This window comes from Mobula birostris, chromosome 2 (genome assembly GCF_030028105.1).
Source record: "Mobula birostris isolate sMobBir1 chromosome 2, sMobBir1.hap1, whole genome shotgun sequence".
NCBI lineage: Eukaryota > Metazoa > Chordata > Chondrichthyes > Myliobatiformes > Myliobatidae > Mobula > Mobula birostris.
The window spans coordinates 110,769,678-110,913,856 of record NC_092371.1 but is presented as its reverse complement, the minus strand read 5'-3'; the positions used below and the strand labels follow the sequence as shown (position 1 = coordinate 110,913,856).

At 40.6% G+C, this 144,179-nt stretch overlaps 1 protein-coding gene across 1 annotated transcript; it reads left to right on the top strand.

Annotated features, from left to right (window-relative positions):
* The first annotated feature begins 25,542 nt into the window (after positions 1-25,542).
* On the top strand, positions 25,543-132,630 carry sec63 (SEC63 homolog, protein translocation regulator). The gene is made up of 21 exons (XM_072246140.1): positions 25,543-25,779; positions 64,605-64,704; positions 77,186-77,300; positions 81,228-81,340; positions 82,394-82,455; positions 85,675-85,733; positions 91,881-91,931; positions 92,089-92,197; positions 94,760-94,854; positions 95,366-95,498; positions 96,846-96,938; positions 97,087-97,232; positions 101,187-101,334; positions 103,232-103,314; positions 103,490-103,555; positions 105,849-106,040; positions 113,283-113,429; positions 118,032-118,133; positions 123,463-123,561; positions 129,718-129,822; positions 131,650-132,630. Exons 1-21 carry the CDS (start codon positions 25,656-25,658, stop codon positions 131,785-131,787), a joined length of 2,280 nt encoding a protein of 759 aa, XP_072102241.1. The 5' UTR covers positions 25,543-25,655; the 3' UTR covers positions 131,788-132,630.
* Positions 132,631-144,179: the final 11,549 nt, after the last annotated feature.

The window sequence follows — 144,179 nt, the reverse complement described above, 5'->3', positions numbered from 1 at the left end:
TCATAATAGAATGCGACTTGGGTAGGAAAATTGCAGGTGACCATGTTATGAGGCCTTTGGTACCTTGTTGGGCTGGTACTTTGTGTGATTGGGATGAGTACCCACAAGATATTTTGTGCATGGTACTCAATGCAGCCACTGTGAACTGATGGTGAAAGGAATGAATGTTTAGAACAGGGGTTCCCAACCTGGGATCCACAGACCACTCGGTTAATGGTAGGGGTCCATGGCATAAAAAAAGGTTGAGAACTCCTGATTTAGAATATAAATAGGATTCCAATTACGCAAGCTATCTTGTCCTAGGTGGCGTCAAGTTGCTTGAGAGTGGATGGAATTGCAATGGTCTAGACAAATAGAAATTATTCCATCAGGCTTATATATCTTGCAGACGATTAAAAAGCCTTTGAGCTATCAGTATGTGAGTCACTGGCCACAAGATACTCAGCCTCTGATCTGCTGTCCCAGCACAGATTTTACATGCTTTCTGTTAATGGAAACAACTTAAAATGTTGATGTAAGGTGAGATAGTGCCAATGAATACCATGGTTAGACTCACTTGATGCAGGTCATTATCTGGCTTTTTTTGCAGGGTGAATGTTATTTGCCACTTATTAGCATATGTCTGAATACTGTCTAGATCTTGCTGCATGAAGGCTTAAAGTACTTAATTTGCTGTGAAAATGGAAATGACATCGAGCATTGATCAGTGTAATGATCAGTGATGATTGCACAAGGAGGAAAGCATTGTCAATAACTTTCAAGACACCAGTGCATAGGACACTGCCCAGGTGTCCCGGAGCTGGAACAATTGACCTCTCATGACCACAAACAACTTCGTTGATGCACTCAAAGTGCAATGGAATGGAGAATTTCATGTGAGAGGCAACTGGAAGAGAACAAAGAGAAGGTCTGTGATAGAGTGGCGACTAAGATCATCCACTAATCTTGTTTGTGGTGTCTAAGAGACTGATGAATGCTTATTAATTTTGACTGATTTATCTGCAAATAGAGGGAAATAAAATTGGGGCTGTAGAGTAAAAAGAAAATAATGTTGGAACTGAGAGATGCAGAACACAACAGTTGCAGAAGATCTGAAATAGAAGAGTATGCTGAAAACAGTTAACAGATCAGTAGTCTCAACTGGAGAGAAAAGAAATGAGTTAATGTTATAGATGCATAACCTTGCATGAGAATAGCCAGTTCTTACAAAAAGAGAAAAGCTGTTTCTCTGAAACTGTTAGATTCGATATTGAAACCTGAGAGCTGCCACTCGTTTTGACAGCAGATGGGGTGCTAATTCTCATACTTACATTGAGCTTCATTGGAAGAGTGTTGGATACTAAAAATAGAGAAGTCATAGAGGGAGTTAGAGAAGAATTACAATGATAGGCAATTGGAATTTCAGGATCAGCATTGTGTATTGAATAAGGACATGCTGCAAAGCTGTTAACTCATCTGCATTTGGTTTCTCCAGAGTAGAGGAGATCACTAGTGAGCACCCAAAGTAAAACACTGAAGTGGAAGAACAGCGAGTGAATTATCACTACACCAAGAAGGTCTATTTGGGTCTGCTGTTTGTGGGGAGAGATGAGATAAAAAGACAGGTATTGTGTCTGCTGCAATTGTTCATTTTGCAGCAAACCAATCTATTTTACTAACCGCGCCCTGACTCAACATGTTGCACTTGTTATCGGTACAGTAGTCCATTATAAGGGTTCCTTTTCAATTATTTTCAGAAATGTTAATACTTTACCTGTACTTTATTGCTCTCTACAAAAAACTCATTGTTTGCTAGGTATAATTTCCTGTTAGAAATCCATACTGACTAAATTTTAATGTATTGTTAGTTAGTAAACACTCGTCTATTTCATCTATAAATGAAGATACTACTCACCTTCCTTGCAAAACATTTTGCTAGTTTGTCTAGAGTTCACTAAAAATGCTCTGCTTTCTTCTTTAAAGACTTCCATAACCTGTTTGGAAGTCCTCAGAGAAAGATAAGTTTCTCATGAATGAAAAATACTGCTTCTGCTGTTCCTCTTCTCATTTTACTTCAAGGGTCCCCAACCTTTTTTACGTCATGGACCCTCTACCATTAACTGAAGGGTCCACGGACCCGAGGTTGGGAATGATTTGCGATGTAATCTTCTCTCTAAAATTGATAAAAATGTATTAATTAAATGTCCCCTCCACTTTTTATCTTAAATGGCTTTATATATTTTGAAACTTTTCCCTAACGTATTAATTCCATTAATTATCTATGTAAAAATGTTTTTACATTTCTTCCAAAGTCAGTGATATCTTGCACATCTCTTGATAGCCATATCACAAAACTAATTTTCTCCGTTACTTACTTTTCTGTGAGGCATGCCTTAATATTATGTCATTAGGAGAGGGATATCAGATCCATTTTGAAACAATATATACCTATATTTAGGACCATGGATGCTGATGGTGCCAAAAACACTGCTTCCAGTTAAATATGACATTATACTGAAAATAGATCTCTGTAAAAAAAAATTCAGACAAAACCTCAGGGAGTGATATCTGTCTGTTGTGATGTAACTATAAGATGAAAAATGCAGTACTTGGCTTTGTAACTCATCTTTTTCAAATTATAGGCTAACAGCAATTTTGAATTGGAAATTACCAAGATATAATATTTCTGCTCCTAGTATGCTGACCTTCATGGTGGATGACGAGCAATGCATTTAAGATTAAAAAAAATATATACATGGGTTCTCTAGCATAGAACAATTATCAGGGAGCCTAAGTACAGTACTGTGCAAAAATCTCAGGCACATACCTATATATAGCTAGGGTGACTAAGACTTTTGCACTGTACTGCTGCCACAAAACACCCCACAAATTTCATGATATAAGGGAGTGATAATAAACCTGATTCTGACATGGGTCTTTATTGTGGATTGAGAATCTGAAGGGGGCAGGGAGACGGGAATCATGGTTGGAGAAACAGAAAGGGAGCAGGGAGAGAGTGGGGAGCACCAGAGAGACATTCTGTAATGATCAATAGTGCAATTGTTTGGAATCAAATGCCCTTGCCTGGTGTCTCAGGGCTGGGTGTGTTTGCACCCGCAGCATCATCACCCTCCCCACCACTGTCACTGGCACTCCTTCTCTGCCACCTGCCCCACACCCCCCTCCTGCGGCGCTCCACCCTCGCCATTCCCACATTTCTTTGCTCACATCAGATTTACAAACTTGCTTTCGACTCCATATTGACAAATACAATACTGTGCAAAAGCCTTGGACACCCTAGGTATATACAGAAACATAGAAACATAGAAAATAGGTGCAGGAGTAGGCCATCCGGCCCTTCGAGCCTGCACTGCCATTTATTATGATCATGGCTGATCATCCAACTCAGAACCCCGCCCCAGCCTTCCCTCCATACCCCCTGACACCCGTAGCCACAAGGGCCATATCTAACTCCCTCTTAAATATAGCCAATGAACTGGCCTCAACTGTCTCCTGTGGCAGAGAATTCCACAGATTCACCACTCTCTGTGTGAAGAAGTTTTTCCTAATCTCAGTCCTAAAAGGCTTCCCCTCTATCCTCAAACTGTGGCCCCTCGTTCTGGACTTCTCCAACATCGGGAACAATCTTCCTGCATCTAGCCTGTCCAATCCCTTTAGGATCTTATACGTTTCAATCAGATCCCCCCTCAATCTTCTAAATTCCAACGAGTACAAGCCCAGTTCATCCAGTCTTTCTTCATATGAAAGTCCTGCCATCCCAGGAATCAATCTGGTGAACCTTCTTTGTACTCCCTCTATGGCAAGGATGTCTTTCCTCAGATTAGGGGACCAAAACTGCACACAATACTCCAGGTGTGGTCTCACCAAGGCCTTATACAACTGCAGTAGTACCTCCCTGCTCCTGTACTCGAATCCTCTCGCTATAAATGCCAGCATACCATTTGCCTTTTTCACCGCCTGCTGTACCTGCATGCCCACTTTCAATGACTGGTGTATAATGACACCCAGGTCTCGTTGCACCTCCCCTTTTCCTAATCGGCCACCATTCAGATAATAATCTGTTTTCCTATTTTTGCCACCAAAGTGGATAACTTCACATTTATCCACATTAAATTGCATCTGCCATGAATTTGCCCACTCACCCAACCTATCCAAGTCACCCTGCATCCTCTTAGCATCCCCCTCACAGCTAACACTGCCACCCAGCTTCGTGTCATCCGCAAACTTGGAGATGCTGCATTTAATTCCCTCATCCAAGTCATTAATATATATTGTAAACAACTGGGGTCCCAGCACTGAGCCTTGCGGTACCCCACTAGTCACTGCCTGCCATTCTGAAAAGGTCCCGTTTATTCCCACTCTTTGCTTCCTGTCTGCTAACCAACTCTCCACCCACACCAATACCTTACCCCCAATACCGTGAGCTTTAAGTTTGCACACTAATCTCCTGTGTGGGACCTTGTCAAAAGCCTTCTGAAAATCCAAATATACCACATCCGCTGGTTCTCCCCTATCCACTCTACTAGTTACATCCTCAAAAAAATTCTATGAGATTCGTCAGACATGATTTTCCTTTCACAAATCCATGCTGACTTTGCCCGATCATTTCACCGCTTTCCAAATGTGCTGTTATCACATCCTTGATAACTGACTCCAGCAGTTTCCCCACCACCGACGTTAGGCTAACCGGTCTATAATTCCCCTTTTTTAAAAAGTGGAGTTACATTAGCCACCCTCCAATCCTCAGGAACTAGTCCAGAATCTAACGAGTTTTGAAAAATTATCACTAATGCATCCACTATTTCTTGGGCTACTTCCTTAAGCACTCTGGGATGCAGACCATTTGGCCCTGGGGATTTATCTGCCTTCAATCCCTTCAATTTACCTAACACCACTTCCCTACTAACATGTATTTCGCTCAGTTCCTCCATCTCACTGGACCCTCTGTCCCCTACTATTTCTGGAAGATTATTTATGTCCTCCTTAGTGAAGACAGAACCAAAGTAATTATTCAATTGGTCTGCCATGTCCTTGCTCCCCATAATCAACTCACCTGTTTCTGTCTGCAGGGGACCTACATTTGTCTTTACCGGTCTTTTCCTTTTTACATATCTATAAAAGCTTTTACAGTCCGTTTTTATGTTCCCTGCCAGTTTTCTCTCATAATCTTTTTTCCCCTTCCTAATTAAGCCCTTTGTCCTCCTCTGCTGAACTCTGAATTTCTCCCAGTCCTCAGGTGAGCCACTTTCTCTGGCTAATTTGTATGCTGCTTCTTTGGAATTGATACTATCCCTAATTTCTCTTGTCAGCCACGGGTGCACTACCTTCCTTGATTTATTCTTTTGCCAAACTGGGATGAACAATTGTTGTAGTTCATCCATGCAACCTTTAAATGCTTGCCATTGCATATCCACCGTCAATTCTTTAAGTGTCATTTGCCAGTCTATCTTAGCTAATTCACGTCTCATACCTTCAAAGTTACCCCTCTTTAAGTTCAGAACCTTTGTTTCTGAATTAACTATGTCACTCTCCATCTTAATGAAGAATTCCACCATATTATGGTCACTCTTACCCAAGGGGCCTCTCACGACAAGGTTGCTAATTAACCCTTCCTCATTGCTCAAAACCCAGTCCAGAATAGCCTGCTCTCTAGTTGGTTCCTCGACATGCTGGTTCAAAAAACCATCCCGCATACATTCCAAGAAATCCTCTTCCTCAGCACCTTTACCAATTTGGTTCACCCAATCTACATGTAGATTGAAGTCACCCATTATAACTGCTGTTCCTTTATTGCACACATTTCTAATTTCCTGTTTAATACCATATATGTGCCTAAGAGTTCTTCACAGTACTGTAAGCATTACACTTCTTGAGGAACGTATCCAACTAAAATTTACAGAATAGCTTGGCACCTGATGAAACCCAGCATTTTGAATGACTTTCCCATTCAGTGTTGCTTCTTTGTGCTGAAATTGCGAATGTGGTGGAGTGATAAACCAAATTGTTGTTGTTAGCTCTGTAACGGTTATTGCTGATGCAGAAGACCCCTACGTGCAGTGCTTAGCAAATTCTGCAAAGAAATTGCATAATGTGATCATATTCCAAAATCTGTGAACCCATTCAGCACCCAGACATCGTACATGATTATTGTGCAATTACCAGAAATTTAAATTTATTCCGACCATACCGTGGATTCAAATCTTAAGTTTCTAACCACCAAAGTTCATACAATAAACAGTGGAAATAGATTTCTCATTTGCACATCATGCACATTGATATTTTATTCAGTATTATAAAAAAACAAGAACATAAAATCCTGAAAAAATCTTTAAATAAGTATTACCTTATTGATTATTACTCAGCTGTTAACATGGGGCTAATGTAGCTAACACTTACAGGAGTGGTGTGAATGATGATTTCTCATCATCTGTGAACTGGTTCAAACTGTTCACAATTCCACAGCCACTTCATGACAGATTGAGCAAGATATACTTAACATCGTGCTAGTTAGAATACGGACGAGGAAGTCATGGAGAGAGTGATCCCTGCAGAAAGCAGAAGGGGTGAGGGGAAAATGTGCCTCGTGGTGGGATCCTTTTGGAGCTGACTGAAGTTGGTATGTTGAACACATAGGCTCACGGGATTGTAAGGGAGAACTAGGGATCACTATTCCTATTATTTTGGGGGTGGGGGGGTGAGGCGAGAGCAGACGTATGGGAAACTTAAGAGGTACAGGTGAGGGATGCATTGACAGCAGAAAGGGGTAAACCCTGTTTTCTGAAAAAGGAGTAAGTGGGTGGGAAAGGGGCTTGTTTTGTTGTCGTTTTCTTGTTTTGCTTTGCTGTTGTTCTGTTTGTGTTGTTCTGCTTAACATGGTGAGCACGCTATATTGGTGCCAGATTATGTGGTGACATTAGTGGACTGCTCCCAGCACATCCTTGGGCGTGTTGGTTGTTAACACAAATGACATATTTCATTGTATGCTTCAATGCACACGTGATAAATAAATCTGATTCTGAATCTTGGATGGTTTGGGAAGGAAAGCCTCATAACAGGAACAGATGTGATGGAGACAGAGGAAGTGAGAACAGGAAATTGCATCCTTGCAAGTGATTGGATGGGAAAAGGTGTAGCTGAGGTAATTGTGGGAATCAGTGGGTTCTTAGAATACATCTATCCCCTGAGACTGAGACAGAGATATCAAGAACGGGAAGGGAGGGGGCCAATATAGACCAAGTGAATTTGAGGGCAGGGTAGAAGTTGACGGTGAAATTGACAAGCTGTGCATTGGTGCAAGAATCACGCAGTCATCAATGTAGTAGGAGCATTTCTGGTCTGGGCTTGGAAAATGGATAACCAATGAAATGACAGACATAACTGGAGCCCATATGAGTGCCCATTCCTATACCATTGTCCTGCAGAAAATGAGAGGAGGTGAAAGAGAAGTTTTTGAGGTTCAGTACCAGTTCTGCCAGTTGCAGAAAGGTGGTGGTGAAGGGAAATTAGTTGGGTTTATTACCCAGAAGGAAACGGAGAGCCCGAGGCCATCCTGATGGGGGTGAAAAGTGTACAGGGCCATGCATGGATAAAATGAGGAAGTTTGGGCCAGGGAACTATAAGGTGTTGAACTGGTGGACAGCATACCAGATGTCACGGATATAGGTGGGAAGGGACAAGATGGAGCTACAAAACAAGGATACAAGTTTGATTAGATAGTTAGAATATGCACCTTTGAAACTCACCACTCATCTTATTCATTTTCATGTCAGTTCTTCAAATGATCACCCTAGATTTCCAGGTTAAAATAGATTAAAAAAATTAAATTTGCAGAGTGGACATTTAATTAGCCATGACTGCCATCCTGTTTTGATAGAATGGGTAACTTAGCTGTGTCTAGAGCAAGGATTCCCGATCTTTTTTATGCCATGGATCAATACCATTAAGTAAGTGGCCATGGACCCTAGTTTGGCAAACCATGGTCTAGAGAAACAAAATTGCTTCTTATGGGCCCACAGAACTACCCTGGAGCATTACCAACATCTACCTGTGCTTGCCACATTCAAGTTTAGCTCCAACCTGTTCCCGCATCAGATCCATCCAACATAGGGTTGATTTTGCCCTTCTAAGGAGAAGGAAATGATTGTAACCCATAGTTTTGTCAGGTAGTATCAATTGAGGTGTGAGTAACAATGAATTAGGTCTTTTGCTAGTGACTTTTGTTGAGTACTGGATCAGATTTTTAAAATAACATTCTCTGTTTCTTTGTTCCCTCTGTTTATTCTTTGTCTTTCTTGTTTGACAATTGTGGTATGGTATGAATGCTATCGCACCTCTTATAAAGTATAACCAAGGGACATAGGTGACAACAGGGCTTTGTTTCCAGATGAGCTCAATGCCTTCTAAACTCACTTTGACCATTAAAACATGGAGGAATCATAATGAACTCTCATAGCCCCTGATGATCCTGTGATTTTAGTCTCTGAGAATAACACGTGAGCATGCATCAGGAGAATGAACCCACAAAAAACATCCAGCCCAAATGGGGTAGTTGGCCAAGTACAAAAGACCTGTGCTGAACAACTGGCAGGAGAGATATCTTTGAACTCTCACTTCAGCAGTCTGAGATACCCACCTGATTCAAGGAGACTTCGCTTTTACAAATGCCTAAGAAGAATGTGGTAACCTGCCTCAATGACAATCGTCTAGTAGCACTTATATCCACAGTGATGAAGTGTTTTGAGAGATTGGTGATGAAACATATCAACTCCTGCCCGAGAAGCAGCTTGGATCTGCTCCCTACCAAAGGAACAAATCCACAGCAGATGCCATCTCAATGGCTCTTCATAGAACCTGGTATACAGTATCTGGACAGCAAAGATGCATATATCAGGATGCCCCTTATCAACTACAGCTCAGTATTCAATATCATCTTCCCCTAAAACTAATTAATAAGCTTCAAGACCTTGGCCTCAACACCTCTTTGTGCAACTGGATCCTCTATTTCCTCACTTGCAGACCTCAGTCAGTTCGGATTGGCAACATTTCCTCCACAATCTCCATCAGCACAGTTGCGCTACAGGGCTGTGTGCTTAGCCCCCTGCTTTACCCACTTAATGATTGTGTGGCTAAGCACAACTCCAATGCTATATTCAAGTTTACTGATGACACCATTGTTGTAGGATGAATCAAAGGTGATGTCAAATCAGCAATTGAAGGGAGATTGAAAATCTGGCTGAGTGGTGCCATAGCAACAACCTCTTGCTCAATATCAACAAGACCAAGGAACTGATTATTGACTTCAGGAGAAGGAAAACAGAGGTCCATGAGCCAGTACTCTTTGAAGAATCAGAGGTGGAGAGGGTCAGCAAGTTTAAATTGCTTGGTGTTATCACTTAGGAGGACATGTACTGGACCCAGTGCTTAAGTACAATTATGAAGAAAGCACTACAGTGCCTAAACTTCCTTAGGAGTTTGCGAAGATTTGGCATGAAATCTAAAACACTGACAAATTGCTATAGATGTGTAGTGGAGAGTATATTGACTGGCTGCATCACAGTCTGATATGGAAACACCAATGCACTACAAATATACTACAAATAGTAGAAGATTTGGTCAGTCCATAATGGGTAAACCCCTCTCACTCATTGAGAGCATCTACATTAAACGCTATCGCAGGAAAGCAACATCCATCATCAGGTACCCCACCATCTAGGTCTTGCTCTCTTCTCACTGCTGCCATCAGAAAGAAGGTACAGGAGCCTTAGGACTCACACCAGCAGGTTAGGGAACAGTTATTACCTCTCAACCATCAGGCTCTTGAACCAAAGGGGATAACTTCACTCAACTTTAATTGTCCCATCATTGAAATGTTCCCACACCCTATGGACTCACTTTCAATGACTCTTCATCTCATGTTCTCAATATTTATTGCTTATTATTTATTTATTATTATTTCTTTCTATTTTTATTTGCCCTATTTGTTGTCTTTTGCACTCTGGTTGAATGTCCAAGTTGCTGCAGTCTTTCATTGATTCCATTATGGTTATTATTCTATTATGGATTTATTGTGTTTGCTTGCAAGAAAACGAATCTCAGGGTTGTATATGGTGACATATACAGTGGCATGCAAAAGTTTGGGCACCCCTGGTCAAAATTTCTGTTACTGTGAATAGCTAAGCCAGTAAAAGATGAACTGATTTCCGAAAGGCATAAAGTTAAAGATGACACATTTCTTTAATATTTTAAGCAAGAAAACTTTTTTATTTCCATCTTTTACAGTTTCAAAATAACAAAAAAGGAAAAGTGCCCGAAGCAAAAGTTTGGGCACCCTGCATGGCAGTACTTAGTAACAACCCCTTTGGAAAGTATCTTAGCTTGTAAATGCTTTCTACAGCCAGGTAAAAGTCTTTCAATTCTTGTTTGGGGGATTTTTGCCCATTCTTCCTTGCAAAAGGCTTCTAGTTCTGTGAGATTCTTGGGCCGTCTTGCATGCACTGCTCTTTTGAGGTCTATCCACAGATTCTTGATGATGTTTAGGTCAGGGGACTATGAGGGCCATGGCAAAACCTTCAGCTTGCGCCTCTTGAGGTAGTCTATTGTGGATTTTGAGATGTGTTTAGGATCATTATCCTGTTTTAGAAGCCATCCTCTTTTCATCACTTTATCAGGTACCTCCTGTACCTAATAAAGTGGCTACTGAGCATATGTTTGTTGCCTTCAGCTGCTGTAGCCCATCCTCTTCAAGGTTTGATGCATTCAGAGTTGCTCTTTTGAACACCACTGTTGTGGATGGCATCCGTTATTCTCGTGGAACCATGGATCTCCGCCTGGAAAGTCTTGCTTCAGTCTCTCCAGGGCGCAGGCCTGGGCAAGGTTGTATGAAAGACTGGCAGTTGCCCAAGCAGCAAGTCTCCCTATGCCACCGATGTTGTCCAAGGGAAGGGCAAGGGCCAATACAGCCTGGGACCAGTGACGTTGCAGGAGTTGCCAAAGCGAGGTTGAAAGCAATGTCGGACTGCCTTAGGGACTCCAGCTCTGGATTTGTCCTCAGAGTTTACTCCCGAAGCCTTTCCCATATAAGTGGGTACTCACCACTGTTGTAATGCATGGTCATTTACGTTACTGTCACCTTCCTGTTCGCTTGAAACAGTCTGCCCATTCTCCTCTGGCCTCTCATTAACAAGGTGTTTTCGCCCACTGAACTGCTGCATACCAGATTTTTTTTAGTTTCTCGCACCATTCTCTGTTAACTCTAGAGACTGTTGTGTGTGAAAATCCCAAGAAATCAGCAATTTCTGATATACTCAACTACCCTGTCCAGCACCAACAATCATTCCACAGTCAGAGTCACTTACATCACGCTTCTTCCTCATTCAAATGTTTGGTTTGAACAACAAATGAACCCCTTGACCATGTCTGAATGTTTTTATGCATTGATATGCTGCCACATGATTGGCTGATTAGATATTTGCATTAACAAGCAGGTGTAGTGGCCTGAGTGTAAATTTATTTTAACTCTCAGGCAACAAAATGAATGAATTTAAAATATATCCTGAATCTACAAGTATGTGCTAAACAGAAGTCTGGGTCGAAACTACAACTGGAAACTATGGGGTCTGAAGGACCCATTTTCCTATTCAGACTGGCTAGGTGTTGGAAGTGTGGCAGACAGAAATGACCTACACATTCAAATTCACTTGTGTTTCTTTCCTCCTAATTTCCAGTGTGAACCAAATAACTTGCACATGGACGTTATTGCAAATGCCTCTGTTGGGGACCTTGCCTGTTTGGAGGAGAGACTGAGGAATAGAAAATGAAGTTATGAATCATCCAAAGGGCTATCATTTTAGCTGCTGAAAGCATGACGGTGCAACCAAGCACTTTTGATAACGGACACTGAAATACTATCCAGTAAATGATTTGTGCTGTTGGAATCATAGAACCATACAGCACAGAAACAGGCATTCTAACTGGCTGCATCATCTTCCAGTATTGGGGGGGGGGGGCGGTGCTACTGCACAGGACTGAAGTAAGCTGCAGAGTTGTAAAATTAGTCAGCTCCATCATGGGTACTAGCATCTGTAGTATCCAGGACATCTTCAAGAAGCGGTGCCTCAAAAAGTCAGCGTCCATCATTAAGGACCCCCATAACCCAGGACATGGCCTCTTCTCATTGCTACCATCAGGTAACAGGTACAGCAGCCTGGAGGCACACGCTCAGTGATTTAAGAAGTTTCTTTCCCTCTGCTATCCAGCGTCTAAATGGACATTGAACCCATAAACATGACCACTCTACTTTCTAATTTCTATTTTTGCTCTGCTTATTTAATTTAACTATTTTTTATTGTAATTCACAGTCTTTTTTCTCTCTATTATTATGTATTGCAATGTGCTGCTGCCGCAAGGTTAAAAGATTTCATGACATATGTCGGTGATATGAAACTTGATTCTGATTCCTTCTGACCTGTCTTGGCCCTCTATGCCTTTCCTATCTAAGTACCTGCCAAAACCCTTTTAAACATTGTTAACTGTATGTGCCTCTACCACCTCCTCTGGCAGATCTCCTTTAAATTTCTCCCCTCCCACCTTAAGCCTGTGCTCTCTATTCCTAGCCTCCCCCTGCACTGGCTTTTCTTCCCCATCACTGCTGCTCTCAAATGATGTGAAGCATGGAAGGGTACTGATTCATCATTCAGGAAAGGGAAAGGACAGTAATTAGCAGGACATTTCCTTGACTATACTTGGCTTTAACCCATTAGATTTCATGCAGTCTGCAAACAACTTTGAGAGCTACTGGAGCTCGTCCTGACTATATACCAGTGCTGCTGCTTCTGGTGGGTCTGTTCTTCTGGTAGGGCAGGTCAAAGCCAGAGGTAGTAAAGATTTGAAATGTGATACAGAATGGAAACTGCACCAACCATCAAACACCCAACTGTGCTAATCCCATTCTTCTTCCATACATCCTCATTCTCTTGTAACCCACCGATATAAGGGGGAATTTACAGGAGCTAATTAACCTACTAACAAGCACGCTTCTGATATACGAGGTGAAACTGAAGCACTTGTAAGGGAGCCATGGGAAAATTGATAATGATGGGACAGGATGAATGAGAAAAAGGCCTATAGACACTTGTATAAAGATGCTTCTCTTCGGGTCACTCCATCTTCATACAGATTCGTAGTTTAGGAATATGCTATTCTTTGTGAGAGTTCTATACCGATATTTCTTCCCCTTATCCTTACAGAATCCTTGCCTAATAACTTGTGGAATGCCACAAATTCTTATACATCAACCAGGGGCAATTTGGCAGAAGAAGAAACAGGATGATACTATTTGAGAAAGCAGAAGTATTTATCAATTACAAGTCACATCCTGAAAATTGCTGAGAATTTTTTTTGTGAATTCTGTATTCTAAAAATGATTCTGCCTTTTCTTTGCCCATTTCAATTCATTCTTTATATATAATTAAACAATTTCACATGCACCAGTGTTGAGATACATGGAAAAAGCATTAGGAATGAACCAACAAAGCTGCAGAGTTAATTCTGAGGCCCACATTCCCACTGAGCACAGCTTATTGCTAGCAGCAATGAAGTACATAATTATTTTCATTGCTCCTTTGTTAAAATACAAAACAGACCTCCTTTCAGTTAGTATTTACCGTAGTTCTGGTTTTGCTGTTGTCAATCGAACATCAGGAGATCAGAATCTAATTTTGAGTAAGGTCATTAACCTTAAATGTTAACTCCGTTTCCCCCTCCATGGTTGCTACCTGACTTGGTGAGTATTTCCAGTATTTTTAGCTTTTAGTCCAATATTCCATGTGGCTTATTCAAACTTTATCTGAGAATTTGTTGGTGAAATGCACTGCATTGTTAAGGCTGAGAACAAATAGCAAATTCAAACAAAGCATACGCAAGAACACAAGATAAAAGAGAAGGAATAGGCCATTTGGCCTCTCAATCTTGATCCATGTTCCTCAGACTTGCCATCTAAGCAACCAGTCTAGTGAGTCTTCCTATGCTTCCTTGGAAGTGAGTATAACCCCGTTCAGATACGGAGACCAAAATGTTTGCAATATTCCAATTGTGGGCTCATCTAGCTCTTGTAATGCATTTTTACTTGTGCAATCAAATCCTCTATTAGTAAAATCCAACATACTATTTACCTTCCAACTGTTTGTTCACTGTTTTAAGTGATTTGTATATCAATTGGGGAAAGGCTACCTTAGATAGGGTATTCTGTCATAACCCAGATCTTATTAGTCAGCTTAATGTAAAGGAACCCTTAGAAGGCAGCGATCATAATATGACTGAATTCATATTGCAATTTGAGAGGGAAAAACTTAAGTCAGATGTATCAGTATCGCAATGGAATAAAGGGAATTACAGAGGCATGAGAGAACAGCTTGCCCAGGTGGACTGGAGGGGGATACTTGTGGGAATGACAGCAGAACAGAGGTGGCTGAAGTTTCTGGTAATGGTTCACAAGGTGTAGGATACATATATCCCACAGAAGTTGTTCTCAAATGGCAGGGGTAGGCAACCGTGACTGACAAGGGAAGTTAAGGACTGCATAAAAGTCGAGGAAAGGGCATATAAGGTAGCAAAATGAGTGGAAAGTTGGATGATTGGGAAGCTTTTAAAATCCAACAAAAGGCAACTGAAAAAGCTATAAGAAGGGAAAAGATGAAATATGAGGGCAGACTATTCAACAATATAAAGCAAGATATCAAAAGTTTTTTTCAGTTATAAAAAGAATAAGAGGGAGGTTAGAGCTAATATTGAACCAGTGGAAAATGATGCTGGTGAGGTAGTAATGGGGGCAAAGAAATGGCAGACGAATTTAATAAGTACCTTGATTCAGTCTTTACAGTAGAAGACCCTAGCTCTATGTCAGAGGTCCGAGATTGTTGGGGAGCAGGAATGAGTGCCATTGCTATTACAAAGGAAACAGTGCTAGGCAAACTAAAAGGTCTTAAGGTGGATAAGTCACTTGGACCAGATGGACTACATCCCAGGGTCCTGAGGGAGGTTGCTGAAGAGATAACCGATGCATTGGTCATGATCTTTCAAGAATCACTTGATTCTGGAATGGTCCCGGAGGACTGGAACATTGCAAATGTTACTCTACTCTTTAAGAAGGGAGGAAGACAATAGAGAGGGAAATATAGGCCAGTTAGCCCAGCCTCAGTGGTTGGGAAAGTGTTGGAGTCCATTATTAAGGATGAGGTTTCAGGGTACTTAGAGATCAATGATAAAATTAGTCAAAGTCAGCATAGTTTCTATGAAGGGAAATCTTGCCTGACAAATCTGTTAGAATTCTTCGAGGAAGTGACAAGTAGGGTGGACAAAGGAGAACCTGTGGATGTTATTTACTTGGATTTTTCAGAAAGCATTTGATAAGGTGCCACACATGAGGCTGCTTAACAAGATAAAATCCTATGGTGTTACAGGAAAGATACTGGCTTGGATAGAGGAATGGCTGACAGGCAGGAGGCAGCGAGTGGGAATAAAGGGGGCCTTTTCTGTTTGGCTGCCAGTGACAAGTGATGTTCCCTCAGGGGTCAGTATTGGATCCACTACTTTTCACATTGTTTGTCAATGATTTAGATAGTGGAACTGATGGCTTTGTGGCAAAGTTTGCAGATGATATGAAGGTAGGTGGAGGGGTAGGTAGTGCTGAGGAAGCAATGTGATTACAGCAGGACTTAGACAAATTGGAAGAATGAGCAAAAAGGTGGCAGATGGAATTCAGTGTTGGGAAATGTATGATAATACATTTTGGTAAAAGGAACAATAATGCAGACTGTTATCTAAATGGGGAGAAGGTTCAAACATCAGAGGTGCAGAGGAACTTAGGAGTCCTCATGTAAGACTCCCAGAAGGTTAATTTACAGGTTGAGACTGTGGTAAAGAAGGAAAATGCAATGTTGGCATTTATTTCAAGGGGAATAGAATATAAAATCAAGGAGGTAATGCTGAAGCTTTATAAGACACTAGTCAGGCTGCACAGAGTATTGCAGGCCCCTTATCTAGAAAGGATGTGTTGTGAACGGAGAGAATACAGAGGAGGTTCACAAGAATGATTCTGGGAACGAAGGGGTTAACATATGAGGAACATCTGGCAACTTTGGGCCTGTACTCTCTGGAATTTAGAAAGATGCATGGCGATCAGATTGAAACCTACCAAATGTTGAAAGGATTAGATAAGGTGGACGTGGAGAGGATGTTTCCATTGGTGGGGGTATCCAGAACTAGAGGGCACAGCCTCAAAACTGAAGGGTGACCTTTTAGAACAGAAGTAAGGAGGAATTATTTTAGCCAAAGAGTGGTCAATCTGTGGAATGCTCTGCCACAGACTGCAATGGGGTCCAAGTCTGTGGGTATATTTAAAGTGGAAGTTGATAGATTCCTGATTGTTCAGGGCATCAAAGGATATGATGAGAGGGCAGGTGTATGGGGTTGAATGGGATCTGGGATCAGCCATGATGAAATGGCAGAGCAGACTCGATGGGCTGAATGGCCTATTTCTGCTTCTAAGGTCTAAGGCCATCAGGTGCCTTCCAATATCAACACTTTGCAGTCTCTCACATATTTCTTAGTTTTTTTCTGTCCATATTCTTCCAAACTGCACTCCATCCATTTTGTGGCTGCAGAAAATCCAAATACACCACAATCACTCTAACAGATATACCCCCTCAAAGAAATCCAACAGAAATCAAACATGACTTCTCCTTCATAAACCTATGTTGAATTTACTTAGTCGTATTACTATCTTCCAAATGTCTTGCCATCACATCTCTAATAATAGATTCCAGCATTTCCCCAATTGAAACAATGTGAACATCAAAACACAGTGAATTGCGTCACATGCATCAATGACCAACATAGTTCAAAGATTGTGCTGGGAGCAGCTATGCTTCTAGCTCTAATGTAGCATGCCCACAATTCATTATCCCTAACCCATACATCTTTGGAATATGGGAGGGAACTGGGGCACCCACACAGTCATGGGGAGTACGTGCAAACTCCGTACAAACAGCAGCAGGAACTGAACCCCATCTCCAGTGTTGTAAAGCATTGTGATAACCAGTATGCTACTGCGTTGCCCCGAGTAAAGTTTCTTCTTAAATCATGTGGTCACATTTGCTACCCACAAATCTTTAGGAATAACTCCTGAGTAATTTGATTTTTTGAAAGTGATGAGCAGAGCTTTCATTACCCCATCACCAGCTCTTTCAAAACTCCAGATTGTCAGGTCCCTTGAGTTTACACTTTTATTGACTTCGCCATTAACATTTATTTTACTAAAATTAATTTATTTTAATCTATTTTTTGCATTAAATGTGTAACTAACCAGTATTTCTAGGAGCTTTTGTTTGTTATAGACAGATTATAGAATATAGTTTAACTCCATAAGAAATAGGATGCCGCTTCCTTTCTCTGCATTATAAATAGGCAAATAGTACACAGAACAGTACAGCACACGAACAGGCCCTTTGGCCCTCAATATTGTGCAGAATTAATTACGACAATGGCACCTTATCCCTTCCGCCTGCACATGGTCTATATCCTGCATTCTCTGCCTATCTAAGAGCTAGATGACGGGGTGGAAATATTTCTCTTCCAAAGAGGGCGGAAGGCACTCCTTCTCTTCGCTAGCCTGTAGGTCATTCTTGGGCATGGTATATAGCACGTCCCTAGAGTCACACAAAGCCAAAGGAGCAGGTGGTGGATGTCGTATGAGCAGCTGGTGCATATCACAAGTCCTGGGTATGTGGCCACTGATGCCAGGCAGACAATCTCTGGAATATTGATAATGATTGGAGTCGCCCTTCTTGTAAAGATGCTACCCAGAAAGCAATGGCAAACTACTTCTGTAATGCTCTGCATCTGAGTAGGTGGGTTTTGAGACAATGAAAATAGTTTAAAATCTGTTATGCCATTTAAACAGCTGTGTAAGTGAACACCCCAAGTGGCTGGGTAGAGATACGTCTCTGCCTAAGGAGGTGTTCAGTGCTCCCTCCCTCCACTAGCCTGCAGGTCACCTTAGGGCAAGGTGTAGCACTTGCTTATCCCCCCAGTCAGGGTCCTGTGAAGTCAAGAAAGCAGGTGGTGGATGGTCGTATGAGCAGCTGCTGCATATCAGAAGTCACAAGTTCTGGTTATGTGACCACCAAAGCCAGGCAGACCATCTCTGAAGAGTATTGATAATGGCTGGGGTTACCCGTCTTGTAAAGACACTGCCCAGAAGGCAATGGCAAGCCACTTCTGTAGAAAAATATGCCAAGAATAATCATGTTCATTTAGACCATGATCATCCACACCATACGACTCAGCACATAATAATGATGATATCTAAGACCCTCTTAAACAACTTTATCATATCTACCTCCACCATTATCCCTGGCAATGTATTCCAGGCACCCACCACTCAGTGTAAAAATTGCCCCAAATGACTCCTTTGAACTCCACCACCTTAAATGCATGCCTTCCAGTAATAGACATTTTGACCCTGGGAGAAAGATATGAGCTGTTTATCCTATGAATGCTCTTTATAATTTTCTAACCTTTTATCGGGGCTCCGCACAGCCTCTACCACTCCATAGAAAACAGAATCACAATCAGGTTTATTATCACTGGCGTGTGTTGTGAAATTATTTTTTTTAGTGGCAGTAGAACAGTGTAATATATAAAGTACATTGTAAATTATAATAAAAAGTATTTAAATAAATTAGTAGTGCAAAATGATAGCAAAAAATAGTGCGGTAGTGCTGACGGGTTCATTGTCTATTTAGAAATCTGTTGCTGGAGGAGCAAGAAGCTTTTCCTTAAATGCCGATCGTGTGTATTCAGGCTCCTGTACCTTCTCTCTGATGATACCAATGAGAAGAGGGCATGACCCTTAATGATGCATGCTGCCTTTTTGAGGCATCGGCTTTTGAAGATGTCCTCGATGCTGGGGAGGCTAGTGCCCATGAATGAGCTGGCTGAGTTTGCAACCCTGTGTAGTGGCCCCTCCACACCAGATGGCGATAAAACCAGTTAGAAGCTCTCCACAGTGCATCTGCAGAAATTTGCTAGAGTGTTTGTTGAGATACCAAATCTCCTCAAACTCCTAATGAAATATGGCCACAGGGCTGCCCTCATTGTAATCACATTAATATGTTGGGCCCAGGATAGATCTTTTGAGATGTGACACCCAAGAACTTAAAAACTGCTCACCTGATCCACTGCTGATTCATCAATAAGGTCCTGGTGTCTGTTCCATCAACTTCCCCTTCCTGAAGTCCACAATCAGTTTCTTGGTCTTACTGATATGTAGTGCGAGGTTGTGTTGACACCACTCAGCCAGTGACCTATCTTATTCCTATACACCTCCTTGTCACCATCGGGGATTCTGCCAACAACAGCTGTGATACTGGCAAACGTTTTGATGACATTTGTGCTGTCTAGCATGTTTGTGCAGTCATGGGTGTAGAAAGAGTAAAACGGCAGGCTAAACACATATCCTGGAGGTGTACTGGTATTGACTGTCAACAAGGAGGAGATGTTATCTCTGATCCTCACTGAGGATCAATTTTCTCCATGAGGAAGTCAAGGACCCAGTTACAGAGGAAATGATTTTGTTTGTCCTTATAGCACTCTAATCCAGTCAGCCCCCTGGCAAACGTTTACCGAACCCCCTCCACAGCACAGCCACTGCATCTTTCCTAAAATAGAATTACCAAAACTGAATGCACTTAATTAATTTATTTATTTGTTGAGATACAGCACAGAAGAGGCCCTTCTGCCCCTTCATGCTACGCTGCCCAGCAACCTTAGCCTAATCACGGGACAATTTCCAATGACCAATTAACCTAGCAACTAGTATGTCTTCGGACTGTGGGAGGAAATTGGAGCACCCAGAGGAAACCCACGCAGTCACGTACAAGCTCCTTACAGACAGCGAGAGGGAATTGAACCCGGGTCGCTGGTACTGTAAAGCATTGTGCCAAGCACTACACTACTATGATGCCCTTAATGCCTCTAATGGACACTTGTCCTCACCAATCATTTTCTGCTTATCTGCCCACAGAGCTTTAACGATCTATTTTTATGTTTGTTTTCAGTTTACTCCTCCTTTTGTCCTTAATCGATTTCTTTGTTATCCTTTACTTAACTCTGAAATATTCTGAACCCTCAGGCTTATTGCCTTTCCTGGCAAATTTATAAGTGCTCTCATTTGATATAATGCTATTGTCCTTTTTATAACCCACGCTTAAAATTCCTTTTTCTAATTGTGTGTTTGTGTTTTAAAGGCATGCATACTTGTTCCAATTCGTGTATTAAATACTTAACAGTACAGCAAAGGAACAGGCTATACGACCCATGGCCAGTATACCAAGCATGATGCCAAATTAAATTAATCCCTTCTGCCTACAAATGATCTATATTCCTCCATCTCCTTCACATTCATGTGCGGAACTAAAAGCCACCATCACATATTTTGCTATCACCCTTGGCAGAACATTCTAGACACCTTCCATCCTCTGTGTAAAAAGACATTGCTCCACACACCCCTTTACACTTTCTCCCTCTCACCTTAAAACTATGACCTCTAGTATTCAACATTTCTTCCCTAAAAAAAAATTCTAGCTCTCTACCCTATTTATGGCTCATAATTTTATAAACTCCTACAGGTCTCCCCTTGGCCTCCGACACTCCAGCGAAAACAATCCAAGTTTGTCCAACCTCTCTTTATAGGTTGTACCCTTTAATCTAAGCAACATCCCGGCAAATGTCTTCTGAAACCTCTCCATAGCATCCGCATCTTTCCTATAACAGGGCAACCAGAATTGCATGCAATACTACCAAACTGTAACATGACATCCTAACTCTTACATTCCATACCCTAGCGATGAAGGCAAGCATGCCATATGCCAGGAATTCCCAACATTTTTTTTATGGCCATGGACCCTATCATTAACCAAAGGGTCCGTGGACTCCTGCAATATGCCTTCTTTACTATTGTATTTACTTGCATTGCCACTTTTAAGATGATATGGACTTGGATGCCAAGATCCCTTTGTAATATAGTAAAGGTCCAGCCATTAATTGTGGGTTCCCCTTACATACGACCTCTCAAAGTGCAACACCTCACACAATAGCCTGTCATTTCTCTGCCATATTCTTTTTCCTTTAAATGCTACCCATTATCTGTCCACCATCAAGACCTTGTTTTATAATCTGCCCCAGCCGAACTTACCCCACACCTTCAGAAATGAATGAGTAAATGTATAGATAACAATTGTGAGGGGATCCAGGAGTGCCCCTATTAATTGTTTGAAGAGAGACAGAGAGAGACATTTATCATTGATGGTTTGTTTGGAAAGGAGAGAGAGACCAAGACTGGCGGTTGGACTGACACGGGAGTTAACTTTGGAGTTTTACTTTGCAGATAAAAACTGAGCAGCTCGAAAGTTGCCATGGTGACCAACAGGACATTATTGATGTTACTTTCAAGGACTTGTTGCCTGCTTGTGCATTTCTTCACAGACAAAGGAAGGAAGGATGACAGGTGATGCTCAGCCTGGTGAAATAAATGGGAGGTCAGATGATACAGACCTCGGACACGTGATCTGGACACGGAATGAGCATTGTTGTGCCCGCAGAGAAAGTGGGATTTGGAGGATCGATCAGGGGTATCGATCCAAATTGCTATTCCAGCATGAAGAAGGGGTTGACTGGTGGGGAGTTGTCTATGTGTCCACCCTTGCCGGGGTGACAGATCCACCACAGGAAAACTGGTCCCCCGGTTAAAGTCACAGTCGGTGACTTGTAAAGGATTTCGGAGGACGACGAGAAGGTCGACGGCATCAGCTCACCTGAAGACTCAACTCTCTCTCTCCATCACTACTCAACTAAATACCACGAACTGAACTGAACTTTACTCAGCATCGGAAGACTGTATCTTTTTACCCCTAGACTTAAAGAAGCTTGGTTTTCATACATATATATTCCACTCTTATATATAATCATTGCTAACCTGTGTGATTTATTTACATTGATATTACTGTATTGCGTAGTTACTAATAAATATTAGTAGTTTATAGCAATACTGGACTCCAAAGTGGTTTCTATTTCTGCTGGTTTCTTTACCCCGTCACGGGGTACGTGACACAATAGATAATAGGTAGACATAACAGATAACTCTAGACTCTGGGAGTCAATGCCTTCCTTTGTAACTGGAACCTTGACTTCTTAACCAACAGACCGCAATCAGTAAGGATAGGCAATACCTCCATTATGATTATTCTAAACGATGGTGCTCCACAAGGTTGCTTCCTCAGCTCCCTACTTGACTCCCTGTACACATGACTGCTTAGCCAGATTCTCCTCCAATTCCACCTACAAGTTTGCGGATGGTACCACCGTAGTAACTGCATCTGAAATAACTGTAAGTCAGAGTGTAGGAAGGAGACAGAGTGCTTAGGCACATGGGGTCATGACAACAACCTTTCCCTCAGTGTCAACAGAAGAGCTGGACATTGACTTCAGAAAAGGGGATGGTGTACATGCTCCTGCCTACATGAACTGCGTTGAAGTTGAAAGGGTTGAGAGCTTCAAGTTTCTAGAGAGGAACATTATCAGCAGCTCGTCCTGGTCCAACCACATTAATGTCATGGCCAAGAGAGCTCACCAACAATGCTACTTCCTCCGAAGGCTAAAGAAGTTTGGCACGTTCTCATCAACCTTTTGTGTTGATGCATCACAGAAAGCATTCAATCTGAATGCATAATGGCTTGGAATGGAAACTGCTCTGCATGTTACCGCAAAAACTGCGGAGACTTAGTCACAGAAAGCTACAGCACAAACAGGCCCTTTGGTCCATCTAGTCCATGCCGAACCATTTAAACTGCCTAGTACCATCGACCTGTACCTGGACCATAGCACTCCATATCTCCACTATCCATGTACCTATCCAAACTTCTCTTAAACAGGGAAATCAAAATTGCTGGCAGCTCATTCACACTCTCACCACCCTCTCACTGAAGGAGTTTCCCCTTATACATTTCACCTTTCACCCTTTACCCATGACCATAAGACAAAGGAGCAGAAGTCAGCCATTCGGCCCATCGAGTCTGCTCTGCCATTTTACCATGAGCTGATCCATTGTCCCATTTAGTCCCATTCCCCCGCCTTCTCACCATAACCTTTGATGCCCTGGCTACTCAGATACCTATCAATCTCTGCCTTAAATACACCTAATGACTTGGGCTTCACTGCCACCCGTGGCAACAAATTCCATAGATTCACCACCCTCTGGCTAAAAAAATTTCTTTGCATTTCTGTTCTGAATGGTCGCCCTTCAATCCTTAAGTCATGTCCTCTCGTACTAGACTCCCCCATCATGGGAAACAACTTTGCCACATCCACTCTGTCCATGCCTTTCAACATTTGAAATGTTTCTATGAGGTCACCTCTCATTCTTCTAAACTAAGGAGCAGACAAATGTTCCTCAAATATTAACCCTCTCATTCCCAGTATCATTCTAGTGAATCTTCTCTGCACCCTCTCCAACGTCAGCACATCCTTCCTTAAATAAGGAGACCAAAACTGCCCACAGTACTGCAAGTGAGGTCTCACCAGCGCCTTATAAAGCCTCAATATCACATCCCTGCTCCTATACTCTATTCCTCTAGAAATGAATGCCAACATTGCATTCGCCTTCTTCACCACCGACTCAACCTGGAGGTTAACCTTAAGGGTATCCTGTACGAGGACTCCCAAGTCCCGTTGCATCTCAGAACTTTGAATTTTTTCCCCATTTAAATAATAGTCTGCCTGTTTATTTCTTCTGCCAAAGTGCATAACCGTACACTTTCCAAAATTGTATTTCATTTGCCACTTCTTTGCCTATTCTTCCAATCTATCCAAGTCTCTCTGCAGACTCTCCGTTTCCTCAGCACTACCGGCCCCTCCACCTATCTTCGTATCGTCAGCAAACTTAGCCACAAAGCCATCTATTCCATAATCCAAATCGTTGATGTACAATGTAAAAAGAAGCAGCCCCAACACGGACCCCTGTGGAACACCACTGGTAACCGGCAGCCAACCAGAATAGGATCCCATTATTCCCACTCTCTGTTTCCTGCCAATCAGCCAACGCTCTATCCATGTATGTAACTTTCCCGTAATTCCATGGGCTCTTATCTTGTTAAGTAGCCTCATGTGTGGTACCTTGTCAAAGGCCTTCTGAAAATCTAAATATACAACATCCACTGCATCTCCCTTGTCTAACCTACTTGTAATGACCTCTGGTTGTAGTCTCACCCAACCTCTGGAAAAAAGCTTGCTATCTATATCCCTCATAATTTTGTATACCTGTCAAATCTTCCCTCGCTCCCAGTTGTGGACACAGCTCAGCACATCATGGAAGACTCTGTCTAAACTTCTCCCTACCTCAGAAAAACAGCCAGCATAATGAAAGACACCACCTATCCTGGCCATTCTCTCTTCTCCTCTCTCTTATTGGGCAGAAGATCAAAAGCGTCAAAGCACGTAGCACTAGGATCAATGACAACCTCTATTTCACTGTTATCAGGTTATTGAACCAACCTCTTATACCATAAGATGGACTTTTGACCTTACAATTTATCCCGTTATAATCCTGCATTTTATTGTTTACCTGCACGGTACCGTCTGTTGTCTTTACACCTTATTCTGCATTGTTATTGCTCAAACTTGTTCTACCTTAATGCACTGTGTAATGATTTGATCTATACGTGACACAAGCTTTTCACGGTATCCTGGTACATATGACAATAATAAACCAATACCATTTTTAATGATATTGTGATGGTTTCCAGTTGCACAGTCCCGAAAAATAGAAAAAAATCAGAAGAGTAGGTCCTCCCAGGTTCCTACGCCGTTCAATATGATCATGGCTGATCATCATCCACCTCATTACTGTATTTCTGCCCTTTTCCCATTCCTCCTGATGCCTTTGTCATCTAGAAATTTAGCTATCTCCTTAAAATATATTTAGTGACTTGGCCTCTGCTGCCCCCCGTGGTAACGAACTTCCCAGGTTATTTGCGTATGAGTGAAGAAATTCCTAAATGTCTTCTCACACCATATCGTGAGCCAGCGACTTTTCTTTCTAGACACCTTAGTCAGAATTGTACCTGATTTGCAGAATCTCCAGGACAATATTGCAACGTGTACTTTTTCCCCCCCAATTCAGCGTGTTTCCTAATAAAGCAAGTCTTCTATTTGCGTCCTCTTCCAGTATTTGATTGATCTTTTCTTTTTTAAAATTTCATTAGATTGTGTGTCAACTCGATTCCAGAATAGCCGCGTTGCAAGGCCGCAGTCCACCCGGAGGGTGGGCGTTCCCGATGACCCACTTCACACCGGCGGGGCCCAAGCGCGCACCGGCCTCCCGGGCTCGTGGACGCGCCCGAGCCGACCTCCCCCCTTCCCACTGCCCCCTCCCCAAACCCGCCCCTCCTTTCCCAGCGCGTGTCGCGAGTAGGCGCTGACGTCTACTGGTGCGCACGCGCAGTGCCACGTCCGTGTTGCGTGAGAGAGTGGAGCGGAGGCCCGGAGGAACGGCGGCGTGTCTGGGGTAGCTAGCAAGAGCGAATTGTGAGTGAGAGAAGCTTGTGATGGCTGGGCAGCAGTTTCAGTACGACGATAGCGGCAACACCTCCTTTTATTTTCTCACATCGTTCGTGGGACTTCTCGTCATCCCGGCCACTTTCTACCTCTGGCCCAAAGACCAGAACGACGGTGAGTGAGTGCCCCGGAAGGTTGGGGCTGAGGGGGTACTTGTTCTTGAAATGTTCAACAAAATGAAAACTGTTTCTAAACAATTAAAAAAAACAGCTCACTGGCGAGAATAGCCCCGCTTCTTGCACTTGCCCACCCCTCCCCCTTCGCACCACCGATGGGGCCGCTGCAAACATGGACTATTGCACATGCAGAGAGAGCGAATTCCCAGATCCGAGTCTCACTACAGGGCCTACTCCACTCCTGCGGCGAGTGTAGAAGCAGGGCGGCTGGTTAAGTGGAGGATCTTACACTGCGCCTGTTCCCTTTTTCTTTTCGCACACGGACAAACCCAGGAAACAGATCCCATGGCGAAACGCTGTCCAAAAGTTTTTGAGCAGATTATCTGCGCAGTTCAGACTGTCCCCTTTTGGCTATTTTGTTTTTTTTTAAAAGTTGTTTAGACCACACCACAGTCACTTACTGATTTAAGCAGAGATTTATGCAGATTTGTTGTCTCTCGCACCCAAACAGCTGCGAAGCGAGTCCTGATGAAGGGTCTCGGCTCGAAACGTCGACTGTTTATTAATTTCCATAGATGCTGCCTGATCCTGGTTCCTCCAGCATTTTGTGTGTGTTGCTTTTCCAGCATCTACGAATTTTCTCGTGTATGCGAAGTGCTATTGTTTTTTCTTTGTAATATCGAGATGTTCCAGAAACTTCCCAGCATCTATCTTCATTTTTTCTTTATGCCTATGTTTGTTCTTTTGAGCCTCTCAGAATTGAACTGCGCTTTCTTACAACAGTTGTTTAGTAATCTAGTATCTATCTAGATGAACAATTCAGATACTAGGAATTTGAAAAATATTGTACAGCTGGTAAATCAGCATTTGTAAAGCAAGAAGTTGAGTTAACCAACTTCCAGCTGGTTGACAGCTGCACCTGAAAGAGTAAATATTTTAACTTTACAGACGCCAGTGGAGCTTCAGTGTTACCATATGTTCACTGTAATTGAATCTAATGAACTGTGATGGCATTTGAAACTGTGAAGTGTTTGGTGCAATAAACTAGTAGACCAATGGGAATCAAAGCTGGTTATTAGGAGAAGCTATTTGGTTTTGCATTTGGAACTTTATAGAAAATGTCTTAATGTGAAGTATCAGATTTGTTTCATAGTTATACATACAAACAACTGACTGAACTAAATTTTAGATGAGTGTGAAATCAATTGGGTTATTATGAGGTAAATGATGCAGATCTAAGATATTTGTTAACATTTATCTTTTTATTGGATTGCTATGTATATCTTAATGTGCTTAACTGAATTGGATTTGGTATATTTTTTTCTAAAGAAATACTGATTTTCCCCATTCTTTGCGTACAGTATGTGTGGGCTGTTTCTGGAGAAACACTTCCTGAACTTAATCTATACTTTAATTTAACCTGGGGATTCTGGATTTACACAGAGAAGGAATTAATGCAGTGTTTTGTGACTGAAGTCATGTATCCCTTAGTGGATATCTTGGACTATGTTGTGATGTGGTTTCAGAATATAAATATACTTTTGGCATGTTTATCTCTTCATGACTGGAATGGTTTCCCTTTGTAGAAACTTTTAAAATTTTTATCCTTAATGTCAACATGGCTGAATTTATTAAGAGCTCAAATGTTATCAACAGTTCATCCAGACTTCTTTACACTATTAATTTGTTTTTCTGCTACTTAATTACTGTATATTCACACAAATATAGGGATTGGACCTGCACATTCTTATCTTTAATGGTACTATTTGTATTGTCATTTGAACATTGGGGCAGAACTTAAGATATAGGTTTTTTTGAGATGTTGAAAACTTAATTTTGAGCAATTCCAAATATTAATTGGCTTTTAGGTGAACAAGTTTCTTCTTATCTCAGTATTAAGTGACCAGCTTTCTACTTTGAGACTGTGACTCCTTCTAGACACACTGTCAAGGAAAAAGAACTGAGTTTATTTTGTCAAACCCTGTTAGAGTTTTGTGTGCTTCATGAAATCCTCATTCATCTAAATGTGGGAGTACAACCTAGTTTGCATAAGCTTTCCTCTTGTGACAGATGCACTATCCCAAGAATAAGTATGGTCAGCCTTAAAATCACTCTTTTTCAAGAATACACTTCCCTTGGTGGGAAAGCCAATGTTTCTATGTAAGGGGTCTATGTAATTGGAGCAAGATGCCTTAATGTTGAAACTGCATATCAACTTCTAGTGATTAGTATAAAGAACTCCAAGGTTTCTCTGAATGTATCCCCCCCCCCCCACCTTTTGCTATTTAAATAATCTATTGTTCTGCTCTTCCCTGCCCTGATTGTGAATAGCTGGTACTTATCTCATAATACAGCCTCTGAACCTGGAAAAAGATAGAAATAAACCTGTTTACATATCCTTGATCTACATCTGTAATAATATGGACTTTGATATGGCACTTTATCAAGGACCTTCTGGAAGGTCAAATGAACTGATATACCTGTATTAATTTTCCTGTTATGGACCCACAGTGGCCTACCTAATCCTTTCTAAGGGGCTTGGCATTACGTCCTTTATTATAAGATGCCAGCAAGCTCCCCCTTAGCTCGCTTTGCATCCTCCTTGCAGCCCATATTGCCATCCAGCATCACATCTTTGGCTAACTTGGATGTGTTGTAATTGATTCCCTCACCCTATTATCAAGATAGATTGTGGACAGCTGGGGATTTAGCATTTATCCCTGTGATCTTCATTATCCATGGCCTCCTGATCTAAAGTGATACTGTCTATTCTTGTTCTGAATTCGAGGAAAATGAATGAAGAATGGTAGATGTGGATTACATAGACTTTTAGCATGGTTTTTGATAGACCCTGCACAGTAGGCTTTGCCAGATGGTTAAATCATATTGGTTCTGAGGTGCATAGGAAAATTGGATCCAAAATTGGCTTGATAATGAGAGGAAGATGATGATAGTGGTTTGATTTTCTGATTGGAAGCCTGCAACTTGAGGTGTACAGCTGGGATCAGTGCTGGGATTTTTCTTCGTCCTTTTTAAATGACTTGGATGAAAATTTAGGGATTATGATTAGCAAGTTCACTTGCAATTCAAAAATTATTGGAGTTGTGAAATCTGTTTAAAGATGCAGAATGAGGTAGATCAGATGTAAGTTGGGTGAAGTGGTGGCAGATGAAATTTAATCAGATGTGAGTATTGCATTTTTGGAAGTCAAATTCTGATAAAGTATGTGGACTAAATGGCAGAAATCTTAGGAGTGTGGATGTAGAGGGATGTATGGTGCAAATCCATAGCTTGCTGAAGGAAGTGGATATGGCCCAGTCCATCACTGGTAAAGCTCTCCGCTCCATAGCGCTGTCACAGGAAACCATCCGTCATCAGGGACCCTAGCACCCAAGGTCATGCTCTTATTGCTGCCATCAGGAAGAAAGTACAAGATCCTCAGGACTCACACCACCAGGTTCAGGAGCAGTTATTACCCCTCAGTTATCAGGCTTTTGAGCCAGTGGGGATAACCACTCAATTTCACTTGCCACATTTCTTATATTTTTTGTATTTGCACAGTTTGTTTGCATATTGGTTGTTTGCTGATCCTATTGGGAGTGATCTTTCATTGATTCTGTTATGGTTCTTGGATTTACTTAGTATGCCCACAAGGAAATAAATCTCAGGATTGTATATGGTGGCATGTATGTACTTTGATAATTTACTTTGTACTTTGAAGTGACAATAAAGGTGGATAGGATAGTGAAGAGGGTGTTTGGTATGCTTGCCTTTACAGGCTGAAACATTCAATATAAGAGTTGTGACATGTTCCAAACATTGATTAGGCTTCTTGAAAGATGTGTAGTAGAGATTCACCAGGATGTTGCCTGATATGGAGGGCCTTAGTTACAAGGCAAAATTGCATTGACTGGGTTTTTATCACTAAACTTTAAAGGCTGAAGAATATCCTTGCAAAGGTTTATAAGATTGTAAGTAGAGTAGTCAATCATTTTCCCAGGGTAGGGTTTAAAACTAGAAAGCATAGGTTTAAGGTGGGTTGGGAGGGAATTTGAAGGAGATCTGAGTAGGAGGGTGGTGGATTTATAGAATGAACTGTCAATGGAGGTGTTATTTGGAATCATTTACAATGTTTAAAATGCATTTGGACAAAGAGTATTGGGAGGAAGTAATGCATGCCTGATATAAACAAATGGGATTAACATAGCCATCACAGTTGATGTAGACATTTGGGCTGAAGAACTGGTGTCTATGTCATGTATCTCTGTGACTTTTTGTCCATTAACATAGGTTATTTATTATCCAAATACCATGTTTAATAATCTCTTGCATGGGTCCTGAAAGTCTGCATTGACTGATTTGCTCTTAGGTATTCTGCTAGTTACCTTTGTAAGAATTCTTAACAGATTTTTCAAATGCTGCTTCTCTCTCATACATCACTTAGAGACATTGATCAAGATGGGAATAATGAGCACCTGGAGGAAAGTGGATTAATTAAGAGAAAGTTGTTGAAGACAAATTGTATTTAACTAAATTGCTTTATTTTTGATGAGGGTAATGCGGTAAATGTGTAGATGGACTTTCAGAAAGCTTTTGATAAGGTGCTACGTAAGGGTTAACAGTAATGATGAAGCATGTGGATTAAAAAGGGGCACAAATAACATAGCCATGAAACTGGCTAAATAACAGATAGAGATGAATAAGACATAGGAGCAGAATTAGGACTAGACAAAGGTGAGTATTGGCATTCTCCAGGTATTTGTCACAGTGCAATTAAAAAAAAAACTACATTAATAATCTTGAGTTGGAATGCAAGCCACATTTTTGTTTTAAATTTGTGGATGACATAAAACTTGTCATTAGAGACTATTCCCAGAATATCTATTTTAATGGACATCTATACATATGACACTAAATTCAAAGGAGAACCAGTATTGGGGGGGAGGGGGAGGAAAGAGGAGGTCTACTTGCATCTTCTCACAGTATTCAGACACCTTTGGAAACTGACGATCGCTTCTATTGATAATTGTGCAGTGATACATCCATTGTTATTTTGTGCCAGTGGAACTACCTATTTAGTTTGGATATCCTGATTCTGTACCTTGTATTTAGGCAGGAAAAGACAATAAATAACGTTCATGTTAATTGACTCTTATTGGCCCATTCAGTGAGATACCGTAGAGTAATTTTCTGCATCTTATGACATGGGCAAAATCAGCTTGTGGTCATTTGTTAAGATGGAAGCTGTTCATAACTTGGGGATTGCCCGTATTATGAAGTGCAGAGGATATAAACAGGTTGGTGGAATGGGCTGATATGTGGCAATTTTAGGGGATTTGTAGATATGGGTGCTCTTTAATGACAGTGGCATTGCAGGCTGAGAAAGTTGTTGGTACAATTTTGGGTTTTAATAATAGAAGGATAGAGTAAAAAAGGAGGGAAGTTATGTTGAATTTTTATAAAATGCTGGACTGGCCTCAACTGGAGTATTATTTTCATTTCTGACTGCATCACATGAACCGAGGAAGGTCTAGAAAAGATTTGAGAATACAAGGGGCCTAAGGTAGAAGGAGTGAATTTTAGAAAACCTAGCACATTTACTTTTCAAGATAGTCCCCTCCTTCATTTACACACTTAGTCCAGCGGTTGTGGAGCATACGGACCTTGGACCTCTAGAAAGTGTCCACAGCAGGGTGATTGATAAGTTCGTGGCCTAAGATAGAAGCAGATGAGTTACGCAGCTCTTGTTACATGCTCTTTGAGTGATTATGCAGAAAGTTTGAAGTTAATAACTCATCAGGAATGATAGATAAGTTGGTGGCCTAAGGTAGAAGGAGATGAGTTACTAACTTCAGACTTTCTGCTTAATCACTCAGTTGACCCACATGTGCATGTAACGAGAGCTGTATAACTCATCTCCTTCTACCTTAAGCCACAAACTTATCAATCACATATCTGTGGATACCTTCTGGAGGTCCAAGGTCCGTATGCTGCACTACCGCTGGATTAAGTGTGTAAATGTAGGAGGGGACTATGTTGAAAAATAAATGTGCTAGGTTTTCTAAAATTGACTCCTTGTACCCTAGGCCACAAACTTATCAATCACCCCTTGTAGTTCCTGTAACAGGGAACTATGGTTACAAGGACAGAGGAATATAAAAATAATGAGTATAGATAGAATTAATGCTCAGTCTTTCTCCTAGGAAGTAGAAGAGTAAGGTTTGGGGTGAGGAAAGAGAATCGTTATGAAACTGGGGCAATTTTTCCATACAGGGGTGAGCTACCAGAAGATGTGGTTGCATGGGTACATTAGCAACATTTGAAAGACATTGAAAAGCTACATGGATAGGGAAGCTTACAGGGATATGGGACAAGCCTAGAAAATGAGGGGTCTAAAATGAGTGAATAGTGGGACTCGGTTCCTGTTGGTGGAGGAATTGAGGACTAGAGGCCGTGGGTATAAAATAAAAGCAGCAAATTCAGAGCGATGCAGCTTATGGTTGGAATGTGCAATCCACTGCCTACCGACAGAACAGAGGCAGGTTGCATTGTGGCCTCAACAGGGGAATTGGTTAAATATAGAGGGAAAATAATTCGCAAGGATGTGGAGCAGGGGAAAGGGGCCACTACAATGTCAAGCCAGCTCGTCTTCCATGTGTTCTGTTCCTTTCTTGAGGGAGACACTTGAACTCTTTGTACACCACGATTTTTAGTATCATCAACCTGGTGCAGTAATGTGCTTAATGCAAAGAAATCAGCTGTCACACCATATCTGGACTGTTTGTGACTTGATACTTGCCATATCAAAGTTGGTAATTTATTATCAAAGTACGTGTGTATCATGGTATGCTACGCTGAGATTAAATTTCTTGCAGGCATTCACAGTAGAACAAAGAAGTAGAATAGAATCAATGAAAAGCTACACATAGACTGATGGCCAATGTGCAAAAAGAAAACAACTTTGTAAATACAATAAAAATAAGTAAATAATTCTGAGAACATGTGTTGTAGAGTCTTTGAAAGTGTGTCCGTAGGTTGTGGAAATAGTTCATTGTTGAGGTGAGTGAAGTTACCCATGCTAGTTCAGGAGTCTGATGGTTGAAGGGTAGTAATTGTTCCTGAATTTGGTGGTGTGGAACCTAAGACTTCTGTACCTCCTCCCCAATGGCAGCAGTGAGAAGACAGCATGATCTGGGCAGTGGGGTCCTTGATGGATGCTGATTTCTTGTTGGTGTGTTTAATGATGGGGAGGGCTTTTCCTGTGATGGACTTGGCTGTATCCACCATTTTTTTTTTGTAGGCTTTTCCATTCATGGGCATTGGTGTTTCCATACCTGGCTGTGACACAAGGTATCACTCCACTGTGCATCTATAGAAGTTTGTCAAAGTTTTAGGTGACGTGACAAAATCTTCACTAACTTCTAAGAAAGTAGAGATGCCACTGTGCCATTCTTTGTAATGGCATTTACATGCTGGTCCCAGGACGAATCCTTTGAAATGATAACGCCAAGGAACTTAAAGTTATTGACCCTCTCCACCTTTGATACGTTGATGAGGACTGGCTCATGGACCTCTGGTTTTCTCTTCCTGTAGTCAATAATCAGCTCTTTTGATTTTTTGATGTTGAGTGAGAGGTTGTTGTTGTGACACCATTCAACCATTTCTAATTTTTCTCCAACCTTAGGTTTAACGTGGCACTGATGAAGCACGGCAATGACTTCTGGGTAGCAGACTAAACAAACAAATCCTGTATTAATTACACTTTTTCTTGTAAGCGATCACAGCAATCATAACCTGTAACTTCCCTTTTCGGAGTTGAACTGTCTGACCTGGTATTTTTGCTGTGTGAACTGAAGTGTTGAAGGTGTGGGACCTTCGTGGAGTGGTGTGTACAATCTGAATTTAGGCAGCTTGGTCCGGGCATGAGAGCGGGGAATGAGCCAATGTTGGGTCATTGACAGACTGGACTTGGAGGCAATTCAATGCGGCAGAATCGAGGTGAACAGAGGCAATACAGAGTCGAGGTGGTGGGACCTAGGTCTGAAAGCAAAGAAACACCCGAGGTTTAATTGATTTAAGTGCTGGGCTGAATTGGAAAGGTCAGGGTGTCGGGGTTGAAGGCAGATTTTGGGCCAATTCAGCTTGCTGCTCTGTGCTGAATTGAGGCTGTGGTCTGCATCTAATGTAGTGGTCGCCAACCTTTTTAAGCCCAAGATCCCCTACATTAGCCTTAGTGAAAGGCAAGATCGACCCACTAAATCGTTTAGAGAAAAAACTACTCAGATTGTACTTCCAATTTGAGGCCTTTTATTTGGGCTAATTGTATTTGAATTTCATAAAATGCTTTTGTCAAACTTTTAATTCAACCAAGAAAACACTGTAACTAGCATATCAAACAGGCCATAGCTGTCTTTCTTTAAGGATATTACAATACTTCATACCTTTTGTAGTAACTTCTACTTTGAAAAAGGACCACTCGACAACTTCATGTCCAAAGGAACAACTTTATCTGGGATGGCAAAACCAATGCAGCGGAGGGGCTTGTACACACGCGCAGAAAAGACTGGAAGTAAAACCCTGGAAACAACCTCTGTTTACAAACAGCTTTCTGTAGCGGGAGTATTGCTATATTACCATTATCCTAATTGGTATTAACTTATCTTTATAATGCTCACATTACAACACTTCTCCCCCTTTAAATTCCAACATTCTCCAAATGTAAAAGAACTGGGAAACAAAAAACAGTGGTGTCATTTTCTTGCGTACCTCTGAAACTTATACTAGTGTCTCAGTAACAGTTTACCAATACAAAACACCTGAAAAATGTGGCAGATTCAACATTCAGTCCAACAAAGGAAACTGTCCATTCAAATATTCAGTCTGTCAGGAGGTTTGCAAGGGCGCTGTGCTGCAACAGATGAAAATTATGAAATCTAAGTACAGGAGCTGTCTTACTGACAGACACCTCACAGACTGTCTTAAACTGGCTGTCTGTAGTTATGAGCCAAATTTCAGGGAACTAGCAGAAAGTACTCAGCCCCAGTCACCACACTGAGTGCAACAGTCAATTTTTATTTATTTTTCATGTTGAAATAAAATCAATGAAACATAGAATTAAAGGTGTTGTAATGTGAGCGTTATAAAAATAAGTAATACTAATTATGATAGTGTTTCCGGGTTGCGGGGTTTTACTTCCAGTCTTTTCTACTGTGGTGCATGGCGGGGGAGCTGGGCAGAAAGAATGGAACTGCACACTGGGCAGAAAGAACAGAACTAAAACCCCACAACCTGGAAACAATCTCTCTTTACAAACAGCTTTCAGTAGTGGAAGTATTGCTATATTACCATTATCCTAATTAGTATTACTTATTTTTATAATGCTCACATTACAACAGTATTTGTGTATTTATTTTTCATTTTTTTTCGGGAACTACTGGGAAAGTCTCAAAGATCGACCAGTTGATCGCGATCGACCAGTTGGTGACCACTAATCTAATGGGTTTCTGAATCGGCTGCAGTGATGACTCTTTGTGGCTGTGGATTCACTTTCGTGAACTTCAGTTCTGAATGTTATTTGCTTACTTTTATTGTTTGCATGATTTTTACACTGCACATCGTTTGACGCTTTTTTCCCCTTTTTTTATATGGATTCTATAGGTTTCTTTGTTTTGTGGCTGCTTGGCAGAGACAAACCTCAAGGTTGTATATAGTATATATAGTTTGATAATAAATGCACTTTGAGCATTAAACTATATGCTGATTCTTCAAGCTTAAATATGGTATTGCAGCTTTACTTAGTCTCACAGTCATGGTGATTGTGGAGACTGGGTTCTGCAAGAGATGAAATTGAGGATTCAATTGTACCAGGAAGTATTGAGGCCTAGGTCTTGGAGTTTATTGATCAATTTTGAGGGGATGACAGTGTAGAATGCTGAGCTGTAGTTATTTAAGAGCATCTTCACTGTCCAGATGTTGCAGGACTGAGTGAAGAGTCTATAAAATGGCATCTGCGGTTGATCTTTTGTGACAGTAGGCAAATTGAAGTGAACCAAAGCACTCCTCAGGCTGGAGTTATGTTTCATGACCAACCTCTCAAAGCACTTTAATACAGTGGCTGTAAGTGCTACTGCATGATAGTCAGAGGGCGGTTACCTCATTCTTCTTGGATGCCAGTATGATTGAAGCCTGCTTGAAGCAAATGGTTACCTTCAACTACCAAAGTACGAGGTTAAGGGTGTCAATAAACATATTAGCTACTTGATCAGCACATGTCTTCAGTACTTCGCCAGATACACCATCTGGGCCAGATGCTTCCCGCAGGTTCACCCTCCTGAAGGATGCTCTCATGTCAGCCTCAGGGACTGAAATCACAGGGTTGTCAGGGGTTTTGAGAGTTTGTGAATGTGATTCCATGTTACATCAGTGAAAGTGAGATAAAAGACCATGAGCTCATCTGGAAGCAAAACCTTGTCACGTATATCTCTTGGTTTAGCTTTGTAGGAGGTGTTAGCATTGAAGCCCTGCCACCACTGTTGAGCATTCTTCTATGATTCAAGTTTGGTCCAGAATTGCCACTTCGCATGTGAAATGACTTTCTTGAGGTCATACCTGGACCTCTTGTACTTTTCTTGGTCACCAGACCTGCATGCCACTTTTCTGGCCTTCAGCAGTATTGATCTCTTGGTCCATTCAGGACTTCTGTTTGGGGAAGACTGAATGATTTTGTGGGTTCACATTTGTCCACAAGTGGCTTGATAAAGTTCATGACAGTGTGACATATTCATTCAGGTCCTCTTGAGTCCTCAAATGTGGCCCAGTCCACTGACTTGAAGCTAGTCCATAGTCACATCTCTGCTTCCTGCAGCCGCCTTAGGAGGACAACGAGATGATCAGATTCCTGAAATGCTATCTCGTGATGTAATAGTGGGTATTCTTGATGGAGTCATATTAGAGTGTGTTGGTCCCCCTGGTGCTGATGGTAATTAGGCAGAGATTTCTTCAAGCTAGCCTGATTGAAGTCCCTGGTAAAGATATGAAAGGCCTTGGTAGGCTGTTTCTTGTTGGCTAATCGTGGCACTTAATACATCGAGTGCTTGCTGAACATCTGCCTTTGTCAGTATGTAAACTGTAACGAGGGTCACTGTGAAGCACTGTCAGCACGTAATCATTAGATGTTCCAAGTTGAAAGAACAAGTGCGACAAGACCACTACATCTGAGTACCACAATGAGCGTAACATGATGCATGCCCCACTGCCTCTTGCATTCTTCGAATCTACAGTCTGGTCCATCCGGTGCATTGAGACTTTGTCTGGAGTGTAGAGGGTGCACCATGTGTCAGTGAAACAATGCAGTAATCTCTCATTTCCCTTTGATACAGCAGTGTTGTTCTTAGAATCTCTAGAGTTTGTTCTCCAGTGACTGCATTTTGGCCAGGTGGATGCTTGGAAGAGGTAACCTTATACCTTGACATTTTATTCTAGCTTGAAGTTTGGCCTGGCGCCCTCTCTTCGGGCGATGATCAACCTTCGTCCGCTTCAAGCTGCTGTACTTGAACTCTTGAGGGTCAAGTTCGCTAGTTTGTTTATGCAGATCAAAATTACAGGCTTCAGATTATAGCAATTGTAACTCAAAAGTACAGTAATTTTGTGAGCTGCCTACAAAACATTGCTGTGCATTGCCAGCACCTTATGATTGAGCATTATCTATCCTAATTGTTCTGAGCTTAAGAAACAGATAATACTTTCTAACCAGAATGGTGTTACTGAACCCAATGGGGTTTTATGACTACCTTGTGGTTTTATGGTTATTCTAACTTGGTCTAGAATGGTTGATTCAAGATTTAATTACTTAGATTGAAATTCCCAAGTTGCCCTATGAACTTGTGCCTGCAGACTTCTGGGTTTTTAATATAACCATCCATTATCATACTTGTTTCTCATTTTTTGAAAATGCCCATATTCTGGAAGTATTTTGTTGGGAAGATGGAGTTGCTCGTGGGTCCTGATGTTATTAATGAGGCTATGTTAAGGTTGTTTATTCACTTTTACTTTATTTTCATTCTTTGATCCAGTTACTTGAAAGACCTGAATCTTTGCACTGGGTTGCCTTGTTATCATAATGATTTACTTCATTATTATTCACAGAGTCAATTTAAAACTGAACGGAAGTCTAGACAGACTCTGCTGTTTAAGCTTTCCGTTTCTCATGAAAAGTAATGGCTCTTGCTACCTGGAACACACATAAAATCAGTGTTGAATGAGCAATGAGCAAAGATAATTTTGAGGTTAAGTTAGAAACATAACTTGAAATTGAAGTTTAAATGTTTTTGGCTTGGGCTAGATGGGTGTTGGGCCTGCTTCTGTGCTGTACTTCTCTATGACTCCTCAATTTCACTCCTGAATGTAGAGGGGAAGATTATGTTTGGCATTCTGGCAGAAAGAATATCTTCATTTGTGATAGAGAATGGATTAGTAAATACATCTGAGCAGAAGGCAGGAGTACCAGGCTTCCCAGGATGCCTTGAACATTCTAGTATGATATGGCATACCATACCATCCAGGAGTCAAAAAGGTTGAGAAGAAATCTGGCTGTAGTTTGGCTTGATCTGGCAAATGCGTATGGTTCTGTTCCCCATGTCCTGATTGAGTTTGCGATGGAATTCCTATGGATTCCTGCTAAGGTGAAGAACTTTGTTATGCAGTACTACAACGATTTCCGGATGAGGTTTTCCACTCAGCAGTTTACAGCTAGGTGGCAGAGCTCAGATGTTGAAATCCCGATGGGATGTGTGATTTCACCCATCCTTTTTGTGTTACCCATAGAGATCATTGTGAGGGCTGCAGAATCAGTGGGACAAGGTGTCGCATTTGATGGCAGAGAGGAGTTACCACCAATACGAGCATTCATGGACGATCTTACCCTTTTGGGTCCCAGCACGGAGGCAGTGGAAAATGTGCTATCTAGACTCGAAGAGCTAATGGATTGGGGAAGAATGAAGTTCAAGACCAAGAAGTCAAGGAGCCTTGTTCTTAGGAGAGGAAAGCTGGTTGACTTTCATTTCACCCTTTGTGGAGAGGAGATTCCATCCATTCAGGACCAACCAGTTAAGAGCCTCGGGCGATGGTATACAGAGGAGCTGAGAGATACTAAGAGGGTTCAAGAGACAGGAGAACAGATCAGCAGAGGTCTGATGTCTGTTGACAAGTGTGGCTTGCTTGGCAAGTTGAAGTTATGGTGCTTGCAGTACGGACTGATGCCACGGATAATGTGGCCACTAACTGTCTATGAAGTGGCAATGTCCCATGTTGAGGCAATGGAACGGAAGATCAACAAGTATGTGAAGAAGTGGCTTGGAGTACCGAGCAGCCTCACCAATGTTGCCATCCACAGTAGCCAGACAAAGCTTACCATCCCAGTGCAATCCCTTGTTGAGGAGGTCAAGGTAGCCAAGGTAAGATCCATTCTTGATGCTTTGAGACTCAAAAGACCCTGTCATCAAGAACACCCAGCCAGATGTGAGATCAGGCAGGAAGTGGTAAGTCCGTGTAGCAGTTGATGAGGCAGAGTCTAGATTGAAGCACAAGGAGACGGTTGGGGCTATCCAGCCAGGCTGCCAGGGACTTGGATGGACAACCCACAAGTGGTGGTCATCTTCTACAGGTAAGGAACGCTGTGAGCTTGTAACACAAGAAATACGAGAGGTAGGAGAGGAGAAGAGGTTAGCTAAAACAGCTGACCTGGCCAAACAAGGGGCTTGGACCCAGTGGGAAAGTGTTGAACAATGACATCTATCTTCGAATGTTCTGTGGCAGATGGAACCGCTCCGCATTTCTTTTCTTTGCAGAGCAGCATACGATCTGCTCCCAACACCTGCCAACCTCAGCACCTGGTATGAAGATAAGACAGACAGGTGTGCTGCTTGTGGCGAGAAGGGAACACTTCAACATACCTTGAGTGCATGCAGAGTCAATCTTTCCAGCGACATGTACACTTGGAGACAACGTTCTCACAGTTTTAACAGAAGCAGTTGAGCAGAGAGTACTGCAGCACAACTTATCTCATGCCCCATATTGCATAGAACATCGCATATCATTTGTGAAAGAAGGCTCCAAGTCAAGGGTGTACAGTGCTGGCTAACGATCAAGCATACTTTCTTCAGCCAATGATTGGTGTGTCAAGGCTGACCTGGATGGGAAAGGCAGTTTCCCAGAGCAAATAGCTTTCACAACATTGCGTCCAGATATAATCGTATGGTCTGACACCAGTAGAGAAGTGGTTATTGGTGAACTCACAGTCCCCCGGGAAGACAACATCAATGAAGCCCATGAGCGCAAGTTAACCAAGTATGCAGAATTAAGATCAGAGTGCAGAGACAGAGGGTGGAAGTTCTCATGCTATCCATTCGAAGTAGGCTGCCGTGGGTTTATTGCGTTCACTCTCCAGAAGTGGCTGCGTGACCTTGGCTTCACTAGAAGAGAGATCAAGTCAACCAGCAGGGCTGTAGCTGAGGCAGCAGAGAAAGGATCAGCATGGGTGTGGACCAAGTATGTCCAGAGGGACAGATAGTCAGACAGTGTATACACATCTTGCAAACCCTTCAGTAGCTGCATAGACACCTGAAGAGCAGACTGTCTGTTGGATGGAAGTGACCAACAACCCTGATAGAGGTAGATGCCAAGTTTTTAAGCTCACCAGTGGGAGGTGATGCTTTAGCACTGCTGGCCCACCACCTCGAGGGAGTCTTGATCATAAGCGGGCCGAAACTCCTGAAGACAGGTGGCAGATCAACTGATGATCCCACTGGTGATAGCACAGGACAGTTAACATCTTAGTCCACGTGTATTTTGTAACTCTGACACTAAATTATAATTCCCTTTAATTTCATTAAGACTTTTAGTAACATTTCATATTTAGTTTATTTTGAGGATGGAAAGATTTGATGGAATGAAAGCTGCAACTCCATGCACCCGGCCAACATCCAGGGAGATGGGATTGGAAGAAATGATTAAATAGACACTTAATTTGTATATGGAACAGTTAAGTCTCAAATACACAAAAATTGCTCTTTTTTAAAATGACAGTCACATCTGTTTATGAAGAACAGGTGATTTGATGCATATATAAAATGTCTTTGGATTCTCTGTAATTGTACTCAGTAAGCACTTTTCATAGCTCCTTATGGCTCTCCTAATTGCCCCTGTCTGCCTTTTTTAAAGCATTTTTATAATCCACATGGACTTGGTTTGGTTTTAGCTTCATAAATCTACAGTTTCTATAATACCTACAGTTTTGCTAAAGTAAGGAAGAAACCCAATCAGCTCTGAAGTGATTCTCTATCTCAATTTGACTGCTACCTTTAACAAAATTTAGAAAACCAAATCTGGTCATCCTGGACTTGGCTTGTGGCTTAAACTCATACCAATAGTGTGCGTCTATCTTAAAGTACTTTTTCAGAATACTTTTACAGGGGTGGTCTTGGATAAAGTTGGATGATATCTATACTCCTGTCATTTTACTAGCGGTGTATTCTGCGACCCAGCCCCCACTAATAACTTTTTGTCATTACTGAAGGCTTTTTGATTGGCAAAGACACCAAGAAAGGAATCAAATATACTCAAATGATTAAAATAAATATCTTGAAATACTAACAAATAATTAAAAACAATAACAAAGTAATCAAGTACTTCCACAGGGTCAGCTGTCCCACTGAATGAAGAGGGTTGCCATTCCTCATGTAAAGCTAAGGTGGTAAATACAAAGTGCATCAAGTTCCTTTCTCTAGCCCACTGCTGTCCTGCCAAGAATCTCAATGGAAAGTTCAGCAATCCAGCTCTAATAAAGCATGCAAAGAAATTCAAGACATCTTCTGTTAGCTTAATAGTCATAGTCATACTTTATTGATCCCGGGGGAAATTGGTTTTTGTTACAGTTGTACCATAAATAATAAATAGTAATAAAACTATAAATAATAATATGTAAATTATGCCAGTAAATTATGAAATAAGTCCAGGACCAGCCTACTGGCTCAGGGCATCTATCATCATCATCATTCATCATCATAATTTAACTATCATCATCATTCACTTTTCTACCCAATACTCAAATTGATTTGGACACTCCTCACCTTGATCTATTCAGAAAATAGTTTCTCAGCTGACCCCCACTTTGATGTCCCCCCCCCCCAAAAAATTCCACCCTTAACTCCTGTTTCTTAACTACAGGGTGTCCTATTCTATCTCCGACCTGCTCTGTCAAAGTAATAAAATGGCAACTCCTAAGCCCAACTCTTTGAGATTTTAATTTCCCAAATATCAGTTGGTATCTCGCTAGAGCAAGGGGTTCAGATGGGGTGGAGTTTGTTATGTGTGTTCAGGAGGTTTCTTGACACAATATGTAGATAAGCCTCCAAGAGGAGAGGCTGTATTTGATTTGGTATTGGGAAATGAACCTGGTCAGGTGTCAGATCTCTCAGTGGGAGAGCATTTTGGAGATAGTGATCATAATTCTATCTCCTTTACAATAGCATTGGAGAGAGTAGGAACAGACAAGTTGGAAAAGTGTTTAATTGGAGTAAGGAGAATTATGAGGCTATCAGGCAGGAAATTGGATAATTGGAAACAGATGTTCTCAGGGAAAAGTACGGAAGAAATGTGGCAAATATTCAGGGGATATTTGTGTGGAGTTCTGCATAGGTACGTTCCAATGAGATGGAATTTATGGTAGGGTACAAGAACTTTGGTGTACAAAGGCTGCAATAAATCTAGGCAAAAAGAAAAGCTTACAAAAGGTTCAGAGAGCTAGGTAATGTTACAGATCTAGAAGATTAGAAGGCTAATAGGAAGGAGCTTAAGAAGGAAATTAGGAGAACCCAAAGGGGCCATGAGAAGGCCTTGGTGGGCAGGATTAAGGAAAACTGTAAGGCATTCTACAAGTGTGTGAAGAGCAAGAGGATAAGACATGAAAGAATAGGACCTGTCAGGTGTGACAGTGGGAAAGTGTGCATGGAACTGGAGGAAATAGCAGAGGTACTTAATGATTACTTCAGTATTCACTATGGAAAAGGACCTTGGTGATGACTTGCAGCAGACTGAAAAGCTTGAGCATGTAGATATTTAGAAAGAGGATGTGCAGGAGCTTTTGGAAAGCATCAAGTTGGGTAAGTTGTTGGGACCAGATGAGATGTACCCCAGGCTACTGTGGGAGGCGAGAGAGGAGATTGCTGAGCCTCTGGGGATGATCTTTACATCACCAATGGGGACAGGAGAGGTTCCAGAGGATTGGAGGGTTGCGGATGCTGTTCCTTTATTCAAGAAAGGGAGTAGAAATAGCCCAGGAAATTATAGACCAGTGAGTCTTACCTCAGTGGTTGGTAAGTTGATGGACAAGACCCTGAAAGGCAGGATTTATGAACATTTGGAGAGGTATAATGTGATTAGAAGTAGTCAGCATGGCTTTGTCAAGGGCAGGTCGTGCCTTACGAGCCTGATTGAGTTTTTTGAGGATGTGACTAAACACATTGATGAAGGAAGAGCAGTAAATGTAGTGTTTATGGATTTCAGCAAGACATTTGATAAGGTACCCCCATGCAAGGCTTATTGAGAAAGTAAGGAGGCATGGGATCCAAGGGGACATTGCTTTGTGGATCCAGAATTGGCTTGCCCACAGAAGGCAAAGAGTGTTTGTAGATGGGTCATATTCTGCATGGAGGTCGGTCACCAGTGGAGTGCCTCAGGGATCTGTTCTGGGACCTCTACTCTTCGTGATTTTTATAAATGACCTGGATGAGGAAGTGGAGGGATGGATTAGTAAGTTTGCTGATGACACGAAGGTTGGAGATGTTGTGGATAGTCTACAGGGCTGTCAGCGGGACATTGATAGGATGCAAAACTGGGCTGAGAAGTGGCAGATGAAGTTCAACCCAGATGTGTGAAGTGGTTCATTTTGGTAGGTCAAATATGATGGCAGAATATAGTAGTAATGGTAAGACTCTTGCCAGCGTGGAGGATCAGAAGGATCTTGGGGTTCAAGTCCATACGACACTCAAAGCAGCTGCACAGGTTGACTCTGTGGTTAAGAAGGCGTACGGTGCATTGGCCTTCAATCATGGAATTGAACTTAGGAGCTGAGAGGTAATGTTGCAGCTATGTAGGACCCTGATCAGAGCACACTTGGAGTACTGTGCTCAGTTCTGGTCGTCTCACTACAGGAAGGATGTGGAAGCCATAGAAAGGGTGCAGAAGAGATTTACAGGGATGTTGCCTGGATTGCGGAGCATGCCTTATGAGAGTAGGTTGAGTGAACTTGGCCTTTTCTCCTTGGAGTGACCAAGGAGAGGTGGCCTGATAGAGGTGTATAAGATGATGAGAGGCATTGATCATGTGGATAGTCAGAGGCTTTTTCCAAGGGCTAAAATTGTTGCCACAAGAGGACACAGGTTTAAGATGCTGGGGAGTAGGTACAGAGGAGATGTCAGGGTTAAATTTTTTACTCAGAGTGGTGAGTGCGTGGAATGGGCTGCCAGCAATGGCGATGGAGGCGGATACGATAGGGTCTTTCAAGAGACTTTTACATAGGTGCATAGAGCTTAGTAAAATAGAGGCCATAGGTAAGCCTAGTAATTTCTAAGTTAGGGACATGTTTGGCACAATTCTGGGCCGAAGGGCCTGTATTGTGCTGTAGGTTTTCGGGTGTTTCTAACTCAAAACTTATAACTTTTCCACTGTTTCTATTGTGTGAGAGAGTTCCAACATCAGTTTGTCTGTATAGGAGGTGCCGAGGAGCCTTCTGAAGCATCTCATTTCTACTGCATAGATATTCTTTTGCACTTCTGTCAAAGTCTATGATTTGCATGCATGCAAGAAGATGAAGAGCACAAGTGCATGAAGGGGTTTCAACTTGGATTGGAGAGTGATATTATTGCCTTTTTGGGTTGGTTTTTGTTTAGCCAATTTTACCGTTAGGGCTGTTCCTGCAAGGACTTTAGGCTTTGATCCTCTTAGTTGATGATCACTCCAAGATACTTCAACCATTTGACAGTCTCTAGTTCTTGTCAGCTGACTGAATTTTGTCATGATTGGCTTCTCACCATTTCTCATCAGCTTGCTCTTCTCTGCGCTGATATCCATGCCATATCTGGTAGATGTATTGTCCAGAAGGTTCTCAAGATTGGCCAATTCATCCTCACTTCCTGCCAGCCCATCAATATCATTGGCGAACCTGAGGATGATTATGATCTGTCCTCCAATGCTGACTATGCTGATATGGTCTTCCAGGGCATCTGTCATTGTTTGCTCTAGGAAAATGTTGAACAGCGTAGCTGAAAGGAGGCAGCCATGTAGGACTCCAACTATGCCTTGAGCAATTACTGCACTGCTCGCTTTGGTATAGAGCTCCTCATTGTGGCCCAGGGTGCTTCAAGCCACACCGAACCTCAACTCTGGTTTACAATACTTAATTCCACCCTGGAATTTAAAATGAACAAATTATTACAAAATTACTTGATAGCCTGCAAAATAAATTATGGGCAGTGTGACCTGATATATAACTCTGGTCAATATTTCCCATCCACTGAGTGGAAAAATATAACTAGCAGTATCACCTGCAACTCCAAAACACAGTAATACATCAACAGATGAGAATTTAGGAGAGTGTTAGAGATGCTGAGAAAATTTACAAAATAGAAGGAAGACATTTGGCCACCAGCTTTGTGCTTGGTAATACATTTCTTGAACAGCACTACAATATTGATACATGTATTAATAAGTTTTAAGTTCCAAGCCAGTATTTTAAAATGAAGAAGAGCCATAGCTTGCTTAAATCCTTTAGAAATTGCCTTGTCTTTTAGCAGAGAGAACCTGATAAACACTAATTCAATGGAACAGATCTCTTATTGCAGAGTAACTTCTAATACAAATAGAATTGGTGCTTATGGTGTGCAAACCATGTCTTAATGCACCTTTATGAATATTTTGCTGTTAATATCAGCAGTCATATGTTCCTCATAATATCAGATAACTTAAGACTCACAAAAGTACCAATCTTAAAAAAAAAAGAGATCTATCAAATTTGCCTTGGTACTTACTGTTTTCAGTCTCAGTGGGAAAAAGCTACTGCATTGAACATTGGCAAAACAGAAACAAATGAAAAGATTATTGACCAGAAATGTTAACTTCATTTTACACATCCATGGATACTGCCAATTGAGTCCAGTAGCTAGCAAGCATGTAACAGGACCAAATGAGATCAAGGCAAGCACATTGAGACTAGGAATCACAGAGCTGACAGAAAATGTCTTAAATTTCTTTGTGTGCTTTATTAGACATAGATATCTAAAATGAAGTGCAAATTAAACCAAGTCTTTGTGTATTATAAAGATGCTTTCATAAAAAAACTTGAAGAGAATTAGGAGAGCCATAAGGGTCTGTGAAAAGTCCTTACTGAGTGCAATTTAAAAATCTCAAGACGTTTCATACATGCATCAAGAGCAAGAAGATAATCAGGGAGAGAGTAGGATCACTTGGGGTAAAGAAAGATGTGTGCTTGGAAGTGGAGGATATGTGAATGAATACTTTGAAGGTAATGTTTAGTCTGAAGCCTGCTGGTTTATAACCACTGCACTCTTCCCTTGGAGTTGCAGAAGATACCACACCAGTCCTACTTTTCCCCTTCCTGATTTCCACTAAATATTGCTTCCAGATAAAGCAGCAGTGAGCTTATACTTCCTCCAATTTGGTGTATTTCATTTGATTTTAATAATGTGCTTTCCTCTACATTGGAGAACCCATATGCACATTTGTAGCACAGCACTATTCGTACTCGAATGATGATGTTCCAGTTGGCTTTCACTTTAATTCTGGATCCTTTTTGCTCCTGTCTGGTTGTGGCTTCTGACATTTTTGCAACAAAACCCAGCCTAGTTCAAGAAACATTAATCTTCTGCCTGGACAAGCCATCAGGACTTGCACATTATTTGCAATAATTTCATTTAAGCAGTCTTCTCAGTATATTCTGATGAAATGTCATCCTGTAATTTAGTTTTTCTCTTTACCATTACTGCCTGAACTATTGAATAATTCTAGTATTCTGCTTTATTTCATATGTCTGGCATCTTTCAAATCCACATGTTTTCTATTTCCCCATAAGTATATCTGATCTTGGTATCTCTATTTTTCCACATCCTGCTTAACAGTTAGTTATCTTTGAGACAATGCAGAAGTGTGACCAGCTTGGTCAGGATCAGGTTTATTATCACTGTTATATAGTGTGGAATTTGTTTTGTGGCAACAGTACGGTGCAAATATATGATTTTATTATTAATTTCAAAATAAATAGTGCAATAAAATAAGTAATGAGGTAGTGTTCATGGATCATTAAGAAATCTAATGGTAGCTGTGAAGAAGCTGTTTCCGAATAACTTGGTGTAATCAGGCTCCTCTGCCCTAGAGTAGTAATGAGAAGAAGGCATGTTCTGGGTGCTGAGAGTTTTTAATGGTGGATGCCACCTTCTGGAGGCAACACCTCTTGAAGATGTCCTTGATAGTAGGGGTTGTGCCTGTGATGGAACTGGTTGAGACTACAACCCTTTGCAGCCTCTTGCGTTCTTGTGCTTTGGATCTGTCATACCAGACAATGATGCAGTCAGTAAGAATGTTCTCCACCATACATCTTTAGAATTTGCAAAAGTCTTTGGTGACATACCAAGTCTCCTCAAACTCCTAATAAAGTAGATCACTGATGAGCTGCCTTCATGATTGCATCAATGTGTTGCCCCCAGGACAGATTCTCCAAAATATTGACTCCCAGGAACTTAAAGCTACTCACCTTTTCCACCACTGACACCTTCATGGAGTGGGTATTGTTGGAATTTATTAAGAACATTTTCTGTTCCTCATGTCTTTTAATCAGAAAACAATTTTCCTTTTGTAATTTCTAAGACTACTTGACTTCTGTTTGGAGTTGGGAACCATGCTATCCTTGTCTGCATGGATAAAGGTTCTCTGTATTGAAGATGGACACTTGTCTTGATGTGAATAAATTTGGTGTTTGAACTTCAGGCACTTATTTTTCCTTTATCATTAAAATTCTTTGCATTTTGGTACTAATTACAGTTGGAGGTTACAATGCTAAGTTGAGGAACTTAATGGAGAACTTGAGCTGTTGAGGATTGTGTAATGAGTTTGAGATTTACATTGTTGGAATGCAATACTGAATTCTGATGTTTTTTGCAATCCAAGGTTCTAAAGAAGTCAAGAATGAGGCATAAAATTGTTTATGATTTTTTAATTAAACATTACAAGAATGAAATTAGGGGAAAGGGAAGAGAAAAAGAGCAAAAGGCAAAGAGCCGAGTGGTAGGGAGAACAAAAGACGAAAGTGCAAAGAGAAAGAACCAACGTGATTTGGTCCAGGTAGACCCATTGTCTCAGCTTGCTCCTGCCCCACCGAACCCATTTCTGCATTCCTCGACCCGGTTTTATCCCCCCTTGTTCAATCCCTTCCCCACCTATGTTCGTGACACTTCTCATGCTCTGGATTTTTTCAATAATTTTAAGTTCCCTGGCTCCCCACCACCTTATTTTCTCCATGGATGTCCAGTCCCTATATACCTTCATCCCCCACCAGGAAGGTCTCAAGGCTCTCCCCTTTTTGAATTCCAGACCTAACCAGTTCCCCTCTACCACCACTCTCCTCCGTCTAGCAGAATTAGTCCTTACTCTTAATAATTTCTCCTTTGGCTCCTCCCACTTCCTCCAAACTAAAGGTGTAGCCACGGGCACCCATATGGGTCCCAGGTATGCCTGCCTTTTTGTTGGCTTTGTGGAACAGTCCATGTTCCAAGCCTATACTGGAATCCGTCCCCCACTTTTCCTTCACTACATCGACGCCTGCATTGGCGCTGCTTCCTGCATGCTTGGTGAGCTCGTTGACTTCATTAACTTTGCCTCCACCTTTCACCCTGCCTTCAAATTTACCTGGTCCATTTCTGACACCTCCCTCCCCTTTCTTGATCTTCCTGTCTCTATCTCTGGAGACAGCCTATCTACTGATGTCTACTTTAAGCCCACGGACTCTCACAGCTACCTGGACTAATCCTCTTCCCACCCTGTCTCTTGCAAAAGTACCATCTCCTTCTTGCAATTCCTCCGTCCCTGCCACATCTGCTCTCAGGATGAGGCCTTTCATTCAAGGTCGAAGGAGATGTCTTCCTTTTTTAAAGAAGGGGGCTTCTCTTCCTCCACCATCAACTCTGCTCTCAAACGCACATCTCTCCCATTTCATGCACATCTGCTCTCACCCCATCCTCCCGCCACCCCACTAGGGATAGGGTTCTCCTTGTCCTCAACTACCACTCCACTAGCCTCTGGGTCCAACATAACTTCCGTAACTTCCGCCATCTCCAATGGGATCCCATCACCAAACACATCTTCCCCCCCCCCCCCACCCTCTGCTTTCCGCAGGGATTGCTCCCTACGCAACTCCCTTGTCCATTCGTTCCCCCCCCCCCCCATTCCTCCCCACCGATCTCTGTCCTGGCACTTATCCTTGTAAGTGGAACAAGTGCTACATATGCCCTTATTCTTCCTTCCTCACCACCATTCAGGACCCCAGACAGTCCTTCCAGGTGAGGCGACACTTCACCTGTGAGTCGGCTGGTGTGATCTACTGCGTCCAGTGCTCCCGATGTGGCCTTCTATATATTGGCGAGACCCGACGCAGACTGGGAGACTGTTTCGCTGAACACCTATGCTCTGTCCTCCAGAGAAAGCAAGATCTCCCAGTGGCCACACATTTTAATTCCACGTCCCATTCCCATTCTGATCTGTCTGTCCATGGCCACTACTGTCAAGAAGAAGCCACACTCAGGTTGGAGGAACAACACCTTACATTCTCTCTGGGTAGCCTCCAACGTGATGGCATGAACATTGACTTCTCTAACTTACGTTAATGCCTCTCCTCCCGTTCTTACCCCATCCTTTATTTTTTTATTATTTTTTATTTTTCCCTTTTTTCTTTTTTCTCTCTCTGTCCCCCTCATAATAACTCCTTGCCTGCTCTCCATCTTCCTCTGGCACTTTCCTCCCCTTTTCTTTCTCCCCAGGCCTCCAGTCCCATGATCCTCTCTCTTCTCCAGCCTTGTATCCCTTTTGCCAATCAACTTTCCAGCTCTTAGCTCTATCCCTCCCCCTCCTGTCTCCTCCTATCATTTGGATCTCTCCCTCTCCCTCCCACTTCCAAATCTTACTATCTCTTCTTTCAGTTAGTCCTGACGAAGGGTCTCGGCCTGAAACGTCGACTGTGCTTCTTCCTATGGGTGCTGTCTGGCCTGCTGTGTTCCACCAGCATTTTGTGTATGTTGCTTGGTCCTCTTGTACTAGTTGTATTTAAATTCCATTGCTTAAATTGACCAATAGGATTGGCCTATTCAAGTAATGTAATACCTACCAGTGAAATTAGGAAGTTCCCAGAAAGAGGCAACTACAATCACTAAAAACACACTAAACAATTACATGCATATAAGTAATTATATAAAAATACAAACAAAGACAAATAAGAAAGTTAAATGACAAGGAAAATAATATTCTCCCTTTGATTCTAAATCACACATTTAGAATCATTACATCTACAATTCGAAGACAGAAGAGCTTGTCATACCTGTGGTATGTATAAAATAATCAAAAATTGATCTAAGTCAATGCTACACAGATTGTCTTTGTAGTTAGGTATACTCACGTAAGTTTGGACTGCTCTGTTAACGATTGCCCGTATACAGTTAAAATGTTGTAAATTATGATGAGGTGTATCAGGACAAATATTATGACTCGTAATATTGAGTAACCCCTGCTTCCTAGACTTAACTAAATCTAGTCAAGAAATCCCATCCATCAATAGACAGTAGACAATAGGTGCAGGAGTAGGCCATTTGGCCCTTCGAGCCAGCACCGCCATTCACTGTGATCATAGCTGATCATCCACAATCAGTATCCAGTTCCTGCCTTATCTCCATAACCTTTGATTCCGCTATCTTTAAGAGCTCTATCCATATCTTCCTTGAAAGCATCCAGAGACTTGGCCTCCACAGCCTTCTGGGGCAGAGCATTCCATACATCCACCTCTCTCTGGGTGAAAAAGTTTTTCCTCAACTCCGTTCTAAATGGACTACCCCTTATTCTTAAACTGTGGCCTCTGGTTCTGGACTCACCCATCAGTGGGAACATGCTTCCTGCCTCCAGCGTGTCCAATCCCTTAATAATCTTATATGTTTCAATAAGATCCCCTCTCAGCCTTCTAAATTCCAGAGTATACAAGCCCAGTCGCTCCAATCTTTCGACATATGACAGTCCCGCCATCCCGGGAATTAACCTTGTGAACCTACGCTGCACTCCCTCAATAGCAAGAATGTCCTTCCTCAAATTTGGAGACCAAAACTGCACACAGTACTCCAGGTGTGGTCTCACCAGGGCCCTGTACAGCTGCAGAAGGACTTCTTTGCTCTTATACTCAATTCCCCTTGTTATGAAGGCCAGCATGCCATTAGCTTTCTTCACTGCCTGCTGTACTTCAGATTGATGGCACTTTTTACAAACATGATAATTTTTGATTTATACAAATCTCATGAGTGCAGTTTCTTTACAATATGATCAGGCAAATCAGTTATGAATTTCAGACTCATCAGGTATGTAAGTACAACATTCCTTGCCTATAACTGCACATATAACTGCCCCTTAGTTGCTAAGAGAAAATTTACTGCCATATGATTCTGAAGTATCATCTTGCGCATGCGGACTATTTATGTTGTTACTTTCTCTAAGACACCAGCAATATCATTACTTTTTTTTAAGCTGTAGCAACATTTTTAATCTCTTATACTTCTTGCAACACCATGACATGGGAATAAAATTGATGCAAAGCGATCTCTTGAAATGTCTCGTTTAATTCTAGACTCGGGATGTAACGATGAAGTCTGTGTACGTATGTCTCATAGCAGCAAAGACATAACCTAAATTACAAGATCCTAACCAATTACGTGGGAGAGAGATATAGGCTCCATCTTCGCACATGAAGTACGTATTATTCCATGAACTTAGATAATTTCTTATTACTTGACAAGTACATTGCTGAACTGTTAATCTTTTTCTGGTGGACATCTTCAACGAAAATTCCGGCATTGTTATCCCATTTAGGACGATGTATAATGGCATAAACTTTGCCATACTAGAATAGTACCTTTTGAACTCAAGCAAAGTTAATTTTTGTAGTAAACACATGAAAAAACGATAGCTTTGTCATGAAACTTAGGTCCAGGTATAGCAATATCCCAGGATAAAATCTGGAAATGAGTAGGGTCAGATATGATATGATTTGGTAAATCATGTTGATTATATTTACATGATCTAGTTTAAGATGGTATGTGGGAGGAATGATTATTGTATATTTGTCTCACTTGAGAATAGTGATTCATGGGCACAATGTCAATATTACCATTAATGGATAGTGATAGTGAACTTTGGTTAAGAAAAAGGGTGAGTGTTTGTACTGAATTTGTAGGAATGCCTAACGTGAGTGAATATTTTCAAGTGTCTGGTATATATTGGCATTAAGTATCAGCAAATTCATGTGATGCTTGTAAGTACACATTGTAAGTCATCTCAATTGGTGCATTCCGACTGGAAAATTTGTAGAAATGTAACAGCAGCAAAATAAGCATCATGTCCACAAACACAAAATCTGTAGCTGCTGGAAATCCAAAGCATGCACACAAATGCTAGAAGAACTCAACAGGCCAGGCAGCATCTATGGAAAAAGAGTAAGCAGTCATATTTTGGGCTGAGACCCTTCATCATAATGTCCAGTAGTTCAGAGTCTTCTGGCTGGCTAGTGATTTGCTCACTGTAGCCCAGTAGTCTGGGCATTGAATCAGGGTGGTAGCACATTAACCTCAGTGTTTGTTGTCTTCATTTGCTTAACCCGCTTGCAGTGGCTAGCCAACATGTATGCATATTTACCTTGTACTTTTACAGCAGAATTAGTAATTAACGGGGCTTGATAAAGAATGTCCCATTGAGTTTTCCATGGCTCCTTATGTGGTTTTTTTTAATCAGGACCCATTCACCAGGAATAAGGATGTGTCCTTCTGATGGAATAGTCCAAGTGGTAGAAACCTGTTGAGAAGCAGACTGTACAGCTTGGGTTAATTTTACATATAGTTAACTAAAGAGAAAGAGAAATTGCCTTTAAACTCACGAGAGAGTATAGGCCATCAACTTTTTTTGCTGTTGATGTTTCTGTAGCATGCAATTTCTTTTTTACAAGGTCGAGTTGCTAGCTCAATGCTCAACCCAGCATGATGGAAAGCGTGCCAGGGGAGCCGGCTGGATTTGAACTCGGGAGCCTTCGCTCTGAAGTCCAGTGCTGATGCCATTACGCCACCAGCCGGCTACAGTTAACTAAATAGTCTGCCATAATTTGTATATCAGCCTCTCTGGGATCAAGGGCTCACTTCAGTCACATGGGTTTTCTGTTATCCAGGAGAGATGTCTCTCCCTGAAACGTTGACTGTTTACTATTTTCCACAGATGCTGCCTAGCCTTCTGAGTTCCTCCAGCATTTTGTGTGTTGATTCCACTTTTCCTGATTACTCTGGATGATGTGGACAATGGAAATGTTCCTCAGTTGACGTAATTTCTGCCAAACTTTCTCAGTGAAATGTGTTACTTGGTCAGAATCAAAGTGATGTGGCAATTCCCATCTGGGAGTTTAGCCTTTGATCAGAGTTTTTGCTGTGTGTTACAATGGTGTGCTTTGCTGCAATAACTTCCACCCGTCTTGGAACTGTTACTAGCATGTCTGAGTATCCTTGACACTTTGGTAAAGTAATGTATTCTACTTGTAGATGTAAAAATGGGCCATGTGGGCCAGGAGCATATAATTGTGGTAGCTTTTCCACTGCTCCTGGATTTGTTTTCCACATGTCATGCATCTTTCAAACATTCGTCAAGCTTGTGCCCTGACCTTTGGATTCCACCATTGGGAAAATCAATGGTCCCTCCCACTTTCAAATTTCTTACTATCTCTTCTTTCAGTTAGTCCTGACGAAGGGCCTCGGCCTGAAACGTCAACTGCACCTCTTCCTATAGATGCTGCCTGGCCTGCTGCGTTCACCAGCAATTTTTATGTGTGTTGCTTGAAATTCCAGCATCTGCAGATTTCCTTGTGTTTGCATAATTGGAACTGTTAGTCTATGACTACTGTCCTGTCTCTATGCTCCACCATTGTCATTCTCCATCCAGAGCCACCTTTCTTGGTTATAGGATTGAGTCTGCATCTCTTGAATATCTTCTATGTTTGTTTTTGATAGAGTTCAACCTGGTTTCCATAATTTCAGTTGTTGGGCTTGCTGCCTATGTTTCTGGTACTTTTAATATTTGATCCTTTTCACCTCTTTTGCTACTTTTACTTTTCTTTCTTTTACCTCTTGCCATACTGCCTTTTTTGCAATGTCATCTCTGAGTGCACTTCACTTTCCTTTGTAGTAATTTTGGAGTGGCTTTTACATTTTAATACGGCCACTTCTGACAGCAATTGTATAACATTCATGAGTTCCTGTACTAGTTGGCCATTCTTGATTGGGGTTCCTACAGCCATAAGAAATCCCCTTTGCCTCCACAAGTTTCCAAAGTTGTGAACAATTCCAAAAGTGTATTAAGGATCTGTGTAGATAGTAGCTGATCTTCTGCCGTCTCACAGGCTTCAATCAGCTTTCAGTTCTGCCTGCTACGCAGAGGTACCAGGAGCATGCTTCTTGATATCAGCACTTGAGTTTCAGAAAGAATGGACAAACCAGCCATTCAAATACCTCCTTCGATTGTTGAGGAGCTATTGATGTACAGAATCAAATCTGGATTTAAGAGGTTCTTCTTTGTACTCATTTGTATCTTAGTGGCATGTAATTATTTTTGCACAGTCATGGTAATAGAATTCAGCATATTCATTCCCAATCAATAAATCAACATACAAAGCTATTTGGTTTTTGCTTTGTCAAGGCAAGGTCTGTAGGGAAGAGTTTAATCATTTCTTGAATTCAACAGTACATACATTACATTTAAAATTGCTTGTTGAAACTGTATCATAAGATCAGGATCTCCCGACATTTATGGGGTAGTGGATTGAACTTAAGGAGCTTGTTTCTGTTGTCCGTCTTGTTTCAATTACCAACAGAGTCCTCATATACCACGAAATTGACATTTTTGTTTAGACTAAGGTTGGTTTAAAGCCATCCATAAATGTTGACTTCAGGGACCCTATGTAGAGTCCTCTGTTACGTTCATTTACTCCCTGTACTCCTGAGTAACTTAGCCAAGCTGTCCTATAGTGTTTGACATATATAGAACTACCCTCAATCTTTTTCTTGCATTTGATCACTTTCCTCTAATCAGTCTGCAATAGGGTTTGTTTTTCCAACCACCTCTTTATAGCATCCCAACCTCCTTGTGTATTTTGTTTTATCATCTTCTGTGTTATTGTCAACTCTACAAGTCAACTGTCTGATTAGCTGAGAAGACACATAGTAGCCAGAATTTGGATGCCATCATACGGGTCTATTTTGTACGTAATCTTAATACATCAAAGTTCAGCCCATGTCTTAAATTTCCTTTCATTGGGTGTGGAATTTCTTGGGACCATTTATGAATCTTTTCCAGTTAAGGTGGCTGATTTAAAAAAAAATCTGTCTCCTTTCATCTTTAGCCCTATGTGTCTTCAGTTCTTTGGTCTTTATTGGGGCAAGCTGTGACTTGGCTGCCAATCCTATTGTTTCATTATTGTTATATTCACTTGAACCATTAAAGGTTGTGATAGAGTCCAAGCTATACCATGCCCGCAATTCCTGGCACGTGGTGTTGCCTCAGAGGACTGTGCAACGTAGTTGGTGTTTCCCAAGGAGGATTGTCTCTGGTAGGATTGCCTACTTGAGGTCCCTGCTGGCTTTTCAAAGGTTTCAAGGATTTCAAAGGTACATTTAATGTCAGAGAAATATATGCAATATACATCCTGAAATTCTTTTTCTTTGCAAACATCCATGAAAATAGAGGAGTGCCCCAAATAATGAATGACAGTTAAATGTTAGAACCCCAAAGTCCCCCCCCAGCTCCCCCTCCCATGCATAAGCATCAGCAAGGCAACAACCCCCTTTCCACCACCAGCAAAAAAGCATCCTCGCCCCCCCCCCCACTGAGCACTCAGGCGTGCAGCAAAACATCAATAAAGACAGACTTGCAGTACCCCGAAGAGTACTCGTTCATCCAGCAATTCGACATACCACAGTGTGTGTCTGTCTCTGTCTGTCTGTCTCTCTCTCTCTCCTCTCTCTCTCTCTCTCTCTGTCTCTCCTCTCTCTCTTCTCTCTCTCTCTCTCTCTTCCCCCCCCCCTAAATAGAGGTGTCCCCGTTTCATAGTAAGAGGGGAACAAACAATTTGCAGATTTGCAATGTTAAAAGTCTGTTGTGTCGCTTCTTCCGAGCTCTGTGCCCAAAGAACTGGGGTTTCTGGGCATGCAGCCAGCTTGCTGCTTTCAATCTTCTGTCTTCCACAACACACCAGTTTCCTGCAGTGGCACCGCCTCCAGAGCCACAAAATCCCGGAACCTGGAAGGCGCGCTAGTCTTCTAAGCCACGTCCTTGGCATATCGAATAGTGACCAATCGTGGTTCTGATACTGCATCGATTTACTTCAAAGCTCCATACAATGCACTTCGATTTAATTGCACTGATCATGTTTTATTTATTCTTCCTTTCCTTTTCCACTTATTCAGTTAAATTTTTTTACTTGTTTCATTAACTCATATATACTCACCTCCCAAATAGAAAAATGTGTTTGTATCTTTAACTGCAACAAGACATCTAAATTCCATTCAACTTTTTTCATTTCCCACAGGCATTCTCTGGATCTTATCCCATGCCTTCTGAATAGCTCAGCAATGATGGTCTAGTTCATCTGGAATTTTTCATTAACCTTATCAAATTAAAATATTATATTCGGGTAAGAACTCAAACCCCACAGTCATCTGTTTGTATGTAACAACAGGAGATTCAGCTCCGCCTTTTCCTGTAGTAGGTTTGACAACTTTGACCATTGTCTTAATTTAGTCTTGCATAATAGTCAGTTTGTACGTACTTGTTATCACTTGGTTTTTCTCACTGGATTGCAGTCTAAAGGTGTTATTTTTTTAAGCAGTAGATTTCAGTAGAAAAGTTTCTTGGGTACTTCACCAGTAAGTACAAATTTTAATTTCAGTGCAGATCTGACTTTCCAGACTAGCAAAGTATAACAGTTTTCTTTCACTCTTAAAATTTCAACAGATGGTGTATGAAGCAGGAACTGCATAATTTCTTGATTAGGACAATAAGGATCTTGCCTCCTAATAAATATGCATGTGTTAAAGCTTCCCATTTTGTCTGGCACCTTTCCAAGTCCTCAAATTTTCAGTCATCCTGCTGACTACGCCAAAAAATTGTTGTATCCTGATGTTATTACAATCAAAATTCAAGAATGAGGCATTAAAACTTATTGCTTACGATCGTCTTTTATTAAGTGTTACAAGAATGAAGCGAGGGGAAAGGAAGAGAGAAAGAATGATCTGGATGAGCAAGTAGAAGTCTGGGTTAGTAAGTTTGTTGATGACACAAAAGTTGGTGTTGTGGATAGTCTGGAGGGTTGTTAGAGATTACAGCACAACAATAGGGTGCAGAACTGGCCTGAGAAGTGGCAGATGGAGTTCAACCCAGATAAGTGTGAAGTGGTTCATTTCGATAGGTCAAATTTGAAGACAGAATATAATATTAATGTTAAGACTCTTGGCAGTGTGGAGGATCAGTGAGATTTTGTGGTCCCTGTCCTTAGGACATTCAGAGCTGCTCCGCAGGTTGACAGTGTTGTTAAGAAGGCATGTGTTATTCATCAACTGTGGAGTTGAGTTCAAGAGCTGTGAGATAATGTTACAACTATATAAGACCTTAGTTAGACCCCACTTGGAGTACTGTTCAGTTCTGGTCACCTCACTTCAGGAAGGATGTGGATACTATAGAGGAAGTGCGGAGGACATTAAACAAGGATGTTGCCTAGATTGGAGAGCATGCCTTATGAGAATTAGTTGAATGAACTTGGCCTTTTCTCTTCGGAGCAATGGAGGGTGAGCGGTGACTTGATAGAGGTGGTTAGATGATGAGAGACATTGGTCATGTGGATATCCAGAGGCCCTTTCCCAGGGCTGAATTGACTAAACGAGAGGGTATAGTTTTAAGGTGTTTGGAAGTAGGTACAAGGGGGATGTTAGAGGTAAGTTTTTCAGAGTGGTGGGTGCGTGGAATGCACTGTGAGCAATGGTGGTAGAGGCAGATACAGTAGGGTCTTTTAAGAGACTCTTGGATAGGTACATGAAACTTAGAAAATAGATGGCTATGCAGTCGGGTAATTCTTCTAGAATAGGTTACATGGTTGGCACAATATTGTGAGTCGAAGGGCCTGTAATGTGCTGTAGATTTCTGTGTTCTTAAAAAAAAAAGGCTAAGATCCTTGTGCTGGGGGGGGGGCGGGGGAACAAAAAACGAAAGAGCAAAGAGCACAAACCAATGTGATTTGGTCCTCTTGTCCCAGTTTCTGATAACATACACACTCCATTCATGTTCCATTGCTTAAATGAACCATTGAGGTAGCCGCAATTCAAATAATATGAATCGCACCGCTGAAAGTAGGAAGTTTCCAAAAAAAATACAAAGTCAACTGCAACCACTGAAAAGCACTGAACACTCACATATATAGTTAGTTATAAAGTACAAAACAAGCATACAAACATCAAACTACAAGGAAAATAATTATACAGTCCATCCAACAGCAGTTAAACGTTCACCTTATTACGCTTGTGTTCTTGAATGCCATTTAAATTCCCCTTGCAATAAGCACTGATTGAAAATCGAGGGTGCAGGGATTCCTTATTTGCTGAAAATTTGATAGCTGTCAGACTATAAGATTAGGAGCAGAATTAGGCTATTTGGCCCATCGAGTCTTGCTCTGCCATTTTATCATGGCTGATTCATTTTTCCCCTCAGCTCCAATCTCCTACCTCTCTCCCCGCCCCCCCAATATACCTTCATGCCCTGACCAATCAACAATCTGTCAACATCTGCCTTAAATATGCATAAAGATTTGGCCTCAGCTGCCTGTGGCAAAAAAAATCTGCAGATTCACCGCTCTGGCTAAAGGAATTCCTCCTCATTTCTGTTCTAAAAGGATCCCCCTCTATTCTGATGCTGTATCCTCTGGTCATAGGCACTCCCACCATAGGAAACATCCCCTACACGTCCACTGTATCAAGGCCTTTCACCATTCAATAAGCTTCAATTAGGTCACCCCTCATTTTTCTGAATTCCAGTGAATATAGGTCCAGAGCCGTCCAGTGCTCTTTATATAACAAGTCGTTTAATCCTGGAATCATTTTCATGAACCTCCTTTGAACCCTCTCAGTTTCAGCACATCCTTTCTAAGATAAGGGGCCCAAAACTGCTCCAAGTGAGGCCTCACCAGTGCTCTATAAAGTCTTAACATTATATCCTTGCTTTTATATTCTAGTCCTCTTGAAATTAATGCTAATATCATATTTGCCTTCCTCACCACAGACTCAACCTGCAAATTTACCTTTAAGAAATCCTGCACAAGGATTCCCAAGTCCCAAGTCAGGTTTTTGTATTTTCTCTCCATTTAGAAAATAATCAACCCTTTCATTTTTTTCTACTAAAATGCATGACCATGCACTTCCTGACACAGTATTCCATCTGCCACTTCTTTACCCATTCTCTTAATCTGTTTTAGTCCTTCTGTAGCCTCTCTACTTCCTCAAAACTACCTATCTTCATATCATCTGCAAACTTTAGAACAAAGACATCAATTTCATCATCCAGTTATTGACATATAATGTAAAAAGAATCAGTCCCAACACCACTAGTCATCAGCAGCCAATCAGGAAAAAGCTGCCTTTATTCCCACTCTTTGCCAATCAGCTACTGCTTTATCCATGTGAGAATATTTCCTGTAATACTTATAAGTCTCATAACTTATTAACTTGTGTGGCAACTTGTCAAAGGCCTTCTTAAAATCCAAGTATGCAACATTAACTGATTCTCCTTTGACTATCCTGCTTGTTATTTCTAAAAAGAATTGTAACAGATTTGTCAGGCGGTAGCATGGTTTCCTCAAGGGAAAGTCTTGCCTATGTGCCTCCAAGTACCCCAAAACTACATCCTCAACAATCGTCTCCCAACATCTTCCCAACCACTGAGGTCAGACTAACTGGCCTACAATTTACTTTCTTCTGCCTCTCTCCCTTCTTGAAAAATGGACTGACATGCGCAATTTTCCAGTCTTCCAGAACCATTCTAGAATCTAGTGATTCTTGGAAGATCATTAATTCCTCCGCAATCTCTTCAACCACTTCTCTGAACCCTGGGGTATACACCATCTAGTCAGTTCATAGATGTGCTTCAGAATTATATGTAGCAGTTTTACGCCCACAATGGCAGGATCCTGTATCAAGAGAATAATGAAAGATTTTCTGTTTTGCTTATACAAGCTATAAAATCTTTTCTATGAAGCCAACATATAATAGACTTTGAAGATTAATTTTCAGTGAAAAATGTGTACAAAGGTGCAAGTCTGTTTTTCAAGTTTTCATTCCTAGGATATAGATGCTAGTGGCATTTCACCAATTACGTTTTCCCATTGATAAGATCATGCTATGGTGAATTTTGGAGCAGCTACAGTCCAAGATAATGTATTCATCCGAAGGAGAGTTATACTATCCAAAAGGGGTTCCCAACCTTGGGTCCTTGGTTAATGGTTGGGGTCCATGGCATAATAAAGGTTGGGAACCTCTGCTTACCTTTCTGATGTGCTTCAATTTGAAACCAGATATAATTGCAGTAATAATATAGTGATTATCAAGAAAAATATTTGCAGTTGAGTCATGTTGAATTATTTTATTTTCTAATTATTCTCCTCACTAAGTAGCTTACTCTGAGAAAATATAAAAATGGTTAATAGTCACATCTCATTCTTTTATTAAATTGTTGGGGAAAAAAACTGGGTTGTTTTAACACAAGTGATTGAAAGTTTATTGGAAGAGTGAAATGGCTGAGCTGCAGATATCTTGCATACAGATCACTTTTGGCTTTGACTACATAATTAATCCTGATATGAAAAGGAAACACTTTGAAATGCTGGAATTTATGTGTATGGAAAAATGTTAAATTAATTTTTCTAAAGTCATCATAAATGTTTCATGTTGCTGATCACATTATCGATAAGGTTGCAAAATTGAATGAACCAGATATTTTCAAGAATAGCCATTTGAAGTTTGCTATTTTACCTATTTGTGACACTGTAGGGATAACAGCTAAAACTAATTCAGAGGAAACTTTAATGATTTGCTTAAAGAAGCAAAACACTACCATTCCAGTTTATGACTATGAAAGTTACGTTACAAGACTTTCCTTTAGCAGGTCCCGTGATGTTTCAAACTTCCTTAACTATTGGTTTGTTGCATAGTTTTCCACTTGCAGATTTTGGAATACAAGTGTGTAATGAAAACAACAACCTGTATGTACTCTTCAAAGTTTACCTTTCATTTTGTATCAGCAATGATGCAGTGGTATCAGTGCCTCCTCTGCAGATAGTTGTGGCCTGAAGCTTTGTTCCAGAGATGTGAACACATAATCTGTTTGGCTGCAGTATGAGGGCCATGTGGGAACAGGATTTCATCTACAAACTTAACTGTGCAATTAAAAAAACTAATACCATTTGTGAATAAGCATTGGAAGTTTCCTTGGCAATATTTATTCCTCATCCCACATCCCTTGTTTAAAAAAATGTATGGCTCGTCTTATTTGAGAACTTTTTACAGCCAGCTCTGTACTTTTGAAAAGTGGTCAACATTGTAAGGATCTGGATATCTGAGGTTATGAGAAATGCAAGAAAAATAGAAGTTTTTATTTTAAAATAGAAGCATTAATAACTAGTATGAGTTTCATAGCTATTCCAGAAACACAGTGAGCCACGAGATACAACTTTACACATGATTCACAACAAGCCGTCCTTAGGCATTCCAGTGTACAGCTGCAAGAAGTTGTTTGTGAACCCTTTGCATTCATCTGGTTTTCTGCATTCTCAAAATGTCTGATCTCCATCTGCCACAATAAATAGACAAACACAATTTGCCTAAATTAATAACATACAAACAATTGTACTTGTCAAATCTGAGTAATTGTATTTAATTGTAGTCTAGGTTCAAAAAAGTTTGTGAACCTCTAGGGTGATGCCTTCTACAAAAAGCCATTTGGAGTCAGGTGTTCCAATCAGTGAGGTCCGACTGGAGGTGTGGGTTGTAGTGGTGCCCTGGCCTATAACATCTCTAAAGACCTGAGTGCTTATCTGCCCTTAGTAAGAGAAACTGTCTGCAAATAGAGGAAATTACGTACTATTTCTACTCTCCCTATAAGAGTGGGCGTCCTGTGAAAATCACACCAAGATCACAGCGTGCAGTGCTGAAGGAGGTGAAAAGGAACCCAAGGGTAATAGCAAAAGACCTGCAGAAATCTCTAAGAACTTGCTAAAGTTGTCTGTTCATGTGTCCACTATAAGAACAAAACACTGAATAAGAATTGCATTCATTGACGGATGCCACAGAGGAAACCACTGCTCACCACAAAAAAACCAATGCTACACGTCTCTAGTTTGCAAAAGACCACCCAGATGTTCCACAACGCCTTTGTGAGAGTGTTCTGTGGATAAATTAAATAAAAGTTGAACTTTTTGGCAGAAATGCACACTGCTATGTTTGGAGGAAAAAGGTCACTGCAGACCAACACCAAAACCTCGTTCCCGCTGTGAAGCACAGTGGAAGGAGCATTATGGTTCGGGGCTGCTTTTGCTGCCTCAGGGCCTGGACAGCTTGCAATGGATGAGGGAACAAAGAACTCAAAATTGTATCAGGACGTTTTACAGAAGAATGTTAGGGTAGAGGTCCGTCACCTGAAGCTCAATAGAAGTTGTGTGAGGCATCAAGACAGTGATACGAAATACAAGAGTGAATCAATAACAGAATGGTTTGAAAGGAAGAAAATTTATATTTTGTAATGGCTGAGTCAGAGTTCAGACCTTAACCCAATTGAGATGCTGTGGCATGACCTGAATAAAGCTGCTCATGCGAGGTATCCCAGAAATATTGATGAAGTGAAACAGTTTTATATGGAGGAGTGGTCTAAGTTTCCTCCTCAATTTGTGTAAATCTGATCAGCAGCTACAGGAAATGATTAGTGGAAGTTATTGCTGCTGAAAGAGGTTCTACCAGTTTTTAAAATACAAGCGTTCATGTACTTTTTCCAGCCTGGACTGTGAATGATTAAGCGATGTGTTCAATAAACATGTGTCAGAAAGGTTAGGGGTGTTGTGGGTAGTGTGGAGGGCTGTCAGAGGTTACAACAGGACATTGATAGGATGCAAAACTGGGCTGAGAAGTGGCAGATGGAGTTCAACCCAGATAAATGTGAGGTGGTTCATTTTGGTAGGTCAAATATGCTGGCAGAATATAGTATTAATGGTAAGGCCCTTGGCAGTGTGGAGGATCAGAGGGATCTTGGGGTCCGAGTCCATAGGACACTCAAAGCAGCTGCGCAGGTTGACTCTGTGGTTAAGAAGGCATACATTAATCGTGGGATTGAGCTTAAGAGCCGAGAGGTAATCCTGCAGCTATATAGGACCCTGGTCAAACCCCTCTTGGAGTACTGTGCTCAGTTTGGTCCCCTCACTACAGGAAGGACGTGGAAAGCATAGAAAGGGTGCAGAGGAGATTTACGAGGATATGGCCTGGATTGGGGAGCATGTCTTATGAAAATAGGTTGAACGAACTCGGCCTTTTTTCCTCAGAGCGACGGCGGATGAGAGGTGACCTGATAGAGGTGTATAAGATAGGCATTGATTGTGTGGATAATCAGAGGCTTTTCTCCAGGGTTAAAATGACTAGCACAAGAGGACACAGTTTTAAGGTGCTTGGAAGTAGGTACAGAGGAGATGTCAGGAGTAAGTTTTTTACGCAGAGAATGGTGAGTGCGTGGAATGGGCTGCCAGCAATGTTGATGGTGGTGGAGGTGGATAAGATAGGGTCTTTTAAGAGACTCCTGGACAGGTACATGGAACTCAGAAAAGTAAAGGGATATGAGTAAAATATAGGTGATTTCTAAGGTAAGGACATGTTTGGTGCTGCTTTGTGGGCTGAAGGGCCTGTATTGTGCTGTAGATTTTCTGTGTTTCTACGAAAAGCACAATTGTTTGTATTATTAGTTCAGGCAGATTGTGTTTGTCTATTATTGTGACCATATTTTGAATAATTAAAGGCTTTACTAGCATTTTCTTGCAACTGTATAAGAATTAAGAGTAAAAATTGATTTTGAAGCCTTAATACCCATGGTTGGGCAGATAAATATTGATTTGATTTACCCTCCCGCTGTGGATCTTGGATATTTTGAGCATGGAGGATATAAACATTTCTAGTTCAGTATTTAAAATAAGTGAACAGTGCAGATGGGATGCATTATTCTTATTTAAAATCAAGAAAACCTGAGAGGCAAAGAGGAACATTTATATATTTTCCAGATTAAATATTCAAAAACGGACTTTGGGACTCTGTATATTTGCTACACTATTTGAAGAATTGGGATCTGAAGAGAGAGAACTATTTCTTTTGTGTATGTTTAATCAAATCTTTCATCTTTGCATTTAAACAGAGGAACGCAGGATAAAAACATTAGGAAAAGTACATAGAAGATGCTTATGGTACCAGTTACGGTCAGGAAAATCAAGTCACAGTTCAATACCCACATTGAAGTGAGTATCTCTTTTCAATTCTTCATAGAAATAAAATCAGTGGTTGCTTATATTAATTACTTAGCCTTTCTTTGACTCAGTTGTCCAGTGACAACAATTAGTCAAATAATAATTTGGAGCAGTGGGTGAATTTTTTTTGTTTCAACCAAAGGACAACTGCACAGCATCACTTTGCTCAGAAAATAAGTTAACTTTTTTTTTAAAAAAAAGAAACTTGACCATACAATAAAATGGTCACAATTTAACTATAAAAATGCATTGTGCACACTGACAACCAAACAAAATCAATTTGAACCCCTATTAGCAGTGAGGCTACCTGTTTGATTCACATACATATATCAACCAGTATTTGGTACGTGCATGGTCACCGCACACATCTTAAAGATAGTATTTAAATTATAAGCATTTCATAAGTACAGTAAACAAAACTGCAGTTAAAGAATTTTGCCATGTAAAATTCTGTAGCTCCAGACTGAATTTAGGAAGATCAGATGCATTAAAACTTTTAATTATCATTTGTGTGGCTGTATAAGGACATTGGAATATTTGGATCCTGCAACAATTGTGATGTTCCAGAATAGCAGTCTAAATGCAAGGTAGTCAAAGCAAACCGGTCTTTTTTTAAAATTTACAATTATGTGGATTTCTGGAAGAAATGTGGAAAGAAGGGTGTAAGAGAAGTGGTAAATATTAAAGTTCAAGGAAGCAACAAGTTCACAAGCCAGTGATGAAAGCTTACGATTTGAGATTAGCTGCATTTTTGAACATTCTACAATATTTGCAAAACACACTTTGGAGGATCTAATTTTCCTAATCAAGTGTTGTTGCAGCTACAGAATGCAAAATGGATGGGGATTGGTATAATGTTAGGAGGACTCACTAGAAGTTGTAAATCAATTAGATGTTTCATTTAGTGCTATCTACAAACACTATGTTTCATCATGAAAACTGCTTTTACAATATGTGAAAAGTGAAAGGTTTCTTGTGCCCTTACTAATTTATTGGCTAATGATGGTTGGCATAGCTAATATTGATTACTTGAATATTTGGCTAGATTCTTTCATTCATTTCATGAAGGCTTCATCAAAGCCAAAATTTATTGCCTATTCAAAATCGCTTGATGCTCGGAATGAGTAACCACCTTGCACTCGTCAGTGAGGTTTGATAGAGATCTGGGCCCATTTAGAGGATATCAGGGAGTTAAACCTATGGCTGAGAGTTTAGAGTCTAGGTTGGTCTGGATTTATTTCACTAACTAATCTAAATCTGATGCACTTTACGACATTTCAGTAGTTCTGTTATTATTACTGACCCTATTTTTTTTGGAGGTGTGAACAATTTAATAGGTAATAGAGAAATTCTGCAGCTTTGACAACAGCATTCACTGAGATTAGATTGTTAACGTGTTATTGTGGAACAGGTATACAATAGACTATTTTCTGTTTGCTGCCAATCAAGATGTATTATTCTGACTGACAATCAATTTTTGTGAGGTTGAAAAAGGCCACATAGTCAATGGTGCTGCTCTTAACATTTCCCTTGGAGTTGTATAAAGAAGATCCTCAACATTTCAGGAATAAATCTATAGTACAATTTGTGCATCAGCTGTTTTGCCCTTGACTTGGAGGGAGATGATTGTTATGACCTGCATTGAAGCACATAACAGGGATACAAATCTGCAGTCAGAGGTTTCTTTATTTAAAATGGTCACAATTGTGTCAACGTCCTTTTCATCAAGTGCAGATAATCAGTATGTTCAGTGGTGCACATGAGGAGAAGAAGCTTGTACTCAACGTCTGTTTAAAATAAATAAATAAAATACTAATAATAATTTAACAACTAGACTTTATCTGTCACTAACGATTCATTGCAATGTTCTATAAAACATGGACCACTTCCCTAACTAGGGGAGCCAACTATCACCAAAGGCAGATGTTATGTTAAAATTTATCATTGCTATCAGTTTGTAGCTTTCTGCTTCTGAGGGAAGTTCAAGCCCTTAAATTTTATCTGCCAAGCAGTGATCTATTTTCTATATGCCCAGTAGACAGTTCAAACAACTGGAGAAATATCACCGACGTTCCACAAAATTCTCCAGGTTTGCTGGCAGGATAAGTAAACAAACATCGGTGCTGTCTGCTATCCTAGCATCACCAACATTGGTGCTTAATGTTGAGGTTAAGTATTTAAATGATGTATCTTATCCTCTTGGTAAGAACGGGCAAAATAGTTGATGCTTCTGCCATCTTTGTTATTTGTGAATTTAGCTGGTTTCTCAGTGCTGCATTTCCTGTCTTTCCTTTTATCTGTGTATTATGGTGATTTTATTTTTTCTTCTGCCCTTGTAAACATCTAATTCCTTTGTTTTTTATATTCAAGCAATTTTAACTTTTTAAACTTGTTTCTCTTTTTGTTACTGAATCATGCTGTGTTCGTAACTAGCCATAAGGCTTTAATCTTAATGGAATCAACTGAATTTGAACCATATTGCCCTTTAAAAGATGCCCATAATGTTTCTGTTCTTTTCAAGTTTTCACCCAGTTTATCTTTAGTTTTGTAATATTTCTTAAGAATTTGTTCTTAGAAAATTCTAATTTAATCATGGTGTTCAAAAGCAATCTGGTTAAGTATTTGGATGGCATACAAAAAGAAATGCCGGTGTGTTTACCCAAGCATTGAGTTAGCATGGATTTGATGGTCCAAATACTTTCTTTTATATGGTAACCTTTGATTCTGATTTATTGAATGAAAAAGTTGTCCTGTACACAATGAAAGCATTCTATTCCATTTTCTCCATTCAATATCTACCCTGTTTAATTTGGGGCCATTCAAAATTTCCAGTGATTACTTTGCCTGCTGCTTATCTTGTAGTTTTGTTAACAAATCTTTCTCCTTTCCTCTTCCACCAGTTACTGGTTTCTGCTCTATCCTGTTAGTTTATCCACTCAGTTCCATTTCAATAATAACAAAATTTTCTCCGTTATTTTTGCAAATAATATAACTACACCAGCTTCTCTTGTCCAAGTGAGCATGATATAAGCTACAATGCTTAGTTTCAGTTTTGTTCAGTAGTGATCTTAACCTCATCTCTGATTTCAAATTGTTTCCAGCTTATTCCCTCTTGAATACTGATTGTTGCTGTGCCACCAGTAACCACTTATGTAACTCTCCTGTTGTAGCAAAGATATCCAAATGGATTTCATGAAAGTCATCAAACAAAAGATTGATGCAAACACATACAAGGAAACTTGAGGATAATAATCGAAATCCGATCAAGCAGTCGTTTTGTGAGTAACTCTCAAAATGAGAGAATGAAGTTAATTTCAGGGAGAGAATTCTGGAACTTTGGGCATTGGTAATCTAATGGCACTGATGGTGCAGGGATTAAATTACACCCAAGTATTACTATTGAAGAGTTTGAAATTTGATTATAGATATTGTGGATGGTAGTAGGATAGAAAAAAATTTATATGATGGGGAGGGTGAAACACGAATATTTTGAAAACACGGATAAAAGTCTTTAAGTTGGCAGTGCTCAACTGGGCTTTGATATGTCAACAATAATTCTCCTCTCATTTTCTTTTCCATTCCCCGTTATTGTTCATCCAAACCAGGCATTGCATGAACCCAGAACACGGCAACTTCTCCTGATAGTGGTTATTGGTGCAGTGTCTATTGAGAGAGAATCGTCCTTCCCCCAGTACTTATCAGTCATGTTTTGAGCAACACACATCAAAGTTGCTGGTGAACGCAGCAGGCCAGGCAGCATCTCTAGGAAGAGGTACAGTCGACGTTTCAGGCAGAGACCCTTCGTCTCGGAGGAACGGATACTGAATTTCATGAGCTCCAATGAATTATTTGTGCACAGAACCGATAAAATTTATTGATTTGGCGCCCTTATTTTATTCGTTTCTACTAACCCATCACCGAGAAATAATTATAAAGTGTAATCATTTACTTGCCTATTGTGTACCGTCTGATATTTTATGTCGTGGGCTTGTACCTGGGTGCAATCACACAGTATCCACACCAACGCAATTACAGAGTTGGCGGGGTCAACGCCAGATTACTCTAGACGAATGGGTGTCAAGTGGGGCATAGTCGCTACATTGTGGGTTGCTCGTCCCGGATTTGAATTTTGAGGGATACTGTGTAATTTTCCTGGGTTAAATTAGTGGAGATGGACCCAGATAAGATTGAATGCTGGTGTGAGATCGAGGAAGTACCGATTAATCATCCCTGCATTTTAAGTAGGGTGGATATGCGTACCTCGGAGGAAATGTTAATTCGATAGTTGAGTATGGTAAAAGCTGTAGGTAAAGTTGAAATCGTAGCCAGAAAGTTCGGTAAAATGGCGGAGGCTGGCTTTGTTTTAGTTCAGACTAGTGCTGTTGTCACGGCAGCGAGACTGCCAGCGTCTGTCGGTGACCCTGGTGAGGCGTGCACATTGTCACGGAGGAAAGGTCTGATGGGACGCCAGAGGAGTTGCCTGACGTTGGGTGTGGAGATTTTAGAGACCAGGTCCTATCGTTTCTGAGGGATGAAGGAAGGGAGTGGTCAGATTTGGAATATTTACTTAGTCCCCATCTCCCATGGAAGGCTGAGGGCTCCGAGTTGGCCTCAAATATTAACTCCCTGGTGGACAAGGCGGCGGGTCCTCGTCAGAAGTTGAGAGTTTTCTCAGGGAGGACTCCCACCCCTGAAGGGGAAGACGATTATGAGACATGGATAGAGCAGGTGTCTCAGCTGCTAGGTGAGTGGCAGTGTTCTGAGGAAGAAAAGAGACGGCAATTGGTTGAATATTTGAGGGGGTGGTGGCTGAGGTAGTAAGAGGTGTGAAAGTTAATCAGCCTTATGCCTCTCTGACTGAGTATCTAAAAGCATTAGAGGAGGCTTTTGGTCTGATGGGGAGCACTGTGGAGCTTTTAGGGGGGGGGTGCTTCAGAACCTGCGTCAGGAGAAAGGGGAGAAGTTTTCTGAGTATCTTTTCTGGATAGAGCAATGGCTAAATTGTTTGAGGCGCTGGGGGGTCATTTTGGGGACTGAGGTGGATCGGATATAGATAGACCCAGGCAGCCAGGGTCTCACAGAGGAATGACATAATTGCTATGGGTCTCTGGCAGTCCCGTAGAACGCGGCCCCCCCCCCCCGTCCTTCGTTCGGTTGCTCAGAGAGGTGAGGGAGGAAGAGGATGCATGGGAGTTGGAAGAGGGCTTCGTGAGTACAGTGCAGTCCTCAGTAGTAGCCCCTTGTGGTGAAGTGACCAGGGCCAGCTCCACTCAGGAAATAATAAAGGGGGTCGCGGCAGGAGGAGTTCCTCCACTTGAAGGGACTAACAGAGAAGGCCTTTCCCTGAAGGGACAGACTGCACAACGGCTCGTGGGAGGCCAGGCTCCTGCGAGACAAGGCGAGTGTTATAACTGTGGGGAAGAGGGGCACTTCAGGCGAGGATGTGAACAGCAGGGGGCCCCTTGGAGCGTGAGTCCACAGGTGTCCCATCTGGGGGGGGGAGGTGGTGTGTCAGGAAACCTGGAGGAGACCCAGTGAGGGAACAGCCTGGAGTCCTGGGAAAACACGTTCCCAGCAATGTGCCATAGGACCCCCGGGAGGCAAAGCCCCTATCCCAGAAGGATTGGTGGGACAGCGATCCAGCATGTTGATTCAGATAGAGGGAATAGATGCAAAAGCCATACTCGACACTGGGTCGCAGGTCATGTTACTGTACCATTCGTTCTACAATCAGTATTTGCAGCATTTACCCTTGACACCCTTCAGTGTGCTGGAAATTTGGGGTATCAGCTCTGATGATTACCCGTACGACGGTTATTTGTCAGTGAAGCTGGAGTTCATGAAGGCTGAGGTGGGCGTGTCTGCAGCTAATGAAGCCTTGGTGCTGGTTTGCTCGGACCCTGTTGAGACTGGGGGTGTGTTCCATTCTGTTGGGGACCAACACCCCTATTGTACGGAGGCTCCTAGGGGCCTGCAAAGAGCAGGCAGGTGAGGACATTTTGGATACCCAGTGTTTCAGGCTGCTTTTAAGGAAGTATGTGGCCGCACTGGGCTGGACCCGGAATTTAAAAGAGGAACAGTGTGATGTGCCCAGTTGAAGCCCAGGGTGGTACAACCCGGGGAAGTAGTGAGAGTGATGGGGACCCCCCAGATTCCCCGGGGTGCCTGAGGGTGAAGCCCTTTTAGTGGACACTCCGGAAGATTTCGAGGGGGAATTGAGATTTCTGGCTGGGGTGCTGGTGAGACCCGAGTTGCAGAAGCCCTTGGTGGTACAGGCACTCAGGATGGTGGTGATTGTCAGGAACACTACGGAAAGGGAGGTCACCTTTAAGCGAGGGATGCCCTTGGAGCATTTGTTCCCGGTGACAGTGATGCATCGTGCCCCAGTGAGGCTCGCTGGGAGAAAGCTATTGGAAAACGGATAAGTTGACCGCTGAGGCTTTTAACTTTGGGGCCTCACCTGTGCCAGAGCGTTGGAAGCAGAGGCTGTGGAGAAGATGTTGACGCTGAAAGATGTTTTCTCCCTTGATGAGTCGATGTGGATTGTTCCAGGAGCACGTGCAACACCATTCGGGTGATTGAGGACACCCCATTTCGAGAGAGGTCGCGGCGACTGGCATGGATGATGTGCGGCAGCATTTGTGAAAGTTGAAAGAAACCGGGATCCTTGCGGAGTCCTGAAGCCCTTATGCGTCCCCAATAGTAGTGGCCCTGAAAGAAAATGGGAAGATTCATTTGTGTGTGGATTACAGGACCCTGAACAGGTGTACCGTCCCTGACCAGTATACAGTCCCAAGGGGCGAAGGCGCACTGGCCTGTCTAAGTAAGGTGAAATGGTTCCACGTATGGGACCTGAGGAGTGGATATTACCAGATCCCAATGAGTGAGGCCGATAAAGAGAAGGTGGTATTCATATGCCCTCTGGGATTTTTCCAGTTCGAAAGGATGCCCCAGGGCATATTGGGAGCCCCTGCCACCTTTCAGAGGGTCATGGAGAAGACTGGGGGGATATAAACTTGCTCGAAGTGCTGGTATATGTGGATGACTTGATAGTATTTAGGTCCACCGTGGAAGAACACAAAGTGAGGTGCTGAACTGACTGAAGGATGAAGGATTAAAACTTTCCTTGAACAAATGTCAGTTCTGCCAGACATCTGTTAGCTATGTTGGACACATAATCTCGTGGAAAGGAGCAGTGACTAACCCGGCTAAGATAGAAGCAGTGACCACTTGGCCGAGGCCCCAGACTGTGAGTGCTCTGCGCTTGTTCTTGGGGTTCTGTGGATACTACCGAAGATTTGTGAAAGTCTACGCCAAGGTGAGTCACTCCTTGAACCAGCTTCTGCGTGGCTACCCTCCCCTGGGACAGCAAGGGAAAGGAAGGAGAGGACGGGAGGTTGGAGAATATCTGAACCCATCAGAGCCCTTCAGACAGAGGTGGGATGACAAATGTGAGGAGGCTTTTCAGTGGCTGAAAGAGATGCTGACTCAGGCTCCAGTGCTGGCTTTTGCGGACCCCTGATTGCCCTATGTGCTACACACCAATGCCAGTCATGAGAGATTAGGGGCCGTCCTGTATCAGGATCAGGGCTCTGGGCTGAGGCCTGTAGCGTTTGTCAGCCGGAGTTTGTTGCCCCCGGAGAGAAACTATCCCACTCACAAGTTAGAGTTCCTGGCGTTGAAATGGGCGGTGTTAGATAAGCTGAGTGACTATCTCTACGGGGCCAAGTTTGAGGTGAGGACAGACAACAGCCCGCTCACCTACATCCTGACCTCGGTGAAACTGGATGCCACAGGCCATCAGTGGCTGGCAATCTTGTCCGTACAGGTTTCCCCTGCCATCCGAAGGTAGAGCGTTCCTATGAAACTGTTCGTAAGCTGGAATGTCGTAAAGCGAAGAAGCAGTTACTATTAATTTATATGGGAAAAATTTGTGAGCGTTTGCAGACCCCAAAATAACCTACCAAATCATGCCAAATAATGCATAAAACCTAAAATAACAGTAACATATAGTAAAAGCAGGAATGATATGATGAATACACAGCCTAAATAAAGTAAAATACTTTTCCACAATCATTGCCGCACTGATCTCCGTAGCGAAAATCTCACGCAAGCGCCGTCAGCAAAAACACAGCGCAAGTGCTCTCCAGTAACCTTTAAGCTATGAAGCTGCCAAATCATACCAAATAACACGTAAAAATACACAGCCTATATAAAGTAGAAATAATCTTTGTACAGTGTAGTATCACTTACGGGAATCGAAAAGACATCGAGCACACTGATGTGTGTTAGGCTGAGTCGTCAGAGGTTGGGGTGGTGCAGTGGTCCGCACCCTCCGGGCAGCGAACCGATACCGATCCCTGAAGAATGCAGGGGTACAGCGGTGGCCAGAACACACCCAGCACATCTTTAAGAAAAAAGCCGAAACAAACAAGCTAATTAATTAAGTGCTGCCCGGCACGTAATTAATTAGCTTGCTTATTTCAGCTTTTTTCTTAAAGATGTGCTGGGTGCGTCCTGGCCACCGCTGCATTCTTTGTGAATCGGTACCTGTCTGCGGCGCGGGGGTTGGGGTGATGGGACACTGGGTGTCATCTCATCGTCTGTTTTCATCAGGGCAGGCAGGTCATCTTCTTCTATGTCTACCTGCCTCGATGTCAAAGATCGTGGATCGTCGTCTGCTGTGGCTGATGTGGAAGGCTTGCTTGACTGCTTAGCCTCGCGCATTTTTAGATCATACAGTTCTTTGTAAGCACTCAAACCATCCTGCAAATATGCCCTAAACCGACGTACCCTTTCAAAATTAAAGTCGTACTTTATCATTGCAGCGAAAATCTCACGCAGTTGCTTCACGTGCAGTTCCTGGACGACTTCACTTTCGGTCCGTTCACTACTGCATTCGGTTTCATTTGTAATCCTTTTCTCTTCCAATTGCGTCAGCTCTTCGTCTATCAGTTCTTGGTCATGAGATGCCAAAACCTCTTCAACATCATCTTCGTCAACTTCCACAAGGCAAACTCACTTTGTCCTTGCTTCGTTTGCCACAATCGAAACGCTTAATTATGTCTAGTTTTACGCTAAGTGTAACACCCTTGTGAGCTCTTTCAAGCTTTTCCGATACCTTAGAACTCATCTTGCAAATTTCTGCTCACAGGCATGTGTTTAAGCAATGCTGGTGAGAATGCAGTTCCGAATCCGGGGGAGAGCGGCTGCTCGGGGCACGCGCTGATTTTTTTTTTGTGTGCTGCCTTTTACTGCCGCTGCTTTTTTCGCCCGCTGCCTTTTTTCGTAACAGTGAAAACACCTTCTGTTAGCGAAAACAGGGAACTAATGTAGGTCTTTCGTAACTGAGGTTTCATAAAGCGAATGTTGGAAAAGCGGGGGGCACCTGTATATGATTTCAGCCTAAAGTACTGGCCGGGGAGCCGGAACGTCAATGTCGATGCTCTGTCCCAACGGAGGCATGAGGAACTGGAGAGGGACGAGGAATGGGAGAGCGTTCCTGCATCCGGGGTGAAGGTCGTGTTAGTTTGCTATCACCTTGCAGGAGAGGCCAGATCACGCAGTGGACTCATTGGGGGTATCCAATGACGCCCTACCCCTAGTTTACTGTGACCTGACTGCTCTGAAGACCACGCAGCTGCCAGAGTTAAGCCCTGGGGAAGTGGCCACTGCTCAGCGAGGTGACACAGGTGGAGAAGGCAAAACCCATTTCAATATGTGTCTGATATGAGGAGAGAGCTGAAAAGGTTCTTATGAATTGGTTGGGGAGGCAGCCACCAGGCAGAATTGGGGAAATAAGAGGTATAACCAGAAAGTAAAGTTCTCTCAACTCTTACTGGGAGACCAAGTCCTCTTAAGGAATGTGATTACCTGGAAAGCACAAGTTGGCTGATCGCTGGGCAGCCGTGCCCTATGTGGTGGAGAGTCAGATGCCAAACTTACTGGTCTTCCGGATGCGGCCCGAGGATGGAAAGGGGCCTGTCAAGATTCTCCATCGGAATCACCTGTTGCCCCTGGGGCAAGATGTGCAGGTAGAGCAGGAGCCTGACGCGGCGGCTGCACCTAGTGCAAGGTTGGAGCGACAGAAAAGCCCACCCCGGAAGAGACAGGCCTGGGCCCAGCCACTGTGGGGGATACTGATTCGGAGGATGATGATTTGGACGATTGGTACCCATTGCCATTCGCTGATACCCCCGTGATGGAGGAGGAGACTCCTGGCCCTGCCCCCACTGGGTTAGACGGGGTAAGGGGGGGGTGTGGTTAGTGATGGGCAGTTGGTGGTACCGCAGGGCGCTGAAGGAGAGAATGTGGGGCCTGAACGAGAGCCAGATGGTTCTGGGGTGCAGAGGGGTTTGAGTGACTGCTCGCGGGAGGGTTCACCACGTCGCTCCAAAGGGTACCCTGTAGTGTCTGAGGTGGAAGAGTTAGAAGGTGGGGGGTACGCAGGTCTCAGAGAAGTAGGAACCCCCCGAGAGAGGTTGGCCTATGTAGCATGGAACAGGGTGTGGTCTCCACTGTTTTAGGGAGCTACGTCACTGCTTTCTGCACTTGGATTGGGCTTTGTCTTCTGCAGGAAGGAATGGCAAATTATTTGAATGTCATGAGGGTATGACTAAATTCGGTGGGGGGAGAATGTAGGGTTCTCAGTAATACTCGTTATAATGTTAATTGTTAAGGCTGACAAAATGGCTTCTCTGTACTGTTAACTGCTGAGTAAGGGGTTCTCTGTAGCGGCATGTTTGGGTTAAAATTAGTGATAGCGGGACTTGTATTCATTTGCTAGCCAATGGAAGTCGTGTTATTCTATCTGTATGTGTGGGAACCGGGGGATGAAGTGCGGGCTTTTGGTGGAAGAGAAGAGAAGAGGTCGGGCGTGAGTTGAGCGCTCTGGTAGATCACCATGAGCAATCCCAGCCGAGGGTTGACAGAGTTTGGAGGAGATCGAGGGGAGGAATGGATACCGAATTTCGTGAGCTCCAATGAATTATTTGTGCACAGAACTGATAAAATTTATTGATTTGGCGCCCTTATTTTATTTGTTTCTACTAACCCATCACTGAAAAATAATTATAAAGTGGAATCATTTACTTGTCTATTTTGTACCGTCTGATATCTTATGTCGTTGGCTTGTACCTGGGTGCAATCACACAGTATCCCACCAATGCAATTACAGAGTTGGCGGGGTCAACGCCAGATTACTCTAGACAAACGGGAGTCAAGTGGGGCATAGTTGCTACAATAGGCATACATAAGAGTGAATGAAAGGCTGTGCCTGTGGTTGAGAGTAACTTTGTGATGTACTGTACCCAGTATCCTGTTTATTGTGATTTTACCTAGATACATCTTGTGCTACATTGGTTCCAAGATATAAAATCTGGAAAAATCACTGATGTGCATTAATTTCTAAGTGCCTTTGTTTTGTCAGAAGAGAAACTGGACTAATAGGTACTGTTAATTTAAAACTATTTATTTGAAACTATTGGAGAATTTAACTTTTGTGTGATGAAATAGTTTTTGAATTATATGAGCATTATAGTGAAAATGGAGGAAATTTTGCCCACTAAGCCTGTTAAATGAGATGGTAATAAATCTCAGCTGCTTGTTTGAGAGGATATTAAGTGTTCTTTACAATCTTATGGTTCATAAAAACTTCTTTTAAAAAAAAAAGGGTAAGTATTAGATCCAATTGCTATTTAATTCGATCATGGCTGATACAACTGATGGGCTTGACTTCATTTTCTTGCCTAATTCATATAAATCCTTGATTTCTCTAGTGTGAAGTTTATCTGTTATGTTTTGATTATATTCAGTGATTTCATCTGCATTGACAGATATTCACAGACTTCTGGAGGGATTGCTTCTCTTCTCACTCTTGAGTAAGATGTAGTCCCTATTGCTGGAATTCCCAAGGAAATATCCTCACAGTATCAACCTTTCAAACCCCCTCTAAATTTTATATTTCACCTTTCTACCTCTAGACATTATAGTTACAATCTACTTGCTCTAACTGGGACACACTGCCTGAGGAGATGGTGCAGGAAGAGATCCTTACAATATTTAAGAAACATCGTAATTGAATAGAAGGCTAATGACCAAATAGAACATAGAATAGTAGAGCACAGTACAGGCTCTTCAGCCTACAATGTTGTGCCAACCCTCAAACCCTGCCTCCCATATAACCCAGATACTGGAAGATGGGACTAGTATTGATGGATGGCATAGACGTGGTGACCAAAGAGCCTGCTTGTGTGCTGTAGGACTCATAAGATAACCCCCTGCAGTAACAAGTAGAATCAAGCTGCAACGATGGTTGAAGTGAAGAGCCCAGCAATATCTAATTGGCAGTAAGAGTTGAAATGTGAATGCTAGCAAAGTCATCTGTGTTTAAATCAAGAGTTTTATTAATGGCTTTTTAAAATATTTTAAATTAATGTCTGCAAATACCATAACTTTATTTTCTCTTTAACAGAAAAATAGGACTGGTTTCTGGATGGATATTACTTTGCTGTCTTTTATACAAAGTCTCTATAATAGAGAACAGAGAAAAAGAATACAACCCTTATGAAGTGCTTGGGGTAGATCCTGTAAGTAACCATAACTACCATGATTTCAGTCCAGCAACAGTTATATTTTTATACTACTGAGGGTTTTACTTGAACTTGCTGTCCCCCTCAATTCCAGTCTGTATTCTTGCTCCATTCTGTGATCAATCTATTATTTATTGAGGATTGTGAGAGCAGCTGTGATTCAAGATTCTCTTTCTACATAATGAGTACTCCATCTCAGGCTCCTTAGACTGGTAGACCATGCCAAGGTGTTTAATGGAATTGCATAAAACCCCATTTATCACCGCCTGTGTTTTTTAGTGGGAATTGTATACGCTTTCCTTTTGATAATGGTACCAACCTGAAGTTATCTTTCAAAATGGGGTAATATTTGTTCATTAACAAATGTGAGGACAAAGATTACAAAAAAAAAAATCAAAGATTTCAAAAGGTCTTCTGAGGTTAAAGTTGAGCAAATCATGGTTGCAGGTTCCACTGAGTTTTGCTTTTTCATGTTGAGATAAATGCTTCAAGTCCTTTATATTTAGATCTACAATTAGTATCAACTACTCTAATTTGTACATCTAATCATTTGCTGAATGAAAATGCATGAAAGTATACATCCTTGAAAATAAGTTTTCAAATTGGCAGGTAGTCTAAAGGGCTGTAGCTTAATGTGAGAAGGTGGGGTCGGTTTTAATTAGTATCATTTCAACACTTGGTATATTAATTTACATGGCACACCATTGAGCACGTTGGGAAGACTGACCAAATTTAGTTTAGGATCAAGCATTCTATCTTTTAGTGCTGAGCATACCAGCACTAAATTAAAATTCTCTCAGTGAACTAGAAACTGTCTCTAAAATACTTATTTTGGATTTAATGTTGGATTTTAATTGGTAGTATGAAACATTAGCAGGAGCAGGAAATCCAGCCCCTGGAGCCCATTCCACCACTTGTAAAGATTATGGCTGAGAAATATTGGTGCTGTTTCTCAGCACTCTCATTGACGATTCACTTAATGTCCAGAAATCTGTCAATCTGTTTTGAATGAATTCAATGACTGAGCCTCTGGAGCAGAGCAATGAAATATTTCCTCACCTCAGTGCTAAAAGGAAAAAGTTTGAGCCCTGTTACTAATTTACATATATTCATTGGTTTATTATTAATAGAATTGTAACAGACAAATTGAAATTGGTAAAGCATTTTAGAAAACCTCAATTATCATTATCAATCTTTTCAAAAAGACAATTTTAAAAAAAAGTGTTTTATTTGTGGGGTTTAAAGAATCAAAGTGCTTCACTGCATGCTAACAAAATTTTGAGTGTAGCATCTTGGGCATACATGCCATGGATTTGCCACCCCGGCTTACACTTTTATTGTCAAACTGACTCTTAAGTCCTGGACTCTTCATCCTGCTTTCATCTAACGTGTCATGCTCTTGAACAATTTTGTAGGATTCAGAGAAATCTTTCATTCTGTTAAACTCTGGAGAATACAGTCTCGGTGTTCAACCCTTTATATGGTCACCAATGTAATGAATCTACCTTTGTCAAATGCATTTGTTATTTGGCATTAATACGAAAGGTATAATATTCCATTTGTACTGTCAGCAAGGCTTTGTGCAGTTGCAATCAGAGGTCTTAATTATGTAATCAAACCGTCTGGTTATTAAGGGTAGCGTTATTTGTATTTGTAATTGTTTGCTACATTTGCATGTAGGCCTTCAGAGACTTGGATACATACACAAATCTCTGAACTAAAGGAGAATTGGTGTTAAAATGCTCTAAAATGGATAACCTCATTATTTTTCCCCACTGTATATTGCATCTATGCAGATCTCACCCACTTACTCAGCTTATATCCATCCATTCAGCCCTTTGGAGTCTCTTTGCATCCTGCTGTTTGCTCACAATCTGCCCAATACTAGGAAACCTGTCTACTCAGCCAAATTTTTGGCATAAACTGTAAATAGCTGGGGCATAAGTGCTGATCCCCATCTTACCCCACAAGTCACAGCCAGCTAGCATGAGAAGGATCTTTTTAAAATCCCGTTCATAGTTTTTTTTTGTCTGATAACCAATTTTCTATCCATGTTAGTATATAAATGCCAATGGCATGTTCTCCTATCATATTGGCCAACCTCCTGTGTGGGACATTAGTAAAAAACCTTTCCAAAATCCAAGTGTACCACATCCATTTGTTCTTTATTTGTTCAACAAGTCAGATAATCAAGAACTCCAATAGATTAGTCACATATGGTTTTTAAAATTTATTTTGACCTTGCACATTCCTATAATTCTTTGAAGAGTACTATTACATCTTTATAGATTCCTAACTTTCTCTACCACTGATAGCCTAATAGCTCAGTGGTTGTTTTTCTTCAATTCCTTTCTTCAATAACAACATATAATTTGTGTCCCATAATCTCAGGAATATTTCCAGAACTCTGATTAATGGCAGCTAGAGCATATACTATCTGTTTAGGTCTCTGAGATATGGGAATCCATAGGATTTTTCCATTTTAAAGCTCACTGACTTTCCTCGTTCTAATTTATTCAATAATAGTTTCTTCTCTTAGTCGTTCTCCGTAAGGCACAGTAGCAGAACCAGGCCGTCCGGCCCATCAAGTCCCTCTTTCATTCCATTCTCATTTTACTCTTGATTCTCTAATATGCTCATTAAGTTTAAGGCATCTGCTGTGGATACAGCTGCAAAGTAACTTAATTGCTCTGCCATTCCCCATTATAAATTCTCTAGCCCCTGTCTTGTCATAACCCCACATTTGTGCTCACTGGTCTCCCCCCCCCCCCCCACTTTTATGATATTTTTGTTTCCCAGCAGTCCACTCTCATATTCTAATGTACCATATTTATCAATATATTGGTCCTCCTTTGAGTTACAAAATGCTGCAAGTTCTCAGGCTTCCTGTTTTTTTCCAACAACTTTCTGAGCCTTTTTTGATTTAAGTCTCTTTATTTCTCTAGTTCAGATAAATTTTGTTTTCTCTTGAGTTTTTTTTTTCTGCCATGAGTGAATACTTCGTAATTTATTCATTATTTCTATAAAAATGCTGACATTATCTACCCAGCAAGTTACTTTTCAATGTGTTCTCCCAATCAGACAGAACTTATTTTATTCTGATGGTAGTAGGAGCTGGGATTGAGGGTTGGAATGTGGCAGTAGCTGGAGTGTGAGGGAATGAGATGTTTAAGTGGGGTACTAAATAGAAACAAAGAACGGACAGAGGAATTAAATTACTTTGCATCTATCTTCATAGAAGAAAGCAAAAGAATTGTTCAGTTTGTCATTTACCTCTAGTGTTTTACCAGATTTTGTCGTGCACAAATTGGCTTTCATCTTTGCCTGCATAATATCAATATAACTTCCAAAACCATACTTTCATGAAGCATAACAATTTCTAAAATGTGATAGATCACCATGAAAATTAAAGTTACATTTAAAAACTATACTCTAACTCTGAAATATTCAAATAGAACAATGGTTGTTCCATGACAGCCAGCAATGACATACAGTAACACACACAAAATGCTGGAGGAACTCAGCAGGTCAGGCTTCAGATTTCCAGCATCTGCAGACTTTCTCATTTTTATGACAGTTTTTATCTTCAGCAACTGGTACTGTGGAATTTGAAAGTTTACGTGACCAGATTATTTTAACTGCTCATAGCAGACTGGACTTTTACACAGTTTTGGCCACAGGGAGGTGCATGCTCTAATATAAAAATAGTGATACATTGTAGATGTACAAAAAGCATGTGCATAAATTTAACATCTTTGAAGCTTGAATCAAAACTCTTGATGAAAAACAATGATTTCCTTAGATCTGAAATGCACAACTCACAGTTCTGAATTATATATCCAGAAGTTCATAATTATTTGGTTAAGAACGTGTTAGATAACTGGGTATTTCAATAAATAAATAATGGCCCTTTTTGTAACTTAGGGAGCCTCTGTGGCAGAAATCAAAAAACAGTACCGTCAGTTGTCACTTAAACATCACCCAGATAAAGGAGGCGATGAAGTCCTATTCATGAGGATTGCGAAAGCGTATGCTGCGTAAGTGTGTCTTCAAATACAAAAGCAGGGAATGAAATGCTCATATTGTGGCTATTACTCAGACCTGTTGTTATGCTTTTGAATTCAGTTTACGATGCCAGACAGACTGTACTTAACTGTCGATTCCTATTATCCTTATGAAAATGGTAGTAGCCTTTGTAAATCACTTGTAGGTCAGGCCAAAAAAACCATGTAGGACAATGTTTGGAGGATTTTTTTGGTCATTGTTGATCAATTGCAGAATTATTTAACTCTGATTCCATCTAGAATTTGGGATTGCTCTTGGAATTGGTAAATCAGTATTAAAAGCACTCCACTTGAATTATTGATTGGTTCTATGTACTTTGCCCTTTTCTTGCTGAATAGAACTGCAGTTATGTTTTGACTGTTGGGCAATCCTAAATATTGAATTTGCTGGTCAACGGTTATAGTATTTTGTTGACTATTATGTAGTACTATTTTATATAATTGTATATAGTACTGCTGTTACCTGTGACATTACTAGCTGGTTCAACTCTTGTGGAAGTATTATTATAATGTAACCAAAGAATAAGTCGCAGAATTTTTAATAGTGTTTCAGAATTTGCTTTCCAAAAACCTGTTTTCTGAAAGTTTGTGATTTGGATCTTAATACTTTATTCATTATGCATTGTCAAAAATGCTTTTAGCAAAGATTCTAAGTTTAATATTAAATTAGATATTCTTTTAAGTAATTGAGATATTGAAGCTCTTGCTTATGAAGAGGTTTTTTGATAAACTTCATTTTGAGCTTCATTATTCATGACTGTATAGTTCAATACGTATATTGCAGTTATTCGGTCATTTAAAAAAAAGATATTTTAGCTAGATCTATCTTCTGTTAATGTGCTGATTGGTCTGTACAGAAGTTACCTGCTATGCTGAGTTAACAGTGAAGTCTGATCATCATGTCAAAGGTTAAAACCTGAATTTCATTGCAATCACATTAATTATAGCCAAACTTATAACTGCTTTTCTTTTATCTTAGGAGTGTTAATGATTTTATTGTTTAGTATTAATCTAATTTTCTTTCAGCTTAACAGATGAAGAATCTCGTAAAAATTGGGAAGAATATGGCAATCCAGATGGGCCACAAGGTATTTTAATAGAACGTAGAATAGTACAGCACAGTACAGGCCCTTCGGCCCACAATGTTGTGCCGACCCTCAGACTCTATCTCCCATATAAGCCCCCACCTTAAATTCCTCCATATACCTGTCTAGTAGTCTCTTAAACTTCACTAGTGTATCTGCCTCCACCACTGACTCAGGCAATGCATTCCACGCACCAACCACTCTCTGAGTAAAAACCCTTCCTCTAATATCCCCCTTGAACTTCCCACCCCTTACCTTAAAGCCATGTCCTCTTGTATTGAGCAGTGGTGCCCTGGGGAAGAGGCGCTGGCTATCCACTCTATCTATTCCTCTTATTATCTTGTACACCTCTATCATGTCTCCTCTCATCCTCCTTCTCTCCAAAGAGTAAAGCCCTAGCTCCCTTAATTTCTGATCATAATGCATACTCTCTAAGCCAGGCAGCATCCTGGTAAATCTCCCGTGTACCCTTTCCAATGCTTCCACATCCTTCCTATAGTGAGGCGACCAGAACTGAACACAGTACTCCAATTGTGGCCTAACCAGAGTTTTATAGAGCTGCATCATTACATCGCGACTCTTAAACTCTATCCCTCGACTTATGAAAGCTAATACCCCATAAGCTTTCTTAACCACCCTATCCACCTGTGAGGCAACTTTCAGGGATCTGTGGACATGTACCCCCAGATCCCTCTGCTCCTCTTGTTTAGCCACTTTGTTTCATTATATCTGCAAATTTATATTTGGAAAATTCATTTCATTTTTCTTTTTAAAAGAAATTTCTTTCTAGTTCTGTCTAGAATTATGAATTTCCCAGTAGCTGGCTATATGAGATAATACAGCATGGGGAAGAATTAGGCTATTTGACCCATCGAGTCTCTCCACCAATCAATCATGGCTGATTTTTATCCCCCTCAATCCCATTATCTTGTAATTTTTGACACCTTTGATCAAGAACCTATCAGCCTCTACTTTAAGTATTCCCAATGACGTGGCCTCCACAGCTGTTGGTGGCAATGAATTCAGAGAATCACCATTTTCTGGCTAAAGAAATTCCTCATCTCTGTTCTAAAGGGACTACCTTCTATTTTGCTGTGCTCTCTGGCCCTAGACTTAGCCACTATTTGAACCATCCTCTCCATGTCCAGTCTATTTAGGCCTTTCAATAGTTGGTAGGTTTCAGTGAGATCCTCCTCATTCATCCAAACTCCAGCAAGTACAGGCCTAGAGTCATCAAATGCTCCTCATAAGTTAACCCTTTCATTCCTGGGTTCATTCTTATAAGCCTCCTCCAACCCCTCTCCAGTGCCAGCATATCCTTGCTGCTCACATTACTCCAAATGTGGTTTGACCAACGCCTTATAAAGTCCCAACTTTGTATTGTCATGGAGTAATACAACACCAAAACAGACCCTTCAGCCCAACTTGTCAATGTCAACCAAGATGCCAAGCTCGTTCCATTTGCTTGCATTTGGATCATACCCTAAAGAGCCTTTCTTATCCATGTACCTGTCCAACTGTCTATTAAATATTGTTATTGAACCTTCTTCAACCACTTCCTCTGGCAATTTCAGTTCAAACAAGTAGGTATATATGCAACATCTGTGAAGATGTTGCCCTCGAGTTGCTTTTAAATCTTTCCTCTCTCACTTAAAGATGTGTCACTCATTTCTGATTCCTTTTCCCTGGGTTAAATTCTCTGATATTGAATCATGGATGAAGGTGTATGCACAAGACGCTCACCAATTTGGCATTAAAAATTAATTTTTTGCTCTTTGAAACATGGGATATTATCAATTGAAAAAGGGCTCTAGAATAGTTGGTACCAGGTTCAGATACAGGATGTGTGGAACCACCTTGATATTTTTTCCACTGTACCCCAGAAATGTTCAGAATCTCTAAGCTGTGAAGAACACCAGCTTTTCAAATGAGTGTCTTGATTTGGATTTTCAATTTTGAACTATTTTCACCTTGTTTGAACTGAAATTGTTAATTAATTGTGATGTGAACTTACCCCCTGAACTGGGGGTAACCTTGTGTCTCATCTGATCTTGAGACCTTCCAAAAGGCTTCCGATGCAAACCTAGTTATTGCAGTATGTTTAGTACAGTTGTGTATCTGTGATTTAAATAGACTTTTGATTCTCTTGAGGTGCCATAGCTAATGTGAATAGAAATTAACTTCTTTGGGGCAAAATGATTGCAGTGACTTTGCCAAGTGTTGATTAATAATTGTTCATCTGCAGCAGGAGCATTCTCTTCCGTGACGCAAGAAAGCATCCAATGTTTCTATTTCTGCAGGAGGCTAAGGAGATTTGACATTCTTCATTGGCCCACAACACAAGAAACTGCAGTTTTGTGGACACAACCCAGTGCATCTCAAAAACAAGTCTTCCTTCCATTAACCCTGTCTACTTTTATCACTGTTGGAAAAGCAGCCCATATAATCAAAGCCCTCTTCTCCAACTCCAACCCCCATCCCCCAATTTGGCAGAAGATACAAAAGCGTGAAAGCTTAAACCACCTAGCTTGGACAGCTTTTATCCCTGTTATAAGACTATGAAACCAACCTCTAAGACGATAAGATGGGCTATTGATTTCATAATCTATCTTGTCATGGTCTTTCACCCCCTTATCAGTAACTCTAAATACTGCATTCTGTTACTGCTTTTCCCTTGTATTACTGCAATGTATTGATGTGGTGAACTCTTATCCGTATGTAAAAGTTTTTCATTGTACCTAAGTGCACCTTATCATCGTTGAGAAGCCTGTGGACTTGGGAAAAATCTGTAGTCAAAGCATCCTCCAATACGTCTAGCAGGAAATTATGTTTATGATAAACTAAAACTGAGCTTTCTGTTAACGTACGGCATACCTGCTTAAAGTACATTATCCCAGCTTTCATAGGTTCTCTACATTGTCTCGGTCATTTGCCTTGTGCTTGGCTATGCAGCAGTGTTATTGCTAATTGTTTTATTGCTGCAAGAGCATTAGTGTTAGCTGAGGACTTGATCAGGTTCCTGGTACAGCTGTGCAGAGGGTAGGGATTTGCACTGTTTTCCGGCCACATCAGTCTGTCAGTAAAGTGCTAATATTGTTATTTCTGCAAATGCATTCTAAGTGTTAAATGAGGTACCATTGTACTCCCGCACACTGCCATGATCACATTTCATGGGGTTGTCTTGCATAACTAAATAAACAGCAATAACTTTTTTTGTTTCAGCTACAACTTTTGGTATAGCCCTTCCTTCTTGGATCGTAGATCAGAAGAACTCCATGTTGGTATGTAGAATTGAATGGTTAATAATTCATTCATCTATTTGCAAAGATGGATTTGAATGAATAATAAATATGTTCAGCATTTAACTCCACATGATTGTGACACTAGACACTTATTCTCCTCTTCTTCCCTTTTGTATTTCAAAGAGATCATTCCCTTTGTGACACCCAGGTTCACTCTTCTGTCCTCGTGTATGTAGCTCTCCTTTGTTATGGCCTTTCCCATACAACACCTGTACATTTGGTTCTTCCTGCCAACAGTCCTTCCAAGTGAAACAACAGTTTGCTTGCACCTTCTGTCTTGAGAACTGCATGTGATGTTCACTGAGGTTTCTCTAAATTGGAGAAAACAAATGTGGATTGCGTGAGTACTTCTACGGTGTTCAGTCCACAGCAATCATCCTGATCTTCAGTTGTCTACTATTTTCACTCATCATCCCATTCCCTTTGAATTTTTCCTGTAATCTCCTTCCTTTTTATAGATTGACCTCAAAGTGTGAGTAACAGCACTTAATTTTCTGTTCAGGCATATTGCAACGCTCAGGATTTAGTTTTCTAAGTTCTGGTACCTTTCATATCTGTATTGAGCCATTTCAGCCAGTCATCATTTGGGCAGCATAGATCAAGAAACATCTGAAGTTAAATGCTACAACTCCTGCTACATTCACTCATTTGGTCTCACCCTTTCATAGTCCCTTTGTTTTGACCATCTCTTCAACCTTCTTTACGACTGAAAAATAACTTTTCTGTCTTTCCCAGTTCTGAAGGGTTCTGGACCTGAAATGTAAATTATTTCTTTCTCCACACATGTGGTCTGACCTGCAGAGTTTTTCTAAACAATTTTTGGTTTTATTTATGCACTTTGTGAGACTTGTTTCCTTCAAGGAGTTATGGCTAGTCAATCATGACAAAAGAATCCAAACAGCCATCTCATGTGCCTTTTGTCATTGTTACATAGTAAGATTTGAATTTAGGCATTTGTATTTACGTATCTGCAATGAGAAATTATTGCATGGTTTGGAAAAGCAGAATTAAATAATTAAAAACAAGGATATTCTGAAAATAATTTTTAGGAAGTGAAAGAGAAAGTTGTTGGGTGGTAAAGAGTGAACTTTCTAGTTTGTGTTCGTATCTCAGTTGAAGTAAATGCTCATTACCCAAAATTGTATTAGTTTGATTATGCATGTGGATGCGTTTGAAGTGATTGTGGACTTGTGTGTCAGTTGAATCAGTTGAATTGGGTGCAAATGAGCACTAGGTCTCAATTGCAGCCTAATAGAATCAAAATCAGGTTTAATATAACTGTATATGTCGTGAAATTTGTTGCTTTGCGACAGCAGTACATTGCAATAAATAATACAAACTAAATTACAATAAGAAATGTATATCTAAATTAAATAGTAGTGCAAAAAATAAAGTGAAAAGAAAAGTGGGGTCATGTAATTGGGTTCATTGTCCATTCAGAAATCTGGTGATGGAGAGGAAGAAGCTGTCCCTGAAAAGTTGAATGTGTTGCCTTCAGGCCCTTGTACCACCACCTTGATGGTAGAAACATAGAAAATAGGTGCAGGAGTAGGCCATTCGGCCCTTCGAGCCTGCACCGCCATTCAGTATGATCATGGCTGATCATCCAACTCAGAACCCTGCACCAGCCTTCCCTCCATACCCTCTGATCCCCCTAGCCACAAGGGCCATATCTAACTCCCTCTTAAATATAGCCAATGAACTGTTTCCTGTGGCAGAGAATTCCACAGATTCACCACTCTCTGTGTGAAGAAGTTTTTCCTAATCTCAGTCCTAAAAGGCTTCCCCTTTATTCTCAAACTGTGACCCCCTCGTTCTGGACTTCCCCAACATCCGGAACAATCTTCCTGCATCTAGCCTGTCCAATCCCTTTAGGATCTTATACGTTTCAATCAGATCCCCCCTCAATCTTCTAAATTCCAACGAGTACAAGCCCAGTTCATCCAGTCTTTCTTCATATGAAAGTCCTGCCATCCCAGGAATCAATCTGGTGAACCTTCTTTGTACTCCCTCTATGGCAAGAATGTCTTTCCTCAGATTAGGGGACCAAGACTGCACACAATACTCTGGGTGTGGTCTCACCAAGGCCTTGTACAACTGCAGTAGTACCTCCCTGCTCCTGTACTCGAATCCTCTCACTATAAATGCCAGCATACCATTCGCCTTTTTCACCGCCTGCTGTACCTGCATGCCCACTTTCAATGACTGGTGTATAATGACACCCAGGTGTCGTTGCACCTCCCCTTTTCCTAATCAGCCACCATTCAGATAATAATCTGTTTTCCTATTTTTGCCACCAAAGTGGATAACTTCACATTTATCCACATTAAATTGCATCTGCCATGAATTTGCCCACTCACCCAACCTATCCAAGTCACCCTGCATTCTCTTAGCATCCTCCTCACAGTTAACACTGCCGCCCAGCTTCGTGTCATCCGCAAACTTGGAGATGCTGCATTTAATTCCCTCATCCAAGTCTTTAATATATATTGTAAACAACTGGGGTCCCAGCACTGAGCCTTGCGATACCCCACTAGTCACTGCCTGCCATTCTGAAAAGGTCCCGTTTATTCCCACTCTTTGCTTCCTGTCTGCTAACCAATTCTCCATCCACATCAATACCTTACCCCCAATACCGTGTGCTTTAAGTTTGCACACTAATCTCCTGTGTGGGACCTTGTCAAAAGCCTTTTGAAAATCCAAATATACCACATCCACTGGTTCTCCCCTATCCACTCTACTAGTTACATCCTCAAAAAATACTATGAGATTCATCAGACATGATTTTCCTTTCACAAATCCATGCTGACTTTGTCCGATGATTTCACCGCTTTCCAAATGTGCTGTTATCACATCTTTGATAACTGACTCTAGCAGTTTCCCCGCCACTGACATTAGGCTAACCGGTCTATAATTCCCCGGTTTCTCTCTCCCTCCTTTTTTAAAAAGTGGGGTTACATTAGCCACCCTCCAATCCTCAGGAACTAGTCCAGAATCTAACGAGTTTTGAAAAATTATCACTAATGCATCCACTATTTCTTTGGCTACTTCCTTAAGCACTCTGGGATGCAGACCATCTGGCCCTGGGGATTTATCTGCCTTTAATCCCTTCAATTTACCTAACACCACTTCCCTACTAACATGTATTTCGCTCAGTTCCTCCATCTCACTGGACCCTCTGTCCCCTACTATTTCTGGAAGATTATTTATGTCCTCCTTAGTGAAGACAGAACCAAAGTAATTATTCAATTGGTCCGCCATGTCCTTGCTCCCCATAAACAATTCACCTGTTTCTGTCTGTAGGGGACCTACATTTGTCTTTACCGGTCTTTTCCTTTTTACGTATCTATAAAAGCTTTTACAGTCAGTTTTTATGTTCCCTGCCAGTTTTCTCTCATAATCTTTTTTCCCCTTCCTAATTAAGCCCTTTGTCCTCCTCTGCTGAACTCTGAATTTCTCCCAGTCCTCAGCTGAGCCACTTTTTCTGGCTAATTTGTATGCTTCTTCTTTGGAATTGATACTATCCCTAATTTCTCTTGTCAGCCACGGGTGCACTACCTTCCTTGATTTATTCTTCTGCCAAACTGGGATGAACAATTGTTGTAGTTCATCCATGCAATCTTTAAATGCTTGCCATTGCATATCCACCGTCAATCCTTTAAGTGTCATTTGCCAGTCTATCTTAGCTAATTCACGTCTCATACCTTCAAAGTTACCCCTCTAAGTTCAGAACCTTTGTTTCTGAATTAACTATGTCACTCTCCATCTTAATGAAGAATTCCACCATATTATGGTCACTCTTACCCAAGGGGCCTCTCACGACAAGATTGCTAATTAACCCTTCCTCATTGCTCAAAACCCAGTCTAGAATAGCCTGCTCTCTAGTTGGTTCCTCGACATGTTGGTTCAAAAAACCATCCCGCATACATTTCAAGAAATCCTCTTCCTCAGCACCTTTACCAATTTGGTTCACCCAATCTACATGTAGATTGAAGTCACCCATTATAACTGCTGTTCCTTCATTGCACACATTTCTAATTTCCTGTTTAATACCGTCCCCGACCTCACTGCTACTGTTAGGTGGCCTGTACACAACTCCCACCAGCGTTTTCTGCCCCATAGTGTTATGCAGCTCTACCCATATCGATTCCACATCTTCCCGGCTTATGTCCTTCCTTTCTATAGCAATGAGAAGAGGGCATATCCTGAGTGATAGGTGTCCTTAATGATGGATGCCATCTTTTTGAGGCATTGCCTTTTGAGGGTGTTCTCAATACTGGGGAGGTCAAGTGCTTAGGATGGAGTTGGCTGAGTTGGCAACTTTTTGCTGCCATTTTCAATCCTGTGCATTGGTCCCTCCATACCAGACAGTGATTTAACAGTGATCTCTGTGATACATTTATATAAATTTGCATGTGTCGGTGATATACTAAGTCTCCTCAATCTCCTAATAAAATACAGTCACTGTCATGCTTCTTTGTAATTGCATCAATATGTTGAGCCCAGGATAGATCTTTAGAGATGTTGACACCCATGAGTTAAGGATCCATTTGCAGTGAAGTACAGAGGCCCATATTTTGGGGCTTGTTGATTGGAACCATGCATACAGTGGTGTTGAATGCTGAGCTGTAATCAATCAATGACAGCCTGATGCAGGTATTGCAATTGTCCAGATGTCCAAGGCCAAGTAGAGAGCCAGTGAGATTGCATCTGCTGTAGACCTATTGCTGCGATAGGCAAATTGTAGCAGGTTGAGATCCATGCTTGAGCAGGAGTTGATTCTGGCCATGACCAACCTCTCAGCACTTCATCATAGTAGATCTGAGTGCAACTGGGCGATAGTCGTTGAGGTATCTCACCCTGCCCTTCTTGGGCACTGGTATGATCGTCTCCTTTTGAAGCAGGTGGGAACCTTTGACTGCTGCAGTGAGAGATTGAAGATGTCCTTGAACATTCCTGCCTGCTGGTTGGCACAGGTTTTCAGTGCCCTACCAGGGCATCATCAGGGTCTGATGCCTTGCGAAAGTTCACCCTCTTGAAAGATATTCTGATGTCGGCTTCCGAGACAAAGATCACAGGGTCACCAGGTGCTGCAGGGAGTTGCCGAGGTGTAGGTTAATTCTCTTTTCAAAGCCTGTATAAAAAGCCATTGGGAGTGAAGCATCATAGCTTTTCATGATATTAGGTTTTACCTTGTAGAGGTAGTGCCCTGCACACCCTTCCAAAGCTGACATTTTTCAATTCAGTCTCTAACTTCAATCAGAATTGTTTTTTCGGTCTTAAAATAGTCTTCTGTAAGTTGTATCTGGACCTGTTGTACAGTGTTGGATTACCAGTATTGAATACTACAGATCTAGCCCTCAGTAGACTACAAATATCTTCATTCATCCACTGCTTTTGGTTTGGGTATGTCCAGTATGTTCTTGAAGGCACACACATTCACACAGATCATGATGAAGTCGGTGATAACTGTGGTATATTCATTCAGATTTTAAGATTAATCCCCGAGTATTGTCCAGTCAAAGCAGCCTTGTAAGGGAGGCAGAGGAGCGTTTGACCATATTCACCATTGGTGCTGCTTCTGAAATAGAGGAGGTGAGCTATGTTTCCATTAAGCAAAGTATACACAGCAGTCCCTGATCTTCCTCTGGAACTGTAATCTTGCTGTGAGGTCTTCAGTTGTATTTTCCAGCGACTCTACATTTGCTAGCAGGATAGTTGGGAGTGTAGGTCTAAAGCCTTTGCATTTCAATCCTGCAACCTAGTGCACCTTCCCTGCTTCTATTTTCTTAAAGGGGAACTGCATTTGCATCCTGGGTCTGCTAATTTTGAAGATCGATAGATTTTTAAAAATCATCTTAAACTGATGTGGCTTACTATAACACTGTGACTGAATTTCAGCTGTAGGAGCCCTAAGCGTGAGTATTTGATGCTTCCCAGTGGAGCTGCACAGTTGCCACTTATCAGTGCTATCTTCTAAGAAGCTCAGAACTTTCTAATTAAGATCAAGTAGATGTTAGTTTTAAAATTTAAATATTTTTTAAATGTAATTTGAGAAGGTTAACACAGACTTAATATTTTGCTGAATAGTTTTAAAAATTAATACAAAACCTTTAACTTTTGTAGGTTTTGGCTGTGTATGGATTTGCATTCATGGTGATTCTTCCAGTGGTTGTGGTAAGTTTTTAGTTTCAGTTTGAAAGTCATCTGCTCTTGCGTGCTTAATATCTATTGATCTGAGGCCAGACTACCTCAACACCATTTTTAATTTTTCTAGTTTTCAGTAGGTCTGTGTGCAACACTAAACTTATTTTCTGTTTCTTCATGTATAAAGGGAACATGGTGGTACCGTTCTGTTCGATATAGTGGTGACCAGATTCTTATTCACACAACACAGTTGTACATGCATTTTTTGAATAGAACCCCCAATATGAATATGAAACGTGAGTAACTAAGTTTGATTGCTTTAACTTGATTTATTTGATTGCTGGTTACATCATTAAAGAATAGAAATAATTGTAGAGACAAGTTTTCTTGAAGTTTAGATGTTAAGTATGAATTTTATCATAACTGCTCTTGTTAGATGGCCTTGAGTTGCTACGTTTTATTCCAACTGTGCTGTTAGGTAGGGTTCCTTGGTTTTGTCCTAGTGAAACTGAAGAAATGGCACTGTACATTGGGTTGATCTGTACACCTTTGAAATGTTTGCCTCTTCATCACAATTTGAAGTTATATTTCTCTCTTTTTGAATCCCTGGGTATATTCTGCAGTGCACACTGCCAGGAAGTTGTTTTCATGTGGCTTTTTATCTGCACTTTCTATTGATTTTGTGCAGTTGCACTGATTTTTTTTTCCTGTCAAAACCCATCACTGAGGTATTATTGGTAATTTCTCTCCTAAGCTTATGCATGTAACTATTCTTTAATGTGAGGATATGCCTATTCTTGGTGGCTTTTTCTTCAGTGAAAGGAAAGCAACTTTCTCCTTTGAGGCTTAGTGAGCACTGCAGGCCAAACCATGATGGCATCAACTGAAGTGGCTAAGATCTGAAATTGCATTGATGTAATTCATGGCATGAATATTCACAGCCATTTTGGTTTTCCCAGACTTGTGGTTTAATTATGAATGTTGGTAGCAAGGATGTGCTTAAAAAATGTAGAGTAATTCTGTCAATTATATTGATTGATTAACTGGCTACCTTACAAGTAATTATCAACTGGAGACACTGACACTTTTACCATCCATAATTCAAAATGGAATTAGCTAGCATTTAGAATTCTATGGAATAATCAATAACAGTTGCTTGGAATATGTTAAAAGCTTATTGTGTTGATTTAATACAACGTTTCAGTTAATTGGGCCATCAGTTAATCGGGGCAACCATTTATGGGTCAATTCTTAAAGAGCAAAAACTAAATTGAGAAAATAAATAGCCAGGTTCACTTTGTTTACTTAGGACATATAACTGCTTAATTGGGGCAAGATACTTTTGCCAAACAGTTTCTAAACTGGTATCAGTTTTGTGCACTTGCATGGCAATCAGTTTTTAAATAGCAGCTTTTGCGTGTGTTTGTGTTTCTTATAAAAATACTTGTGATTTTGGTCACTGATAGTTGATAAGAAGTAAGGAACAAAACAGTCAGATTGGTATTGGTCACCACAGTTTCAAGCATTCAGGCTTGGAGTTGCCAAAAAAGGTTGGTGGTGAAAATGAAACACTTTCACTACGTCAGTGAGTTAATCTCTTGAATGTTGCAATGAAAATGAAGATTTGGAGGATGCAATCATTGGAAGCATTATATGAAGGCAGTCCATTGTCTGCAATGAATTCGTTCACTTACAGTCAATCAAAAGAACATGGCAGGTGAATTCCTCCGATAACTATTGGGAATTAATAGTTTTATAGTGATATAGAGGTATTAATAATTTTCTAATGTGTTCTGTATTTCATTTAAGTACATTGTTACTCATTAAACAAGTTTGCCTCTTACACCTTTTAACTATTTCAATGAAACTTCAGCTAATTGGGGGCAGCTGCTTAATTAGACCAAAATGTGCTGGTCCCGATGTGTCCTAATTAACCAGAATCAATCGTATTGATAGCAAGATCTTACAGAGCTGTTAAAACAAGATGACTCTTTCGCAGCCAATTGAATTTTTGGAGAGGTAAAAAAACACATTTGGGGAAAGGGTTTGATAAAAGGAGAGCAGGAGAAGTGCAAGAAAATAAAATGTTTTTGTTCTAAAATTAAAATTAGTGCAAGTGGATGTTTGTCAGTATTTGTGTATGCATAGATTTTTATGAAACGCTATTGTATTTTCCCTGTAAATGCCTGCAAGAAAATGAATCTCAAAGCAGTATACGGTACCATGTGTACTTTGATATTAAAGTTACTTTGATCCTTGAATTTTCAGATTAACAAAACAAATAGAGGAGGCAGATATTTCATGTGCATAATTCTGAATGCATTTTGGGAAGAAAAATAGACATACTCATGAGTATAGTATATAGGATTCAAAAATAATTGAGGTAAAATTTAAAATGAACAGTTTGTATTTGAGCAGTGAAGCCTGAGAAGAGTTTCTAAAGGTTTAAGGTAGACTAGAAAGTGAAAATGAAAAGAACAGTTTTTTTAATCTTGTTGGAGATGTGACGGATACACAACTTTAAAATTCTTACGAAGAATCTAGAGGGCTTTGGAAAGCCATACATGCATAGAATATGAAACGTTTTATCTTGGAGTGGTTGAGCCGGTGATCATTGCATCATTTGAAGGAGGATTAGCTAAATTTTTATAAGCTAAAATTTTTGAAGTAGAAGATGGTGCAGAACACAATTAGGAACTACTTTATCTGAGACCAGTACGGAGTTCTTTAATTTAGGATGTCATATACACATTGAGAATGTTCATTCTACTCAACCTGATTTAAGTTTAATTTTGCCTGCTACACTGCTCTTGTGACTTGGATCTAAACAATATGTATGTCACTTTTTTTGTTTTCAGGCCTTATAATGGTATTAACAGCTGCTTTTGAGTTTGATCCACGCAATAACAAAGAAGCAGTCATGAGACCAACAGACAATGTTGAAATACCTCAGGTAGGGATATATTATGTTTGTGCTTGATTCTCCTTTTCATTCTCAAGTGAGTGATACTGGACTGAGTGGTGGGGAGAGCCAAGTGGTAAATGGAAAATTAGGTTATCTCTTAAGGGGAAGAAGGGAATCATTTAAAGCGGAAGTTTTCTCAAGTGCAGATAAGACAAAATTTTTATTGTTCTAAAAAGCCTAAATTGGCTCCTCATTTTTGATATTTTTCTTTCTTTCTGCAGTTAATTATGACTGTAGTACTACTGGAAGGGAGTGCTTTACTTCCGTTCGGGCTTAGAGGAATATGAATAAGAATGTCTAGGTAGTTCAAAATAGTTCAATTAGCTTGGACTAACAGGCTCAAGTCCAAGTGTGAAAAGTATGTTATTACAATCCTCATTAAATGCTGATTTTCAAATGTTAATGTTTGTATTTGGCAAACTATTACAACTTTACATCTAGATTGCACATTTTTCCTTGTTCCATTAAAAGTTCTTAAGTTTTTACTCTTAAATTGCAGCTTATTCGGGAACTTGGTAATGTTAATGAGAAGAAGAAAGAACTTCCATTTTGTTTACCATACAGTGTAAAGTCCAGGGTTTTGCTCCTTGCACATCTTTCCAGGCTGGAAATCTGTCAAACTTTGGAAGAAGGTGAAACATATGCAGAAAATTGAATAGGTTGGGGTGGTAATGAGGGAGTGAATTACATTTACATTTTAATAGAAATGAAAACATTGTTGACAATCCAGGTATACTATTCACCTTCAATTCACAATGTAATGGCCTTAATTTTGCAGGCTTTTGTATTGTGAATTGACAGGTTTGTGCAAATAGATCCTCAACATCAGTTCTGCATAAAGTTGAGTATTGTCACATTAATGCAGGAGATTATGAAAACTGGGGAGTGTTTCTGGAAAAGTGCTACTGGAAATTTTTCAATAGCTCTATAACATGAGAGGATACCATATGGCCCATCAAGTCCATGCCAGAATTATTCTCTCTGCTGCTATTTTCCCCTGCATTCTATTTTCCTTAATTCACCAAGATTCTACCTCAAGGGCCAGTTAACAATGGCCATTTGCCTACCTAGCCAAGTATCTTTGGATGAGGGAGAAAATCACTGCACTCACAAGAAGATCATGCTGACTTGACATAGACAGTACCTGTGGTCAAGATTGTACCTGGATCACTAGTGCTGTGAGACAGCACCTCTAATGGCTGCGGTACTGTACCAATAAAATGGTGTTATTTAGGTTGCTGATCAGTTCATGGCTAAATGTTGTTATTAATCACAAAGATAATGTTCCATGAATTAGTGTGATAAACTGTACTTCCCTTACATTAAGGTATAGTCCCTGATATGTCTGGTACAGTTTTATTGGTAAAATTGAAGATGAGTGATATTAAACCAGATTCTGATTCGGAGATTATTAGCAGAAGTAAACTCATTTAATTACATCTATCATGCACACTTTAATAATCTTTTCAAAATTTGCTAAAAAATTTCTTGAGAGCTGTAGACTGTCCACTGTCTTTATTACCTGCTAACTTGCTAACCCTGGATCCACAGTGGTGTTAACCCCAGAATGAACAATTATGTCCATGTACTAGAAATAAAAATAGAACTTTTTTTTCCAATGGTGAAACTGTTGTTATTTTAGAGCTATTTCTTCAATCATTGTTAAACTTAATTCCTTGCCCAATGTATGAAAACTAGTTCTGATTCTTAGATTGTCCTTGGAGGGCAAATGGTAATGAAAACAGATGCAGCAGAAGGGGAATTGAATTTATAAATCATTGACATACAGTATAACAATGTTCTCTGCATTGAAAATTTCAATATTTTAAAATATTAGTGGAAAGTGGGTATTTGTGCATTTTATTTTCCGGTACATGTTTTGAGTTGCTTTTGTAAGTCATTTTAACTGTTTTAGCTTTAAATATTCTTCTCAGCACCATACCTTCCTTACCTGCGACTCATTTGTTTCTTTCTAAAAGATTATTGGTTTGTAATACGGAAATGTCCTGCTCTCCTCCAAGAAATGATTAGTGTTGGATGTCAGCTGACTATGATGGCCAATACTCGAGGTGGTGAGTGATCTAATTATGCTAATGAAGATTAAATATGTTTCCTTCAACTTTATTTAGGATGCAGAATGTTCATGAAGAATATTAGAAGTTTATAATTTTAATGTGAGTCCTTAATTTTTTTCTCACTTTTAAACTTGACTCTGGTTAGGAATCCATGCTCCCCGTTTGGAGTCCATTGAGAACTGTATGAAGCTATCTCAGATGCTGGTGCAGAGCCTTTGGGAATCTAAATCCCCTCTACTTCAACTTCCATTTTTTGAAGAGGAAACCCTCAAATACTGTTTGTCTAAAAAGGTAATAAATTATATAGACATTTACTCTAAACTATTTATTTATTTTCTTTCTTTCCCTCTCACAATAACTCCTTGCCTGTTCTCCATCTTCCTCTGGTGCTCCCCTCCTCCTCTCTTTTTTCCAAGGCCTTCTGTCCCATGATACTCCTTCTCCAGCTTTGTATCCCTTTTGCCAATCAACTTCCCAGCTCTTGGCTTCATCCCTCCCTCTCCTGTCTTCTCCTATCATTTCGGGTCTCTCCCTCCTCCTCCCACTTTCAAATCTCTTACTATCTCTTTTTTTCGTTAGCCCTGACGAAGAGTCTCGACCTGAAACGTCGACTGTACTTCTTACTCTAGATGCTGCCTGGCCTGCTGCATTCCACCAGCATTTTGTGTGTGTTGCTTAAATTTTCGTTGGGTGTTCTTGAGCCCTTCTTTGAATGGAGAGGACTGCTGCAAGAAATCTTTCATGTTGAATAAGTGGGGTGTCTGGAGGGCCAAATGTGATCTGCAGAGAGATTGGTCTTGATGCACTTCTATGTACTTTTTAAGTATAGTTTTTAAATACACATTTGCATTTCTACTTGCTGCTCTTTAGGCACTGCTACACAAGATAATTTGGTTTCAATACAAACATTAATGTAAATTTTAGGATGTAATGCATGTTCAGTGCATTAGTGTCATGAATTTACTATAAATTGTTTTTAATTGTGTAATGTTTTAACTACTCAAAAAAAAAAGCACTCCACAGAATTGAAGTATGCACAGTAACTTGAGCATTTTTACTTTATGCAATGTAATTTGTTTTTAATTAAAAACTTTCAAAGCATCTACATGTCAGTCTGTAAAACTTTTAAGTTTATGGTTGCAAGTAAATGCCTGATAAATGCAGAATCAAAATTTTGCACAGTAGCTTTGTGGGATATTGTGATAAAGAATAGAAGAGTGTTAATTTTGTTGGACCATTTCATTAAATATTTGTTCCCTTTATTTAACATTCTTTCACCATTTGGTTAATATTTTATGCAAAAAGATATGTCGTGAAGGATTGGTGTTTTTTTTAAAATCAAAACAATCAATGCTACTGATGCCAATTAGTGTAATTTGAAGGATGACGGTGTTATTGACAAATCCATAATTTAGTACATGTTGCTAATTGTCTTTTAAGAGGGTTATAGTGAGCTATCTTGTAGTTACTGTTTGGAAGTAGAATGTTGTGGGATTTTAATATCCTATCATTTATGGATTGGCATTGTTATCTCAGCACGATGGGGTGTGAGTGTGAGCAAAGCTTGCAGATGTGGTAGCATGGTTGTCTTGCTGTCTTGTCCTCTAAGTGGTAATGGCCACAAGTTTGGGAGGTATTATGCAAGACGCCTTTGTGAGCTGTTGCTTCTTGATTGTAATGACTGGAGCCATGATGCATTTTGTGATGCACTAAGTAAATATTTGCAATGATGAACGCAGTGTCAGTGAACCAAGTTGTTTTTTCCCCCCTGAATGGTATGAGCTGCTCGAAATATCATTGGAGTATTTGTTTAGGCTACTGAGAAAGGAATTTGTCAAATACTTTATGTGCCCTGTTGTTGATGTCAAGATGGTAGGGATACTGTTCTTGTGGCCATATGTTTTATATAGCTTTTCCAATTAAGTTTGTAATACTATACCCCAGAATTGAGAGATTTGCAATGTTGATGCCTTTGAGTGTCAAGGGATTAGATTCCCTTGCAGATGTTATTGCCTGGCATTGATGTTAACTATCATGTTTGAGCACAAGATAAAATGTGGGACATTTTTGCTGCATTTGGTCATTGAATGATTCATAACTTAAGAACTAGTGAGTGGAATTGAATATTGTGATCATCTATAAGCATTCTTCTGCAATGGAAGGATGGTTATTGATCCAAGAGGGTACGTGTGTGTGTGTATATATATGAATTAGGAGCAGGACTTGTCTGCAATGGTATTCTAGCTGATCTGATTTTTAACCTCAACGCTGCATTTCTACCTACCAGCCCCACTCCACTTCCCTTATCAAGAATCTCTCTAACTGACTTAAACACATTCAAAGGCACCATTTTCACTGAAGAAAGTTTCAAAGTCTAGTAATTCTTTGAGGGGTGTGGGAAGAAAAATCTCCTCGTTCTGTTGTGAATAATTCCTTTTTTTAAATGGCAACATGACCCCTCAGGATTTTTTGTTCATTGTTTAACACTGCAGCAAATATGTCAAGCCTAACCATTTCTCATAAGACAAGCTACCTATTCCTGAACTCCTTTCAAGGCATTTGCATCCTTGTGTAACCCTCAGGCTTGGCCAGCATGTGTTCATCGAGGGGAAAACAACTTCTGGCCCTACCGAACTGAGAAATCTCGTTTGTGTGGATGCTGCGTGATGTGTTGCCCGATTACAAATCCGCACTGCAAGATATCCGACAGTACACCGTATGCAATTAAATGATTGAACTTTATAAATCTTAATCTGGATATAGGGTTAGTAAAGAAAATAAAAAAAAAATAAAAGGACCCATTTTATGAAAAAAGTCAAAAGTGCACATTGGAGCTCATAGCTATGGTTATGCATCAACCATCAACCTACTCCGAGCGTCGCCGAACTTCGGACCCTTGCTCCCAGTCCACTTCATCAGGTGGTCTACCAGTTCTCTCCACACGCATCTTCCTCCTCCTGTCGCCAACAAAAGACAGCGAAAATCTCTCTTCCAGACTCTCAAGAAAGAACAACATTTTTCCCATTGGATAATATACATTCCAAAGCCCTGTTATCTTGTCAAAACCCAAACATTGCAGCTACAGAGAAACCATTACATTAGCAGTGAAACATTACAACGTGTTACACTTGAATAAGTAGACCAATTCTGTATGCAGCAGTTCAAAGTATGATCTCATTGATATCCCAAATAACTGATACTTTGCCACCTATTTCAATATTCAATTTCCTAATTTCTTGCTGTGCATCTTGGCCATTTACAAATTGTACCTTAGGCACCCTGATCTCTCTGTATCTCAGAGGTCCCTAGTTTTTCACCAGTTAATGAGCTTTTCTGTTTTACCTGCCAAGTACTATTTACCACACATAGACTTTGTTAGGTCTTTGCCTTTTCATTACATTCCTTTGTAGCCCTCTTGTAATTTATTCTCCAATGTGTCATCAGCAAATTTAGCAAGCATATCTTTAGTGTCTTCATCCAAGTCATTTATATAAATAAATTGAGGCTCAGTACTGAATTCTGTGGCATGCCACTCATTACATCTTTACAACCAGAAAGAAACATTTATCTACTCTCCATTTCATGATAGTTGCATATATTTTATCCATATCAATATCTCTTACCTGGTTTCACCTATCACCTGCCAGCTAGTACTACTTCCCCTTTCCTTTCCTTTTCCAGTCCTGATGAAGGATCTCATCCTGAAATGATGACTGTTTATTCATTTCCATAGATGCTGCCTGACCTGTTGAGTTCCTCCAGCTTTTGTCTGTGTTGCTCTGGATTTCCAGTATCTTCATAATCTCTTGTGTTTTAACAGTCAGACTTGGTTTGTCATTTACACGGACATAAACTGAATATCAGAACAATATCTATATTGCACTTGTACAGAAGCAATTTGGCTAGAGGCAGAAGTCGAGTTGGAACATAAGTTCACAGCACTTTAGTTGGAGTTTGTTAGAACCTGTAGTCTTTACTGTATTCTGTGTATCTTGCCCATTCTAGATACTATGTTGTGTCCTTTAATTATTTGAACATGATGCAACTTCCAGTGTAGGTTTTGTAGAATACAACATAAAAGTAGCACAATAGAAAAACTTTTTATTCTACATGACTTTTCTTTTAATATATCAATTGGAACAATATCCAGGTGATGTATTAATTGAATTTGCAACTCATTAATGAATACTGCTGTTGCAAATCTATAATTGAAACAGAGTTCTGTTGCCTTTATTTACATAACAGTACAAAGTCCGAACAATTCAAGACTTGGTTAGCATGAAAGATACTGATCGGCGTAATATGTTGCGATTCCTGAGTGAGGAGAAATATGAAGAGGTCATGGCAGTACTTGGAAGCTTTCCACATGTTAGCATGGATATAAAGCTGCAAGGTATGAATCGATATTTCAAGAATTGACTTTGTGTACATTTTTATAACCAGGATAATTGTAATTTGATGTTACCTTTGCAAGCTATTAAGTTATGTAATATTGATTATTTGTCCTTAGCATTTTAGAGTTATTAGAACAGGGGTCCCCAACCTTTTTTGCTCCGTGGACCAGTTTAGTATTGACGATATTCTTGCGGACTGGCTGACGGGGTGGGGGGGGGGGTGTTCAAGTAGGGTTGCCAACTTTCTCACTCCCAAAAAAGGGACAAAGTAGTAGTCAAATACAGGACACTTGTGTTTACCCCAAGAAAGGCTACCATGACCATGAAGCCTTGCGTGGGTGCCTGTGTGCGCATACATGGCGTGTGCATGTGTTATTTGGTAGGTTATTTTTTGGGTCTGGGAACGCACAAAAATTTTTCCCATATAAATTAATGGTAATTGCTTCTTCGCTTTAGGCCATTTCGGCATGAAAGATTTCATAGGAACACTCTACCTTAGCAGGGGAAATACGGGACAAGGGCGGTCCCGTATGGGACAGACCAGTTTAGCCCAATATACGGGATGTCCCGGCTAATACGGGACAGTTGGCAACCCTATGTTCAAGTTCACCAGTGCATGACAGGGAATGAGGAAAGGTGCAGCTGACTCATATTGTTTCATATCGCCAAATCATATCATTTCCTCGCAGCCCGGTGGTTGGGGACCACTGTATTAGAATACTAGGAAAGTCCAATGATGTATGATAGAGCAAGCTGATTGATACTTTTCAGTGTTGGAAAGCCTCATACAAAACTGATAATGTTTTGAGCATATATGGTTTCTATTGTGAACTTTTTATCCTGAAAAATGCATTTGTGTTTTTATCATAATTTTCCAGGTCAAATATGCTGAAGTTCCGACACTGACCAACAACTCTTGATCCAATTTAAGAGCATTTCTTCCAATATCACTTCAGCTTTCTCCTAAAGTGGGCTTTGATTAATGATGTTGGCAGTTTTTAATTGATTGTGATAGGCAGAGGGATGCAAAGTTCTAGGTTGTGCCAGTATCTTTCTCCCAGCACAAAATGTCTAATACTAGATGACTTGTGTTTAAGGTGAGGGGAGGAAAGTTCAAAGGAGATGTGCTGTGTGGGTGGCAAGGTAGCGTATTGGTTGGTGTAACACTATTGCAGTGCCAGAACACGGGTTCGTTCCCCGCTGCTGTCTATAAGGAGTTTGTCCATTCTCCCCATGACTGCGTGTTTTCTCTGGGTGCTCCAGTTTCTTCCCACATTTCGAGGACCTACAGATTAGTGAGCTAATTGGTTAAATGGGTGTCAAGGTGCAGGCTCTTTGAGCTAAAAAGGGCCTGTTAACTGTGCTGTACCTTTAAATCTAGGTTGACTATGTAAGAGTTGGCTGTCATTAGCAAATCAGTTCAGCACAACATCCTGGGCCAAAGGGACTGTTCCTGTGTTGTACTAGTCCATGTCTGGAACTTTCTGAGTGTTAGAATTGGAGTGAGGTTGCCCAATTGTATTTTCATGTGGAATTGCTATGCATACTGTGAGCAGACCTTATCGCAGCCTTTGCAAGGACAGCTGTGACATGGCAGAATTGAACATAATGGGAATCCTCATTTTATATTAGTATGCCCTTAAACACTTCATTGTAGCAATTAGAATGAATGTCATTTCAAACCATTGGATTTAATGAATGTCATTTTGAAAAGTTCTTGCATTCGGTTTGTAATCTCTGATATAATCAGTGAGTAGAGATCTAGTGAACGTTTAATCTTTCCCCAAGATCTGCTAATTTGAGTATTTTGTGAATTATGTTGCACAGAGAAGTGGTGTACAGATGGAGTGTTAAAGGAATAAATCAGAAATCACCCTTTGTTTTGTTCCTCCTCAGTTTTGGATGATGAAGACAGCAGCAATATTACTGCTGGATCAATTGTCACTGTCACCGTGACACTCAAGAGAGGAAATATGGCTGTAAGTACCAGTATTGAGAACGTCTTGCACTCTTCCCCAGCTCTTTCTGCAGAACTACTCCGTGATTCTCTAGTTTGCTCATCCCTACTCACCTGCTCTTCCCCTGCAACTGTTGTATTTTGAGTTTTGCGTTTTATGCTTTGTTCCAACTTTTTAAAAATCTGTTTTTTCAAAGGCCATCTTTGAAAAGGAACAAGAACATGGTGCATGTATAAATGAAGAACAGGATGCTGATGACATAGTAAGTTTAAGTGGTAAAATAAACTCAGTCCAATGTCTAGTAGGTGAAAACTAAAGTATTTACATTCATTATCTTTCAACTTTTTACATGTAGTTTTAATTCATCTGTTTCCTGTATTCTAACCTGCACTATTCTTTGGTGAATGCTTATTTTTATGAAAAGAGTTAAATCAAAAGAGTGCATTTGTAATTTGTGCTTCCACTCTCTTGAGCAAGCAATAATTTTAACTGTTTGCTCCATAGCTGCTCAGTACACTTTCAAATATTTGAAATTCTGAATAGCAGAACTTCACTTACAAGTATACACAATAACGTTGTGACCAGTTCTAACTTAACTGGCTTTGATTGCTGCTTTTGTAACTTTCCCGTCCTGCTAATTCTGTACCATCTGAAACTTAAATTCTTTTGAGATGAGTTATCTGTTTAAGTGCAGTATATGCATTTGTATGGCCCGAATCCTTTCCTTTTACCCCCTATCCACCCCCTCAATAGTTCTTTCTAATGAGATCTGTGTGCAGAAATTGCACAGAACTTTTATTCATCATTATAGAACCTGCTAATATCAGTGTTTTCTGTAAATAAGGGTTGTGCATCTATTTTGCATTTTTCATATCCAGATATATTTATTGTAGTCTTAAGAGTGCTGTTATGCTTCCATGTAACATACGTGCAATGTCAAATGTTATAGTAATGCTTAGGATTTTTCATGCTCACTTTTATGCTGAAGGCTGTGCTTAAATTTGCCATGAAATCACATCCACGCATCAGTAATCTGACTGTAATGCCTCCAGGGAGTAGGTATACTAATAAAGTAACAAGATTACAAATTACATCTTTTTTTTAAAAACAGAGGTACAAAATTTATAATGTTGCCAGTATAAGATTTCTATTACAATTGACTACTCTGTTAAAGTGATTTTTTTTAAAAAAAAAGACTGTCACACATAAGTTGCTGGAGGAACTGAGCAGGTCAGCCAGCATCTGTGTGTGGAGAAGAATAAACAGTCAACATTTTGAGCTGAGAAGCTTCATCAGAACTGGAAAGGGAGGGGGCAGAAGCCTCTACACTAAGAAGATGGTTGGGGGGGGGGTGCGGAATGGAGCTGGCAGGTGATAGGTGAAACTAGGTGAGGGAGAAGATGGTATTGGAGAAGGGGGATTGAAGTAAGAAGTTGAGAGGTGATAGATGGAATCTGATAGGAGAGGACAGTGGATCATGGGAGGAGGGAGGGGAGGAGAAGGGGTAAGAGAGTAGTCAGAATGGGGAATAGAGAAAGGGGTGGGGAAGAAGGAAAGTTAACAAAAGTTAGAGAAAACAAGGTTCATGCCATCAGGTTGGAGGCTACCCAGATAGAATGAGATGTTGCTCCTCCAACCTGAGTGTGGCTTCTTTGGAGTAGTAGAGGAGGCCACTGATCAACATGTTGAAATGGCTGACCATCAGCAAATCCAGTTTTTATGGCGAATGGGGCGAAGAAGGTACCTGACGAAGTAGGCCCCAATCTATTTCGGATCTCACAGATGTAAGGAGGCCACACTGGGGACAGAGGATGACTGTGACAGACTCTCAGGTGAAGTGTTGCCTCATCTGGAAGGACTGTTTTGGTTTCTGAATCGAGCTGTGGCCCCAATGAGGCCACACCTCATATTCTGACTGGGTAGCCTCCAACCAGATGGCATGAACACTGATTTCTCTAATTTCAGTTAACTTTCCTTCCTCTCTCTCTCTCTCTCTCTCTCTCTCTCTCTTCCCCCCCCCCCCTTCTCTATTCCCTTAGCACTATTCAGTGTAAGGGCCACTGTTGCACTTCTTCCCCTTGAAGGAGGGAGATCAGTGGGGAGGAATGAGTGGACAAGAAACTCAGCTTCTCGACCTTTGACTTTGGGGTTGGCTCTTTCAGAAAATGGAAAGAAAAAGTACTTAACTACTTTATTCCCATTCTAATAACTGCTTTACAAACCCAGACGTACCCTCGCTAAATGTCCTAGGGGATGTTCTTCCCCTGTATTCTCACATTTCTTTGCTTTTTTGTTTTTCTACTTTAAGATTGATTTGATAGGCTATTCCGAATGCATAAATATTCAGTGTTTTGTGGTATTCTTTTGCCCTTTTACAAAATAAATTAGGACAAACAGGAATTTAATTTCTGCGTCTTTAAATGATAAGATCAACTTATCAATACTCGGATTATGTTTGATTTTAGGGAAATGCTGGCATGCACTTAAAATTAATACATCATGCATTTAGCACGTTTAGTGTGATTTAATACCATTTCACATTTGTTTAACAACAGGGAACTGGTGGTGCAAAAAATAAAAAGAAAGTCTGGCAGAAGAATAAAGGAACCAAGAAACCACCTAAGTCCAAGAAAAAGAAACCAATCAAAAAGAAGGGAGCTGCTCAGCCAGCACAACAGCACCCAGTCGAGCAGCAGAAGCAGAAGCAGAAGCAGAGTCAAGCTAATGGCTCAGTTGTGGCAGGCAATGTATGACACACGTTTTTTTCTTCAAAGCTCTTAACACACCTGATCTGCCTGGTGATCTGAAGAGATTTCAATTTGAATGAATCCAGGTGCTGCACCTGGGCAATGGGGCCCTGACTATAGGTTAGATCTGATTCCATAATATCAGTGACTTTAGCACTGATTGGAGGCTGTCAGTGTGTGTCTTTATTTACTTCAGTAATCCCTTGAGTGGCACCCTATCTGAAACTTCCTATAAGTCTAAATGAGCTACGTCACCTTGCTGACTCTTGTGTGTTCTGCTAATTACAGGCAAATTTCAATAGGCTTGTCAAGCATGGATTCAATGTTATAAATCCCACTGACCCTGCCCAATCCTAGTATTTTCTAAGATCCCTGTTAACATTCATGTGCATACTAGTTCCTGGGTAATTTTTGTCGAGTTAAATCATTTATGTGAATATTTGGACTTTGGGTGATTGTTTAAAAAAACAGTTCTTTATTTGTACCAGGGCAGTGTGCATTTGGTGTAAAGGAAATAATGTTAGGCTGTTGTTGGAGTTTAAGAATATAGTTGCAATCTTTTATTGTCAGAAAATGACAATTCCTGCCTTTTATTGTTTCCTAATGTATTATCGTTTAAAGTTTCTATATCAGAGGATGAGAGGATTCTTCAGGATTTGACAGCACTGAAGACATTTCTCAAATGTTTCAAGCATAACATAAGTTTTTATACTTATATATTTAAAACCACTGAAAAAAAGTTTGACTGCAGGTTAGATCTGATCCCATATAATGGAATAGTTTGAGATTTGGGAGTTATAACTTCCAAAATATTAGTAGGTTCTGTTTCTCCTTATGGTCTGTGTCAGTGTCTGCTATCTAGCATAAGAATTCATTTTGTATTGATTGAATTCTAACCCATATATGGTACGAATTTTTTAAGAACTTGTGATCTCATTAATATTAGGGAACTATGGTTGCAAAAACAAAGTTGCTGGGGAATTCATGGGTCAGGTTGCATCTCTGGAGGTAAAGGGGGGTAGTCAGTGTTTTGGGTTGAGTGTGTTCAAGAAGAGAGCCAATATAGTGAGGTGTGAGGGCAGGATGAATCCAGGTGAGGAGTGGTTTTAGAGTAGATATTAATGGGTTTTTGGATCTTAAAGTGAAATGAAGGATATGGGGATAGTGCAGGGAAATGGTTTTAAGGTAGAAGGTCCACTATGTTTCTGATAAAGGGCAGAGCAGGCTTAATGGGCCACATGATTGGCCTACTGCTATTCTATTCTTATGCATGTTGATTTGAACCTTGAGCAGAAGGACCTCCAGGTGGCAGCATTGAGGTATTTCCAGAAGAACTTGGGCACTACTTTGAGATCAAGGATGTCTAAATTTTAAGAGCTCCAGGAGAGAAAGAAAACACTGCAGCATTGCCTAGTCCCTCCTTGCCACCTCTGCTTGCAAAGGGTCGTCTTTTCCTACCTAGGCAAGTTTAACACCATATTGCCCTGTTTTATTTATTTATTTAGTGATAAAGTACGAAGTAGGCCTTTTCGGCCCTTCAAGCCAAGCTGCCCCAGCAACCCCCAACAGCTCCAATTAATTCTAACCTAATCACGGGACAATTTACGATGATCAATTAATCTACCTGGTACATTTTTGGATTGTGGGAGGAAACCAGAGCACCTAGGGAAAACCCACACATTCCATGGGGAGAGTGTATAGACTGCCTGAGGATTTATCAGCAGTCCTTACAGATGGTGCTCTGAACTCCTATGCCCCAAGCTGTAGTTTTTTTTCCCAGAGACTGAGTAGATGTCCTTGACCTTATATGTGGCTACTGGGGTTGGGGCATACTAACCAAAGGGTGTACTAACTCCACAGGGGATGGTGCTGAGATAGCAGACTTAATGCTAAAGGAGAGCCTAATGGGTTAGTAAATTTGTAGATAATACAAAGATTAGTGTTGTGGATAGTGTAGAAGGCTGGCAAAGAATACTACAATGGAGTATAGGTCAATTACAGATATAAGTGGAGAAATGGCAGATGGAGTTTAACCTGGCCAAATGTTAAGTGTTGCACCTTGACAGGTCAAATGTAAGGAGACAGTGCACTGTTATTAGCAAGAGCCTTGAGTGTTACTGAGCTGAAGGATCTTGGAGTCCAAGTTCATAGCTCTCTATAAGTGGCTACTCAGGTTGATAGGTGGTTAAGAAGGCATATAACCCTTTGGCCTTTATTTGTTGAGCCATTGAGTTCAAAAGTCGAAGTTACAGCTTTATAAAACTCTAATTGGGTCACACCTGAAGTATTGCATATAGGTTTGGTCACTCCATTACAGAATGAATGTTGAGGCTTTGGAGAGGGTGCAGAAGGGGTGTACCAGATGTTGCCTTGATTAGAAGGCATGTGCTATAACAAGAGGTTGGACAAACTTCAGTTGTTTTCTCTGGGACAGCGGAGACTGAAGGGGGATGTGCTAGAAGCTTAAGATTATGAGAGGCATAGATAGATAAGACAGAATGTTTTTCCAAGGGTTGAAATGTCTACTACTAGAAGGCATGTACTTAAGGTGAGAGGGGGCAATTTTTTTTTTTTTTTAACACAGTGGTCGGTGCCTGGAATACGCTGCCTGGGGTGGTGATGGAGGCAGAAATATTGGAGAGTTTTAAGAGAGATTTAGATAGGCATATGAACATTAGATTAGACAAGATTATGAGGACACGCAGTCCTCTTTTATTGTCATTTAGTAATGTATGCGTTAAGAAATGATACAATATTCCTCCGGTGTGATATCACAAAAACACAGGACAGACCAAGACTGAAAGACTAACAAAAACCACATAATTAAAACATATGGTTACAACAGTGCAACAATACCATAACTTGATGAAGAACAGGCCACAGCACAATAAAAAAAAAGTTCAAAGTCTCTCGAATGTCCCACATCTCACGCAGACGGGAGAAGGAAGAAAACTCTCCCTGCTCTGCCCGACCACTGCTCGACTCTGAGTCATCTGAAAACTTTGAACCTCCGATCAGCCCTCCGACACTGAGTACCGAGCACCATCTCTATCTGAACGATTCAACCTCAGCCTCTGTCGCCAGCAGCAGGCAAAGCTGGGGATTCTGGGGCCTTCCCTCCGGAAGATTCTCGATCGCCCAGTAACAGCGGCATCGAACTGGCGTTTCAGAAATTTCTCCAGATGTTCCTCTGTGCTTTCACGTCTGTCTCCGTCAAATCAGAATTGTCCACGGCCCCTAATTAACAGAAACGATATCATTTCACTGGAGAGCTGCGCGCGCTGCATCATTCCGCCATCTTCTCCTCCCCTGTTCATGAGGAAAAGGAAGGATAAAGACAATTGTGTAGTCAGATGAGATTAATTTAGTTAGCCACTTTATTACTAATTGAATTAGTTTGGCACAACAATGTGGGCTGTACTGTTCTATGTTCCGTCTTCCATTATGTAGAGACGGTGTTCCTCTTCAATTTTGTCCTTCTAGATGGTGGTGTATCACCTCCTTGTTCTTTCAGCTGCTGTATCTCATTCAGAGCAGCAATGTCAGTGGCAAAATAGGTTCCCAAACTGACAAAGTGATGCTTGGGTCTGCTGCTGTTGAGACTAACTTATGTCCTTAAGTCCTAGTGTTTCAGCTCTTGAAAGTAAAATGATGGAATGGTAGTTGGCTGTGTGCACTTTCTTTAAAAATGGGGAAGCTGATGCATACCAGCTACCCCCGTGTACCGTAAATTCCGGTGTATAAGCGGAGAATTTGGTCCTAAAACTAGGGGGTCGGCTTATACAGAGGGTGCCAACTTTGGGAAAACGAATACACAGAAGACAGGTCGTATTTATTGGCTGCTTTTGAATCAAATACAAAAGAAAATACAAATGCTCATGAAATCTACGCAAAAGAAAAATCTACAAAACGCTGATTTCCAGACATCATCCATTCATTCCACTGTTGACGCATGAAGTCTTTGAATGGTTTGTTTAAACTCACATCTAGTGGCTGGAGCACGGACATCAAACCACCAGGGATGATTGCAGTGTCCGTATTTTCAGCTTTCAATGCTGCTTTTGTCTCACCTGCCAAGTGCACTTTGAACATGTCCCAGACAAGTAGCAACTATTCCTTCCTGAAACCTTTGGGACGTCGAATCCACACCTCTTTAACTCACTTCAAGCAACCCACTTCGTCCATCCAGCCGCATTCTTGAACATAAACAACAACACCCCGCGGGAATTTTTCTTTCTTTGGGAATGTTTACCTCTTAAAAATCACCATCGGTGGTAGTTTGGTCCCATCAACCATACACATTATCACGTCAGTAAAATGTTGCTTCTCGTGTCGTTGTTTTGACAAGGACTGTTTTCTCCCCCTTCTGATTGACAGTGCGGTTGCCAGCAAAATCAAAGAACATTGCTATCTCGTACATGTTACCAGTCAGTGAGAGTGGGTAAGAATGTGCCTTTCGATGCTTGATTACAAACGATTGGAAGGCCGTAATCTTATTCTTAAGGTCGCTCGGCAACTTCTGAGCAATCTTTGTTTTTTGTCCCAACACAAGATTACGTCTATTCATAAAGCGGGTGCACCAACTTTGAGTAGCTTTGAAATTTTCGCTGACCTCACGGTGTTTTTCAGCCCATTTCAACGCTTGAACTCGAATCATTTCTCTGGTAACAATGTATCCAGACCATCACTGGTGATTGATTCACCCACCCTAAAACTTTTTCTTCCAGTTCTGGCCACTGGCATGTTTTCTCGCGGTTTAGACATTTCGTCTTTGGCATTTCCCTCAGCGTGTCCTCTGCCTTTCTCCACTCTCTCACTTGTTTCTCATTTACACTAAACTTAGCAGCTGCAGAATTATTTGTTCCTTTAGCAAAATCAACAACCTTCAGCTTGAAGCCAGCATCATATTGCATTCGTTTTAATCTTTTGTACATGGTGGTCGCAAACTCAATACTGAGTACAGGTACTGATCCTGCCACCCCGTGTTATGTTTTAACGAGATTACAATGGATGCTAAATGGTTTCACAGAGGTTACATTTCAGAGGATTCTTTACCATTGGGAACCTAATCCAAAACTTCCCTCCCTGATTTATTTGTTAAGAATTCGCTTATAACGCTCTACAATGTGTAGGCCTATTTTCTTAGCAGGTACTGGTTCACAAAATTTGTAGGTTCCAGATCCGGCAAAGCTGAATACTGGCATATGGGATCTTGTGATCTTTCCTGGTTAAATCAAAAACCTCTACCAAAGGGGTCGGTTTATACAAAGGTAACATGAAAAAGTCACTTTTTTAACCTTAAAAATGGAGGGGTCAGCTTATACACTGGAATTTACGGTACTTGTATGTGCAAGGCATTGTTCCAGTGGCAAGTGATACTGAGATGAGGAGAAACTAAACTCTGCTGCTTCCATGTTAATGCTCAAATGTTGTAGCACAATGCAAAGGAGGCATTCAGCACAAAACACGCTGTCACTATTTTCTCACTTGGATGTGTACTTGCACTCTTCTTCATGCATGTGCACATAATTGACAGAGAATCTCAGATACAGATACATCTCCTTCACTTCTCCACCTCATCCACTTAGACATTTCATCCTTGGTCCTCCCTGATTTTTAAGTGGGGCCATTGCTCTACCTAGTCCTTCCAATTTCCCTTCAGTTCCGACTATCTTACCCCTCCAGGCACTCCTTATCCACGGCTATGCCTTGGCCACATCTGGAGTCTAGCTTGTGGTCACACATCAGCCTAGGCTCCTGGTTGCATTATGGTTCCCAGCTTCCATTTCTGATCAAGTTATAAACTTGGCCTTATTTCACACTCCTCCAGCCATACAACCAGCTTTGCTCCCAGCCCTGATTTATTACTGCTTTTGCATCATAAATTTTAAAAAGGTGAGAGGTCAAAAATTTTCCAACTTTAATCTATCCTTGGACAGAGTTAGTGTGAGCTAAAGGGTCTCTTACTCCAGTACTTGATTCAAAATTCCTGAAGTAATAATGCACTTTTGATAAATCCTGAGGCAGTTTGTCAAAGTTAAAGTCCTATATGTCATGCTCCCATTTAGGCAGTTTCTAATGTCACAGATGTCTTTTTTGCTTTTTTAGCTGTGTGGGTTTTGAGTGGCTGATGGAGACTATGGGTTCTGCAGACTGACACAGATGAGACAGTGAGTGCCTGATGATTCTGGTGCCTGCATGATTTGGGAGGTGCTGCTCCTCTGCTACAACAAACTCTTTTAGTTTGCTTATGATGCAAGTGAATTAAGATTTATCACCAGTGTGTAGGAGGTGTCTTCTAAGGTATATGAAATGATCTTTTATTTGGGATTTCATTGTGGGATGTTTGTTGAGAGAGCTGTGTTATCTAGTGAGGGCAGGTTGGTAGAAGACCTTTGTATTGTGAATGTTAAGTGTGAAGCATATACGTCACTGAATTAATGGTGAAGCTTAGCTTCATAATGTGCTGCTAAGCAAATGTCTGTAGGTTGTAGTGTGGTTCTGGATTAGAGGTATTGATGTTTGAAAGATTTCTTAACTCATTGTATGGATGAGGAATGTATGGTAGCAAATAAAAAGGAAAAGTGTTGAGGTGATTGCTCAGCTGCCATTGGGATTATTGTACTTTGAAAATTCAATCTGTTGTATATCCTTAGTTTAAGATTGCAGTTTGTATGCCATCAGATAACAAACATAAGATAGAGACGAATTTCTGCGCTTAGCCAAATTGAGAAGCATATCTTCTGAAGTTAAACACTTTCATGAGGTTTTAAAAAAAAAAGTGATTCTGCACACTGGAGTAGATGATCATGCTAATTGTGAATCTGGATAAATGAAATCCACAGTGTGATTTGGGCCACTGTAACTAAGGCCTTATCCCAAAATCCTGTAAGACTCAAGTCATATATTATTCTTCAGAACTAGTACATAAGCTAGTACTAGCACATAGTCAAAAAGAATGATTAAACAATGTTACCTATATTGCAAGTATATTGATATGGACAGAAATGTAAGGAGTGAGTAAAAAGAGCCAACCGGTCATCTCAGTCCAGTTTATTTAGCTGGACTGATATGACCAGATACATAAATTGCTTACTTGGTTGAAAAATTGAATATTTTAAACTTTCACCTTTCAGGTCAGGTGGTGTCAGATTTTGTTTTGTTTTTGTCTTTTCATATTATAAATTTGATTCTGTGTGGAATGGAAAGAATTAAGTATTTGCTTTGTCCAATATCACTTAGGATCCATCAAACCGAGAAGAGGATGAGGATGATTTATCAGATAAAGGGAGTGATTCTGAAGAAGAAACAACTAACAAAGATTCCCAGAGTGAAAAGGAAGATGACAGTGACAAAGAAGCAGAACACGAAGAAAAGGATGATGAAGCTGTAAGTCTATTTTTCTTTAAGAAGTAAAACCTAAGTATCTTAATTCTGCAATGGGGAAAAAAAAACTTCCATTTAGTATGAGAATGGTAACTCAAATTGAAATGGGTAGCTACCATTCCCATGCTGACAATTGCCGATTGCCATGATGAGGCCAAATTCAGGTTGAAGGAACAACACTTCATATTCCATCTGGATAGCCTCGAAGTCTAACCTCATAGCATGAACATAGATTACTCTAACTTGTGGTAATTTCCCCCCTCCTCTTTCTCTCTTTCTATTCCACTTTCTGATTACCCTCTCAACCTGTCTCTTCTCCTCCTCTGCCCATCACCTCCCTCTGGTTCCATTCCTCCCTTACTTTCTTTCCACGGTCCACTGTCCTCTTCTATCAGATTCCTCCTTCATGCTTTTATCTCTTCCATCTATGACCTCCCAGCTTTTTTTTACTTCATACTCCCTCCTCTGTCCACCACGTTAAACCTCACATGGTCTCAGCTATCTGCCAGCTTGTACTCCTTCCTCTCCCCCCATTTTATTCTGGGTTCCACCCCTATCATTTCTAGTCCTGATGAAAGATCTCGACTCGAAGTGTCGATTGTTAATTTTCCTCCTTGGATGCTTCCTGAGTTAATACGTTTCTGTAGTATCTTGTCTATTGCTCAAGATTTCCAGCAGCTGCAGAATCTTTTGTTAATGAATAAACTATTATTATTATTTCATTGGTTTATTATAATTTAGTTTGCATTGTCTCAATTGTGACTGGTGCCTTAATGGCAATAAATACTGTTGGGTGTCACGGTAGCATAGCAGTTAGTGTAACATTATTGCAGCTTGGGGTGTTCTGCAGTTTGGAGTTCATTTCTGGTGTCGTCTGTAAGGAGTTTGTACGCTCTCCGGTGACTGTGTGGGTTCCTCTGGGTGCTGTGGTTTCCTCTCTCATGCCAAAGGCATACCGGTTAGTAGGTTAACTGGTCATTGTTAATCGTCCTGTGATGAAGCTAGTGTTAAGTAGGTGGATACTGGATGGTTCAGCTTGTTGGGCCAGAAGGGGTTGTTCCGTGCTGTATCTCTAAATTTAAAGAAATAGATTTGCACGAAATTAGTTAAAAGGCAATAACCTGAATTGTTCTATCTCTTATTGAAAATCTTCCCAGATGCATTTGGAAATATTATCTTATTCTGATGTTACAGGAGACCATTCAGTTTATTTATTAGCATTTCCATCTCACTATACTCCCACGTATCCATCTACCTCAGCCCAACACCTGCCACCTTCATACACTAGGGATAAATCACAGTAGCTAATGAATCTACCATGCATTTAGAGGATGATATAATTGGATTTCCTAAAAAGATTAAATAGTTTGATAGGGTATAGACAGAGCAATTGTATATTATGAATACAAATGCATGGTTCAGGTGGACAGTGTAAGGAAAGCTTTTAGTATGGTCTTCATAAGTTAGAACATTGAGTATAGAAATTGGGATGTTATGTCACAGCTGTACAAGATTTTGGTGAGGCTGCTTTTGAAATAAGTGTTCAGTTTGGTCATCTTGTTATATAAGAGATGCCATTTAAGCTAGAAAGAGTGCATAGGGGATTTTCAGAGATGTTGCCAGGATTCAAGGGACTAAGTTTTGAAGAGAGGTTGAGCAGACTTGGTCTTTTTCCAATTGAAGAGTAGAAGAATGAGGAGTGATCTTGTGGAGTTGGATAAAATTATGAGAGGCATACTTTGGGTGAAAGCAGTTTTTCCCCCCAGGGTTGAGGAATCAGGAATGAGAGAGCATTCAATGTGAGATGGGTGCAATATAATAGGAACTTGATAGGTAATTTTTTTTCTACTGAGTGGTCAGTATATGGAAGTATTTGAGACAATTACATTAACACTCAAAATATATTTGAACTGCTACATGAGTAGGAAAGGAGGAATATGGGGCAAATACAGACAAATAGGACTAGTTGGGCCAAAGGACCCGTTTGCGTGCTGTATGACACCCCTTTCTCAAAGCCAAATGGATGAATTAGTTTCTCACTGTCAGTTGTTACAGTATAACTGAACATCCCCAAGCGTATTTATATGGTAATGTACTCAATTGCAATTTGAAATCTTTTCTCCATTCCTGTAAAGTGCACTTAGACTAATCATGCTTTAACATAACAAAAAATATTGCATAACGTATTTAAGTACAAATAGCAAAATTAAAGATGTGAATAGATATACAAGTTAATGCCTGTAAAAGGAAAAAATATGGATAACAAAAGTTGTCCCTTTTCATAGTATAGCCAGTTTGTAACTAGGAACTTAACAATTTGAAGAGATTTTATGAGTAAAGTTCTGAAAGATCATTGTGAGTCAGTCCTTTTTCACTGTTCTTATTAAGAGTTTTCTTGCCAAAATTTCCATTTTTTTAAAACTTTTGAAGTTTAGCAGAGCATAATAGGCAGCTCTAATCTTGCAATTTCTAGCCCATTTTAGAGATTATTCAACATATAGAAGCGACTGAACTTTTTCAGTAATCTGAGCTGGTGTAAGCACTGTTTGAGCTGGTGGTTGGGAAGAAATTTTATTTAAGCAGTGAAAATAATGTAGCATGTAATTTTCAAATGCCAGTTTTACTTGACAACTTGATCTGAAATTCTGCCAAGTATTTTTACATCTGAAGTAACTGAACAGCTTTCCTTAGTCTGAAGATTTTTCGCTAATAATGAAGCTAAGTTTGCAAAAGACTTGAACTCCACAGACAACTGCAGTTACCGATTTCAGCATGTCACCTTTAAGCTTCAACTTCATGTTCGAATTAGTTCATTTACACAATAACTCCTGTGAAGTTTGACAGAAGTTCCATGTACTTTTAAGACCATAAGACACAGGAGCAGGAAGAATCAGGCCATTTAGTCCATCGAGTCTGTTCCATTGCTCCATCATGACTGATTTATTTTCCCCCCTCAACCCAATTTTCCTGCGTTTTCTCCATACTCTGACTAATCGCAAACCAATCAACCTCTGCTTTAAATATACTCAATGACTCGGCCTCCACAGCCTTCTGTGGCAATGAATTCCAGAGATTCACCACCTAAAAAAATTCCTCCTCACCTCTGTTCTAAGTGGAAGTTCCTCTATTCTGAGGTTGTGCTCTTTGGTGCTAGACTTGCCCACTATAGGAAGCATAATAGGCTCCAGATCCACTATCTAGGTCTTTCAATGTTCTCTTTCAGTCTCCTCTTCTACCCTCCACCCCCCCCCCCCCAACTCCAGCCAGTTCAGGCATAAAACTCCAGCAAATATAAACCCAGAGTCGTGAAAAGTTTGTCATACATTAACCCTTTCATTCCTGGGATTCTCATGAATCTCCTCTGGACCCTCTCTACTGCCAGCATATCTTTTAGATAAGGGGCCCAAAACTGCTCTCAGTATTCCAAGTGCAGTCTGACCAATGCCTTATAAAGCCTCAGCATCACATCTTTGCTCTTGTATTTTAGTCCTCTTGAAATGAATGGTAACATTGCATTTGACTTCCTTATTACCAACTCAACCTGCAAGGTAACCGTTAGGGAATACTACACAAGGACTCCTAAGTCCCTTTTGCACCTCTGATTTTGGAATTTTCTCCCCACTTAGAGAGTAGTTTAAACTTTTATTCCTTCTACCAAAGTGCATGACCATAAACTTTCCTACACTTTCTTGCATCTGCCACTTCCTTGTGCATTCTTCCAATTTGTCAAAATCCTTCTGTAGATTTGCTGCTTCCTCAACACTACCTTCCCCTCTGCCTATCTTCGTATCATACACAAACTTAGCCACAATACCATCAATTCCATCATCTAAATCATTGACATATAATGTAAAAATAAATGGCCTCAATACCGACCCCTGAAAAATACCACTAATCACTGGCAGCCAACCAATAAAGGCTCCCTGTATTTCTATTTTGTATTGAAACAATTCATTTGTTATACAAGTAATTTGGGTGACCATTGAAATTAAAGAAAATACCTTAATGAGGTAATTGGGTTGAGAAATTGTAGTAAGCATAATTTTTGGAGAAAGTATTAAGTGGGGCATTTACTATTTGTCTTCATGCTCTTCTATAAATTTTAAAGATTTGATTAAATCTTAGTCAGAAACGTGCTGCAGTTTTGTGATGGATCACCTGGTAAAACAACAGAAATGATCTCTGGTTTATGATTACATGGTAGAAATGTACAATGTGATGAGATGCGTAGATCAAGTGGATAGCTGGAGACTTTTCCAAGGGCGTAATATGAGGGGCATAGTTTAAGGTGTTTGGAAGAAAGTATGGGGGAGGGGGTTGATGTCAGAGGTATGGGTTTTTTTATATTGAGAGTGACGAGGATGTGGAATGCCCTGCCTGGGGTGGTGGTAGAAGTAGATACGTTAGGGCCATTTGAGAAACCTTATGCACATGGATGATAAAAATGGAGGGCTATGTATAAGGGAAGGGTTAGATTGATCTTAGAGTAGGTTAAAAGGTCAGCATGACATTGTGAACAAAATAATTAATACAATTTTATAAAATCTTTACTGTGTAACCTGTCTGAATTATATTAATTTAATTGTATTGTATCCTTTCAAACAGGAATGGGAAGCACTACAACAAAGCATCCAAAGAAGAGAGCGAGCTCTACTTGAAACCAAATCAAAGATCACCCACCCAGTACATACGCTATATTTCCCTGAGGTTAGTGCAGGCCACTTTAAGGAACTTAGTTAAATGATAGTCCAAAAAGAAAAAAAAATCAAAGAGTAACCTGTTTCTCTCTGCACTGATGCTACTTGTCCTGCTCAGCCCAGGAATTTAATCTTCTGTTAGTAATCTAACATAATACATGTTGCTTATGAAACAATAACTGTCTGTATCGGGCAAACTGTTAGAATGTGATCAGCTTTAGAATTTGAATACATTTGCACTAAGTCATCTTACTGCTAACTACAGGCACATTCTTATCTTTCTATGCAAGACTTCCGATATTTCTATTTAAACTTCAGTAAACTAATTGAAAGATGAAAGGAGTGCAAGGTTGTCCTTGCTTGAGGAGAATGGAGTGCAAGGAAAGAGTGCTGCATTGAATGACACTTGGATAACTAAAATAGCAAGAACAGTAATTTGCAAATAGTGGTGCAGTATTAGTGCTGCTGCTTTCTAGTTCTGGGGATCCAGGTTCAAACCTGACTGTTCTGTCCAGAGTTGTGTATCTTTCTATAATCATGTGGTCTACCTACCACAACCTAAATTTGTTCTGTTAGGTTAGTTGGGCTGGCAAGTGCCAGATGGGCTGAATGGCTATTACTGTGTTATTATAAGATTAAAAACTTCCATGCCTTAAACAAAAATTGATATCAAATTAAATTTGGAATGCGTCAAAGCTTAGTTATATTAGAATTTAAGGAAGAACCCTATATGTGAGAGAGACAAAGAACTAGAGGGGTTTCAGGAATGAATTAGTGTATGATGTTAATAGCTTAAAACTTAAGCTAACAGTCATGATGGATACACAGGAACTGGAGCTGAATGAAAGAGGTTCTTCTCGAGCCTAGTTTACCCTTCAGCAAGAGTATGACTGATGAAAGAAGACAAAAGGAAAAAGTTTTTTTTTGTCCAGTTAACTTGACATCTTTCAATGGCAAGATTCTAGAGTCAATAACCAAAGTGTGGAACAAAAGTACTCATTTCATTCGCCAAATGTAGTATTGTGGGTAATGTGTTAACATGGACTGAAGACAGGTTATATTAAAGAGGGTAGAATTTTGGAAAATATGGGTCTTATTCACTCCTAAGGTCAGTTTTTGACAATATTATTACTAGTGGAATTACAAAAGATGGATTTTGAGGATGTGTAATTAGGACAAGGCCTCGTACATCTGGCAGTAAAAGACAATGTATCATTTACTTTCCTAATTGCTTACATGCACTTGCATGGTAACGTCATTGTTTTTTGTACTAGTTAACAGTACAAGCCTCTCGTATCTTAAAAAAATTCATTTCATACTTCCATTTTGTTTTTTTCTATGATCAATGACCAATCTACTTTCTCCAAGTTCCACTCCATCTATCAGAATCTCATCCATTCAGTTAAGTTGTCTGTATCTTTGTATACATTTCTATCATAGCTCATTCTTCAACCATGTTGCCTAACTAGGAAACGTACTGTAATTTATGTGGTTGGTATAAATGTTAAATAGATAAGAGCTTGGTACTAGTCAGGGATTCTTCGCTCCCTGATGAGTTGAACACCTTTTATGCACAATTTGAAAGAGAAAAACAAACCTGTGTGAATTCCTACAGTATCTGCTGACCTTGTGTTAATTGTCTCAGAGGCGAATGTCAGAACATCTTTAAAGAGAATGAGCCCTCACAGGGTGTCAGGCCCTGATGGTGTACCTTGCAGGCCTGAAAACCCATGCCAACCAACTGGCTTGTGTTTAAGGGCATCGTCAATCTCACACTGCAACAGTGGAAGGTTTTCACCTTCTTCAAAAGAGCATCAATTATACAAGTGCCCAAGAAGGGCAGGATGAGCTACTGCAATGACTTGCCCAGTAGCACTTGTATCTACTGTGATGGAGTGCTTTGAGGTTGGTCGTAGCTAGAATTAACTCTTGCCTAATCAAAGACCTGGACTCTCAATTTACCTGCTGTCACAATATACCTACTACGTATGCAATCTCACTGGCTCTCCATTTGACCTTGGACCACCTGGACAATAGCAGTACCTATGTCAAGCTGCTAGTTACACCTTAGCATTGAACACCATTACCTTCTCAGTACTAATCAACAAGCTTCAAAACCTGGGTTTCTGCAACTGGATCCTTGACTTCTTCGCTGGGAGATCATGGTCAGTGCGGATCAGAAATAACATCTCCTCCTCGCTGATATTCAACACAGGCAAGCTTCAAGAATGCGTGTTTAGCCCACTGCTCTACTCTGTACACTCATGACTGTGTAGCTACGGACAGCTCAAAAGTTATTTTATAAATTTGCCGATGATACAACTGTTGTTGGCAGAATCTCAGGTGGTGATGAGGAGGCAGGCGTACAGGAGTGAGATAAATCAGCTGGTTGAGTGGTGCCACAGCAACAACCTTATACTCAATGCCAGTAAAACCAAGAAATTGATTGTAGATTTCAGGGAGGGGAATCAAGAGAACACTACTTTTCATCGAGGAGTTAGCAGTGTGAAGAGTGAGCAGCTTCAAGTTCCTGAGTACAGGTATCTCTGAAGATCTATCCTGGGCCCAACATATTGATGCAGTTATGAAGAAGGCAAACCAACAGCTAAATTCCATTAGGAGTTTGAGGAGATTTAGTTTGTCACCATAGACTCTAGAAAATACTTACAGATGTACGGTGGAGAGCGTTCTAACTGATTACATCACCATCTGGTATGGAGGTGCCAAAGCACAGTACTGGAAAAAGCTGCAAAGGGTTGTATACTTGTCCAGCTTCATCATGGGCACTAGCCTCCCCACCATCGAAGACATCTTCAAAAGCCAATGCCCCAAAAAGGCAATATCCATCATTAAGGGCCCTCACCATCCTGGACATGCTGTCTTCTCATTGCTACCATCAGGAAGGAGATTACAGGATTTTGAAGACACACTTACATTTTTGGAGCAGTTTTCTCTCCTCCACCTCAAGATATCTGAATGGATCATGAACCTACAGGCGTGGCCTCACCTTTGCTCTCTTTTTGCACTACTAATTTTTTTATATATTTATTGTAATTTTTTATGACTTATGTATTGTACAGTACTGTTGCTACAAAACAGATTTCACAACATATGATAGTGAATATGATTCTTATCCTCCTAACACTTGTAAAAGCTTGCTAAACTGAAAAATGGCCCACTTAATGTTTTCTGTTCTTGAGACAATCCTTTAACCATGTTAATTATTATTTCCAACCTGTGGTACCGAATCAGATGCCATTTGGTAATTCAGATATATTATCCACTGGTTCCCTTCTCAAAGCCCAAAATTATTTTCCTTTTTGTAGAATGGTATTTAATTTTCTTTTTCATACTTTGATCTGCACAGAGAAGAGGTGCTAGTATTTTATAAATCAATAGAAGTAGCTTGTGGTTCCTTATTTTCTCTCCAGTCAGAATTTGACTGATCTGGTGGACAATTCTCAAATTCTGTTGAAGCAGTAATCACTTCCCTTAAGATAAATTTTATTTATGATGCTAAAATGGAGCACATAATATAGCAATTTGACATCGTGAAGTTCTATTCTACTCAGCTTTTCCCTGCTATAACTCTGGCCTGTACTGATCTCTGAATCCTGTGCCCAGTTTGTCCCTCTCCCATGCTCTCTGCAGCTTATAGCCAACTTGTTTTCCCTTTTCCAGTTTGGATAGTCTTCAACCTAAAATGTGAACTCTGTTTCTTTGTCTACAGCTACTGACTGACCTGATGTTTTCAGCATTTTATATTTGTTTAACTTTTGTGGCATCTGTGGATTTTTGATTTTTTTTTAACCTATGGTTGTCACATTTGTACTGGATGAAAGTTTGGAAGATTCTAAGCTGTTAGAAAGTAGCTTTTTTTTTAAACAATGTAATTGTCTAGTGCATTTCTTTCCAGACTTGCTACATGATAATATCTGCAGAATTCCAGTGTGGGTATTCTCAGGCTACTCACTTTGCCCTGTTTTCTGTCCTTGCTTGTATGAAGGTGGTTTACCTATTTATGCAAGTACTTCTCTGACAATAGATGTGTAGCAGTCTAATGTAACGTTGTATAGAAATACAAGATAACACTGATGCAGACATGTTTTATACATTTAACAAGGTGCTTTATTAATGTAGCAGAGTTGGTCAGTTTTTCAATGTTCATCGTCAGCCGGGTCATACTATCCGTGAATTCCCTGTCGGTTGCCTCCATACGCTCCAGTATTTGTTGTTTTTTAGTTTTAAGTCCTCCTGCGTGAGAGCCAACAGCAATTCCTTTAAGGTTTTTCTGGTCTGTAACTGGACAAACGCGCACCAAGTATATCGTTTCCTCTTCGCTTGTTTTCTGTGTCCTGCACATGCCCAGTAGGAGGAAATTCGCCCAAATATCCATTATAATGTGGACGGAGATATTTTTAAAAAAGCTTGGTGTGGACGCCTATCATTTTTACTCGAAACTGGCGTTTTCAAAATTATCCAGCCTAGTGTGGACGTAGCCTTATTCTCATATCTCCTTGTATTTTGGTGCTTTGCCTATATATGGAAACTGACTAGAAATACTAGCACTACTGCCTTAGCATGATGCCACAATCATCATTTTTGCCAAATTGTTTTATATCAAATTGTAGCCATGCTATAAATATCTATAATTGGAGACTTCAAGAACAGTCCATAGTAAAAATTGTGTTCACACTTTTGATGCCATCCTCTCTCTTGAGCTGCATTCTTAGGTTTACAGTATATTGGCTATTTTGCTGCTCTGCTCAATCATCAGCTGAACTTCAAAGACAGCTCCACTTCTGCAACAACTCCTGCCCAGGTCTTTATTCTCATCGCAGCTGAAGATCCTTTCCTGTGCTATTAAGATACGACCCATCACCATACTCAAATAAGCTCAGTTTATCAAGTTCTGGTATCCTGTTTTGTCTTATCCTTACGATAGGTATAGGAATAAATCAACTGACCCTGCATTAGGTTGATCTGTGCTCTGACTTTCCCAGTAAGTAGTAATAGCTTCTTTCTGTCTAATGTTTCCTTCAGTATTTTGATTATTCAATTCCTGATCTAAATTCCACAATATATAACCCTTGTGGAAACATGGGCTCCAGAGAGTGGATAGGGAGTGTGGGAACTGGGACCATGCTGAGTTTCAGGGCAAATGCAGTTGCAATTTTTAAATAGTTGGATAGTGGATTCTTACAGTATAATACAAACTTTGTCTTCTGATTGCAAATAAGATGAGATTAAATACAAACATAATTTATTCTACACTGAGTCTTGTGATGTTATCAATCCAGCCCTCCAGGAACACTCACAGTAAACTTTTTTTTTTACAGGAGAAACAAGAGTGGTGGTGGCTTTATATTGCAGACAGGAAAGAACACATGTTAATATCGATGCCATGTCATGTATGCACCCTTAAAGAACAAGAGGAGGTAAGTTCCTTGAACGCTTCTCTAAAATTAAAATGTGTTGCTGTGAGTGGATTCATTGGGTAAAATAAATATCCTGCATCTTATAGCTTGCTTTCCTTGTGTTCTGCTGTTAACTTTTCCAGTTGTCATGCAGCTTGACATGTGTATAAAAGTGACACGTTAAGGACAAAGTTAAAAGGATCTTAAATTCTGGGATAGTTCTATTTACTTTTTGTTCTAATTTCATGACAAAGTAGAAATGGTGCTCACGATGCTCAATACGTTTTGAAAGACGACAAATATGCTATATGTATAAATGAAAAGACTAAACTTGTGTATAAGTTTTAAACCTCTAGAAAGGATGATTGTAACCATCTGTTTATTGCAAAATATTTATATCTGCCCAGCATTTTGTTGGATCGGTTATCTTCCAAATAGATTTATGTTCCATATAAGACCATAAGACATGGGAAGAGAAATAGGCCATTTGGCCCATTCAGTCTGCTCCAACATTTCATCTTGGTTGATTCATTTTTCCCCTCAGCCCCAATCTCCCGCCTTCTCCCCACTCCCTTCATGCCCTGACCAATCAAGAATCTATCAACCGCTATCTGAAGTATACATAAAGACTTGGCCTCCACAGCTGCCCGTGGCAGAGAATTCCATAGATTCACTACTTTCTGGCTAAAAAAAATTCCTCCTCATCTTCATACTAAAAGAAAGCCCCTGTATTCTGAGGCTGTGTCCTCTGGTCTTACTCTCCCACCACAGGAAATATACTCTCCACATGTACTCCATCAAGACCATTCATCATTCGATAGGTTTCAATGAGGTCACTCCTCATTCTTCTGAATTCCAGTGAATACAGGCCCATAGCTATCAAACACTCTTCATATGACAAGTCGCTCAAACGTGGAATCACTCTCGTGACCTCCTTTGAACCCTCTCAGTTTCAGCAAATCCTTTCTAAGATAAGGGACCCAAAACTTTTCACAATGCTTGGAGAGGCCTCAGTAGTGCTGTATAGTCTCAACATTATATCCTTGCTTTTATCTTCCAGTTCTCTTGAAATGAATGCTAACATCACATTTGCCTTCCTCACCACAGACTCAACCTGAAAATTAACCTTTAAGGAATCCTGCATAAGGACTCCCAAGTCCTTTTGTATCTCAATTTGTCGTATTTTCTCTCCATTTAAAAAATAGTCAACTCTTTCATTTCTTCTACTAAAATGGCTACACACTTCCAGACACTCTTCTTCTTATCTGTCCAAGCCATTCTGCAGTCTCCCTGCTTCCTCAACACTACCTGCCCAATCTTCATATCATCTGCAGACATTGCAATAAAGGCATCAATTCCATCATCCAAATCACTGACATATAACATAAAAAGAATCAGCCTCAACACAATGGAACACCACTTCTCACTGGCAGTCAACCAGCAAAGGCTCCCTTTATTCTCACTCTTTGCTTCCTGCCAGTCAGCCACAACTTTATCCCTGCTAGCATCTTTATTGTAATATCATGGTCTCATAGCTAGTTAAGTAGTGTCAAAGGCCTTCTGAAAATCCAAATACACAATATCAGTCGCTTCCCCTTTGTCTATCCTGCTTGTTATTTCTTCAAAGAATTCTAACAGATTTGTCAGGCAAGATTTTCCCTTGAAACTATGCTGACTACTGCCTATTTTATCATGTGCCTCTAATACCCCAAAATTACACCTTTATCAGTTAACTCCAACATCTTGCCAACCACTGAGGTCAGACTAACTGGCCTATAATTTCCTTTCTTCTGCCTCTCTCCTTTCTTGAAGAGTGGAGTGGCAATTGCAATTTTTCAGTCTTCCGGTGCCATTTCAGTGTAAACTTAAATTCACTGGACCAAATAACCACAGCACAAAAAGACTGTTACTCATCTTTTCACCAGTTTATTTCTTCGAGCTCAGCCGGCGAGGGAACTTGGTCCCGACATCAGGGGGAGAAGCGTTCTCATTCCTCTGGCAGTTCAAACAAGTTCTCTGCTCGACTTCCAGAATTGTTACAATTTATAAGGCCACTGATACAAAAGAGCAATCAGTTGGATAGACATTCCAGCTACTCAAATAGAACAAAACTTAATAACTTAGATAAGAGACTCCACCAAATTTAAGCTTTAATTAAGAAAGGAATGTCCTGTCTTATCTCCATCAACAACTGCCTTTTGTTGAAACCAAAAAGTGTGAAAAATCAGGAGACGTCTTCTGTGGATCTGTGGGAGCTTTAACCCTTATCTCGCTCCAAAGACGCAGCTGTGAGACATCATCTTAAACATGTTGTGGCCATTCTCAAACCAGAATACACAGACACAGTCGGTACTCAAATTTAACCCATTATTTACAGGAATCTGAGAATCCCCCAATTCTCTTAAAACTTTATCATCAGAATCTAGTGATTCTTGAAAGATCATTTACTAATGCCTCCACAGTCTCTTCAGCCAACTCTTGCAGATCTCTGGGGTTGTACACCATCTGGTCCAGGTGACTGATCTACCTTCAGACCTTTCAGTTTCCCAAGAATCTCCTCTCTAATAATGGTAACTTCATGCACTTAATGACCCCTGACACCTGGTACTTCCACAGTCTTCCACAGTGAAGAATGATACAAAATGCTTATTCTGTTCTTCTGCTATTTCCTTGTTCCAATTACTCACTCTCCGGCATTGTTTTCCAGCGATCCGATATCCACTCTTGCCTCTTTTACACTTTATGTATCTGAAGAAACATTTGGTATCTTTTTAATATTATTAGCTAGCTTTTGTGTTCCATCTGTACCTTACCTTCTGTTGGTATTTAAAAGCTTCCCAATCCCCTAACTTCCCACTAATTTTTGCTCTATTATATGCCCTCTATTGGGCTTTTATGTTGGCTTTGACTTCTTGTTAGCTATAGTTATGTCATCTTTACTTGCATCATACACCGCGGAGCCTTTGGCCAGGAGTAGATGTTGTCAGGTGGTTCCCAACCTTCATGTGTTTCAACCCTTAACCACTACACTCTCCAGTTGGCGGGTCAGCAGTGGTGGCCTAATCACTGCCCACCTATTCCTGACTTCCAGCTCAACTCCTTTCGCCTGTTCCATATCCAGCAAGAGGCTCTTTCTGCATCCTCCCCCATCCTGCGAGCTGCTTGGTTCTGCTCTTTTCATCAAAGCCCAGCGCAGACTGCAACCTCCATGCTGACCTTGCCAGGAACCCTCTACAGCTGATCTCCATGTGGAATAGCTATATCTGCCAAACTCTGACCCTGCGCTCCTGGGCTAAGGACTGGTACTTCAGGGCCTTCCTGTCATGAGCCTCCTTGCATCCTTCCTCCCATGGTACTGTGAGCTCCACCAGGATGATTCTCTTGTCTTTGGTGGACCACAGTATGATGTCTGGTCGAAGTGTGGTTTGCACCACCCCCGGGAACTGCAACTTGCTCCCCACATCAACCCTCATCTCCCATGATTTGGCAGTTTGCAGAAGATTGGATTTGGGCTTCTTTGATATGACTGCTGTGGTCCTCTCCTTGATGAAAATATTTCTTCCTGTTTGGGATGTGTATATATTCTGTGCCTTCCAAATTGCTTCCAGAAATTCCAGCCATTGTTGCTCTGCTGTCATACCGACAAGAGTTCTTTTCCAATCAATTCTGGCCAACTCTTCTGTCATGCCTTTGTAATTCCCTTTACTCCACTGTAATAGTAACCTCTGACTTTAGCTTCTCCTTCTCAAAATTTAGGGTGAATTTGATCATATTATGATCATTCGCCCCTAAGGACTCTTTTACCTTAAGCTCTCTAATCAATTCTGTATCATTTCACAACACAGTCCAGATAAGCCGATCCCCAGTGGGCTCAACCACAATTTGCTCTTAAAAAGGGCTTTCTAGAAATTGCTGCTCTTGGGATCCAGAACTACCCTGATTTGCCCAATTTACCTGCATATTGAAATACTCCATGACTATTGTAACATTGCTTGCTTTGCTTTTAGTTAGTTGCATGGTGGGTTTTTTTTCCTTTTCTCTATTGATATATATATATAAAAATTAGTATACATTATGTTACCTTGGTACGTTATGTTTAAATTACATTGTTTGTATCTTTTTTTTGTATTAATATCTCCTGTAATTTTATTACATTCTAACAGTGTATTAATGCCTATATGGCTTACCTTTTTGTATACTTATTCAATAAAAAGATTTAAAAAGAAAAGACTATTGTAACATTGCTGTTTTAGCATGCATTCTCTATCTCCCTTTGTAATTTTTAGACCACATCCTTACTGCTGTTTGGGGGTCTGTATATAACTCCCATCAGGGTCTTTTTACCCCTGAAGTTCCTGAGATCTATCCACAGTGATTCAACACCTTCCAACCCTATGTCAGTGCTTTCTAATGATTGGATTTTATTTTTTTTTACCGAGCAACACCATCCGCTCTGCCTTCCTGCCTGTCCTTTCAAAACAATGTGTTTCCTTGGACATTAAGCTCCCAGCTATAATCGTCCTTTAGTCATGAGTCAGTGATGCCTACAGCATCATACCTGCCAATCTGCAACTGTGCAACTGTGCTACAAGTTCATCTGTCTTAATTCCATCTACTGCATGCGTTCAAATATAACACCTTCAGTCCTGTATTCACCATTTTTGATTCTGACCATCCTTCACATTGCAACTCATCTTGTAGACTGCAATTTTGCCCTATTGTCAGCCTCCCGTTGCTAGGAGTCTCAATACACATTGGCTGTGTAAACCAACTACCTTCTCCCCAGCACTATCACACCGGTTCCCATCCTCCTGCCAAATTAGTTTAAACCCTCCCGAACAACTCTAGCCAACCCGCCCACAATGATATTGGACCCCCCCCCCCCCTCCAGTTCAGGTGTAGCCCATCATTTTTGTACAGGTCATACCTTCCCCAGAAGAGACTCCAATGATTCATAAATCTGAACCATTGCCCCCTGCACCAGTTCCTCAGCTCTGCATTCACATGCCAAATCATTCTATTCTTGCCCTCACTGTTATGTGGCACAGGTAGCAATCCTGTTTCTCACATTTCTACCTAGCTCCGTAAAATCTGTCTTCAGGACCTCCTCACCTAGTCTACCTATGTCATTAATGCCACTATGTTCAAAAGCTTGAGCTGAACATAAGGTTTGGATGATCAGAGTCCAGGCGTATCTTGATTAGTGGTACTCCTGAGTAAAATCTTATTAGGATTACATTCCAGGGGATATGAGCATGCACACCTAGGCTGACATTCTTCTGCATAATACAAGTATATCACACCATGGATATCGTGTTGCAGATTGAGCAGCCAACAGAGCTTCCATATTTTCTCTTGGGCTGTTGTTTTTTTTTTAAAAAAAAAACGTCCCATAGCACTAGTTTAAAGAACAGGGGTACTGCATCTACTGAATGGAATAATAGCTATTCTTTAGCCAATACAGGTTTCTGGCCGTTATTCCCCAGCTTGCTGTGTTCTCTACACTCAGCTACCACTTTATTTAGTGCAGGAGTGGAACCCTGTGTAGTCTTTTGCTGCTATAATCCATCCACTTTATGATTCAACATGTGCTTTCAGAAATGCTGGTTATCTGAGTTAGTCGCCTTCCTGTCGGCTTGAACCAGTCTGGACATTCTCTGACCTCTCATTAACAAGTCGTTTTTGCCCACTAAAGTGCCACTCACTGGATATTTTTGTTTCTCACACCGTTATCTGCAAACTATTGTTTGAAAGTCCCAGGAGATCAGCAGTTTCTGAGATACTGAAACCCTCCTGCCCGGCACCAACAATTATTCCACAGTTAGATCACATTTCTTCCCCATTCTGATGTTTGGTTTGAACTTCATGAACATGTATGCATGCTCTTTTGTGTTGAATTGCTGCCTCATGATAGGCTGATTAAATCTTTTGCATTAAAGAGCCAGTGTATCTAATAAGGTGTGGTAGTCATGCACACAAAATTATTTTGTGGGCTCTAGAATATCTTGAGGCAACCAAAATTGGTGAAGAATGTGGTCTTAGTTGCAAGTTCTTTTCACAACCAGTTTAGGTATAGAATTCAACTAGTTAACTTTTATGCAAACGTGGAACAAAATTACATTTTTAGAAACTATTTAATTAATTTAATCTTTAACATTTCATTTCCTTCTGTTTCAGATTGAATTAAAATTCTCTGCACCATATAAACCCGGCAATTATCAATACTCTGTAATTCTGAGGTCTGATTCTTATATGGGTTTAGATCTAATCAGGCCATTAAAGGTAAATTGTTTTAATGTTATATTTGAAGTCATAGAATCATAGACTTTTGTCTTTCTGACTTTTGATTTATATTCTGTATTTTTGTAAACATTTTGTGTGGCTTCCGGTGCCTGTATTACATGGTGATTTGAGTTAAGCAGTCAAGATGAAATGGACTGTATAGCGCTCATTTTGTGATCTGTACTTTGCCTTTGCTCAATTTGTCACTATATAGGAAGGATGAGATGCCACTTGAGATGTTTGCTGCAAGAATATTACTTTATTGAGTCTAACAGCCCCTTAAATGTTAACCTTCTGATGCATGAGTTCCCACTGTATAGTAATTCATGTACCCAAAGCTTTGTAAGTTAGTGCTGGAAATGTTAGCTGTTTGGATGGAATGAAATTCTGAGCATTAATGTTACAGGGGAAAATTGAGCGGATTTTGATAGCAGGATTGGAGGGCTGGTAGTGGCCTGAAAATAAAAAGTACTGGAGTCTTAATTGTCATTGGAACAATCTTTTACTTTAATCTACAGTGTGAATGGAAGAGAGGTAGAGATCTTCCTAGGCAAGGCAGCATTATTTTGAACAAATCTGTACTTTGTTCAGGTGAAACATGTATACCATTCAAGGGCCAGCTTTAATATTAGAGAATGACCGTATGAAGTTGGCAAGGTGATGTTATCAGAGATTAAGGAACTTTCATTTGCCTTGAATGGTAGACTGGCTGATATCCAATCCAAAAGAATTTGACTTCTCTCGTTTAATATGCTTGGTCATTACTTCTGAGACTTTAATGTAACATTGAAACATTATTTAACTGACTCAGTTTTAAATGGCACCATATTCTTCCCCATTACCTGTGTCAGGAAAGAATATTTCAGTTATCAACTTTTAGAAAATGATATTGGCTTATTCTCCTTTGGTGTGGTGAAAATTGTCCAGTCATTTTAGAATATCATACAGTTAATTAGTAGCTAATAAGTTAGGGAGTACAATACTGCATATGAATATGAACTGACATTGTAATATGACAGAAATGCTGTAAGGCATTTTATGTCATTTATTTTAAAAATGCCTCCTTGGAGTTGCAATGGTGAAAGTGGTTCAAGAGTTACCATTCTTAATTTTTAATCCAAAATTCTTCTGGAGTATTGAAGGCAATCTTGCAACAAATCTACTGAAACCTCGCTGGCGGAATATGGCTAATTATTAAACAATCATAATTGCCCCCCCAGGAATAGTTTCTGTTTCTGTAATACTGTCCTCTGATCCATGGTTCATCCATTGTCCTGGAACTTTTTATTGTGGCTGCTTTTCATCTTTTTGGTCTATAAGATCCAAATGTCTTTGAATCTTCACTACCTTAGCCAGCTTGCAGAATAGGGAGAAATGTGTCCAGTCTTGAGACCTTGCGCTGGTTGATCAGAAACATAGCTAAAGATGAATTTAGAGAAAGTGCTTGAAATTAATTAAAAATATAGAAAAGTCACCTCGCTTATCTGAACTTTTCCATCAAAGTTCATTCCCCATTTTGCTTGAGGAAGTCACTTTACATCCAATCAATATTCTGTAGCATGAAGGTGAGGTGGTCAGATATGCCTCAGGCCTTTCATCTAACCCTGCACTCTGATGTCAAAGTTAGGGACCAAAAACACTGGCCCCTGATACCAGCATGAATCTGACTTTTCCTTTGCATTGTGCTAATGTAGAAGTCAGAAACAAGCTGACCTACACACAAGTCAGCTGGACGTCCTTGTTCAAACAGCCAGCTGAAGATCAGAATGTGATGACTTTGCATTTAGTAAGTACTTAACCGCATGGTTTTTTTATTTGTTAATTCAGTTTGAAGTCCAAGAGGCAAAGCAAGTACCAGAAACTCATCCACAGTGGGATATTCCAGAGACGGAAGAGGAGGAAGAAGATCAGGAAGACAGTGAAGGAATCGAGGATAGTGAAGAAGAGGAAGAAGATAATGATTAAGCTGGTTAATCTACTTTCTCAACAACAACCACACAAAATGTTGCACACAGTTCCAACAACTGCTCTTGTGATTAATGTAATCAAGGACAAGAAATTTTTTTTAAAAAGGGGGATGAAAAAGAACATGGTATTCAGTCCGTGTTAGTAATCTCAGCAACAGGCTGTGCAGTTTTTGAAAATGTGTTCGACACTTACTCTAAAGCACAGGGGTTCCGATGTCTGACACAACGCCATGACACCTTTTATGAGAGTGCCCTTAATGCCGCTTAAACCATGTGTGGACAGTGGGGAAATTATTGCTTTCATAATCAATTTGTTTTTTTTAATTTTCCTCCTCTCCAAAAGATTGGAATAGATTTTTTGACTATAGAAAAAGAACTGCATCTGAGAGCCAAGTTGTATTCTATACTAAACTCTGGATCTGCTTTGGGACCATGTTTGAAGTTTTTAATTCAGTGTTCGGGATAAACTGATGGATGATTGACTTTACTGCAAGTGTTAACAGGTCTAAAGGGTTTGAGCTTTAGTTAGTATGGATTAGCACGAACTTTTAATCAATAATACACAAAAACTACCATTCAATTGACAGGTCAGATTAGAAAACGAAAATTGTTGTATACATTTCTGCTACTTTTGTTTACATAATATTATAAATGGGGAAATATATCCATCTATATTCTTTGTATTTAAAATAGTTGCAAATAAAATGGCAAATGTTTTTAAAATGTAATATATTATTTTGTAGTTTTTGTCCAGCAGCAACAAATCCAAAATCAAGTACAGATGCAGAAGAGACTAATGATATCCAAGAACTGCTATTCTAATAAACAAGTTTGGAAATGATATTTTTTATTATTTTATTGCATTTTGAATATTTACATAGTTTTTTCCCCAGGGTTTTATTTATAGTGTTCTATATTTATTCTGATTATCTTTCATGAAGATTTTTGACATGAGTTGGTCTAAGTTTCAAACTTTTATTGTCTTATCAGTTGCTGGAAATAATGCAAATGAAACATTTGTCATTTAAAGTAGTAGAAAATACTTAAATTTGTCAGAATTCATCTGTAGGAAGCACAGGTTTCAAATCATCTTTTATCAGAACTGGAAAGGTAGATGTGTTCAATGATAAATGCACAGTAAAGTACTGTAGGTTGTGGAATGAAAGGCAGAAGGATAGGTTAAGGTAGGGCAAAGGAAATGTCAAATGGATATTATTTGTGTAATTAACTGGATTAGATAAGGAAGCTTAAGGTAAAGGAACCGTCAAAAGATAGTGATCATAATGTGATAGATTTTATCCTGCAATTTCAGAGGGAGAAGCTGAAGTCAGGTGTATCAGTATTACAGTAGAGTAAAGAGAATTAGAGCTGGTCAAAGTTGATTGCAGGATAGATACATCCCAAAGACATAGTAGTATTGTAAAGACAGGATGACGGAACTGTGGCTGACAAGGGAAGTCAAAGCCAACATAAAAGCAAAAGAAGCATATAGTAGAGCAAATATCAGTGGGAGGTGAGAGGATTGGGAAACTTAAAGACCAACAGAAGGCAACTAAAAAGCCATAACAGAGGGAAAGATTAAATATGAAGGTAAGCAAGCCAATGTTATCAAAGATTATTCCAAATGTTTTTTTCTTTTTAGATATATAAAGAGTTAAAGGCAAAAATAGATAATGGACCACTGGAAAATGAGACTGAAGAAGTAGTAATGGGGGACACGGAAATAGTGGATGAATTGAATAAGTATTTGCATCAGTCTTCTCTGTGAAAGACCCAGTATGCCAGAAGTTTGAGAGCATCAGGATCAGGAATGAGTGCAGTTGCAATTACTAGGGAGAAGGTGCATGAGAAACCAAAAGGTCAAGAAGTAGATAAGTCACCTATAGCAGATGGTCTACACCCACCCCAGGGTTTTGAAAGAGGTAGATAAAGAGATTACAGATATATTAGTAATGATCTTTCAAGAATCACTAGATTCTAGTCACTAGAGGTCTGGAAAATTGCAAATTTCATTCCACTGTTTAAGAAGGGAGGGAGGCAGAGGAAAGGAAATCATAGGCCAGTTAGCCTGATTTCAGTGGTTAAGACGATGTTCGAGTTGAGTGTTAAAGATACGGTTTCAGGGTACCTGGAGGCACATAACAAAATAGACTGAAGTCAGCATGGTTTCCTCAAGGGAAAGTCTTTCCTGACAAATATGTTGGAATTCTTTGAGGAAATAACAAGCAGGACAGATACAGGAGAATTGGTTGATGTTGGCTACTTGAATTTTCAGAAGGCCTTTTACAAGGTGCTACACCCGAGGCTACTTACAAGATGAGAGCCCATGGTATTATAGGAAATATAGTGGCACAGGTAGAGCATTGGATGATTGGCAGGAGGCAAAGGGAGCCTTTCCTGATTGGCTGTTGGTGACTAGTGGTGTTTGGCAAGGATCAGTGTTGGAATCGCTTCTTTTTACATTATGTTGTATGTCAATGATTTGCCTGACTGAATTGATGGCTTTATGATCATGTTTGTGGATGATGCAAAGATGGGGTGGAGGATCAGGTAGTATTGAGGAAGCAGGGAGACTGCAAGACGACTTGGAAGATTACGAGAATGGTTTAAGAAGTGGCAAAAGGAATGCGGTGTTGGGAAGTGTATAGGCATGTACTCTGGTGGAACGAATGAAAGCATAAACAATTTTCTAAACAGAAAAAATTCAAAAATCTGAGGTGCCAAGAACTTAGGAGACCTCGTGCAGGATTCCCTAAAGGTTAATTTGCAGGTTGTGTCAGTGATGAGTAAGACAAATGCAATGTTAGCATTCTTTTCAAGAGAACTAGAATATAAAAGCAAGGATGTAATATTGAGGTTTTGTAAAGCACTGGTGAGGCCTCACTTGGGAGTATTGTGAGTAGTTTTGAACCCCTTATTTAAGAAAGGATGTGCCAACATTCGAGAGGGTTCAGAAGAGGTTCATTGGAATGATTCCAGAAATGAATAGCTTATGATAATTATGAGGAGCATTTGACAACTTTGAGCCTTACTGGAATTTAGAAGAATGAGGTGGGGATCTCATTGAAACCTATCAAATGTTGAAAGTCTTAAATTGAGTGGATGTGGAGAGGATGATTCTTATAGCAGAGGAGTCTAGGACCAGGGGGCACAGCCTTAGAATAGAGGCACATCTATCTAATAATGGAGATGAGGAATTTCTTTAGCCAGAGGGTGGTCAATCTGTGGAGTTAGTTGCACAGGCAGCTATGGAAACCAGATCATTATATGTATTTAAGGCATAGATTCTTGGGTTCTTGATTGATTGGGGCATGAAAGGTTATGGAGAGAAGGCAGGAGAATGGGGTTGAGAGGGAAGTGGATCAGCCATAATGAAATGGCAGAGCAAACTCGATGGCCAAAGTCTTAATTCTGCTCCTAAGTCTTATGGTCTTATCTGCAAGGCAGAAGGGGATGATGGTAATTGGCTCTAATGAAATAAAAAGGGAGTGTCACTAGGAGCAGATGGCAGGAAATATTTAGGAGTACAGAGGGTGTTTGGGAGGAGGATAAGTTCAGGAGTTATGAAAGGGAAAAATGTTTAGTAAAATGTAGTTAGCATATTAATTCCAGAACATGAGATTATATGTCCAAAGGGTTGCCTTTGTTCATTAACTTCTAGATCTGTATTGCATAATTTTGGAAATACTTCTCATTCTGGTGATAGTAACTTCATCTTATTTGGTTTTCAATGATGACTATATTTTCAGTTTCTTACTTAAAACCATGATATCTAGTTCAGTTCCTCCTGTTTATGGGTGCTTAGGCCAGGCTTTCTGGTAGCAGTTTGCAGGTAGTGAATGTAATTCCATGGTCTAATTTGATAACTGCATGCTGAGGTCTCTCTGAGCCATCAAGGCAGAATAATTAACAAAATAGATTGAAGGATGAGTTTCCACCTTTAGCGATTAACTAGAGGATCATTTATACTCGTGATTGACCAAAACAATAAACTCAGTGGCTACTAATGCTATCAACATAGACCTGCTTCTCTAGTTTAATGTCCATGTGGGATTTTGTACTTTATTGATCAGTCCTACTGTTATATCATAAGCTAGGGCTTTCTGCAATATTGTTCTTCTGCAAGCATTATTGTAATCTGTCCTTTGTCTAAGTCATTGATATATATCACAAAAAAAAAGCAGAAGACTTGGAACTGTGCCCTGCAATGCCACATTGGAATCAGCCTTCCATTCAGAATGAACATGACTGCTTCCTGTCAATGAGCCAGTTATAGATCAATCTTCTTTCAACCGGGCTGAACCACATGGTCTAATGCTTTTCTGCCCAGTCTAGCAGCTGGACCCTTGTCAAAGATCTTAAAGTGAAAGGAGTCTACATTAAGCAACTCTACCTGCTCAAGTCTTGAGAACCCATTAATTGGATTAGGCATTGGCTTTGCAGGAGAAGTCAGAGTGGTGGAAGAATGAGGCCTGTGACTCGGTGTGCCAAAGGGATCGATGCTAGATCGATTGTTTGTAATCTGTATCGATGATCTGGATGATAATATGGTAAACTGGGTCGGCAAATTTGCAGATGACACAAGGATTCAAGGTGTAGTTGACAATAAGGAAGACTGTCAAAGTTTGCAGCAGGATCTGGACCAGCTGGGAAAATGGGCTGAAAAATGCAGATGGAATTTAATGCAGACAAGTGTAAGGTGTTGCATTTGGGAGGACAAACTAAGGTAAGACTTGGCACGGTGAGTGGTAAGGCATTAGGGAGTGTGGTTGAACAGAGGGATCTGGGAATACTGATACATAATTCCTTGAAATTGGTGTCACAGGTAGATAGTCATAAAGAAAGCTTTTGACACATTGACTTTCATAGATCAAAGTATTATGTATAGGAAGTAAGATGTTATGGTGAAGTTGTTTAAGATGTTGGTGAGGCCTAATTTGCAGAATTGTGTGCTGTTTTGGTCACCTACCTGCAGGAAAGATATTAATAAGATTGAACAAGCGCAGAGAAAAATTACAAGGATATTTCCAGGACTTGAGGACCTGAGTGATAGGGAAAGGATGAGTAGGTTTGGACTTTATTCCCGAGTGTAGGAGAACGAGGGGAGATTTGATAAAGGTACACAAAATTATTTTCCACCAAAGTTGGGTGAGACAAAGTAGTGGTCATGGGTTAAGGGTGAAAGATGAAGTATTTAAGGGAAATCCAAGGAGGAACTTGACCCAGTGGATGTGGATTCGGTTTCAACATTAAAGAGAAATTTGGATAGGTACATGGCTGGGAGGGGAATGGAAGGCTATGTTCCAGGTGCATTTCGATGGGTCCTGACAGATCAATAGTTAGGCACAGACTAAATGAGCGGAAGAGACCGTTTCTGTGCTGTAGTCTTCTCTGACGCTATGATTCTATAACAAGTCCATGTTGGGTCTGCATTGAAAAAGATCTATACCATCTCTCTCTTTCAATTAATTGCTATTGAAATTAAGCTGACTGGCTTGTAACTACAGCTTGGGCTATTTGATTTCCCCTTTTTAAATGATAGTACAATGTTAGCAATCCACTAGCTATAGCCTTATGGATTAAAAAATGGCTAGCTGCTGCTCTTTTTTATTTTCTATGCTTGACACTACTTGGGATTATTTATTAAACGAGATGCAGGATATAAATACAGGAAGGTTGGAACTGTACACAATACTGCTGTGACCACAGCTTGGGTTCTGGGTTCTGGCTTCTGCATTATGGAAAGATATGATTATACTAGAGAAGGTGCAAAGGAGATGTAAAAGATGGTCCCAAAACTAAAATGTTTCAGCAATAAAAAGATGAGGCTGGTTTATTTTCTTCAGAACAGAGGAGGTTGAGTGCAGAAGTAAGACTCAGTTGAATAAAACAGCAAACATCTATTACACCTAGAGGAGGAGTGTAAAATCAGGCGAGTGAATTTAAATTAAGATAATAAGGGAGATGATCATTTTCGCCTGGGTCAATACCTGTGATCATATTGGATGGTAGAAATGGAAACCCTTGTGTTTGAAAAGTGCTTGGACACATACAAGAAGAGCTGTTGTCTGCAGGGTTATAGACATTTTGATGAAAGATGGGACTAGGTTGGGTAACTTGAAGTTATGGGCTGAAAGACTTTGTGTTGCACATTTTCTCTAACATACCTGATACTTTAGCCTCTAAGGAGCGGCTACAGGATTGCTTCAAGTTGGTTGGTTGAGCTGTGTTCAAGAGCTAATCTGTGGATCTGAATGAATACACCGTGGTTGTCATGGACTTTATTAAAGCAGATGTTGACAAGTGTTCCCGACAAAACAATTGAGTCTTTCCCGACCAGAAGCCCTGGATGAGCCATGAGATCTGGAACCCGCTGAGGTCTAGATCAGAGGCATTCAAGTCTGCTGACCAAAAAAATTACAAGAGGTCCAGTTACGACCTACAGGTGAAGTAGCAACTCTGGACTAAACTTGAATCAATGAAGGATGCTGAAAAGTTGTGGCAGGGCTTGAATACTATCTCTTACAAAGTTAAATCAAATGACATAGGCTTCAGTTCCAGATGAGCTCAATGCCTTCTCTGCTCACTTTGACTGTCAAAACATGGAAGAACCATCACAACCCCCAATAAACCGATGATTTCAGTCACTGAGGCCAACGTGCAAGCAGCCTTCAGGAGAGTGAACCCACGAAAAACATCAGGCCTAAATGGGGTAACTGACAAAGTACTAAAAACCTGTGCTGATCAACTCTCTGGAGTGTCCACTGAGATCTATAACCTCTCGCTTCGGCAGTCTCAGGTGCCACACCTGCTTCAAGCAGGCTTAAATTATCTCACAAGAAGAATGTAGTATCCTGCCTCAATTATCATTTAGTAGCACATGCATCTTGGGTGCTGAAGTGTTTTGAAAGGCTGATGATGAAACAAATCAATTCCTGCCTGAGAAGTGACTTGGATCCGCTCCACTTTGCCTGCTGGGCCAACAGGTCCACAGCAGATGCCATCCCATTGACTCTTCACTCAGCCGTGGAACATCTGGAAAGCAAATACGTCAGGATGCTCTTTATGGACTACAGTTCAGCATTCAATACCATCATCCCCTCAAAACTAATCAATGAGTTTCAAGACTGGCCTCACTTCTTCCTTGTGCAATTGGATCCTCTGTTTCCTTACTTGCAGACTCCAATCAGTTTTGGATTGGCAACAATGTCTCCATGATCTCCATCAGCACAAGTGCACCACAAGTCTGTGTGCTTAGCTCCCTGCTCTACTCATTTTACACTTTGTGTTGCTAAGTACAGCTCCAACGCCCTGATGACACCACTGTCTTAGGCTGAATCAAAGGTGGTGACAAACCAGCATATAGTCAGGTGATTGAAAATCTGGCTGAGCGATGCCATAACAACAACCTCTTACTCAATACCAGCAAGACCAAGGAGTTGATTATTTACTTGAGGAAACCAAAGGTCCTTGAGCCAGTCCTCATTGGAGGATCAGAGCTGGAGAGGGTCAGCAACTTTAAATTCCTTGGTGTTATTATTTTGGAGGACCTGTCTTGGGGCCCAGCATGTAAGTGTAATTATGAAGAAAGCACGACAGCACTTCTACTTCCTTAGAAGTTTGCAAAGATTTGGCATGACATCTAAAACTCTGACAACTTTCTATAGATGTGTAGTGGAGAGTATACTGATAGGCTGCATCACAGTCTGGTATGGAAACACTAATGCCCTTGAATGGAAAATCCTTTAAAAAGTAGTGGATATGGCCCAGTCCATCACATGTAAAGCCCTCCCCACTATGGACCACATATATATGAAGAATTGTTGCTGGAAAGCAGCATTCATTGTCAAAGAACCCCACCACCACCACCATCCTGGGCATGCTGTCTTTTCACTGCTGTCATCAGGAGAAAGATAACAGGAGCCTCAGTACTCTCACCACCAGGTTCAGGAACAGTTATTACACCTCAACCATCACATTCCTAAACCAAAGTGAATAACTTCATTTGCCCCATCATTGAAGTGTTTCCACAATCTATGGACTCACTTTCAAGGACTCTTCATTTCGTGTTCTGGATGTTTACTGCTTAGTTATTCTTTATTTTTGCATTTGCACAGTTTATTGTCTTTTGCACAGTGTTTGAACAAAATAAAACTGGGCTTTCATTGACTTTATTATGGTTATTATGCAAGACAATGAGTCTCAGGTGTAGAAGCTATGCATCTGTTTTCTATCTGCATTGTAATCTGCGTTGCCTGTTTATTATGTTTTATTATGGTAACTAGTCACATGAGTGATGGTGTGGTAAAAGTGAAGGGAATAAGCTACATATTCATGCTTTGTTCTGGGCAGTTTAGTTCTGGAGATCGCCAGGTGTCAGATCTTTTGACCGCTTAGTTTTGCTTAATTACGTTTAATTGTATCATTTCAAGATTGTATGTTTTGTTAGTTGCTAATTAATGTTCGAATGCAGTTCTTCAACTTTTTGGAACATTATTATTGGCACATCAAACAAGGCTAACAACCTATGCTTGGTGACCAGCAACAGCAATTGGTTTGTTAGAATTGACCACCACATCAGGGTTGTGTATAGTGACATATATGTACTTTGGTAATAAATTTATTTGGAACTTTGAACAGATTTGTCAAGTACGAATTTCCCTTGGGGGGGGGGAACTATACTTTAGTCTATTTTATCTTGTGCCTCTAAGTGTCCCAATACCTCATCTATCATAATGGGCTCCATCTTCCCAACCACTGAAGTCAGGCTAACTGGCCTGTAATTTCCTTCCTTCCTTAAAGAGTGAAGTGACATTTGCTATTTTCTATTCCTCTGGAATTGTTCCAGAATCTAGTGATTTCTTGAAAGATCATTACTAATGCCTCCACAATCTCTTAAACATAGAAATCTACAGCACATTACAGGCCCTTCGGCCCACAATGTTGTGCCGATCATGTAACCTACTCTAGAAACTGCCTAGAGTTACCCTACTGCATAGCCCTCTATTTTTGTAAGCTCCATGTACCTATCTAAGAGTCTCTTAAAAGATCTTATTGTATCTGCCTCTACCACTCTGACTGGCAGTGCATTCCACGCACCCACCACTCTCTGTGTGGAAAAACTTACCTCTGACATTCCCCCCCCCCACCAATACCTTCTTCCAACCATCTTAAAACTATGCCCGTTCGTGTTAGCCATTTCAGCTCTGGGGAGAAAAGCCTTTGGCTATCCACACAATCAATGCCTCTCATCATCTTATACACCTCTAAAAGGCACCTCTCCTTCTCTGTCACTCCAAGGCGAAAAGGCCAAGTTCTTCTCCTATCCAGGCAACAGCTTTGTAAATCTCTGCACACTCTCTATAGTATCCACATCCTTCCCGTAGTGAGGGGACCAGAACTGAACACAGTATTCCAAGTGGGGTCTGTCAAAAGTCTTGTATAGCTGTAACATTACCTCATGGCTTTTGAACGCAATCCCACAGTTGAAGGCCAACACAGCATATGCCTTCTTAACAACACTATTAATCTGTGCAGCAGCTTTGAGTGTCCTATAGACACAGACCCCAAGATCGCTCAGATCCTCCACACTGCCAGAAGTCTTACCATTAATATTATATTCTGTCTTCAAATTTGGCCTACCAAAATAAACCACTTCACACCTATCTGGGTTGAACTCCATCTGCCACTTCTCAGTTCATTTCTGCATCCTATGGATGTCCCGCTGTAACCTCTGACAACCCTCCAGGCTATCCACAACATCCCCAACCTTAGTGTCATCAGCAAACTTACTAACCCACCCTTCTATTTCCTTAACCAGGTCATTTATAAAATCACAAAGAAAAGGGGGTCCCAGAGCAGATTCCTACAGAATACCAGTGGTTACTGAACTCCATGCAGAATACAAACAATCTACAACCACCTTTTGCCTTCTGTGGGCAAGCTAATTCTTGATCCACAAAGCAAGGTCTCCTTGGATCCCATATCTCCTTATTTTCTGAATGAATCTTGCATGGGGAACCTTTTCAAATGCTTCACTGAAATCCATATACAGTACATCCACCGCTCTATATTCATCATTGTGTTTTGTTACATCCTCAAATAATTCAATCAGGTCTGCAAGGCATGACCTGCCCTTGAAAAATTCATGCTGACTATCCCTAATTAGATTATGTCTCTCCAAATGCTCATAAATCCTGCCTCAGGATCTTCTCTAACAACTTGCCCGCTACTGAAGTAAGACTCACTGGTCTATACTTTCATGGGTTATCTCTCCTCCCTTTCTTGAACAAGGGAACAACATTTGCAACCCTCCAGTCCTCTGGTTCCTCTTCCATTCCTATTGATGCTGAGCCTCTGGCAATGATCTTTGCGAACTCTTCCCTCACTTCCCACAGAAGCCTGGGGTATATCTCGTCTGGACCCGGTGAGTTATCTAACTTCATGCATTTCAAAAGCTCCAGCACATCCTCTTTCTCAATGTTTATATGCTCAAGTGTTTCAGTCAGCTGTAAAGCATTCCAACAGTAGCCAAGGTCTTTTCTGCTGGTGAATACTGAAGCAAAGTGTTCATTAAGTACCTCCACTACCTCCGATTCCATGCATGTTTCCGCTATCGCACCTGATTGGTCCTATTCTCACACGGTTCATCCTCTTGCTTTTCACCTACTTGTAGAATGCCTTGAGGTTTTCCTTACACCTGCTTGCCAAGGCCTTCTCATGGCTCTTTCTAGCTCTCCTAATTTCATTCTTTAGCTCCTTTATGGCAACCTTGTAATTTTATAGAACTCTAGCAGTACCTAGTTTCTTGAACCTTCTGTAAGTTTTTATCTTTTTCTTAACTATATTTTCTACATCCTTTGTACACCATGGTTCTTTTACCCTACCATCCTTTCCCTGTCTCAATGGAACATATCTATGCAGAATTCCATGCAAATATCTGAACATTTGTCATATTTCTGCCATGCATTTCCCCCTACCCCAATTAAATGTTTTCCCAAATTATCTGCTCCTATCCCTCTCCAGCGCTATGGTAAAGGAGATAGAGTTGCGATCACTACCTCTAAAATGCTCTCCCACCGAGAGATCTGGCACCTGACCAGGTTCATTTCCCAATACCAAATCAAGTACAGCCTCTCCTCTAGTTGGCGTATCTACATATTGTGCCCGGAAACCTTCCTGAACACACCTAACAAACCACATGCCCTCCAAACCCTTTGCTCTAAGGAGATGCCAATCAATATTAGGAAAGTTAAGATCACCCATCACAACAACCCTATTATTATTGCACCATTCCAGAATCTGCCCCCTCATCTGCTCCTTGATGTCTGTTACTCTTGGGGGCTCAATTAAAAAAAACAATAGAATTGTTGCCTTCTTCCTGTTTCTGACTTCCACCTACACTGACTCTGTGGACAATCCCTCCATGACTTTTTCCTTTTCTGCAGTCATAATACTATCCCTGATTAGCAATGCCACGCCCCACCTCTGCTTCCCTCCCTGTCCTTTTTGAAACATCGAAAGCCTGACACACTTAGCAGCCATTCCTGTCCCTGAGCCGTCCAAATCTCTGTAATGACCATAATGTTATAGTTCCACGTATTGATCCACGTGCCTTGTTTGTGATGCTTCTTGCATTAAAATAGACATACCTCAAACCATCTATCTGAGTAAATCTTTGCTCTCTCATCTGTCTATCCTTCCTCACAAGCTCTTAACAAGTTGGCTCTACTTGTATGCCAACCACTCCATCCTCTGCCTCTTCACTTCAGTTCTCACCCCCTTGCAAATCTAGTTTAAACTCTCCCCAATAGCATTAGCAAACCTCCCTCCCAGGATATTGGTTCCCCTCCAGTTCAGGTGCAACCTGTCCCACTTGTACAGGTCACGCCTTTCCCCAGAAAAGGTTACAATGGTCCAAAAACTTGAAACCTTGCCCCTTGCACCATCTCCTCAGCCACTCATTTGTCTGGGCTATCTTCATGTTCTGACCTTCCCTAGCTCGTTGCGCCAGGAGTAATCCAGAGATTACCACCTTGGAGGTCCAGCTCTTCAGCCTCCTTCCTAACTCCCTAAACTTACTGTGCAGGACCTCTACCCCTCTCCCACCTATGTCATTGGTACCAACGTGTACCACGACCTCTGGCTGTTCACACTCCCCTTCAAGAATATTCTGCAAACACAGAGAGACATCCTGGACCCTAGCACCCGAGAGGCAGCACACTACCTTTTGCTGCTGCAGAATCTCCTATCTGTCCCCCTAACTATCAAGTCCCCTATGTCTATTACTCTGCAAGGATTTACCCTACCGTTCTGAGGCTCAGAGCTGACCATGGTGCTATTGGTCTGGCTGCTGCTGCCTTGCCCAGATGAATCACCTCCCGTCATCAG

Excerpts from the sequence above, each read along its gene's own strand:
- sec63 (XM_072246140.1), top strand. The coding sequence starts at position 25,656 with ATGGCTGGGCAGCAGTTTCAGTACGACGATAGCGGCAACACCTCCTTT. Across the intron at positions 25,780-64,604 it reads GCCCAAAGACCAGAACGACG|AGGAACGCAGGATAAAAACA; the intron begins GTGAGTGAGTGC and ends GCATTTAAACAG. Across the intron at positions 94,855-95,365 it reads ACAATGTTGAAATACCTCAG|CTTATTCGGGAACTTGGTAA; the intron begins GTAGGGATATAT and ends CTTAAATTGCAG.